General features: G+C 38.6%; 2 protein-coding genes across 3 annotated transcripts; one reads left to right on the top strand and one right to left on the bottom strand.

Annotated features, from left to right (window-relative positions):
• Positions 1-35,112: 35,112 nt before the first annotated feature.
• Positions 35,113-103,652, bottom strand: LOC142553901 (uncharacterized). 2 transcript variants are annotated; one of them, XM_075664440.1, is made up of 6 exons: positions 103,480-103,652; positions 36,364-36,456; positions 36,127-36,234; positions 35,774-36,037; positions 35,550-35,669; positions 35,113-35,455 (listed from the first exon to the last, which is right to left on the bottom strand). In XM_075664440.1, exons 2-6 carry the CDS (start codon positions 36,430-36,432, stop codon positions 35,168-35,170), a joined length of 849 nt encoding a protein of 282 aa, XP_075520555.1. In that variant the 5' UTR covers positions 36,433-36,456; positions 103,480-103,652; the 3' UTR covers positions 35,113-35,167. The 2 variants fall into 2 exon arrangements, 1 of the variants encoding a protein (XP_075520555.1); XR_012822042.1 differs by lacking the exons at positions 35,113-35,455; positions 35,550-35,669; positions 35,774-36,037; positions 36,127-36,234; positions 36,364-36,456 and adding an exon at positions 83,975-84,348.
• A 2,621-nt stretch (positions 103,653-106,273) lies between these two features.
• On the top strand, positions 106,274-107,244 carry LOC142553902 (photosystem I reaction center subunit IV, chloroplastic-like). Its single transcript, XM_075664442.1, is given in 4 exon segments — positions 106,274-106,420; positions 106,422-106,620; positions 106,808-106,873; positions 106,975-107,244. Coding segments are annotated over 4 exon segments (420 nt in total). The 5' UTR covers positions 106,274-106,370; the 3' UTR covers positions 107,080-107,244.
• The last annotated feature ends 36,935 nt before the right edge of the window (positions 107,245-144,179 follow it).

Genomic DNA, 144,179 nt, shown 5'->3' on the forward strand with positions numbered 1-144,179 from the left:
TTCAACTAGGTTCACTATATATCAGTGCTGAATCCTAAGTTGCTTCGAAGCCCGGATCTCCATGCTATCTAGTCCAGCCTCGTTCTCTTCTTGACCCTGATCCTATCCCACCTGTTGCCATGCACACATACAAACAAGACAACAGCCGGATAACTCCGGTGAGAATTAAATTCTCAGTATAAATCATGTATACATGCAATCATAAAAACAATGTAACCGCATATAACAGATATGTCTACATGTATTCAAATCAGAATATAAATCCATATCAAGAATAAATCCTATTCTAAACATGTACCATCATCAGGAACATAAATCAATATGTACCATATTCAGGAACATAATCAACATGAATCAATATAACTGTCAATTAGACTCATGACGTCACATTTAAGACTAGACTCAATCCTAGTCTAGGGATCCCGGTTTCCAAATGTGGTATTCCTATATCGAATTCCGTAATAGAAGGAACTCTGTTCCTATTACTCGATATAACCAAATATGGTGTTCCTATATCGAATTCCGTAATAGAAGAATTCCAATCCTATTACTCGATATAACCAACATCCGGTGTCCTGACCTATCCATCATGGACTGTAGCTCTATCGCTAATATACCATCTTGAGACATCGTGCAATGTGCCCGTGGCGATCCCGCCACTGTCAGGCACTTCCGTCCCAAGATGTCTACACTATCCTGTAACATCGTGCAATGTGTCCGTGGCGATCCCACCACTATCAGGCACTTCTGTCACAAGATTCTCGTCAAATACCTGCTATCTATCAATCAAGAGAACAAGTATATCAATCAAATCAATACAATAAGGTAAAGTATGTGATTTAGGGAAACTCGAGCCAAACCTCACTCGAGTTGTGCAATCCCAACTCAACATTAATTTATACCTTTATCTTCTCGGTCTGACGAAGAGGAAGTCCTGAATTCAACTCTGTCCATTCTCAATCTGGTAATAACAATACCGAACAGACACAATATCAATATGTAACTCAATTCAGAACATGTTCTGATCAATAATCAAATCAACATACTATCTGATCAATGTCAATCGACATAAAGTACAACAATACAATCTCAGTCAATCGTAAATCTGATCAATATCAATCTACTGAGGTTTCGACGACATAACAATACAGTCTCGATAACCCCGTAAATCCCAACATCTCAGAAATAATACCAGAACTCATAATCAATACCGGTATAACTCATAATTTCAATGATAATACAAATCCGATATCGAATCTCAGTCAAATCGATTCCGAAAATCATAACAATTACAGAAATAGCCTGTTCTTTAATCTGACTTCAATTATACGATGTCTACTGTATCAGAAACACCATATATGATTCCTATTCAATTCTGACAACATCATAATTTCAAATCATATCTAAACGTAACAAAACTTACGTCCTGTAGAAGCATGTGTCGATAGGAACACAGTACTGAAGTCAGATTCAAAATCAGACAGGCAGATCGATATATAAAGGCGTAAGGATTTTTCAGCCGTTTCTCTCTTCCCTTTCCTCGTTTCATATGTTGGAAATGAAGTATATATGTATATATATATCTTAAGTTGCATGTAAAGATACAGGTCATCATTCTCTATGATTTTCAGTCGGCGCTCGGGCGGTTATAAACTACCGCTCGGGCGCCGAACACTCTGCCCGGTACTCGGCTTGTTATCCATTGGCGCTCGGGCGGTCACAAACTACCGCTCGGGCGCCACATCCTCTGCCAAAAACATGCTCCTGTTGAACATTGGCGCTCGGGCGGTTATTTTCTACCGCTCGGGCGCCAATAGTTCTGTCTAAAAATTGCACCCTTCATATGTTTTGGCCAATCTGGTCTCGTAATAGCCCGTCTATAATTATATCAATTCATAATCAATAATCTCATATTAACAGAATCAAAATCTCGGGCATTACATTTCTCCCCCTCTAAGGTCTGATTTCGTCCCCGAAATCACAAGCAATCAATTCATATCAGAAGAAATGTATAGCAGAAACTGAATCAAAATACTCACATCAGTGAAATAACTCAGGAAATCTCTGTCTCATATCAGACTCAGTCTCCCAGGTAGCTTCTTCGATATTCTAACTACTCTATTATACTTTCAACAACAGAATAGTCTTCATTCTGAATTATCTTTCTTTTACTGATTCTGATCCCCGACTAGAGGAGTCATTTAAGAAGTATAATATCAAGATTCTGTTCAAAATAACTTGTGATAGAATCAATCACAGCTATTGGCTATACAACATCCGTATATACTAATCAACAACTCGAAAGCAAATTAATATCATCATCTGCTAACCCTATTCAAGGATATATTCAATCTTCGGCCTTCCATACCAACAGTCCTCATCCGACGTTGGCTTATTTCATATCCATTTCCGAGCTATCTTCATTTGATTCTGAATCAGTTTCATTTTCTTTACCAGATCTCTGATCCTATCAAATCCAATCTAAGATATCACCGTAATATCATTCCCATTCCGAGGAAATCCGCAGTACTCATTGTACAACGTCTTATCTGTGGCTATCTCAATACTCATTTGATAGCTATCATTATACAATAATTCATAAAGTGACAAGACATCAGGTCACTAGTGCTAAAATCCAGCACTACAGTTCCTGGATAGCCTCCAGTATCTAGATAGTTCGTTCCGACTATCCGTCAATCTATAACCCATAGATAAAAATCATGCTATACATTCTGTCAAAAGTATAAAATCAACCAAAATCAAGGTATGATATACTTAACTCTGGCATTCAATACAATCTGACCCCCTGTTCTGACTATCGTAATCAAGTTCTGAACAATCTGATCACTGTCTCAACTGTGCTACAAACAATCAGTATAATATCTTCAGATATCACAGACTCTGAATACAATCTGTGGCAATCTAAATTCATAGCCGAACCATTCTGTATACAACAATCTCAGTTCCCAGAATATTCCATACAAATTTCAACTGTTCGATTTAATCAATCATACGCTGCGAATATATCTAAATATCATAGATAAAACGAGCATAAGGTCATCAGAACACTTCGGAACACAGGATTTATCAACCCATACACAGAACTGAAATATTCCTCAGAGAAACACATAATAAGATGTAACTCTAATTCTCAGGCAGTAAATCTTCTAACTGACATTTCAATTCTTTCAATTCAATCAATATCATTTTGTACAGAAGCCTAAAATGAAATTCATACCTGATATCAAATCAAGGCTGAAATCGCTCTCTCGGATATAAGACAAACCCGGAATTTCATCTGGAACGACTATAGCAACTCTCCTGCTACTGACAAATCATTTCCAAATAGGCTCAACTTCAGTAATCAACTGAATACATAAGAAATTACTCCATTCTTTTCGAAAATCATCGAATCATACATAATAAGGATATCAAGGAATTCAAAATCGAGAATCCTTACCGTATATCTTTCGTTCATCGGCCATTTCAGGTCCGAATCTTACCATCTCCTGGCAAGAATCTATAATAGTTCTGTACTTGTTAGCATATCAATATTCAGTAATGTAATTAAAATCAGATAACACAAGTACAATACAATCTAATTCAATCTCATTCTCTTTTTACTGCAGTACCCAATATGTCACAGAATTCACTGATATCAGTTCCTCTCCCCAAGAGGTACAAAGATCAATACTACAGTAATACAGACCCAGCAGATACAACATATATCAATATAACTCAGTCAAAGATAATTGTAGGGAATGCATTAGTATATATCAATACATATGCAGTATAATCATAACAGATTATTATCTGCCACTATATCATCACATGTGTCCTGGGTCTGTTCCTCGATCACTATCACCAGATGATTCTGTTCCCTGAAATCTTCGGGAACCTTTCTGTGGACAGACTCTAGCAAAGTGTCCTTGCTGTTTACAGATATTGCACCAACCAGTCACTCCCTGGCACTGCTCCATGGGATGTCTCCCTCCGCAAGTCCTGCAATAAACTCCAGTATAACTCGGGCTAGAACCACTGGAGCTAGAAAAACCAATCGGTCCACTTCCTAACTCCTTAACTGTTTCTTTCGAGCTTTCAATGTTCTTGCTTTCCACCATTGCTGTTGCCAATCTCGAGTTTGGACGGCAGTAGTTGTGGTATCGATGTTGGAAGAACATATGAAACTTCTTTTTGTCTTATCAGAACGGTTTCTGCTCTTCTAGCTCGATTCAGAGTATCAGCAAAATTACTCGGTGGTTTCACATTCACCAATGTGCATATCTCCGGATTCAATCCCTGGATAAACTGATTAGAGACAGCTGTATCATTTCTAGCCACTTGAGGAGCAAAATGTAGTAAGGTAAAAAACTGGGCCAAATACTCATCGACACTCAATTGACCCTGTCTTAAATTTGTAAACTCTGCACCTTTATCCTCTCTGTATGATAGAGGTACAAATCTGTGATAAAATTCGACCTTGAAAATTTTCCACGTAATCATGGAACCACGCTGTGCTAGGGCTTCCCTAGTTACCAGCCACCAACTCCTAGCGGCTTCCCGTAGTTGATTCCCAACCAGTTTAACTCTACAATCATCTGTGAACCCCAGAAATTCAAATAACATTTCTATATCCTCCAGCCAATTCTCACAATCGCCTGGCACCTCAATACCTCTCAGAATCGGCGGTTGAAATGACTGAAATCTCATCAACTGTGTTTCCATCAGAGTTTCTGATACATCCATCAGATCAGTCGAAGTACTACCTCGTGTCTCGCACTCTTCTAGGAGGAATATCTCATAATCACAGATGTTAGTGGTAACAGGAGACAAATCCGTCTCAATCCCAATCCTGATCAGCTTACCTCTGATCAAGAATTGGTTCTGATCCAGTTTCAACTAATACATATTACCAAATCAACTCAGATATTCAGGTAACATGTAGCTTAATAGCCAGTAAAAACATACTGAAATCTTAGCATATACAATGTAATTTCAACATTATATTCAATCATATGCTATATAAATCCAGGTAGTAACATATAATATCATGCTAGCATACACAATGTAAATCAACATTATAAGTAAATCACATGCTAGCAATCACATGCAGGAAAGATAACTCAATCTACCCCGCTCACTCTATTCTACCTCAGTCTCAAGAACCTACAGTTCTAGAACCTACTGTTCTGGAACCTAATGCTCTGATACAACCTATTGTGGGGACCCGGACGCTAATTCATTCCTTAATCGTCTTTAGGAATAATTCAAACATTTATAATAAACAGGGTCTAAACAGGTGGTATCAGAGCATAGATCCTGTTGTGGGGACCCGGACGTTAATTCATACCTTAATCGTCTTTAGGAATAATTCAAACAATTATAATAAACAGGGTCAAAATTTTTTTGTTAAAAATACAAAGCGGAAACGTAATGTAATTCAATTCAAATTACATATTAAACATAACCATACAAATCTTGTACTATCTACAAGAATTCAACTATGTTCAACTATATATCAGTGCTGAATCCTAAGTTGCTTCGAAGCCCGGATCTCCACGGTATCTATTCCAGCCTCTTTCTCTTCTTGACACTGATCCTATCCCACCTGTTGCCATGCACACATACAAACAAGAAACAACCGGATAACTCCGGTGAGAATTACATTCTCAGTATAAACAATATAAACATGCAATCATTTAAAACATATACAAAAGCATATAACAAATATCATTCACATGCAGCCAATCAACAAACATGTATGATATCAAAACTGTAAATCAACTAGTTGTATCAGACTTGACTCAAACAACGCGTCGTCTCAGACTCGACTTATTCCTAATCTAGGGATCCCGATTTTGAATATTGAGAATTATATCGAATCTCAGTCGATAGGAATGACTCAACCCTAAATGGCATCGATATAATTCCTATATCCAGTGTCTGGGCGAAACAGCCAGAGAATTGACGAATCAGTCAAGAATTAAGCGAATCGGCCAATAACTAGATGAATCAGCCAGTAATTAAGCGAATCAGCCAAAGTTTAGACGAATCAGCCGGTGACTAGGCGAATCAGCCAATGACTAAACAATCAGTAGTCAATACATGCAGTGACTATAAATCAATAGACTACAAACATCAATCTCATCAATTACAAATATCAATGCAATAAACTAAGTATGTGATTTAGGGAGACTCGAGTCAAACCTCACTCGAGTTGTGCAATCCCAACTCAACATTAGTTTATATCTTTCTTTCTGATACTCTGACTCTATCGAAGTCTCGAACTCAGAGCCTGTCAATACTCAATCTGACAATACAATATTGAGGGTACGACATCAATACACCACTCAATCAATACTGGATATAATCAGAATTCAATCAAATTCTGTTTCAACAATATGATGTCATAATTTCAATATATCCAGCACTACCATATCAGTCAGATATCAATTCCAACACCTCATAATCGATAACAATTCAATTCTGATATCAAATCGACTCCAAAACTACTCCGAAAATCATAACAATTTCATATGATATATATTCTCCAGTCCGATTTTGATTATATGATGTCTAACATGACAAGAACATCATATATGAATCATATCAGATTTTGACAATACCATAATTTCAAATCCTATCAAAACGTAGCAAAACTTACGTCCAGTTGTAGCCTACGTCGAAAAGAACTCAATACCGAAGTCGGATTCAAAATCGGACGGGCGGATTCTCACAAAAGGCGTAAGGATTTTTAATACAATCATTGAACCCTTTCTCTTTCCTCGAGCTTCTCCCTCCATTTCTTCTGAGAATTACATGAATATATGTATATATATATATCCCAAGTGCATGTAAAGATATGTGTCCCATTCTCCATGATTTTCAGTCGGCGCTCGGGTGGTTATAAACTACCGCTCGGGCGCCGAACACTCTGCCTGGTACTCGGCTTGTTATCCATTGGCGCTCGGGCGGTAATTTTCTACCGCTCGAGCGCCACAGGTTCTGCCCGAATGGTATTCTTATTGAACACTGGAGCTCGGGCGCCAACAGTTCTGTCCAAACATTGTACTTTTCATATGTTTTGCCCAGTCTGGTCTCGGAATGGCCCGGCTATAATCACCTCAGTTCATAATCAATAAATCATCTCAGATTACAATAGTCAAATTCTCGGGCATTACACTTCTCCCCCCCTAAGATATGATTTCGTTCTCGAAATCACAGGCAATCAAATCATATCATAAGAAGGTATAACAGAAGAAGCTAGGTAACATAATTCACATGTTGTGAAATAACTCTGGAAACTTCCGCCTCCGATCTGACTCAGGTTTCTCAGATAACTTCTTCAATGCTATTACGACTCCACTGGATCCTCATAAGTGGAATAGTCTTCGTTCTAAGTTGCTTATTCTTTCCGATCAAGAATCTGAATCGGCTTTTCAAAATAGCTCAATGTCTCATTCAATTCAACTTCGTCTGGTTGAATCATATGTGAAGTATCTTGCATGTACTTCTGCCATAAAATTACTTGAGAGACATCATGTATTCCGGATAATGAAAGCGGTAAAGTGAGTCGATAGGCACGATCTCCTATCTTTTCAAGAATCTCATACGGCCCAATCTATCGTGGAGACAACTCCCCTTTCTTGCCAAATCGGACAATTCATCTGAAAGGTGAAATTTTCAAAAATACTCGGCTTCCAGCCTCAAATACTAACGGTCGTCGTCGAACATTGGCACATTTGGCTTGTCTGTCTTGGGCTGCCTTCATTTTCTTCTGAATCAGCTTCACTTTTTCAGTCATATCTCTGATCATGCCAGGTCCGATCTCAGGAACCTCAGAGATATCATCCCAAATAAGAGGGGATCAACATTTCATTTCGTACAACGCTTCGAAAGAAGTCATTTCAATACTCGTGTGATAGCTATGGTGGTACGATAATTCATAAATGACAATGAATCATGTCAACTAGTGCTAAAATCCAGCACTACCGTTTTTGGATATTCTCCAGTATCCGGATAGTTTTCTCCGACTATCCGTCAATCTATAGACGATAGGTGAAGGAGTTTATAATATATTCTGCCAAAAATACAAAATCAACCGAAAATCATGGTATGATATAGTCAATTTTGGCATTCAATGCAGTCTAATCACTCTTCTGACATAACTCTTAATCGTCTGATCTTATCTGTACATCATCCTGTACACCTAATATATGCAGATTCAAGCATTCTATCAACACCTTTTTAGCTATCAAAATGCATACCGCATAGATTATTGCACACTTTCTGGCAATATTTATCATTTTAAATTCGGAACATCTGGAACAACATGTTGGTTATTAATATACAAAACAGTATTACTTACCTGATTCAAACACGGATTCAAAACAACAGCAAGCTTCAATTAGGTTCAAAACATCACTCATCAGTAGTGATCTGCTAAACTCATAAACCGCAAATGTTTGACACTGATATCCAGCTCGGCCAACTAATTCCGGTTTAATTCTGCTAAATTCAGCAGATATATCATCTTCAGATATAACACACCCTGAATGCAATCTGTCTCAATCAGGATTCACCATTTCAACAGTTTCTAATATCAAATCAAGGTTAAAATCAATCTCTTTGACTGAAATCAGATCTGAAGTCTTATTGGGGAAAACATCAATAACTTTCTTATCATTGGTAAATCAGCCAATGATAGACTCAACTTCAGTAAATCAACTGAATACATAAGGAGTCTCTCTGCTCCTTTCTGTAATAATCGAGTCATAGGTAGTACGGATTATCAAAGGAATTCTCAATCTAGAATCCTTATCGTACACTATTCATCCCTTGGCCATCTCAGGTCCGATTCTCACCATCTTCTGGAACTAATCTAGGGTAGCTCTGTACTTGGTCAGCATATCAATATCAATAATGCAGTCTCAAAACCAGACAACACTAGTACAATACAAGCTACCACACGATCTAACTCAATCTCATTCTCATCCTACTGTAGTATACGATATTTTATAGAATTCACTGATATAAAAACTCTCCCCAACTATTCAAGAGATACACTACAGTAGAATAAAGCCTCAACAGGCAATGCATGACTCAATGCAAATCGTTCAGAAATAAACATATGGGAAGCATCCGTATTTATCAATACAAAAGCAGGATAACTACATCAAGAACAGTTACCTGCAACATCATCATCTGGTGCTTCCTGAGCCTGCTCCTCAGTCAAAGCAAATACTCTGGCCTGCTGTCTAGGAGGCTGGCCAACTGTTTGGCTTCCTCCTGGCCTCTGCTGTGACTGAGATGGTGCTGGCTGAAATGAAGGAACAGCAGCTAATCGTTTACTCCACTGTGCCGCTGATCCAGATGATTCGGCTCTCTGGGATCCTTGAGAACCCTTCTGTGGACACACTCTGGCAAAATGTCCCTGTTGTTTGCAGAAGTGGCAACTACCAAGTATTCCTTGGCATTGCTCAGCGGAATGTCTCCCTCCACAATTTCCGCAGTAAACTCCGGTATAACTCTGTTCGAAACCACTGGAGCTAGCAGAACTGCCGCCAGACTTCTTAAACTGCTTTCCTCTAGCCTTCAGAAAAATCTTTCTTTCTACCACTGCTACTGTCACTCTCGAATCGGGGAGGTGGTTGCTGCTGTCTCGATTCTAGGGGAACAGATGCAGCTACTCTCTGCCTTATCAGGCCCGCTTCAGCGCCCTTTGCTCTATTCATGGCATCAGCAAAGTTATTCGGTCGCCCTGTGTTCACCAATGTAAATATATCGGGATTCAAGCCATTGATGAACTGATCAGCAACGGCTTCGTCATTTCCAGCCACATGGGGAGCAAACTTCAATAAGGTAGAGAACTTGGTCACATATTCTTCAATGTTCAGCTGACCCTGTCTCAAATTGGCAAACTCCGCCCCCTTGTCTTTTCTGTACGACACTGGGAAAAATCTTTGATAAAACTCAGTTTTAAATACCTCCCAAGTAATAGTCGTACCTCGCTGCTCCAAGGCCCTCTTCATTGTAATCCACCAGTTCTTTGCAACATCAAGCAACTGGTGCCCAATCAATTTAATTCGGCGCTCATCACTGTACTCCAGTGAATCAAACAGCATCTCAATGTTACCTAACCAACTTTCACACTCAACTGATGTCTCAGTACCCTTCAGTGTCGGTGGTTTGAATGACTGAAATCTTTTCAATAACGTTTCCATCGGAGTTGCTGTAACATCCATGGGAAGATTCAATGTACTACCCTGTTCTGGTATTCTTCGAGGAGGCATATCTGATAATCAAATGGATTAGTACCCCAATCCAATAAACCTGTTTCACTTCAGTTCCCTCCTCCGATCATCTTACTGCTGATCGAGAATCGGTTTAAATTCGTTCCCAATAATACATATTACACAATCAAATCAGATAAGTCAAGTAACATGTATTATATAAAGCAGTAAAACATAATCTCATGCTAGCATACACAATGTAAATCAACATTAAAATAAATCTCATGCTAGCAATCACATGCAAGGAAAGAAAACTCAATCTACCCCGCTCATTCTCTTCTATCTCAGTCTAAAGGATCTATTTGCTCTGATACCACCTGTTGTGGGGACTCGGACGCTAATCAAGTTCTTAATCATCATTGGGACTAATTAATCAATTAGTAATACAGGGTCTAAATTTTTTTTAAAATGCGGAACGTAGTGACTTAAAACATATATACATCTCAGTATAAAAGTACAAGTCTTGTACTACATACATTTATTCAACTAAGGTTTAACAGCTAATATCAACTGTCCAACCCTATCTCTAATCCAAGTCTGGAGCCTCCACTCTAATCACGATCTTTCCTCATCTCCTCGACCTTCTCCCTCCATTTATTCTGAGAATTACGTGACTATATGTATATATATATCCCAAGTGCATGTAAAGATACGTGTCCCATTCTCCATGATTTTCAGTCGGCGCTCGGGCGGTTATAAACTACCGCTCGGGCGCCGAACACTCTGCCCGGTACTCGGCTTGTTATCCATTGGCGCTCGGGCGGTAATTTTCTACCGCTCTGGCGCCACAGGTTCTGCCCGAATGGTATTCTTATTGAACACTGGCGCTCGGGCGGTCATTTCCTACCGCTCGGGCGCCAACAATTCTGTCTAAACATTGTACTTTTCATATGTTTTGCCCAGTCTGGTCTCGGAATGGCCCGACTATAATCACCTCAGTTCATAATCAATAAATCATCTCAGATTACAATAGTCAAATTCTCGGGCATTACATTTCTTCCCTCACTGAACACTAACCCAATCTCGATATTCTCACTGAAAAAAAATGGGAATTTTTGAAATCAAGTGAGAAATGGTTCTTAGCCAACGGTGACCGGCTCAATGAGCACCTTTGGGGGACCCGGACGCTAATTCATTCCTTAATCGTCTTTAGGAATAATTCAAACATTTATAATAAACAGGGTCTAAATTATTTTTTTTTAAAATACAAAGCGCAAACGTAATGTAATTAAATTCAAATTACATATTAAACATAAAAATATAAATCTTGTACTATCTACAAGAGTTCAACTAGGTTCAACTATATATCAGTGCTGAATCCTAAGTTGCTTCGAAGCCCGGATCTCCATGCTATCTAGTCCAGCCTCGTTCTCTTCTTGACCCTGATCCTATCCCACCTGTTGCCATGCACACATACAAACAAGACAACAGCCGGATAACTCCGGTGAGAATTAAATTCTCAGTATAAATCATGTATACATGCAATCATAAAAACAATGTAACCGCATATAACAGATATGTCTAACATGTATTCAAATCAGAATATAAATCCATATCAAGAATAAATCCTATTCTAAACATGTACCATCATCAGGAACATAAATCAATATGTACCATATTCAGGAACATAATCAACATGAATCAATATAACTGTCAATTAGACTCATGACGTCACATTTAAGACTAGACTCAATCCTAGTCTAGGGATCCCGGTTTCCAAATGTGGTATTCCTATATCGAATTCCGTAATAGAAGGAACTCTGTTCCTATTACTCGATATAACCAAATATGGTGTTCCTATATCGAATTCCGTAATAGAAGAATTCCAATCCTATTACTCGATATAACCAACATCCGGTGTCCTGACCTATCCATCATGGACTGTAGCTCTATCGCTAATATACCATCTTGAGACATCGTGCAATGTGCCCGTGGCGATCCCGCCACTGTCAGGCACTTCCGTCCCAAGATGTCTACACTATCCTGTAACATCGTGCAATGTGTCCGTGGCGATCCCACCACTATCAGGCACTTCTGTCACAAGATTCTCGTCAAATACCTGCTATCTATCAATCAAGAGAACAAGTATATCAATCAAATCAATACAATAAGGTAAAGTATGTGATTTAGGGAAACTCGAGCCAAACCTCACTCGAGTTGTGCAATCCCAACTCAACATTAATTTATACCTTTATCTTCTCGGTCTGACGAAGAGGAAGTCCTGAATTCAACTCTGTCCATTCTCAATCTGGTAATAACAATACCGAACAGACACAATATCAATATGTAACTCAATTCAGAACATGTTCTGATCAATAATCAAATCAACATACTATCTGATCAATGTCAATCGACATAAAGTACAACAATACAATCTCAGTCAATCGTAAATCTGATCAATATCAATCTACTGAGGTTTCGACGACATAACAATACAGTCTCGATAACCCCGTAAATCCCAACATCTCAGAAATAATACCAGAACTCATAATCAATACCGGTATAACTCATAATTTCAATGATAATACAAATCCGATATCGAATCTCAGTCAAATCGATTCCGAAAATCATAACAATTACAGAAATAGCCTGTTCTTTAATCTGACTTCAATTATACGATGTCTACTGTATCAGAAACACCATATATGATTCCTATTCAATTCTGACAACATCATAATTTCAAATCATATCTAAACGTAACAAAACTTACGTCCTGTAGAAGCATGTGTCGATAGGAACACAGTACTGAAGTCAGATTCAAAATCAGACAGGCAGATCGATATATAAAGGCGTAAGGATTTTTCAGCCGTTTCTCTCTTCCCTTTCCTCGTTTCATATGTTGGAAATGAAGTATATATGTATATATATCTTAAGTTGCATGTAAAGATACAGGTCATCATTCTCTATGATTTTCAGTCGGCGCTCGGGCGGTTATAAACTACCGCTCGGGCGCCGAACACTCTGCCCGGTACTCGGCTTGTTATCCATTGGCGCTCGGGCGGTCACAAACTACCGCTCGGGCGCCACATCCTCTGCCAAAAACATGCTCCTGTTGAACATTGGCGCTCGGGCGGTTATTTTCTACCGCTCGGGCGCCAATAGTTCTGTCTAAAAATTGCACCCTTCATATGTTTTGGCCAATCTGGTCTCGTAATAGCCCGTCTATAATTATATCAATTCATAATCAATAATCTCATATTAACAGAATCAAAATCTCGGGCATTACATTTCTCCCCCTCTAAGGTCTGATTTCGTCCCCGAAATCACAAGCAATCAATTCATATCAGAAGAAATGTATAGCAGAAACTGAATCAAAATACTCACATCAGTGAAATAACTCAGGAAATCTCTGTCTCATATCAGACTCAGTCTCCCAGGTAGCTTCTTCGATATTCTAACTACTCTATTATACTTTCAACAACAGAATAGTCTTCATTCTGAATTATCTTTCTTTTACTGATTCTGATCCCCGACTAGAGGAGTCATTTAAGAAGTATAATATCAAGATTCTGTTCAAAATAACTTGTGATAGAATCAATCACAGCTATTGGCTATACAACATCCGTATATACTAATCAACAACTCGAAAGCAAATTAATATCATCATCTGCTAACCCTATTCAAGGATATATTCAATCTTCGGCCTTCCATACCAACAGTCCTCATCCGACGTTGGCTTATTTCATATCCATTTCCGAGCTATCTTCATTTGATTCTGAATCAGTTTCATTTTCTTTACCAGATCTCTGATCCTATCAAATCCAATCTAAGATATCACCGTAATATCATTCCCATTCCGAGGAAATCCGCAGTACTCATTGTACAACGTCTTATCTGTGGCTATCTCAATACTCATTTGATAGCTATCATTATACAATAATTCATAAAGTGACAAGACATCAGGTCACTAGTGCTAAAATCCAGCACTACAGTTCCTGGATAGCCTCCAGTATCTAGATAGTTCGTTCCGACTATCCGTCAATCTATAACCCATAGATAAAAATCATGCTATACATTCTGTCAAAAGTATAAAATCAACCAAAATCAAGGTATGATATACTTAACTCTGGCATTCAATACAATCTGACCCCCTGTTCTGACTATCGTAATCAAGTTCTGAACAATCTGATCACTGTCTCAACTGTGCTACAAACAATCAGTATAATATCTTCAGATATCACAGACTCTGAATACAATCTGTGGCAATCTAAATTCATAGCCGAACCATTCTGTATACAACAATCTCAGTTCCCAGAATATTCCATACAAATTTCAACTGTTCGATTTAATCAATCATACGCTGCGAATATATCTAAATATCATAGATAAAACGAGCATAAGGTCATCAGAACACTTCGGAACACAGGATTTATCAACCCATACACAGAACTGAAATATTCCTCAGAGAAACACATAATAAGATGTAACTCTAATTCTCAGGCAGTAAATCTTCTAACTGACATTTCAATTCTTTCAATTCAATCAATATCATTTTGTACAGAAGCCTAAAATGAAATTCATACCTGATATCAAATCAAGGCTGAAATCGCTCTCTCGGATATAAGACAAACCCGGAATTTCATCTGGAACGACTATAGCAACTCTCCTGCTACTGACAAATCATTTCCAAATAGGCTCAACTTCAGTAATCAACTGAATACATAAGAAATTACTCCATTCTTTTCGAAAATCATCGAATCATACATAATAAGGATATCAAGGAATTCAAAATCGAGAATCCTTACCGTATATCTTTCGTTCATCGGCCATTTCAGGTCCGAATCTTACCATCTCCTGGCAAGAATCTATAATAGTTCTGTACTTGTTAGCATATCAATATCAGTAATGTAATTAAAATCAGATAACACAAGTACAATACAATCTAATTCAATCTCATTCTCTTTTTACTGCAGTACCCAATATGTCACAGAATTCACTGATATCAGTTCCTCTCCCCAAGAGGTACAAAGATCAATACTACAGTAATACAGACCCAGCAGATACAACATATATCAATATAACTCAGTCAAAGATAATTGTAGGGAATGCATTAGTATATATCAATACATATGCAGTATAATCATAACAGATTATTATCTGCCACTATATCATCACATGTGTCCTGGGTCTGTTCCTCGATCACTATCACCAGATGATTCTGTTCCCTGAAATCTTCGGGAACCTTTCTGTGGACAGACTCTAGCAAAGTGTCCTTGCTGTTTACAGATATTGCACCAACCAGTCACTCCCTGGCACTGCTCCATGGGATGTCTCCCTCCGCAAGTCCTGCAATAAACTCCAGTATAACTCGGGCTAGAACCACTGGAGCTAGAAAAACCAATCGGTCCACTTCCTAACTCCTTAAACTGTTTCTTTCGAGCTTTCAATTGTTCTTGCTTTCCACCACTGCTGTTGCCAATCTCGAGTCTGGACGGCAGTAGTTGTGGTATCGATGTGGGAAGAACATATGAAACTTCTTTTTGTCTTATCAGAACGGTTTCTGCTCTTCTAGCTCGATTCAGAGTATCAGCAAAATTACTCGGTGGTTTCACATTCACCAATGTGCATATCTCCGGATTCAATCCCTGGATAAACTGATTAGAGACAGCTGTATCATTTCTAGCCACTTGAGGAGCAAAATGTAGTAAGGTGAAAAACTGGGCCAAATACTCATTGACATTCAACTGACCCTGTCTTAAATTTGTAAACTCTGCACCTTTATCCTCTCTGTATGATAGAGGTACAAATTTTTGATAAAATTCGACCTTGAAAATTTTCCACGTAATCATGGAACCACGCTGTGCTAGGGCTTCCCTAGTTACCAGCCACCAACTCCTAGCGGCTTCCCGTAGTTGATTCCCAACCAGTTTAACTCTACAATCATCTGTGAACCCCAGAAATTCAAATAACATTTCTATATCCTCCAGCCAATTCTCACAATCGCCTGGCACCTCAATACCTCTCAGAATCGGCGGTTGAAATGACTGAAATCTCATCAACTGTGTTTCCATCAGAGTTTCTGATACATCCATCAGATCAGTCGAAGTACTACCTCGTTCTCGCACTCTTCTAGGAGGAATATCTGATAATCACAGATGTTAGTGGTAACAGGAGACAAATCCGTCTCAATCCCAATCCTGATCAGCTTAACTCTGATCAAGAATTGGTTCTGATCCAGTTTCAACTAATACATATTACCAAATCAACTCAGATATTCAGGTAACATGTAGCTTAATAGCCAGTAAAAACATACTGAAATCTTAGTATATACAATGTAATTTCAACATTATATTCAATCATATGCTATATAAATCCAGGCAGTAACATATAATATCATGCTAGCATACACAATGTAAATCAACATTATAAGTAAATCACATGCTAGCAATCACATGCAGGAAAGATAACTCAATCTACCCCGCTCACTCTATTCTACCTCAGTCTCAAGAACCTACAGTTCTAGAACCTACTGTTCTGGAACCTAATGCTCTGATACCACCTGTTGTGGGGACCCTGACGCTAATTCATTCCTTAATCGTCATTAGGAATAATTCAAACATTTATAATAAACAGGGTCTAAACAGGTGGTATCAGAGCATAGATCCTGTTGTGGGACCCGGAATGTTAATTTATTCCTTAATCGTCTTTAGGAATAATTCAAACAATTATAATAAACAGGGTCTAAATTTTTTTGTTAAAATACAAAGCAGAAACGTAATGTAATTCAATTCAAGTTACATATTAAACATAACCATACAAATCTTGTACTATCTACAAGAATTCAACTAGGTTCAACTATATATCAGTGCTGAATCCTAAGTTGCTTCGAAGCCCGGATCTCCACGCTATCTATTCCAGCCTCTTTCTCTTCTTGACCCTGATCCTATCCCACCTATTGCCATGCACACATACAAACAAGACAACAGCCGGATAACTCCGGTGAGAATTACATTCTCAGTATAAACAATGTAAACATGCAATCATATAAAAACATATACAAAAGCATATAACAAATATCATTCACATGCAGCCAATCAACAAACATGTATGATATCAAAACTGTAAATCAACTAGTTGTATCAGACTTGACTCAAACAACGCGTCGTCTCAGACTCGACTTATTCCTAATCTAGGGATCCCGGTTTTGAATATTGAGAATTATATCGAATCTCAGTCGATAGGAATGACTCAACCCTAAACGGCATCGATATAATTCCTATATCCAGTGTCTGGGCGAAACAGCCAGAGAATTGACGAATCAGTCAAGAATTAAGCGAATCGGCCAATAACTAGACGAATCAGCCAGTAATTAAGCGAATCAGCCAAAGTTTAGACGAATCAGTCGATAACTAGACAAATCAGCCGGTGACTAGACGAATCAGCCAAGGACTAAACAATCAGTAGTCAATACATGCAGTGACTATAAATCAATAGACTACAAACATCAATCTCATCAGTTACAAATATCAATGCAATAAACTAAGTATGTGATTTAGGGAGACTCGAGTCAAACCTCACTCGAGTTGTGCAATCCCAAATCAACATTAGTTTATACCTTTCTTTCTGATACTCTGACTCTATCGAAGTCTCGAACTCAAAGCCTGTCAATACTCAATCTGACAATACAATATTGAGGGTACGGAATCAATACACCACTCAATCAATACTGGATATAATCAGAATTCAATCAAATTCTGTTTCAACAATATGATGTCATAATTTCAATATATCCAGCACTACCATATCAGTCAGATATCAATTCCAACACCTCATAATCGATAACAATTCAATTCTGATATCAAATCGACTCCAAAACTACTCCGAAAATCATAACAATTTCATATGATATATATTCTCCAGTCCGATTTTGATTATACGATGTCTAACATGACAAGAACATCATATATGAATCATATCAGATTTTGACAATACCATAATTTCAAATCATATCAAAACATAGCAAAACTTACGTCCAGTTGTAGCCTACGTCGAAAGGAACTCAATACCGAAGTCGGATTCAAAATCGGACGGGCGGATTTCTCACAAAAGGCGTAAGGATTTTTAATACAATCACTGAACCCTTTCTCTTTCCTCGAGCTTCTCCCTCCATTTCTTCTAAGAATTACGTAACTATATGTATATATATATATCCCAAGTGCATGTAAAGATACGTGTCCCATTCTCCATGATTTTCAGTCGGCGCTCGGGCGGTTATAAACTACCGCTCAGGGCGCCGAACACTCTGCCCGATACTCGGCTTGTTATCCATTGGCGCTCGGGCGGTAATTTTCTACCGCTCGGGCGCCACAGGTTCTGCCCGAATGGTATTCTTATTGAACACTGGCGCTCGGGCGGTCATTTCCTACGGCTCGGGCGCCAACAGTTCTGTCCAACTGATAGTGAAGAAGAAGTTCACATCAATCGAAATATTCTTCAAATACCAGAACCAGAAGTAGTGGATCAAACGGTTGAACAAGAAATTGTTCCTAAAAATCAGTTGGTGGGACAAGACGATGATATCCAAATGCCAACTAAAACCGCATAAACTGAAACTGAAAGAGACATTCAGTTACAAACTGAACCAGTTGCTGAAGTTGACTAATCCCAACTACAGAATGAACAAATCACATCCACAAGAATTGACGATAGGTAATCCATATTATCCGGTAAGAACTAGAAACAAATGTTTAATTTATTTGTTCATTCAGCATTTGTTTCCAAACTTGAACAGAAGAAAACTGATGAAACTCTATGTGATCCTAACTGAATAAATGCTATGCAAGAAGAGATAAATCAGTTTAACCATAATAATGTATGGACTTTAGTTCCAAGATCAGTTTCTAAAACTATTATAGGTACAAAATGGTTTACAGAAACAAACTGAATGAAGATGGTTCAGTTGTGCGCAATAAAGCGAGATTGGTAGCACAATGATATAGTCAAGAATAAGGAATTGATTACAACGAGATATTTGCACCAGTTGCACAACTGGAAGCAATCAGAATATTCCTCGTCTATGCCTCTTTCAAAGACTTTAAAGTATACCAAACGGATGTCAAGAGTGCGTTTATCAAAATTTTTAACCGATCATGATTTTGTAAATCACTTTTTTCCTAATCATGTTTATTACTTGAACAAAACTTTGTATGGTCTTAAACAAGCTCCGAGAGCTTGGTATGAGACTTTATCAAAATTTTTAATTGATAATGAATTTACTGTTGGAACAATGGATAAAACTTTGTTCAAATTTTCAAAAAAAGATCATATTTTACGTGTGCAAATTTATATTAATGATATTATTTTTTGGTCAACTAACCCCAAATTATGCGAGAAGTTTGCCAAGTTAATGCAGGATAAATTTGAGATGAGCATGATGGATGAACTGACGTTCTTTCTTGGTCTACAAGTGAAGCAACTGGAAACTTGTACATTTATCAGTCAAACAAAATATACGTAGGAATAGCTTAAGAAATTTGGCTTGGAGACATTTTCAACTACAAATACTCCCATGTGTTCATTGATTAAATTAGATAAAGATGAAGGGGGAATATCAGTTGAGACGGCAATTTACAGAGGTTCAATAGGTTTTTACTTTATCTAACTTCTAGTCGTCCTGATATTGTGTTTGTTGTTTACATGTGTGCTAGTTTTGAGGCAGATCCTAAACAATCGCATTTTTCAGCTACCAAACAAATATTGAAATATCTTAAAAGCACACAAAATGTGGGTTTATGGTTTGCTAAGGACTCATCTTTCAATTAGTTGGCTATTCAGATGCAGATTATGGAGGATGTAAACTTGATCGTAAAAGCACTAGTGGATCATGTCAGTTTCTAGTAGACAGGCCGATTTCAAGATTCAGCAAGAAGCAAATATCCGTAGGAACTTCCACACTTGAAGCCGAATACCTAACTACTGGAAGCTGTTGTGCCAAAGTGCTCTGGATTCAGCAAGAACTGAAAGACTATGGAGTCATTGCAGAAGAATCACCAATCTTCTGTGATAATTGAAGTACCATTACAATTACATACAATCCAGATCTTCATTCAAGGACCAAACATATTGATGTCAGATATCACTTCATCAGAGATCGTGCTCTCAAGGAGGAAATTAGACTAGAATACATATCAACTGAACAACAAGCATCTGACATCTTCACCAAGCCATTTCCTGAGACTAAGTTTTCTTACTCACAATATTCTTGGCTTAATTGATTTGTCTTAATATTATTCGCATTATTATATATTCTTGTTGTTATTCAGTTATTACCAGTTTGTATGCAGAATAACAAAGCAGTAAAATAATGAAAAACAATGAACAAAAATATGAATTTTATTGATAAAATTGAGTTGCTATTACACGGTTCATTTCCCTATCTACTGCATCTTGCCAAAGGGACATCCAACTGGACATCTCCTCAGAGGAAGTTCTCCTGAAACCTTCTGAGAAGGAAATTCTTCCCAGAACCCTCTACTCCTTGATGAGCATCGGTAAGTCGAGACCTTCATCTGTGGCAAGGTTTGAATTATGAAAGACACAGACCTTCATCTGTAGAGATGCCGCTTTTCACTTGCCTTTTGTTCACTTGTGGCAACTAGTCCATCTCTTTGGAGATATTGCAGCTCTTGAATATTAGTCCAAGTGGACATTGTTTTCGCGAAGACAAATTATTTTGCATCTAATGAGTTTGATCTTATTTATAGAGAGATTCAAACCAACTGAAGTAACGAATAGAAGAATATGAAGAGACTTCAGTAAAACTTATACATCTAGATTATCGAGGATGAGATTCTCTTACTCTATTTTTTTCATACATTTATTTAAGGAGAATGTTGATTTTTAAATTGGTTAACTAATAAAACAATTATCAGTTGGTCCTAAACTGAACTAATCAATTTTAAACTAATCACTAAGTTATTGACCTAACTGATCTTATCACGTAGGTTAATTAATTGTCAATATAATTCCACATTAAATGTTGTGACTGTCAAAATTACGTCATTAATTATAATTCCTTGTACAGTGATTGACAACGTGGCCCCACGAAGTTCAATCGACTTATTTACAGTTACACATCACGTACACATGTTTTTCTTTATTAAAATTAGTCTTGGACTGACACATGTCCAAAACTTTGTAAAGTCACCAACATTAATAATCGTACATCCCTTATTTAGTTTTTCTTCACGTTATTTCATTTTCTCAGGGCTTCTATTCACTCAGAGCATTCAAACTTTCAGAGTACTCTTCTTTGCAGAAATTCACAACTCGAGCAAATGGAAAGCCAAACACCAGCTTTCATTCTCAATGCTACGGCTATCGACTTCAAATCTATTTTATCGGTGACAGATGAAGCATTTCGGAGTGTATTTCTGAAACTTAAAGCTGTTGGCTTGAAATTTCTTGGACTGACAAACTAGGCGATTTACCAAAAGGAAATTCAAGAAATCAATGCCAATAGCGCTATCTCTTATGACGAAAAAATCATTTCAATTTTCAACAATCAGATGTTGACCATGGATAAAGATTCTTTCAGCACCCTCTTCCAACTACCCTCTGAGGGTTTATCTACTTTCTCTAAGATACAAATTGCTGATATTGAGAAAATGCAGAATCTACTATCTACTGATGGGAAGAAGATCAAGGTATCTGATACCTAGAAAGAATTGAAGCCAGAGATACAGTTTCTGGCTGTGCCAAGGGTGTTCTTGCCAAAGCAGGCTCATTTGCTGCCCTCACCCTTGAGAAACATTTCAGGTTATGATAGCTATCATGAATGGCAGTAGACTGAACCTGTCGAACATCATCTTCAACATACTGAAAAATATGGTTCAGTCTTCCAAACAAACCAATGGTTTTGCTAGGCCACTCAGCTACCTGCTGAAGAAATCTGGTTTGGTGGATGACACAGCTGAGAAGTCATCCAAATTCAAGGTCTTCAATGCCAAGAACGTTCAGCAACCAAAGATAAAGATGGACATCTCTCCTGAGCAGTTTATCAAGATCAAGAAGGAGATTGAGACGCTGATAGCTCCCAAATCAGTCAAGAAGGACAAAAAAAGGATTTGGCGAAGACAAAGACAATCAAAAGGAAATTGATAGTCAACGAAACTGAATCGGAGAAAACTCCTTCTCCGAAAATTGTTAAGAACCTAAGGTCCCAGAAGACCAAGCCAGTTGTAGGTGAAACTGTTCCAGCTGATCGCCTTATGCCAAATGGAACTGAACCACCGGTAATTGCTATACAAATTCGAGCAGTTCCAGTTGCATCATCAGCTGAAGAACCTCAGCAAACGAAGCAAACTGCTCATCCAAAGAAAATTATCACCGAATTTGGTGAAAAACTGACATTGGATGGACTTCGCGCACCAACCATAATTGTCAATAGACCAGTTGTTCTACCAGTTTCTCCACCTAAGGGTGTGGTAATTCTAGAGAAGGTGGATGCCACTACCTCAGGGCTGAGTATTTCTCACGCCCTAACTGATCCAAAAGGTAAGGGCAAGTTGATTGAAGAGCCCAAACCTACCATCCTAATTCAAACTCACATCGATCTCATATGGAATGAAATCAATGAGTTTTCTGAATAAAAGTTGGAAACTTATGATGAATGGGTCAGATATAGGACTAAAGTGTTTGCCACATGTTTGAAAAAAACATCAGTTTTAAATAATTTCATCACCCTTGAGACAATAGTCCTAAAGACAGTTAAAGCTGTCACAATTGCACAAGCACTGGAGATGAGAACCTATTTTTTGATCTGATGCGGGTGAAAAAGCTAGCTGAAGTAGTAGCTCAGTTGAGAATGAATTATGATCCGATCAGTCCAACTGCCTATAATGACAGAGTAGTATTTCAGCAGTTGGACTCTGATCTTTTATCGTTTCAAATGAGGATCAACAAATGTACATACCAGTTAATTCCCAGAGGCCAACATCAGGGGAGCAGGCTGAAACATCTACAACTCAGCCAGAGTCATCCAAGGAACCAATTGCTGAACAAGTTTCTGAGCAAGTGATTGTTCCTACTTCTCAGGATGCTCAACCATAATTTCCTTCAGCTGTATACAAATGCTGAGTTGTCACTGCAAATGTCGACAAACTGATACAATCAGTTGCCACTGAAATTCAGCTGAATCTTTTAACTGATTAATCAATTGAAGACCAATGCACAACAGAACAACCAGACCTAGAGGCTGTATTACAAGAAGCTGAAGAACTAGTTCAGTCGGCTGTCACGACCGAACAAAAAAATCCAGCTGAAATGGCTCAGTTTCACTTAGACCAAATAGAAGATGTGCAAGTGCAAACTGAAGAGCCAACCAGCTCAACTGCTACTCAAACTTCTACCTCTGCTCGAGACACGCATCAGGAACCAGTTGAAGAAACTATTGCAACAGAACTAGCTCAAGCTGAGATTGAAGCAGTCCTGTCAAACTTTTGGATAAATTCCTCCACAGATGAGACCCCCTAGCAGAGACTCATAAACTCCCTCGTCAGACAGCCCCTGACGTCCGCTGGAAAATACTTTCTGTAGAACATCTCCTTGAATTTATCCCAGGTGAGGGTGGCCAAGTCCACCGCATGCGCGGCTCCCTCCCACCATAGGGATGCATCGTCTTGCATCATATATGTGGTGCACCTGACTTGGTCGCCATCTCTCATCTGTAAGTACCCAAATTGCAACTCCAGAGATTGAATCCGTACCTCTACCAAGAATGGATCGGTTTTTCCCCCGAACACCTCAGGTTGAGCCTCCTAAACTGCTAATAAATATCGGTCTGTGGACGGGGGAGCCTGTTGAGCCTGCACCAAAAGTCGAGCCATGCCCTCCAGTACACAGGTGGCTACATTCATTTGTGGTGGTGGCGGTGGAGGGCCTCTGCCACCTGCAGGAATATCGTCATGTCTTTCTACGCTGTGGTCGTATTTGGAAGACATGATATCTGAACACAGTCCAAATCTAAACATAACCCATCATGAAATTAATCTAGTTTTTCAAAATAATACATCCTTAAATCATAAAAGCAGCTAAACATGCACTGTAAATCATCGTAAAACGTAAATCATGTAAACATGCAGGTGATAGCAGTAATTTATTTAAAACATTTAAATCATAAAAGCTTACAAACTTGAGGTTTGAAGACTGAGCTGCAGAAGCTGGCGGTGGCAGAACCCTAAACATGATCCTTGCTCTGATACCAACTGAAACATCTACTAATTTTAAAATGCTGCTAATTTTTTTAAAAAAAATAGCTCACATTTTCGAAAATAAACATCTAAATGTTTATTACATGCAAGCAACTTACTGAAAAATATATCATTTACAAATAATCATAAATATTTGACAATTTAAAATAGTGCAGTTTAAAATGACCAAACTCGTCCAACAGAATATGCGTAAGCATAAACGAGTAAAAATCCTAGTAATCATCAAGGTATCAAAACCAATGTATAAAAATGTTCTAATCATCTCAAATCTCATAAAATCGTGATGTGCGGAAGAAATTCGTCACCTCCAGTCCCTCCAGTCCCCTAATCGACACCTCCAGTCCCTCCAGTCCCCTACTCAGAATTCGTCACCTCCAGTCCCCTAATCGACATGCTCACCTGCATCATTCACACCTAGTGAGTCTAAAGAATCAACACACCTATACCAGAATAACAAGTATATATACGTAGCACATAGCATTGAAAAATATACTGTAATAAACATACCTTTCATGAACTAAAAAAAACGTAAATGTATACGTGTCATATGAAATCATAACTTGTCAAAACAGCTAATCGTATCATCATATACTTATACATTTACTTTAGTTAAATTCAGCTCACTAGTTGTGACTTTCGTATTAGCTTTATCATTTCATCATTATACGATGGATCCATCTAGATAATCAGATAACAGCGACAATATTACCCATCCACTGTGCGCCTCATCATTAGCATTTACATAAACATAATAATCATTTACATATACATATTTAGTCACAACTAATTCCCATTCTTCAAAACATCATTATTTTCATCACTTAACAAAATCATGCATATACAGTAGATTTTCTAAAAATCAAGCACGCAAAGTAATTTTCATAATTTCATAAAAATCATAATCATGATGCATAAACATTTAAAAGCATGATAAATTTGTGCTCAAGGCGCTGCTAGGACAAAAAAATCACCTCGGGTGCAAAATGACCATTTTGTCCTGATACTCGAAATGTCTGTTTTATCCCTAGACCTTTAAATTTCGACCCGAAACTTAATAAACTCCTTAAAACATCCCAAATCATATTTATAAGCAATTTTGATAATAATCCTATTAAGCTTAAAAATAAACCATCAAGTTCAAACACACTCCCAAAAAATATTTCGTTTAGGTAAGCTTTTGAAAATATTGCTCGATCCCTAAAAAGTCTCTATTACGTTAAAATTTGCATACCGATTAAAAATACGACCCGGGGAGTAAAAATACCCACCAAGGCCAATTTTTCAAAAACACCCCATATTAATTAATTAATATTAATCATGTAATAAAAAATACTTTTCTTGATAATCTCCGGTCTCTGTTCCTCGTCTGAGCGCCAAATGCATATAGAAACCCTAATGCATAAACTTTTAAAGTAATCATGAAATGAATTCTATCATGCTATAATTATGCATTAAATGCATAGAAAATCATTAAACACATATTTAAATAAAATCCTAGATTGCATTCGGGCTACGAGACTTAAATTTCCTAGAACTTACAGATTATTTTTAATTATTTAATATATGGTATATTTTATATGATATTTTTGAAAATGATGCTTTTTGAGATGTTTTTACGTGCTGAGTCGTATTTTAAGTCGGTAATCGATTTTCGACAAAAATAAGGACTTTTTGGGAACTCGACTAATATTTTCGAAAAATTTCTCAAACAAAATATTTTACCTACACTATAATGGCCTAATGGGCCTATTATGATAAGATTATTGGGCTTAGCTTTCTACCCAATTATTTATATCAAGAATAGAGCTTCCTAAACCCAAAACACTTCAAACCACATCTTTAAAACACTAGAAACCTAGGGATTTTTCCACCATCAGCACACAAACACACACCACAAGTTTTTTAAATCTATTCACATGAATTTGAAGGAATTTTGGCAAGGTCTTCTCCAACGTCTCTCCGTCAATGTTCTTCACGTCAAGGATTGTTTTTCTTGCGTAAAATAGACAAAGGCACGCCTTAATCTTCCTTCACTCATCTTTCATACCATATTATGTGTATTTAACATGATTGCATGAAAAATATGATACTCTTTCTTATATTTTAACTTTTATGGCAAAACATGAACAAAACTTGAGATTTTATATTTTTAAATTCGTGTTTATGATGCACAAAGGGGCTGCCATGGTAGAGATATGGGAAGGGACGTTTTTCAACATGTTTTAGAGTCCATAGAATCTTGGCTAAGGGCTGGAAAGCTAGGGCTGGAAGGGAGGTTAAGGGCTATACGTTTTTATGGGATTCAACAAGAGCTAGGGCACATTTTTGGAAGGTTAAAAGAGAGATGTTGGAACATTTCATGTTCGCAAATTTTATTTTTATGATCACAAAACTTGGATAAACAATCGATTCAACTAACATATTTCTCCCCCTTTTCGTGTGAATCAAAATCATATTTTCAAAACATTTTAAGCCCAAAATTTTCTCCCCCTCAATATTTAAAAATAATATCTCCATTAAAATTATAATGAGTTCTCCCCCTATATTTTTGAAAGTTATGAAAATTATAAAAGAAGAGGGATAACTAACCAATTTTCTCCATGGCTCATTTTCTGCTGCAGCACATATGCTCTTTCTTCAACGAATAAACTGCTTTCTCTCGAGCATAAGTAGTTACAAATTTTATACCACTGTAAACCTCTATGAGTCTAGTTTGCAACGCAAAACGCGGTTTGTCATTTGCACACTCGAGCAAGGAGATATGTCATTTTTCCTACGGTCGCTGCAAGCTGCACGAAAATGCATTTTTGCACATATAAGATTTTAAAAAAATCTAAAATTTTCGAATTTTAAACATCAAAACCAGTTTCAATGCTCTTTAAAGAACCACCCGCTCTGATATCATTTGATATGATCGATTAACTGGTGAAAGAGTGTTTAGAAGGGGGTTGAATAAACACTCACGATTTTCACAATCTTTTCGAAAGTTGAGTCAGTTTAGTGACAAAATGAAATTCAGAATCTTGTCAGTCGATATCAATCAGTTAACAATAAAGTACGGAAATAAACTAACTGATAGATAGAATAACAACTGAAATGAGAATACACGAGATTTTGTGGATGTTTGGAGATTTCAATCATTCCTACGTCACCCCTTCTATCACAAGGATATGATATCCACTAAAAGACTTTGATCGATACACACACTTGTACAGGCCCACTTCAGTTTGGACTTAACAATGTCAAAACTGAAACTCTTAGTTTACAATATGTTTCACAGTACTCAACTGGACTTAGCACAACTGATCTCTTTTAAGATCGAATTTACAACAAGATGATTTGTGCTAGTAAGCTCGAAAGATAGCCTAGAATGCTGCAAATATATCTGATAAGTGTGAGCTTCTATTTCTTTTGAATATGAGTAAGAATTTCAGCAGAGTAACAGCAAGATTGATAGAATAGTGAATCGTTAATTGTTAGGATCATTTTTCGATTGCCCTTCTCTGCAATTTAAAGGCTTCTCTTCAATGGTAATAATGAATGTAATTTGAATCTTTATATCTGTTGCTTGCCAGACATTCGTACACTGCAGCTTTGCGGCGTTCCCACTATTTTTTTGCAGTCTGCTTTGTACTGTTGTCGGTTGAATGTCCTTTTTGTTAACTGATGACGTGTAAATTTCATGTTCGCAATCTTTATTTTGATGTTAACAAAACTTGTTATTGTGTTTCTAACATATTCACTCAAGTGTGAAGTTATTAAAACAAGAAGCAAGCTGAAACTGAATTCTGCACAAACTGAATTTCTGGCGAGCTTCGGTGTTTGGAAGATATCTCTCAGCTGGATGATCCAAATGACAATCCGCAAACTGGACTGATCAAAAAACGCAATTTTTAACAAGTTGTATTTCACGTTAGTTGGGAAAAATCGGATGTTATCTAGGTCAAATTGATCATAACTGATCGTAACTTATAGCACAAAGACATCAATCAGTTGGGTTCAAGCAGATGCGGTATTTTAGTCATATCTTTCATCTCGGTTATCAAAATGAAGTGATTCGGTATTTGTTGAAAAGATAAGACAATGATCTACAAATCATCTTCAAAAGTCAAAGTCTGAATCGAAGCTTAAGATGATGATAAATGACGATGAAGCTACTGGTTCTGCACAAACTGAAATCAGCTAGATGATTTCAACACACCAGCTGAAACTGAACCAGCTGCTGACCAGCTGGCCAACCAACTGAATTGAATTAGCTGCTGACCATCTGAAATTGAACTAGCTGAAACTGAACTGAACCAGACCTGCTGAAACTGAACCGAACCAGACCAGCTGAAACTGAATCGAACCAGTTGAACTAAACCAGACCAACTGAACTAGCTGAACTGAACCGAACTAGCAGCTGACCAACTGAACTGAACTGAACCAGCTGCTGACTAGTTTAACTGAACTACCAGTTGAGTTGACTAGTCGGGAGAAAGTCCAGCAAGACGAATTTGACAGAAACTTTTTAAACGATAATACTTGTATCTAACGTATATAATTGTTGGACCCAATAAATAAAATATCTAGAATATCAAATAAGAGCTTTTGAAGAGGATTAAAAGCATGGGCAGTTAGCATGAAGAAATCAGCTAGTTGAGAGCACAGGCCCTTTTTTGAGGATACATTTGAGATGTACACTATAAAAGAAAAATTCCTCACACACAATCACTCACACAAATACAAGAGAGTTGAAGTTCAAATATTAGTTCAGTGAGTCTTGCACAAAGACAATAAACTTGTGTATGTAGTCTTTGCATATGAGACATAAAACAATATGCTGATTGTGAGGTATTGCCTACAATCTTAAGTGCTAGGAGTTCACTTAGGCAGTAGCGTAAGTCCTAGCCGAATGGGTTTGTACAAAGTGTTGTATAAATCAAAGTCTTCTAGTGAATCATTTCCAAGGGGAAGAAAGGGTGACGTAGGAGCATTTGAAGTCTCCGAACATCCATAAACAAATTCGTGTCTATTTATTTATTGCACTTAGTTATCATTTTCATAGTTAAAGATGCATTGTTGAAGCATTTTATGTGTTCTTCAAATACCAAAATATTGCATACAAAGTGTTTTATAAAATCCTTCAACTAAAATATTTTTACTCATTCAACTTGCATATATTTTAAATGCTTTACAAAATATTTAATCGGTTTCTACGAAGGATTATTTCGAGTGTTTTCTGCTTGGTTTAAATATCAAACTCGATTTAATTAATCGGTGTTGAATATTTCAAGAACCGAGCTATTGTAGCTCAACGATGATCCCCCCAATCGAGCCTAACAGGAGAGGGCGCGAGGGGTGCTTTCCAGGAAAGGGGTTGGGCTGAGGGTCCTAGCATCAAGCCATGGTGGTCCACACAAGGCTGGAGAGGCTGGTAGAGGAGAGGCGCATGACTAGGGCACAACCTAGCTGTGGCCACGTGCAATAGGAAGAACCATGCACGTTCTCATGCATGTCTCGCTAGGACTGGCCCAAGTGTGTCTTAAAGGGTTCAGTCCAAGTCTTAGGAGGGTTGGTCAGGGTCTGCTTGAATCGTTTAGGGTCTAGGATCAAAGGGATTGATGAATTATAAGGGCTACGGTTTGTTCAACAAGGTCAGAAATTTTCAGTTGTATTCAAGGCCTTCCTATGGGTTTTAATTGGCTTGATTTGATATGGAAAAGGGTTAGTAAGGTGTTAATAACCTATGGTTCAAGTTTGGTAAATTTTGGTTAAGTTTCGATTCGATTCGGGTTAAAACCGGGACGTAGGTTCAACTGTTAAAACAAATGGAAAATTAATCTATGAGCTTAAGTTTACGTCTAAGAAATATTTATGGACGTATTTTATGGAGTAATGTTTAGTTTGTATGGATTTGGGTCGTCGTTTTAAGGTCTAAGGGTAAATTGGGAAAGTTTGGGTTTCAGAGGCAAAACGGTTATTTTACACCTGAAAAATGTTAGACTTTGTGGAAGTGCCCTGAATGCTATAATGAATGTAAAATTTTTATTTTAAAATATTATGGAATTTTATAATACAAAACGATAAATGTTAAAAGATGTGTTGTATACTTGGTTTAAAAGAAAATGATATTAGTGCATGTATTTTTATAAAGTGATTGAAACTAGGAAAAGGTTTTAAAAGAAGTGATTTAATTATGATGTTGAGGAAATGGGGATTCGTGAGGGACGAGGCCCAGAGGGAGCCCGGTAATGGGAGAAGGCCCCAAAGGGAACCCGACGATCGAATTTCCATCGAAAGGATATGATGATATGTAAGGCCAAGGCTCAGTTGATGGGTGAGAGTGTCGCTGATGTCTCTGCCGACTATAGGCCAAGACACATAACGGAAAAGTGGTTAATGTTGGCTCGCCGCTTGATACCGATGGTTACAGCTGTAGAGCCCAAATTCAGTACACGTAAAACCCATGCATTTATTTAAATTGTTAAATAATTTATTTAAGTTTAAAATGATCTAGAGTGATGCATGATCTATTTAAATTGCATTATTTTAATTACTTATGTTTATGTGATGCACGTTAAATATTTTCTTGAGTTTTATGTTTCAGACAGTTATTCGATGCGGGATCGAGGAAAAGAGACCGACGACGATTATGACGATTTTAAAATGTGGTATTTTATTTTAAGTTAGGATTGGGGTATTTTAAAAGGTTTATTTAGTTTTTAGCATTTTTAAAGCCTAATTGATTTAATTAGTGATTTAGAATTTTAAAACTTTTAAAGTTTAGCAAGTGTGCATTTCATTTTAAATTAAGGGATTTTATTAAGTTAAAAGTGGGTTAGCATTTTTAATTGTTTGCTAATTATCAATTTTAGCACAATTTAGCCCTTATTTAACCCTATTATCATCTCACACAAAAACACACACACACACATTTTTACACACACTAAACTTACGATAGACACACACATATGTCATTTGTGTTGTTTTAATTTTTGAGAGCAAAACCTAGGGTTCATAGAACTTCAGCAGCCGCCCCTCTCCTCTCTGATTTTCTTAGCGATTTCGTTGGCTTTTCTTCAAGAAAATCGTGCCACGTTCGTCCCTGATCGTCCCTAGCATCTTTCCCGCTTCGATGTTGTGGTTTCGATATTTTTAAACATCAAAAGGCATGTATAATCTTTTATTTCTGCTTCGATCTTGTTATATTATATGTTCTTACGTTTATTATGCGCAAAAATCCATGATTGTTTTAAAAGTTTGAGCAAAAATTTGTTAGATCGGTTTTGAAACGATTTTAGATATGAAAACTCAAAATTTGCTGTCATTTTAAATACTGCGACTTTTCGGTCAATTTTCTTGAAAACTTTTCAACGTATAAAAACGTAGAACTTTTTGATACCTTCGATTTGACAGTAAATTCGAAATGTTTGGATAAGAAATGTGTGAGTTATGATTGTTTTCGTGGGACTGCTCAAACTGCAATTTTCGAAAAATGCGTTCTTGAAGTTTTATTGTTGCAGGCTTCGTTGGGGACCGATGGGTTATCGCTGCTGTGTTTAAGTATGTAGAGTATGATGTTGGGATGATTTTTGGTGTGTCGGATCGCGTCGATAGGCACTTGTTTGCATTAGAAGTGGTAGGATGTGTTTTGGTGTCAAATGTCGAGTTCACGGATTGAGTTGCGTTGTTTGTGATGCGTATTTGTTTTGGGGAATTTGTTTGAGTTTGAATCAATGTAATAGCATCCTAGGATGAGTCTCGAGGTGTTGGTTCATGGTCCCTAAGCTTGGATTGGAAGAATGAATCAATAAGTTAGTGAATTTTCGCGAGTTTCCAAGTCCAGAGGCTACCGGACCCCTACACGGAGTCCGTGTCCATTTTTCCTTCAAATGCGATTTTCCAGCCTCTACACGGACCAGGGGTCCGTGTCACTTTAAAAAAAATTATTTTAAAAAAACATTTTTTTTTATAGGGATTATTTTGGGATTTGATGTTATGATTTAGTACAATGATAAACGAGGTCAAGTCCCGAGAGATTTAGAATGTTTTGTCATTTTTGGGTGTGAACATGACGATACGTCTAAGTTATGCAAGATAATGATTCGAATTTATGTTAGTATGTGCAGCAGTGGCCCCAAGTGAGATCCAACGAATCCCTCAACGCCAAGTAAGTATGTTCGACTTGCAATAAAATATTTTAAATTTTTGAGGTATGCTAAATGTCTTGTGACCAAATTATGAATGAGTTTGGAAGTCGGTGAATGTGGCCGAGGACCTCTCCACCCCGGTAAAGTAGGACCGGGATTAGATCAGAATTGGAAAGCGGTAAAGTATGACCAGGGACCAATCCACCTGTTAAATTATGAACGGGGATCTCATTTATATAGTAGCAGACTTTCTCTGTCAGCCTAGTACTGTGGTTTAGTCTGATCAGGCGTATTTATATATGGGTCACTTGCTTTGAAACATATCTCTACGCAAAATGATGTTATGTATGCTCAAGTATATATGATGCAAGTATGTTTAAGAAAATTCTTATGATGATGGCATGTCTACGTTTATGCTACTACGTTTATGTTTCAAGTACGTTTATGCTATTACGTTCAAGTTTCAAGTATGTACGTCTTATTTTAAAGATGCATGTGGTTTTATTACGTATTACTTGTTATTTCCATTTTATGCATGTTGAGTCTTTAGATTCACTAGACTTGATCGATGCAGGTGAAGATGAATTTGAGGAGACGAGAGGTGAGGACCAGTGAGTTGGCTTGGACTGAGCGGGAGGCTAAACCCGAGGACCGCCCATGTTTTTAAGTTTTTATTGCAATGCTTCAACTACTCTGATTTTACGTTTTGGTTTATGATGTTTAAACAAGTATTTTTCTTTAGCAAACTTTATATGTGATCTATCTTATTGCAACTACTTTTGATTGGACAGTTTATTTATGATCACAATTTGAAAGTTTATTTTATATTTAAGAAAATTTTTATTTTTACGCAAATTTCAAGAAGCTCAAAATACGATACGTTACAACAGCTTAGATTGATCAATCGACCGAATGATGAAAGATGGTCACAACTAATGAATGGAATTCACGTTAAAGGGAATGTATATGTATATGTTTATGATGAAAGGAAAGAAGATGATGAAAGAAAAAAGGTTTAAAATATGCATATTCATTAAAAGCTAATTTTATTAAAGTATTTTCACAGGTGTGTGTGAATGTATATGTATTACTTGCTATCATGGTTAAGGTTTAATGAGTCATTAGAGTTACTAGGTGTGATCGATGCAGGTGAGCATGATTTTGATGATGTTAGAGGACTTTATGGTTGAACTATCTGGACTGATGGTGCACATAACCGAGGACCTTTGCTAGTTTTCTGCGTTAGTATGATTTTAAAGATTTTGATGACTTTTATGCTTTTGAGGGTCTTGAGAGGGTTTAAGAGTGTATGTTACTTTGAAAAAATGGTAGTTTTAGGTTTGCTTGACGGTTTATGATTTTGTGTTTTGCACTGCGTTCTTTTGGATTTTCAAATAAATAATTGGTAGTTTATTTTAAATGGTGCAAAAATATATACATTATATATATATGTATGTATTTTTGGCCGAAAGGTTAACAGATTTAAAAGAAAAAAATTCTATAGTATATTTTTTAAAAAACGAGTAGTAGACGTTTTAATTTGTTTTGGTAATCTCGTTTAAAATAATTTACAATTATTTTATTCAGTGCAAAAATAATTATAGTAACATTTGATGTTTTCATTGTAGGTAAATTGGCGGTATTGTTTTTTCAGAAATCATATTACAGAACCCCATCAAAACTAGAATAAGAGTTAAATATATTTCAGAATTTTTACACCTAGAATAAGAGTTCTATATGTTTCAAATAAGTCACTACAACAAATATGGGTTTTCGCAGCGCGCATATATGCAATTCGCAGCGTACAATGCACCGTGCACAACTATAAGCTGTTGAAAGTTTGAAGATAACAACGGCGTGTATCGCGTACGGCAATTAATACTTTTGGCGGCGTGCAATGCACGCTGCGGTTAATATTATTTGCGGCGTTCTAACGCGCGCGGCAATTAATAATTTTGGCGGCCGGCAATGCACGCTGCTATTTGTATTATTTGCGGTGTTCTATGCACGCTGTCATTAGTAGTTTACCACGGCAAGCAATGCGCGCAGTTTACCATGGCACGCAATGCGCGCATCATTTAGTATTATTCACGGCAGGCAACGTGCGCTGTTATTGATGTTTATATTCGGATCATTCACAACGTGCAAATTTGCACGCTGCAGTTAAAGTTATTCACAACAAAAAGTATATGCTGCTCATGAGGGGTTTGTATTAAGATTTTTCATGACATGCGAGATGCGTGCTATTGAGGTGTTTGTATTAAGTTATTTACGATGAGTGCTACAGGTTTCATTAAGGTTTATTCACGACTTGCAAATTGTTTTGTTAATAATGCATTAATATCATGAATAAAAGTGAAACGGAAAAATCTAAACGCAAATAATTAGCATAACATGATCATCAAAGAGGAATAATGTCTATTAGTTCATTTTCTAATAAGAGAAGAAAAATTTTAAAACATAACAATAGTTCACTTAGTAACATGATTGTTATCCAAAAAAATGTAAATCTTTCCAATAAGTAGAATCTATATCAGTCACACAAAACTATAAGTTTAGACATCCATGCGACTGTGCTATCTATTGCATCTTCGAGATAAAGCATTTCATCATTTGGGCGTATCAAGTCTACCTTCTCCACCAAAACTTTATCAACCCAAACTTTCCAGCAAGACCCTCCAAGAGGAATGTGATGCACTTTTGCTTTTGGATCTGTTGATGCAACTCGACCTTCTGCAACAACTTCATCCCCACACCAATGAAGTAACTTACATTTAGTATAATCATGGATACCTTCACTATTCACATTCTTAAATTTTGTCTGCATATAATTAAACAATAAAAAACTATTAATTCTTTCATTTTACTTAAGCAACAAATTTGGTTTTGAAGTCATACAATTTAAAGATAGTTACCCGAGCAATTGCTACATTTTGCATAACATTATTAACATTACCAATTTTTTTTGCACCATTGATATCACTACTACTTCCAATATCATTCCCAATGCCACTATTAATTCCACCACTAGCAACCTAATTTTGACACAAAAATTATGTCAATTAATGTCACAATGTAAATCCAAGAATTTAATTGTACATACTTAACTTATTTTTTCTAAAATTGGTTAAATACTAACATGTTCTTGATCATTTTTTTGCCTCATACTTTGGAGAAATATGGACCTCATTTCTTGCATTTCTTGTTGAAAGTTATTCATCATACTTTGAAGTTGTTTAATTGTTCCATTTTGTTGAATACAAGCACCAACTTTCGATGGTGTAACTCCAAAGTCCATCCCACGCACTCTACCTCGAGCTTCCTTACCAAATACAAGCCTAATTGCATCATCGGCAATGTTAATTGTATTTAGAGATTCGAGTGGACATTCTTCTATTTCTCTCTACAAAATATAACAAAGATATATTTTTTGAGTAAATAACAAATTTTTCTAACTTTCTGCAAATAACAAAGATATCATAGATTTATTACCATTCTTTCTCCAACAGCTTGACTACTAGGTTGCCCATTTTTTTTCTTATGAGCCTCAATCCAAACTTTTGATCTTGTAATTGGTGCTTCTGCGGGACTTTTTTCTCCCTTAACAAAGAAACATATAAAATGTATAAAAAAGTCATTAGAAAAGAAATTTAAAAGATGCATCATTACGTAAATATGAAATTTTTTTAAAAAAAGTAGATGAAATTTTTTATAAATAATAATATTTACCATCACGTGGGCCAAACGTGCATAACTTCTCCGGCTCATTGTGTGATTGTAGTCTTGTTTTATCCCCATTTCTCTAAATTTTGCACTCTTCTCCTGAGAATCAAAATATATCACAATAACTCATTATATATATATATTTATATATATCAATCACAGACTTAACTCTATTTAGTAGCTTCAAAACATAATAATCTAATCAAACATACTGTAATAGTAACTATGAGTGTGATAGGTTTGGGCTTTTGTTGTCCGAACTCATTACACTCCAACACTTTGGGCTTTTGTTGGCCACTATGCAAAATCAACTTTGATCGACCTCTTCTGTGGGGACCCGAACCTAATTCGTCTTCTTAATCTTTATTAGGATCATTTATTTAATCTGGGTCTAATTTTTTTTTAAAAAAATACATAAGTACGGAACATAAAGAAATCCATCTGATATACATATCAATATAAAGTAAAAGTCTTGTACAACATATGTTTATCTCATCTAAAATTCAGCCACTACATCAAGTACTGAAAATCAATCTACTCTAAGTCCGGATCTCCACGCTAATCTTGAATCTCTCATCCTCGTCGTGACCCTAATCCTGTCACATCTGTTGTCATGCACACATACAAACACAACAACAGCCGGATAACTCCGGTGAGAATATAATCCCAGTATAAAAAATGTATACATGCAATCATATAAACAGATATAAAAGCATGAAACAGATATCCATAGCATGTATCAAATCTGAAAGACATGAATCGATATAACGCTGTAAATAACTCTGGACTCGTCATCTCAGACTCGACTCATTTCTAATCTAGGGATCCCGATTCCTGAACATTGGCACAATATACCGAATCTTCGTAATAGAAGCTGATCCGCTCCTACACAACATCGATATAAACCAAATATCCAGTGTCTTGGCATATCTGCCAAAGACTTGGCATCTCCGCCCATGACTCAATACACCATTTGCTATAACTCAATAGACTAAGCATATCAATCTCATAAATTGCAAATATCAATGCAATAAATAAAGTATGTGGTTTTTGGGAAACTCAAGTCCAATCTGACTCGAGTCGATCTCCCGGTTAACATTGATTTATGCCTTTCTCTGTCAATCTGACGAAGTCGAAGTCTCGAATTCGAATCTGGAAATGATAATATCGAGGAGTATAATATCAATATACCATTCAAATAAATACCGGATATAATCAGAACTCAATGTAATTCTGTTTCAACAGCATAACTGCACAATCTCAATATACCCAACAATACAAATCAACAGATATCAATTCCCACAACTCATAACCAATAACAATACAAATATGATATTAAATCTCAATCAAATCCATTCTGAAAATCATAACAATTTCATACGGTATCTGTTCTTCAATCCGGTTTCGATTATACGATGTCTAATATCGCAAGAACACCATATAACCATCATATCTGATTTCTTCAATATCATATTTCCAAATCATAACAAAACTTAGTAAAACTTACGTCCAGTTGAAGCTCTTATCGATAGGAATACAGCACTGAAGTCGGATTAAAAATCGGACTGCCGGATTTTGCAAAAATAGCAACTCTATGATTCAGGGAATTTTGAGCTTTTCCCTTTGAGCTTTTCTCGTTTTGTTCCTTTCCTGAATTCTGAGGCATGAATCATATATATATCAATGCATGTTAAGGGGCAAGTGGCTTCATCTTTAGGCTGCACGTCTCGTGCATATGCGCGACCCTTATGCGCGAGACACTATGTCTCGGCACGTACCTTCACGGCATCTCGCGCATATGCGCGCCCTCGACCGGTGCATTTGCGAGAGATTCTCTGCCATACTCGCGCATATGAGCGGATCCTATCGCGAATATGCTCGAGGTTCTCTGCCTACCTCGCGCATATGCGCCCGGCTGGGTCGCGCATATGCGCGAGGGCTCATCCTCGCACATAATTCCAGTCTTCTTTCCGGCTTTTTCGGTCCGAACCATTCCGTCTATAATCACATCAATTATCAACAAATCATTTCAGATTACAATAACACAATTCTCGGGCATTACATTTCTCCCCCCCAAAATCTAATTTCGTCCCCGAAATCACAAGCAATCAAATCAGATACAATAATGAATGGAGAATAGAAGCTAAACAAGAAGACTCACATCAATGAAATAACTCGGGGAATCTCTGTCTAATATCTGGCTCAGTCTCCCAGGTAGCTTCTTCAATGCCATGACAACTCCACTGAACTTTCACAAGCGGAATAGTCTTCGCCCTAAGCTAATTTTCTTTACGATCGAGAATCTGGATCGGTTTCTTGAAGTAACTCAGTGTCTCGTCAAGTTCTGCCTCGTCTGGCTGAATGACATGTGAAGCATCGGGAAGATATTTCCTAAAAACCGATACATGAAAGACATCATGTATTCCAGATAGAGAAGGCGGTAATGCGAGTCGATAGGCACGATCTCCTATCTTCTCGAGAATCTCGTACGGCCCAATATATCGTGGAGACAACTTCCTTTTCTTGCCAAATCTGACAACTCCTCTGAAAGGTGAAATCTTCAAGAATACTCAGTCTCCTGCCTCAAATACCAACGGTCTACGTCGAACATTGGCATATTTGGCTTGTCTGTCTTGAGCTGCCTTCATCCTCTTCTGAATCAGCTTTACTTTTTCTGTCATATCTCTGATCATATCAGGTCCAATCTCAGGTACCTCAGAGATATCATCCCAATACAGAGGGAATCTACATTTCTTACCGTACAAAGCTTCAAACGGTGCAATCTCAATACTCGTCTCATAGCTGTTGTTGTACGAAAACTCACAAAGTGGCAAAGACTCTTGCCAACTAGTGCTAAAATCAAGCACTACAGCTCTAAGCATATCCTCCAGTGTTTGGATAGTCCGCTCTGACTGTCCGTCGGTCTGTGGATGAAATGCGGTACTCAGATGTAACTTAGTACCTAGAGCCTGCTGTAAACTCTGCCAGAAGTGCAAAGTAAACCGAGGATCACGATCTGAAAAAATTGACTTCGGCACTCCATGCAACCTGACCACCTCTCTGACATAAATCTCTGCCATCTGGTCACGTCTGTACGTCATCTTATACGGAATAAAACATTCTGATTTGTTCAATCTGTCAATCACGACCCAAATCGAATCACAACCTCGGGAGGATCTCGATAGCTTCGTTACAAAATCCATGGAAATGTGATCCCATTTCCATTCAGGAATAGATAAGCTCTGTAACAGTCCTCCTGATTTCTATCTTTCGGCTTTCACATGTTGGAAATTCAGACATTTGGATACAAATTCAGCAATATCTGCTTTCATCTGTTTCCACCAAAACTGTCTTTTCAAATCATTGTACATCTTTTTGCCACCAGGATGAATACTGAATCGACTGCTATGCGCTTCTGACAATATCCGTCGTTTCAAATCTGAAACATCTGGCACAACAAGACAATTATTCACATTGAATACACTGTCACGAACCTGATACTCTGATCCATGCCCTGCTCTAACCATCGCTATCGAGTTCTGAAAATTCTTATCAACTTTCTGAGCCGCTTTAATTCTCAAAATCAGCTCTGGTTCAACTTGAACAGCATATAATCTCAATGGTTTACAATCTGTCTCAAATACCAATCCAGACAAACAGCAATCTTCAATCAAATTTGAAACACCAATCGTCGATAAGGACAAAGAACATACCTTTCGAATTAGTCGATAAGGACAAAGAACATACCTTTCGAATTAGTGCATCAGCTGCTGCATTCGATTTTCCTGGATAGTACTTGATTTCACAATCAAAATCTTTCAATAAATCAAGCCATTTTCGCTGCCATCTTATTCAATTCTGACTGTGAAAACAGATATTTCAAGCTTTTATTATCAGAATAAATCTCAAACTTCTCACCATATAGGTAATGTCGCCATATCTTCAGTGCAAATACAATGGCTGCCAATTCAAGATCATGAATTGGGTAGCGAGATTCATGTGGCTTAAACTGTCTCGAGGCATAAGCGATAACATGTCCTCACTGCATCAGAACACAACCCAACCCTCTGTGAGAAGCATCGCAATAAACCACAAAATCACCAGTACCTGACGGGATAGTCAATACAGGAGCACTGGTCAATCTCTTTTTCAACTCAAGAAATTTGAACTCACACTCTTCAGACCATACAAATGGAGCATTCTTCTGAGTCAACTGAGTAATCGGTTTAGCAATGCTGGAAAAATCTTTAATAAATCGACGGTAATAACCTGCTAAACCCATAAAACTACGTATCCCTGGCAGAGATGTCAGTCTCGGCCAACTGATCACAGCCTCAACTTTGCTAGGATCAACAGAAATCCCGTCTCCAGATATAATGTGACCCAAAAATACCACCTGTCTCAACCAGAATTCACATTTCGAAAGTTTTGCATATAATTTCTCAACCCTAAGAATTCTCAACACAGTTCTCAAATGCTCAGTATGATCGATCATATTCTTAGAATAAATCAAAATATCATCAATGAAAATAATCACAAACTCATCAAGGTACTTCTGAAACACACGGTTCATCAGACCCATAAATACAGTTGGAGCATTAGTCAACCCAAACGGCATGACAATAATGTAGTGCCCAAATTCAGTACACGTATAACTCATGCATTTATTAAATTGTTAAATATTTTACTTAAGTTTGGAATGATTTTATTGATGCATGATTTATTTAAATTGCATTATCTTAATGTTTATGTGATGCACGTTAAAATGTTTTCTCGAGTTTCATGTTTCAGGCGATTATTCGATGCGGGACTGAGGAAAAGAGACCGGTTACAATTTTAGGCAATTTTAAATGCGGTATTTTATTTTTGAGTTAGGATGGGGCATTTTAAATAATTTATTTAGCTCTAGAATTTTAAAAGCCTAAATTATTTATTTAGTTGTTTTAGAATTTTAAAACCTTTAAAGTTACCAATTGTGTGTCTTATTTTAATTAGGGGACCTTACTTAGTAGTGGCAATTAGCATTTTATTAATATTCTAATTAGCACTTTAATTAGCATTGTTAATTAAGTGATTAGGAAATCATTCCCCTAATTTACTCTAAAACTCACGCGACACACACACACTACACGATTTACACACACCAAGAGCCGTAAAACACACACACACATTTAGATTTCTATTTCTTTTATTTTTTTTAAAAGAGCAAAACCTAGGGTTCTTTGCTAGAGAGCAGCCGCCCCTGCCCTACGGCTTTCCAGCGAGTTTTCGTGTGTTTTAGTGCAAGAAAAATCGAGCCACGATCGTCCCGGATCAAGCCTCGCTCCTTTCCCGCTTCGGTATCGTCGTTCGGTAACGTTTAAAAATCTAAAGGCACGTATATTCTATTATTGCTGCATCGATCTCGTCATATTAGCGTTGTGTTGTTATTTATGTGTAAAAATACATGTGCGATGCGTAGAGTTTGAGCAATTACGTTTAGAATACTTTTGAAACCATTTTAGATCTAAAATTTTCGTTTTTCGCTGTATTTTTAATTACTCCGATTTTTCGAGCGCGTTTTTGAGAAAACTTTCAACACAAAAATTGTAGAACTTTTCGATACCTTCGATGTGACAGTAAATTCAAAATTTTTGGATGAAAATTGAGTGAGTTATGATGTTTTTCGTGGGACTTCTCAAGCTTCATTTTTCAGAAAATTATGTATTAATGTGTTTTTGAGATTTTATTGTTGCAGGCTTCGTTGGAGATCGACGGGTGATCGTTGCTGCGTCTAGGTATGCGTAGTATGATGATGGGATTTCATTTGATATGTCGTTTAGTGTCGCTAGGTAATTGAATGCATTAGAAGTCGTAGGAAACAAGTTGGTGTCAATTGCCACGTTTTTGAATTGTATGTGTCGTAGGGTGGAAATCGATGCTTTGGGTGCTTGTACGAAGTTGGGTCGATGTTATGGCATGCTAGGATGGGTCTCGGGGTGTCGGTTCATGGTTCGTACGATCGATTCTAGAATGATAAGCATAGCATGTATTGGAATTTCGTGAGTTTGCACTTCCCGCAGGTACACGGACCTTGGCACGGGGTCCGTGCCTACGTTTTCTTCTTGGTGCCATTTTGCGAGCCTACACGGACCCCCACACGGACCTTGGCACGGGGTCTGTGCCTTTCCCCTTCTGCACGACAGATTTTCCTGAGTCTACAAGGACCCGGAGCCGGGCCTGGGCACGGGATCCGTGTCCCCTCCTTTTGTTGGTACTTTCTTTGTGCACACACACGAACCCATACACGGACCCAGTCCCGGGGCCCGTGCACTTCATGTTTTGGAAAACTTAATTGTTTGCTTTGGGATTTCGTGTGAGGGTTTAGTACCTTGATTTAAATGAGGTCAATTCTCGAGCTTTTTAGAACGTCTCAAGTTATTTATGGAGTTTGGTGGTGAGCATGAGTACCTACGTCTAAGCAATGCAAGTTAAGTATTTTGAATTCAGTTAGTTAGTGCAGCAACGGCCCAAATCGAAGTCCAACGAATCCCTCAACGCCAAGTAAGTACGTTTGACGTGCAAAGAAAATATTTTCAAGTTTTTGAGGTATGCGAAATGTCTTGTGGCCAATGTATGTATGGGGTTGGAAAGCGTTAAATCATGAACGGGGACCAACCCACCCCTTTAAAGCATGAACGGTTTAGATCAGGATTGGAAAGAGTTAAAGCATGAACGGGGACCAATCCACCCGTCAAAGCATGAAGGGGGATCTCATGTATGTGGCAGTGGGTTCGCCCCTTTCATCCCAGTATTGTGGTTTAGTTTGATCAGGCAATTATGTTATGAGTCACTTGCATTGAAACATATCTCTACGCAAAATAATTAAGTTCTTGTATGTTTATGTATGTACAAGTATGCAAGCATGTTTATGAAAGTTTTTACGTTATGGCACGTCTATGTTATGTATGAATGTTCATGGTTACATCAAGTTCAAGTTTCAAGTATGTATGTTCTATTTTTAAGCTGCATGTGGTTTTACTATGTATTATTCGTTATTCCCAGTTTATACGTGTTGAGTCTTTAGACTCACTAAGCTTGATCGATGCAGGTGAGGAGTTTTATGAGGAGGCTGGAGGTGGGGACCAAGGAGCAGGCTTGGACTGAACGGGAGGCTAAACCCGAGGACCGCCCACGTTTTGAAATTTTTATGAAATGATCAAAAACTCTGATTTTATGTTTTGATTTATGATGCTTTGAACAAGTAATTTCTTTAGCAAACTTTGTATTTGATAACAATTTGAAAGGGGATTTTATGTTTAAGAAAATTTTAAATTTTTCCGCAAATTTTTTTAGTAGTAAAAGTACGGTACGTTACAGTTGGTATCAGAGCGGTGTTCTTGTAAAGGGTTACGCCTACTGCCAGTCGCAAGAAGCTCACGAAGTCACACCTCAAGTCTGTAAGTTTTAAAGTTTTAAATTTATGTTATGTAGTAAGCATGAAGTTCTGATTTCAGCATGTCCACGTTTTAGTTCAAATTACGTGCATCCTAGTCTATTGTTATTATATTCATGCACATTGGGTTTACGTGTTGGGAAATTTATTGGAACAGTATGCCTCCTAGACACTTGATTGACCGAGAAGCAAGGGAAGAGGACAGAGAGGGCCAAAATGTAGAACCCGTAACTTAGACGACGTATAGGCCATGCATAATTCTAGTATTTAAATTAAAATGATTTTATTGCATGAGTATTTAAATTTAATTATTTTATTATTCTATGCAGTCGTTTAGATTTTTATCATTTCAGTTAATTCAGAGAGGCCGGACTGGAGTTGGAGTTTAGAGATAAAATTTAAGATTTAGGAAAACATTCCCAGAACTTATTTTTGCTAATTAATAAGTTAATTTAAGTTAAATGGAAGTTTAAGGAATTATTTAAGTTACTTGAGGTGAGTAGAAAATAAATTCATTTAAGTTCCTTAATTGAGGGGTTAGTTCACTAAATTATTTAAAGAATAGGTAAGGCTTTTAAGGGTTATAAATTTAGTAAATAATCAACATTTCCCTTCATTTTATTCCAAGAATTCGGCCACCCCTTAGTAGATTAAGTTAGGACATGCCAACTCACCTTTGACCCATTCTTTGTCATTTTTAGCATGATAACCTTTTTAATTGTTAATCAACCTTAATTAATTTATTAGTAAGCAATATCCTAGTCTAATTATCATGGATAAATCGGCCATGCTCCCCCCAAGAAGACTTGTTCAATCAAATTCAAAATTTAAATGAGTGGTAGACTTGGTCTTGCATTTGAATCCCTTTATTAGTGGATCTTCCCCATCACCTTTCCAACCATCATTCTCCCCCCTCCATCACCGAAATTCAGAGGATTTTAGAGACAAAAATCGCGAGGTGCTAAGGGAAAAACAAGAGAGAAAATCGAGAGCAAGAAAGGTAGAAAAGTAAGCACTCCACCTCCTCCGCGCCGGATCGTTTTGTTCTTTCGTTTTTCTTTCAAAACGAAACAAGGCATGCATATATTCTTCCATGACTCTTCAATCAAGTCCTATTATCATTATTTCTACATTTCACGATCATCACTTTCATGCTAAAACCGAAATGTACCAACAATTTTCAGAAAATTTAACATGCAGAATTTTCGGTTCCATGACAAGCTTCACGGTTTCTTTTGTTTCCATGGTTTCAGGTATTGGCTCGATTCCGGGCTCCTAAACCGACATCTAGACATGTAATAGGATGCATTAGGACCATGTTGGTCCATTCATTTAACCCCATGCAGGCTGGAAAACACGAAAACGACAGCAACTCCACCTCTTGTCCAATTGAGCTTTTCGAAAATTCAGTTTCTGTCATTTGGGAAATGAATCTGATCATGGCTGCCACAAGGCCTATATCCATGGTTAGATCACCTCCATAGCATGTCTAAGACGTGACTAAGTCACCTTTTTGGTGGCTTGGTCCATGGTTAATCGGTTTTTAAATTAAAACAACAAGAACAGCCCCTTCCCCTTCGGCTTCTTCCTTTCTACAGCATGTATGTTTCGAAAATGGTGGAATGGTGTGGATCTTGGTTTGCCTATGGCCCTTCGCCACGGTTCATACCATACCCCTAGATGTCTAGATCATGTCATGGTCAATTAAATGGCCATTGGAACGATTTGTGACATCCAAACAAAAGCAATGCATCCTACGTGCAGAATTTGTTCTCGGTTGGAACGTTCGGTTGTTTGCTGGTGTGGTTCGAACTGTGGCTGGCCTAGTGCCCATAGCCATGGTTAAAATCATTCCTTAGGATGTTGGTAAGAGGTTCTGGTCAGTGGTTCAAGCCCCAATGACCATTAGCCTCGCAAACGACACAAGCAACCCAAGCGCAGCTGCTGGAATTTCTGGACAGCAGCTTGCTGCGTCGGTTCGGTGGCTCGTTCGAGTTCTCGGATGGCTTTTAGCCTATGGCCTTGGACTGGACAGTGCCTCATTGAGTTGGAAATGTCATGTGTTTGACCGTTTGTCATTCGGATCATTTTTGAGGTCGTACGAGAATTTACGGTGCAATGTGCCAAATTGACTCTCGAAAGAGCGTTTCAAGTTTTGGCCTCCATTCACCTAGATTTCGGCCCTCAACATTTTAGGAGCACTATTTTATAATTTTAGGTGTATTTTAATCATGACTACATGATGATTCAGTGTTGGTTCGGGTTGGTTCGGAGTCGTGATTAAATACGAAGTCGGTAGGCGTAATTGTCACATTTTTTAAGGTTATTGCATAGTTTGGTCCCATAAATCTATTGCATATTTTTCATGGCATATTTAGGTTACAGCTAGCCTGGGAGCGATCCAATCCATTCAATAAAATTGTTACAGGATATTTAATTCAGTTATTTAATTATATTACGTGCAAAAATACAAATTTTGAGATTTATGCGATATGGCTTGTGGTCACTTTACTATCATGATTAAATCCGGTCGCCAGTTATCGGTCCGGTCGTCAGTTACCGGTTATGAGAGCATTACTAAGTCCTGTCGCCAGTTACAGGCCCGGTCGCCAGTTACAGGTCAGTTCAGTTGTTTCACCCAGTACTGTGGCAGTGGTCTGATCAGACGTATATTACTAAGTCCTGTCGCTAGTTACAGGCCCGGTCGCCAGTTACCGGTCAGTTCAATTCAGGGACAACATGCGTAGACCATAATTTAACCAGAAAATTATTACAGGCTATTTCAGTACAGGGCTCCAAGGAGCAAACATTTTCACTATGATTTTCAGTTCAGTTATGCACGTATTATAATTAATCATGACACGACATTTTTACGTTATGCCTCATGACATGATATTTTCACTTGCATGCAAGCTTATTATTTATTTATTTACTTGCTATTCATGATATATGCATGTTGAGTCTTTAGACTCACTAGACTTGATTGTTGTAGGTGCTGATGATGTCGGGACCGAGGGCGGGGACCAGTGAGCAGGCTCGAGTCGGCAGTAGTAGGACCCGAGGAACTCAGTTCAGCATTTATTATTATTTGATGGCTCAAACATTTTAATTATCGTTGGAAAAACCTTTTACTGTTATTCCGAAAATGTTAATTTCTTCCGCTGCCACTTTGAACATCAAACTTTATTTATCAGTTCAGTTATGAATGAGGCAATTTTAATTATTTAAAAGAAAAATTTTAAATTTTCCGTAAATTTTCAAGTAAGGATTTTTAGGCCTCTACAGCTGGTATCAGAGCAATGGTTCTGTATAGGGTTGTACTACTACTGATCTCGAGAAGCTCATGAAGTCACGTCTTCGGTCTGTAAGTTTTACATTTACGCATTTCATTTAAAGCATGAATTATTTTCAACAGCATGATTTCATGAGATATTTTTTTCGCCCAGATTTTATTGCTCAGTATTTAAATTTAAATTAATGATGGAATTATGCATGTTAGTTACGTATGGGTTATGTATGGAACAGTATGCCCCCTAGGCGCATCCTCGAGCGCAATAGAGATGAGGAGCCTCGCCGAGAGGACAGGGAGGAGCAGAGACAGGAGAGAGACCTACCACCTTCACCACCGCCTCCACCGGACATGAATGCCCAGATGCTGGCTGGGATGACTCAGTTCTTCGCACAGTTTGCGGGGAACAATGCGGTGGCGACAAGGCCGACAGGGCCCGAGGCTGTTTACGAGAGATTCATGAAGATGCGTCCAAAAGAGTTTTCAGGGACGTCGGACCCCATGATTACCGAGGGCTGGATCAAGTCCCTCGAGGTTATCGTCGATTTTATGGAGCTTGGAGATGCAGATCGAGTTCGTTGTGCCTCTTATCTGTTCGGAGGAGATGCCCACTTATGGTGGGAAGGAGCTTCAGTAGCCCTTAACTTGGCTACGCTGTCTTGGGCACGCTTCACGGAGGTATTCTACTCCAAATATTTTACAGAGGAGGTGTGCACCAGGTTGACCACTTAGTTCATGAGCCTGAGATAGGGAGATTCGACTGTTACGGAGTTCATCCGTAAGTTTAAGAGGGGTTGCCATTTTGTGCCCCTGATCGCGAATGATGCCAGAGCTAAGTTGATGCATTTCTTGGTGGGTCTACGGACCATCTTGCGCCGTGATGTTAGGGTGTCTGACCCTACTTCTTATGAGGTCGCTGTCTCCAAAGCCTTAGCCGCAGAGCAGGATCAGCGGGACATCGAGAGAGACCGTCAGGGCAAGCGCCCAATCCAGGTACCACACCGCCCTCCTCCTCAGCAGCATCAGCATCAGAACAAGAGGTCGTATCACGGCCCGCCCAGAAACAGAGGAGGACCTCAGCAGCAGCAGCAGCAGCAGGGACGTGCCTTCCCGAGGACCTTTGAGCATCCGGCTTGCCCTAAATGCTCACGCCGCCATGCCGAAATATGTATGTTTGGCTCAGGGAAGTGTTACAAGTGTGGTATCCCAGGCCACACGCTGCCGTATTGCCCTCAGAAGAACCTGCGTACCCAGGGCAGAGTGTTTGCTCTCCATGCGACGGAGACGAACCCCGATACTATGTTGATGACAGGTACTTTGCAGCTTTAAGTTTACATTTGAAATTTAATGTTTTGGGAAACGGGATTTAGATTTTGAACTTAGTTTTGCAATAGGATTGCATGCTCTACTCAGTATTTATTTCCGGGATTTAGTTAGAAGAACTGTGACCTTTGCATGTCTATAAGCTTAGCTCTTGTGATTATTGGGTTCCGCTTAGCGTTCCGAACTTTCAGGGAGAATTTTCGTAGCTGGCTCAGCTACCAAGGCCTTGATAGATTCAGGGGCTACTCACTCATTCATTTCAGAGGTCTTTGCTAATTTCCTCAAAGTTAAGACCATTGGGCTAGATATAGCCTATTCCGTAGTACTGCCGTCTGGCGAGGAGATGACAGCCACCAATGTGATACGAGACATAGATCTTGAGCTCCATGGCAATCTTGTCTATGCGGATCTTATCGTGTTGCTGATGCCAGAGTTTGACATCATCCTAGGGATGGACTGGTTATTGCGGAACAGAGTTTTGATTGACTTCCAGCGGAGATCTGTTTTAGTCCGACCACCTAGGAATGACGCAGTTCTTATTTGAGCCAGACAGGTACTTTCCTTTACCGCGCATTATTCCATATGTTCAGGCTAGGAAGCTCATGCATAGAGGGTGTCGGGCGTTTCTAGCGACATTTGCATCTGTCCCCGAGGCATCCAGTCAGTCAGCTTCAGATGTTCCGATTGTTAGAGACTTCTTGGATGTTTTTCCTGAGGACGTCTCTGGTATGCCACGTGAGAGGGAGGTGGAGTTTTCTATCGAGCTTATGCCAGGTACGGCTCCGATCTCAAAAGCACCGTACCGACTTGCACCGACAGAGATGGCAGATCTTAAGAAGCAGATTCAGGAACTTCTTGACAAGGAGTTCATTCGCCCTAGCTTCTCACCTTGGGGCGCGCCAGTCTTGTTTGTTAAGAAGAAAGATGGCACGATGAGGCTTTGTATTGACTATCGGGAGTTGAACAGGGTTACAGTGAAGAATAAAAACCCACTTCCGAGGATTGAGGATCTGTTTGACCAGTTGCAGGGAGCTTCGATTTTCTCCAAGATAGATCTGCGTTCTGGTTATCACCAGTTGAGGGTGAGAGATGCTGATGTTTCAAAGACAGCTTTCAGGACTCGTTATGGCCACTACGAGTTCCTTGTGATGCCGTTCGATTTGACGAATGCGCCAGCGATCTTCATGGATCTCATAAATCGCGTATTTCAGCCGTACCTCGATCAGTTTGTGATAGTGTTCATAGACGACATTCTCGTCTACTCCAAGAATCGGGAGGATCACAGCAGACATCCGACCACAGTGTTGCAGACATTGCAGAAGCACAAATTATTCGCAAAGTTCAGTAAATGCGAATTCTGGTTAGAGAAGGTAGCGTTCTTAGGCCACATTGTTTCCAGCAGTGGCATTGAGGTAGACCCAGCGAAAGTTGCAGCAGTCAGAGATTGGGTTGTACCGCAGAATGCATCAGAGATCCGCAGTTTTCTTGGCTTAGAAGGATATTATCGGAAGTTCATCAAGGGATTCTCCTCGATTGCAGTTCCACTCACAGCACTGACCAAGAAGAATGTGAAATTTGTTTGGAGCGATGAGTGTCAGAAGAGCTTCGATACTTTGAAGCAAGCTCTTATCTCAGCACCAGTTTTGGCCGTGCCGTCAGGGTCCGGTGAGTTTGTACTGTATACCGATGCTTCGAAGCTCGGTCTTGGCGCCGTATTGATGCAGCATGGGAAGGTGATAGCATATGCTTCTAGACAGTTGAAGACTCATGAGAAGAATTACCCTACCCATGATCTAGAGTTGGCCGCCGTAGTTTTTGCACTGAAGATTTGGAGGCACTATCTGTATGGAGAGAAGGGCCAGATCTTTATCGAGCACAAGAGCCTCAAGTATTTCTTTATGCAGAAGGAACTGAACATGCGTCAGAGGCATTGGTTGGAGCTGGTGAAGGATTATGATTGTGACATTAGCTACCACCCAGGTAAAGCTAATGTAGTTGCGGATGCACTGAGCAGGAAAGTTGCAGCGATGGCCCATTTGACAGTTTCGAGACCTCTTCAGTTTGAGATGCAGAGGTTTGATCTTGAGACTTATCCTCGAGGTAGAGTTTCTTGTCTATCTACCTTGACCATTCAGTCTTCCCTTATGTACCGTATTCGCAGTGGTCAGTCATCAGATGAGCAGTTGGCCAAGTGGAAGCAGAGAGATGAGGCCAAGGGCAGTCTCTTGTATTCAGTCAGTGATGGTATTGTGAGATACCGAGACAGGATATGGATTCCTAGCAGTGATTTTGTCCGAGCAGATATTCTATCAGAAGCCCATATGTCGCCATACTCTATTCATCCAGGGAGTACGAAGATGTACAAAGATCTGCAGCTATTGTATTGGTGGCCTGGGATGAAGAAAGATATCAGACGATTTGTATCCGAGTGCCTGACTTGTCAGTTAGTGAAGGCCGAGCATCAGAGACCAGCAGGTTTGCTCAAGCCTCTTCCCATTCCCGAGTGGAAGTGGGAGAATGTTACCATGGACTTTGTGACCGGATTGCCGAGGTCAGCCAGAGGATCGAATGCCATCTGGGTGATTGTAGATCGTCTTACCAAATCAGCGCACTTCTTGCCTATTAAGACGACTTTCACCATGGTTCAGTATGCGGAGTTGTATATTCGGGAGATAGTCCGACTCCATGGTATTCCAGTTTCTATCGTATCTGACAGAGATCCCAGATTCACTTCCTCGTTTTGGAAGAGCTTGCATTCGACTATGGGTACGAAGTTGCTGTTTAGCACAGCTTTCCATCCGCAGACAGATGGGCAGTCAGAGCGGGTTATTCAGATTTTGGAGGATCTTCTTCGTGCTTGCGTCATTGATTTCTCAGGGAGTTGGGAGTCAAACTTGCCATTGGTAGAGTTCAACTATAACAACAGCTTTCAGTCGTCGATAGGAATGGCTCCGTATGAAGCTTTGTATGGTCGCAAGTGCAGATCTCCTGTTCACTGGGATGAAGTAGGAGAGAGAGCAGAGTTGGGTCCAGAGATTATTCAGCAGACTGTCGACGTAGTAGCCCGGATCCGTGATAGAATGAGGACTGCTCAGAGTTGACAGAAGAGCTATGCAGATCAGAGGAGGAGAGATTTAGAGTTCGCTGTCGGCGACCATGTCTTTGTGAAGGTGGCACCTATGAAGGGTGTCATGCGATTTGGGAAGAAAGGGAAGCTCAGTCCGAGATTTATTGGACCATTTGAGATCCTCGACAGAGTTGGGACGCTAGCTTATCGTGTGGCTCTTCCGCCGAATCTGGCCGGAGTACACAATGTCTTTCACGTCTCTATGCTGAGGAAGTATATGGCAAATCCTTCGCATGTCTTGAACTTCGAGCCGTTGCACCTTACTCCGAACCTATCTTATGAGGAGAGGCTAGTGCAGATCCTAGATAGGCAGGAGAAGAAGCTTCGGAACAAGCTGGTTAGGCGAGTCAAAGTCAGATGGCTCAACCATTCAGAGGAGGAAGCTACGTGGGAGTCTGAGCCGGATATGAGAGATCGTTACACCGAGTTATTCGGTGAGTTTTAATTTCGAGGACGAAATTTCTTTTAAGGGGGGAAGGATTGTAGAACCCGTAACTTAGACTACGTATAGGCCATGCATAATTCTAGTATTTAAATTAAAATGATTTTATTGCATGAGTATTTAAATTTAATTATTTTATTATTTTATGCAGTCGTTTAGATTTTTATCATTTCAGTTAATTCAGAGAGGCCGGACTGGAGTTGGAGTTTAGAGATAAAATTTAAGATTTAGGAAAACATTCCCAGAACTTATTTTAGCTAATTAATAAGTTAATTTAAGTTAAATGAAAGTTTAAGGAATTATTTAAGTTACTTGAGGTGAGTAGAAAATAAATTCTTTAAGTTCCTTAATTGAGGGGTTAGTTCACTAAATTATTTAAAGGATAGGTAAGGCTTTTAAGGGTTATAAATTTAGTAAATAATCAACATTTCCCTTCATTTTATTCCAAGAATTCGGCCACCCCTTAGTAGATTAAGCTAGGACATGCCAACTCACCTTTGACCCATTCTTTGTCATTTTTAGCATGATAACCTTTTTAATTATTAATCAACCTTAATTAATTTATTAGTAAGCAATATCCTAGTCTAATTATCATGGATAAATCGGCCATGCTCCCCCCAAGAAGACTTGTTCAATCAAATTCAAAATTTAAATGAGTGGTAGACTTGGTCTTGCATTTGAATCCCTTTATTAGTGGATCTTCCCCCTCACCTTTCCAACCATCATTCTCCCCCCTCCATCATCGAAATTCAGAGGATTTTAGAGACAAAAATCGTGAGGTGCTAAGGGAAAAACAAGAGAGAAAATCGAGAGCAAGAAAGGTAGAAAAGTAAGCACTCCATCTCCTCCGCGCCGGATCGTTTCGTTCTTTCGTTTTTCTTTCAAAACGAAACAAGGCATGCATACATTCTTCCTTGACTCTTCAATCAAGTCCTATTATCATTATTTTTACATTTCATGATCATCACTTTCATGCTAAAACCGAAATGTACCAACAATTTTCAGAAAATTTAACATGCAGAATTTTCGGTTCCATGACAAGCTTCACGGTTTCTTTTGTTTCCATGGTTTCAGGTATTGGCTCGATTCCAGGATCCTAAATCGACATCTAGACATGTAAAAGGATGCATTAGGACCATGTTGGTCCATTCATTTAACCCCATTCATGCTGGAAAACATGAAAACGACAGCAACTCCACCTCTTGTCCAATTGAGCTTTTCGAAAATTCAGTTTCTGTCATTTGGGAAATGAATCTGATCATGGCTGCCACAAGGCCTATAGCCATGGTTAGATCACCTCCCTAGCATGTCTAAGACGTGACTTAGTCGCCCTTTTGGTGGCTTGGTCCATGGTTAATCGGTTTTTAAATTAAAACAACAAGAACAGCCCCTTCCCCTTCGGCTTCTACCTTTGTACAGCATGTATGTTTCGAAAATGGTGGAATGGTGTGGATCTTGGTTGGCCTATGGCCCTTAGCCACGGTTCATACCATACCCCTAGATGTCTAGATCGTGTCATGGTCAATTAAATGGCCATTGGAATGATTCGTGACATCCGAACAAAAGCACTGCATCCTACGTGCCGAATTTGTTCCCGGTTGGACTGCTCGGTTGTTTGCTGGTGTGGTTCGAATTGTGGCTGGCCTAGAGCCCATAGCCATGGTTCAAATCATTCCTTAGGATGTTGGTAAGAGGTTCTGGTTGGTGGTTCAAGCCCCAATGACCATTAGCCTCGCAAACGACACAAGCAACCCAAGCGCAGCTGCTGGAATTTCTGGACAGCAGCTTGCCGCGTCGGTTCGGTGGCTCGTTCGAGTTCTTGGCTGGCTTTTAGCCTATGGCCTTGGACTTGACAGTGCCTCATTGAGTTGGAAAGGTCATGTCTTTGACCGTTCGTCATTCGGATCATTTTTGAGGTCGTACGAGAATTTACGGTGCAATGTGCCAAATTGACTCTCGAAAGAGCGTTTCATGTTTTGGCCTCCATTCACCTAGATTTCGGCCCTCAACATTTTAGGACCATTATTTTATCATTTTAGGCGTATTTTAATCATGACTACATGATGATTCAGTGTTGGTTCGGGTTGGTTCGGAGTCGTGATTAAATACGAAGTCGGTAGGCGTAATTGTCACATTTTTTAAGGTTATTGCATAGTTTGGTCCCACAAATCTACTGCATATTTTTCATGGCATATTTAGGTTACAGCGAGCCTGGGAGCTATCCAATCCATTCAGTAAAATTGTTACAGGATATTTAATTCAGTTATTTAATTATATTGCGTGCAAAAATACAAATTTTGAGATTTATGCGATATGGCTTGTGGTCACTTTACTATCATGATTAAATCCGGTCGCCAGTTACCGGTCCGATCGTCAGTTACCGGTTATGAGAGCATTACTAAGTCCTATCGCTAGTTACAGGCCCGGTCGCCAGTTACCGGTCAATTTAGTTTTTTCACCCAGTACTTTGGCTGTGGTCTGATCAGACGTACATTACTAAGTCCTGTCGCTAGTTACAGGCCCGGTCGCCAGTTACCTGTCAGTTCAGTTCACGGACCACATGCGTAGACCATAATTTCACCTGAAAATTATTACAGGCTATTTCAGTACAGGGCTCCAAGGAGCAAACATTTTCACTATGATTTTCAGTTCAGTTATGCACGTATTATAATTAATCATGACACGACATTTTTACGTTATGCCTCATGAAATGATATTTTCACTTGCATGCAAGCTTATTATTTATTTATTTACTTGCTATTCACGATATATGCATGTTGAGTCTTTAGACTCACTAGACTTGATTGTTGTAGGTGCTGATGATGTCGGGACCGAGGGCGGGGACCAGTGAGTAGGCTCGAGTCGGCAGTAGTAGGACCCGAGGAACTCAGTTCAGCATTTATTATTATTTGATGGCTCAAACATTTTAATTATCGTTGGAAAAACCTTTTACAGTTATTCCGAAAATTTTAATTTCTTCCGCTGCCACTTTGAACATCAAACTTTATTTATCAGTTCAGTTATGAATGAGGCAATTTTAATTATTTAAAAGAAAAATTTTAAATTTTCCGTAAATTTTCAAGTAAGGATTTTTAGGGCATTGCACGAAATGAGGAGAGGGCCAATCCTCCACCTCCACCTCCGGATATGCAAGCTTAGATGCTTGCTGGTATGACTCAGTTCTTCGCACAATTTTCGGAGAACCAGGCAACAGCAGATGCAAGGGCGAGGCCCCAACCTGAGGCGATGTTTGAAAGATTCAGGAGGATGAGTCCGAAGGAGTTTTCGGGTACCACTGACCCGATGATAGCTGAGCAATGGATCAAGTCCATCGAAGTAATCTTTGATTTCATGGAGCTGACCGATGCAGATAGGGTCAGGTGCTCTACGTTCCTTCTGTTAGGGGACGCCAGACTGTGGTGGGAGAGTGCGTCCGTGTCAGTAAACTTGCAAACACTATCATGGAATGGCTTCAAGGAGATCTTTTACTCCAAGTAATTCACAGAAGAAGTACGATCCAGGTTAACCCGGGAATTCATGACGCTGCGACAGGGTAACAATAGTGTTGCAGAATTTGTTAGGAAGTTTGAGAGGGGATGTCACTTCGTACCCCTCATTGCGAATGATGTCCAGGCAAAGTTGAGGCATTTCATGGATGGTTTGCGGCCAATCTTGCACCGTGATGTCCGAGTTGCTAGTCCTACTACTTATGCAATTGCCGTGTCTAGAGCTTTGGCGGCAGAACAGGATCAGCGGGATATCGATAACGACAGGTAGGGCAAAAGGCTGTATCAGGCCCCACAGCAACCGCAGCAGCATCAACAACGACCCCCATTTAAGAAGCCTTACCAAGGGCAGCAAGGGAAGAGGCCTTATCAGGGACCACCGAAAGGCAAGGGCCCTGTTCCTCAGCTGAAGGCTCCTCAGAGGCCAGGAGAGTACCCGGTGTGCCCGAAGTGCAACCGCCAGCACCCATGGCAGTGTTTGTATGGGTCAGGCAAGTGTTTCAAGTGTGGAGCTAGTGACCACATGCTAAAGGAGTGCCCACAGTGGAAGCAGCCAACCCAGGGCAGAGTGTTCGTCATGCATGCACAGGAGGCGAACCCAGATACTACACTGTTAACCGGTAACTTGTTTAATTCAGTACAGTATTAAATTCTTGCCTTGCATGTTGTAATATTATTTGGGATTATTAGTGTGATAGTGATATTTTGTGTGACTTGGAATATTAATTTTCTGCTATGTTGAGGTTAATGTTAAAATAGTGGGGACATAAGTTTTGTGTTGTGCTAACGTCTTTCAGGAAATATTTTCATCAAGAGGTTATCCACGAAGGCCCTGATAGATTCAGGGGCCACTCATTCATTCCTCTCGGAGACCTTTGCTAATCATTTGGACATCATGTCCATCGGCCTTGATGTGAATTATTCAGTGACAGTCCCATCAGGGGAAGAACTGTTAGCTACTAGCGTGGTCAGAGACATTGATCTAGAACTGCAGGGCCACCTGGTGTATGCAGACCTGATAATATTTCTGATGCCAGAGTTTGACATTATCTTGGGTATGGACTGGTTGACAAAGAACAGAGTCCTTATGGATTTTCATAAGAGATCAGTGTTGGTCAGACCGATGGGAATTGAGCAGTTTCTATTTGAGCCAGACAGGTGGAGAAGTTTCCCGCGCATGATCTCTTGCATGCAGGCGCGGAAACTTATTTTCAAGGGGTGTCAGGCTTTCTTGGCCAGCATCATTTCAACACCTGACATACCCGCTCCGTCACTATCAGATATGCCAGTAGTCAGATACTTCCCAGACGTCTTTCCTGACGACGTCACAGGTCTTCCACCAGAGAGAGAGGTGGAATTTGCAATCGATCTCATGCCAGGCACAGTGCCAATCTCTAAGGCACTGTACCGATTGGCTCCAGCTGAGATGTTAGAGCTCAAGCAGCAGATACAGGAGCTTCTCGACAAGGAATTCATCCGCCCCCGTTTCTCGCCGTGGGGCGCACCAGTGCTTTTTGTGAAAAAGAAAGATGGGAGCATGAGACTGTGCATCGATTACCGGGAGTTGAACAAGGTAACGATAAAGAACAAGTACCCACTTCCTAGGATCGAAGACTTGTTTGATCGGTTGCAGGGAGCCACGATGTCCTCTAAGATAGATCTTCGATCAGGGTATCACCAGCTGAAGGTGAAAGATCCAGATGTGCAAAAGACAGCCTTCAGGACCAGATATGGGCTTTACGAGTTCTTAGTGATGCCGTTCGGACTGACGAATGCTCCAGAAATTTTCATGGACTTGATGAACCGAGTATTTCATCCTTACCTTGATCAATTCGTCATAGTGTTCATTGACGACATTATTATCTACTCGAAGAGCCATGAGGAGCATAGCCAGCACTTGAAGACAGTTTTGCAGACCTTGCAGAGTCGCAAGTTATTGGCGAAGTTCAGTAAGTATGAATTATGGTTGGAAAAGGTAGCGTTTTTGGGTCACATAGTGTCTAGTGGTGGAATTGAGGTGGATCCAGCAAAGGTAGCAGCCAATAAGGAATGGGTTGAACCGAAGAATGCTTCTGAGATCCGTAGTTTTCTGGGTTTAGCCTGTTACTACCGTAAGTTCATTCAGGGGTTTTCTTCGATAGCAGTGCCACTCACTTCACTGACCAAGAAGAATGCTATGTTTTTTGTGGAGTGACAAGTGTCAGAAGAGCTTCGATACTTTGAAGCAAGCTCTTGTTTCAGCACCAGTGTTAGCCATGCCAATGGGGCAAGGTGATTTTGTGCTTTATACCGATGCATATAAACTCGGTTTAGGCGCAGTCTTGATGCAGCAAGGTCTGGTGATAGCTTATGCTTCCAGACAGTTAAAGGTGAATGAGAAGAATTACCCGACGCATGATTTAGAATTAGCCGCCGTTGTCTTTGCATTGAAGATTTGGAGACACTACTTGTACGGCGAGAAGTGTCAGATATTCACGGATCAGAAGAGTCTCAAGTATTTCTTCACACAGAAAGAACTGAATATGAGGCAGAGACGGTGGTTAGAGTTGGTAAAAGACTACGACTGTGAGATTAGCTACCATCTGGGGAAAGATAATGTATTGACAGATGCCTTGAGCCGGAAAGTTGCAGTCATAGCTCAGTTGTCAGTGCAAAGACCTCTTCAGTCTGAGATTCAGTGGTTTGGTTTAAAAGTTTATCGAAAGGGTAGAGCTCCAAGGCTGTCTAGTCTGACAGTCCAATCTTCCTTGCTTGACCGTATTCGTGCAAGTCAGCCTTCAGACGAGCAGTTACAGAAATGGAGGCTGAAGGACGAGGCTAAGGGCAGTGTACTCTACACACTGTTAGATGGTATCGTGAGATACAGAGACAGAATGTAGGTGCCTAGCGTTGATTCGATCAGAGAGGATATTCTGACAAAGGCACATGCATCTCAGTATTCCATTCACTCAGGAGGCACCAAAATGTACAAGGACCTGCAGATTTTGTATTGGTGGCCAGGGATGAAGCGAAAAATCCGCAGATTTGTGTCTGAATGCCTCACTTGTCAGCAAGTGAATGCAGAACATCAGAGGCCAGCAGGAATGCTTAAGCCACTCCCCACCCAGAGTGGAAATGGGAGAATGTTACAATGGACTTTGTGGTTGGGTTGCCAAGGTCAGTCAGGGGATCAAATTCTATCTGGGTTATAGTGGATCGACTCACTAAGTCAGCGCAATTTTTGCCAGTGAAGACAACTTTCTCCATGACGCAGTATGCGGAGCTTTATATCAAGGAGATAGTGCGATTGCATGGGATCCCAGTTTCTATTGTATCCGACAGGGACCCAAGGTTTACATCGTCATTCTGGAAGAGTCTACATGCAGCCATGGGGACGAAGTTGCTTTTCAGTGCCGCTTTTCACCCGCAGACAGATGGCCAGTCTGAGCGAGTGATTCAGATTTTGGAGGATTTACTGCGAGCGTGTATGATCGATTTCCAGGGGACTTTGGAATCGAAGCTACCTCTAGTGGAGTTTACATACAACAACAGTTTCCAATCATCGATAGGTATGGCTCCCTACGAGGCGTTGTATGGAAGGAAGTGCAGATCACCAGTTCATTGGGATGAGGTTGGTGAAAGAGCATAACTTGGTCCGGAGATAGTTCAGCAGACTGCAGATGTGGTGGTCAAAATTCGAGATAGAATGAAGACCGCCCAGAGTCGCCAAAAGAGCTATGCTGATAAGAGAATGAGAGATCTAGAATTTGCCGTTGGTGATCACGTTTTCGTAAAGATAGCGCCCATGAAGGGTGTTATGAGATTTGGGAAAAGAGGCAAGCTGAGTCCGAGGTTTATTGGACCTTTCGAGATTCTTGACAGAGTTGGGACACTAGCTTATCGTGTTGCCCTTCCGCCGAATCTGGCCGGGGAACACAATGTGTTCCACGTCTCGATGCTGAGGAAGTACTTAGCTAATCCTTTGCACGTGTTGAGCTATGAACCGTTACAGTTGGCTACGGACCTGTCTTATGAGGAGAGACCAGTCCAAATCCTAGACAGACAGGAGCGGAGACTTTGGAACAAAGTGAACAAGTTGGTCAAAGTCCGGTGGCTAAATAAATCAGTGGAGGAGGCCATTTGGGAAGCCGAAGCAAATATGAGAATTCGCTACCCACAGTTGTTCGGTAAGATTTAATTTTGAGGACGAAAGTTTTATAAGTGGGGGAGGAACTGTAGTGCCCAAATTCAGTACACGTATATGTTAGAGTAGGTTCCCGTCGAGCCAAGTGTTGTCCGAGTGTTCACATTGAAACTCTATGTATAAACAATCTTTATTTTAATAATATTTGAAATTATTGTTTTGGCACATTTTTATCTGTATACCCATGCTAGTTACATAGATAAAGTCCTTGAATATACAAATAGTAGAAAGAATATGAGATGCTCATATGATGAGTATCATGAAACTCATATTTGGAATACTGTAAATTCTAAAAAGTTCCTAGTTGATTCAGCCGCCGCTAAGAAGGATATAGGCCGCTCGAATTTGAGACTAGTATCTGCGATGTGAGTACCATGTTTCATTGGTAGGGGACATTGTGATGTTCGAGCATGCAGATAGGTTCTCCTGGTAAAGTGCACTGAAAAACCCTCCATAAAGAACTTTCCAAGTGGTTCTCACTTATCGAGTGGAAACGTCCTAATTTATGGTTGTACACCATTAGTCCTTATGACCCGGGACAACATTGAGACTCTATATGCTAGCATTGCACTTTGACTTGTTTACCGACTCTCATGGGGTCATCAGGTGGAAAGGTTGGGTGTTTTGTCGAAACATATAAGAGTCGATGCATTGTAGTCGGGGATTCACCGCTTACCTTCGGGTATGGATATCCTATGTGATCTCATGTATATGTAGTATAAAATCTCTGATCAGAGTATGGTGGTAATTATGAAAGGGGTTTCATAGATTACACCATCGATGCAACTACGACATGACACATAGTACCGATTCATTGACAACTCTCGATATACCAATGGTTGTGGAATCGGTCGGGATATATGAGATGAAGGGACCGTACTGTATGCTAACCATAATTGAATGGTTCTTGCAGGCACTATCATTTGATACCTAGGGAATCATGTAAGCGATGCTGCTAGGCGTTTAACATGATTGGTTGGGTACTATCAGACTTGAGTTCTGACGTTCTTGTTATCAAGGAGTTGATAATTAAGAATGGAGCAATCGGGGTATGCTCGTATAAGGACATGTTTAGTCCGAATCACATAGAGATGTGAACCCACGGCTAGTTGTATCAATGAACCATTGAGGGCCACACAAGTGCTAGCTTTCTAGATCCCGTTGAGAAGTAAAATAGTTCAATGTGTTGAACGGCTTATAAAGGAGTTTATAAGCGTAAATAAAATAGAAGTATGACTTCTATAAGGAGAATGTAAATTTTAATTTGAGGAAGTGTTCCTAAATTAAAAGTTGGCCAAACAAATAATGTATTTGAAAATTGTGATTTTCGTCAACATTATTATGGACTAAATTAAATTAATTCAAGTGTTGAATTAATTAAACACTAGTGGACCTAGTAGAGTCCAAATAATTAAATTAATTCAAGTGTTGAATTAATTAAACAATATTGGACCTTGTATAGCCCAATTAGAAATAATTATTCAACTAATGGGATTGAGTAAAATCAAGTAAAGGTTAAATGATCTCAAATGTGATTAAGACATTTAAATAAAAGTCCATGGGCCTTGTAATTGTTACAAGTCCAAATAGAATGTGCATGAGGAGGTGAAGAGTTTGGGGGACAACTTTTTCCATGTCCAAGGCATGGCATGCTTTTGGGACAACACATCACTTTTTCAACACCCAAGAAAAGTCTCCCTTCCCTCCAAGGGCACTTGTGATGGCCGAAACTTGCATGTTCAATTCTCAATATTTTTCTTTCTTCAATTGTTGAGGAATCCTTACACTTCTCTTTGAAAAATCCTCTCATTTTTCTAGTGCAAAATAAGAGGGGTTCTAGCTAGTTAGTGGTGGGCCTAATTTTGGAGCAAGGAGAGCTTGAAGATTGTCTTGCCATCAAGAGCTTAGTTGTATATCAAATAAGTTGGGGCCAACATCAATCTTTTAAGATTGATAGGTATATTTTCTTAAAAACACCCTATGTATGACATTTTGTGTTTTTGTTATTTGCTACACTACATCTTGTGAGGTGCTCGGTTTTGTTTTCTTGTTGAAAAACATTTTTACAGAACTTCAGTTGCGCAACCGGGCACGGTAACCGATCCCTTTTCAAGTGGTATCATGAGCTAAGGTTACAATTTTTGTATAGCAAATACATGATATTATATTGAGGTCGATTTATAACCGCATTAGACAATCAAAACGACAAATCGAAGGCCGGTTTTTGGGGCGTTTTTGGGCAGCTCGGGCTGCCCGAGGGGCTGCCCATTTCGGGCAGCAAGGGCAGCCCGAGGGGCTGCCCGAACGTCCCCCATTTAAAAATAAAAAAAATTTGTGTGCAAGTTGGCCGGAATCCGGCGACGGCGATGACGACTATGGTTTCCAAAAGTGTTTTGGAATAGCAAAGTGTCATGGAACTTGAAGTTGTTGGGTCATTAGATGACTAATACAATTTGTGAATTTAAATGGGCCAAAATATTTTTTGGGCCCTTAAGTTTAAATCCACAAAAGTTGTAAATATTTTCTCATGAAATAAATAATTGATGTTGGACTTTAATTATTTACAGTAAATTGTGATTTACAAAAAATTCGGTTATAAATAAATTAATTGGAAAGTATACAAAGGAGTTTGTATACTTTGTTAATTTAGTTTATAATCGTGGCGGTTAGTGATTGGATCAAGATATATAATATTGGATCAATTGATTATTGTGATAATGAATTGATGGTGTATGATATGTGATATTATGCATGAAGGATGATCAAAAGCCCTAGCCCAATTTGCTAGGTGTATGCTAGGATATTTTGTGTTGAATGATTGTAATAATTATCAATTTATAAAGTGGGCTTGGTTTATGGCCCGTTCCCACCCCATGAGATGTATCCCTATTTGCCATGGATATTTATTGTAAATATTTGTAACGCCCCGAAAATTTAAGAGTCCACGCGAACCACATGCATGCGATTTATTAAATTCTTTTGTATTTTAATTAAATGTTTTAATTGCATGAATTGATTATATTGTGCATATTTGTATGTTTAAATTATATTTTATACATGGTTGCATTAAATTGTATTTTTAAAGGTTATTCGAGTTGCGATCGAGGAATGGAGACCGATGGCTGAAAAATAGAAAATGTTTTTATTAAATAATTATTTTAAATTATTTAAAATATGGCCGATGCTTTTTAGTATTTTTTAAAATAAAGGGTTTTGAGGTGATTTTATACGCCGGGACGTAAACTTTATCTATGTTGGTTTTTCAATTAAAAATCGGACTTTTTGGCAACCCGGCTAATAAATTCACAAAATTATTTAAACAAAACTATTTTTAAAATTCTAATTAAGCACTAATGGGCCTAAATTATCTACTTAATGGGCCTAAGCTTAATTAAAGATTAATTAACTATAAAATATTGTAAACCCCATCCCAAACCCTTGAATTTACACGCCACTTTCAGAATTATTTCACCAAAGTTTTCCCTCAAGGACACGGCACACACTCACCGCAAGTTGATAGGAAATTTTGAAAGTTTGAAGGTTTCAAGGAACTTCTAGCCAAGGTCGTTCGTCGCCGTTCTTCAATCGCCAATGGTTTTTTGTACGTAAAATACGCAAAGGCACGCCATATTCTTTCCTTCAAACATCTATCACACCATAGTATTTATTTAATTGTGTTTTGCATGAAAAATAAGGGAAACTTGGTTATATTTTCGTTTTTGCATCAAGAAGGGTTTTTAAATCATGTATGTTGATCCAAAATTTATGTTTAACATGATCCTAAGGGGCTGCCATGATTAGGTAAGATTTAAGGATGGTTTTACATGAAATATAGAGTCCTAGGATCACACCTAATACGTTGCAAAACAAGTAAACTACAGTTGGAACCAACTTGCTGTCCTAGTGTTGAAGGGTTCGGTTCTATGGGATTTTGCTGGCTGGGCTTGGGTTGGTTGGGACCAGGGCCTGGCTAGGGTAGTGCCTGGGTCAAGGGAAGAGTCCTAGCCCCGCTAGGACTCGAGTCAAGAGGGCTGGGGAGGAGTCCTAGCAAGCTAGGACTCCAACCCGTGAGATTCAAGGAGAAAGCTGCGCAGGTGGGCAGGAGATTGTGCAGACTTTGTGGCTCGGCCAGGGGCTTTGGGGCTGAGCTGGGCTAGGTCCTTAGGGTCATAAGAGGGTGCACAATGGTCTGGGCAGGGGCTGGAGTGGCTTGGGTAACTGCTGGCACGAGCAAGACATGGAAACGTGAGAGGAGATGGAGTTGAGCGAGGCTGCTGCCACTGGTTCAGTGGTTTGCTGCTGTTGTCCAGGGGCTTGGGATGGTCTGGGCTTGGGTTAGGCGCCCTCCAGGGAAGGGTAGGGTCATGAGGGGTCAGTGGTTAGATGGCTGGAAGAGTCCTAGGCAACTAGGAAACCCAATTCAACATGGACACTACCAACACACACACGTGCAAAATTTTATGGCGACTTCCAGGAAGATTTTGATCGGGCCAGGGCTTTTTTTTCGGGCTGGGCTTATACAGTAGGGTCCCTAGATGGGTTGGCTAGGTTTTGATTCAATGCGGCTCGGGCGTGGCTCGAGAAAATTAGAAGATGGCTCGGTGTGTTTGATAAGGTGTCAAAAACGAAAATAATAAAGCTAAAATTAAATCCAAGGGTCCACGGGGGTGGCTCACGACTTGGAAGGGTAGGATAAATCATAAAAATGCTATGTTAAAAATTTGGGATCAAAATAACGAGTTTTGGATTTATTCGGAATTTAATCGCCGCACGAAACGCTAATTAACGAGTTAATTGAAAAGTCTAGTTTTAGGCTTTATAAAATTATGAAAAATTACGTTTAAGCTTAAATATTGATTAGAAGTCTAAATTTTTAATTTGGGAGTTTTATAATAAGGTTTGGTATAATTCGGGATTAAAATGCATTAATACGTCACATTTAAAGATTAATTTAAAAGTTATCGAATTATGCTAAATAAAAATATGGAAAAATTCATGTAAGCTTAAATAATTATTTGGGACATGTTAGAGTCATGAAATCAAGATAAAAGTCGAAAACGTAAAATGTCGAGTCTAGGGGTAAAACGGTCTTTTTACACCTAAAAATTAGTAAACGTCATGGCAGCGCCCTGAATGCTATTTTATGTGCTAATATGATTATTTTTTTTTAGTTATGGATGTTTGTGGAATTTTTATGTTAAAACGAATATTTTAAATGTTTAAGGAATTTTAGATGGTTATGATTTAATATGTAAAAATGTTATTTTAAATGTTTTGAGGTTAAAATGTCATTTGAAATGTTTATGAAATGTTCATGATTAAATTATGATTTTTAAATGTCTATTTGATTTTTATGATTGAGGGAAGACAGTTAAAATACATGTTGCATGCTTGGTTTCAAAATGAAAATGTAAATATTATTCACGATTTTTATAAAGTGATGGGAATGAAAAAATGTTGAAGGAAGTGAAGTGATTGTGACTAATTCGTTAATGGTGGCGACGTCGTGAGGGTTATGGTCCCAGTGGGAGCCCGACGATCGTGTTTCCATTATTACGAATATGAGGTTATGAGGTTTGAGGTAAGAATGGGAATATCGTGACGGGAGAAGGCCCCAGAGGGAGCTCATTTATGGGAGAAGGCCCCAGAGGGAGCCCCGACGATCGTATTTCTATTCGGTCATGTTAGGCCAAGGCTAAGTTGACCGGTGAGAGTGTCGCTGATGTCCCCGCCGCCCAGTACTGTGGTTTTATGTAGATGGATCCATCGTCATGTCATGTCATGTCAGGAAAGTCACAATTAACGATCTGAATTCAACAAAGAAAAAAGAATAAAAGAGGAAATGTTCATGATTATGTTTAAAGTTTTATGTCATGTCATGTTGAGGAAAAGGAAATTCATGTTTGCATGTTATGAAAATGTTTATGTTGAAGTTTTATTCATCATGAAAATGTTTATGATTATGCATCTTCATGAAAACGATATTTTAAGTACAAATATTTTTCACCGTTATATGTTGACTGTATTACGTATTATTCGTTATAAAGATTATGGTGTGTTGAGTCTTTAGACTCAATAGGTGTGATGGATGCATGTGGTATTGAGGGAGGACTTGATGAGTGATTTGACTGGGCTGAAGGCGCACACAACCCGAGGACCAGCGCTTCTACTTTTTCCGCATTATGACTTTTGACTCATGCTTTATGATTAAAGATTTTTAAGTTTATTTATTAATGCATTTGAGAGATTTTTGAGAGGTTTAGTATGAGCTATTCTTTTCAAATTATTGCTTTTTAGGTTTGGTAAAATGTTTGACGATTTTATGCTTTAAAATATTTTCCTTTGGATTTTTAAATAGCAGTTGGATGGTTATTTTTAAAATGATGTCATGATATTTTATGGTTCGGCCGATGTTAAGTGAGGTTAAAAAAAAAAATTCTAGTACTTTTAAAGCAATAAAAAGGACAGGACGTTTCAATATTAGTATAGTGGAAGATCACGATTGGAAGATGGTGGCCTTGATGATTATGAAGATCGAAGACATGTAAATATTGGAAGCTTATGTAATAGTTGCATTCGCATCCCATGCATTTTCCTAGGATTGGACATAGGCCCGTGTTTAGCTCACACGGGCCATTAGTTTTGAGGCGATTGATCAACCTTGTTTTGTTTACTGTTTATAATATATGCATGATATGTTATAAATAATGAGTATGTGCGTTATTATTATGATAATAACAAAGTTGCATGAATCCGGCAAACATACGATCAAACATGGCGAGCTTTTAAATAAAATTAATGATGAGACCTTTCAAAATCAAAAACCCTCATTTTGAATAAGATTCAAAATTAATATCAAGCCCGAAATGGGGAATTATAAAGTTGTTTATAATTTCCATGTCTTCCATCGACAATGGGTGCATGATGAACGCTACCTGTGCTCGGGGCTCGGCTCATATTATTGGGGGAGCCCTGGGTGCCGGAAAGTTGTGACATCCATTGACATGGTGAAGTGAACTACGTGGAACTCCCATAATTTTGGCTCATATTATTGAGGGAACTCATGGCGACCGTCCATTAAGATTCAACATCGATGGGTAAGGCTTGACACGTAAAGATGAACGACGTCATATTATTGGGTCCTAATCAAACGTGAGACAAAATTTTACGTAGAGGGTTGCATGGAGATGCAATTGGAAACTACCTTTTAGGAATTGTGATTCGCTGATATTATTCGGGATCACAATTCGCTAATTGGACCTTGCGTACCTACTGAGGAAAGGAGTTTCCCGTTTTCACTAGAGGGTAGTGAAAGATGTCAAAACAGTGGGAGTAAAAAAATTTATGAAGTAAAAGTCCATACTTCATATCTTACAAAATATTTTAAAATAGTCATTAACATTTATCTGTTTTACTTTTCAATACTTTTTGACAATGTCTTCGATTCGCAATCCGCTATCTGCAATACTCGACAAACACGTATTAACCGTACTTAATTACCTCAATTGGCTAAGAAATCTGAAAATCGTCTTGAATTCGGAAAGGATAGCGTATACACTTACTAAGTCGTCCCCTGTTGAGGCTCCGACTGACTGCACTCCTGAGGAATTGCAGACTTACAAGGAACTGGTGTGACCATGACTTGAAAGCCAAGTGTTATATGCAGTCTTCTATGAAAGATGAGAAGTCGGTTCTTTATGTGGGCTCTTCATCTGGTACGAAGACTGGTCCACCTGGGAAAGGAAAGAAGCGTTCTTTCCAACATCCCAAGAAGAACGTGCTCTTGAAGAGGCAAGCTCCGAATCCCGTTGTGGCAGCCACACCAGTAAAGGCTGACAAGACTGCTGATATTTGTCATCACTGCTAAAAACCTGGACATTGGAGGCGTAACTGCAGAGAATATCTTGCCTAGAAGAGTTCTGGAAACGGTATGTTCTATATTGAAGTAAACATTTCAATTAACTCTACTTTTTGGGTATTGGATACCGGCTGTGGCTCACATCTCTGTAATGATTTACAGAGGATGGGAAGAAGTAGGAGACTTAGAGAAGGTGAGACCTTCTTGAGGTTGGCCAATGGAGCAAGAGTTGCTGCCAAGGCCGTGGGAAATGTTTACCTATTGTTGAACAATGATTTTAAGTTGATTTTAAGAGATGTTTTGTTTTTACCTGATTTGGTGAAAAACATTGTTTCCATTTCTATGCTTGATAAAGATGGATATTCTTGTTTATTTAGCAATGGTGTTTGCAACCTTTACAAGAATGAATGTTTAATTGGTACTGGAGAACTTGAAAACGATATCTATAACTTTAAATTGAAAGATATTCCACTAAACAATGTCCTAGCAATAACAACAACAAACAAGCAAAAACAAGATACTCTAAATACGGCACAATTGTGGCTTGCTCGATTAGGACATTTTTTCATAAGAATGATGAACAAGCTAGTGGGAGTGGGCATGTTTGATATGTCTGATATTAATGCTCTCACGACTTGTGAATCATGTCTAAAAGGAAAGATGACCAAAATTCCCTTTAAGGGCCATGTGGAGCGAGCCAAAGGGTTATTGAATTTGATCCATACCGATGTATGTGGTCCGCTTAGCATCACCAATAAGCATGGACATGCCTACTTCATCACCTTTACCGATGACTTTTCGAGGTATGGGTATGTGTATTTGATGAAATACAAGTCTGAAGCCTTTGAAAGGTTCAAAGAATTCAGAAGTGAAGTAGAGAAACAGTTGGGACGAAGCATCAAGACACTTCGATCGGATCGAGGTGGTAAGTACTTGAGTGCCGAGTTCCAAGAGTATCTTAGGGAGAATGAAATTCTCTCGCAGTGGACTCCGCCTGCTACACCAAAGTTGAATGGTGTTTCGGAGCGTCGTAACCGGACTTTGATGGACATGGTTCGGTCTATGATGGGGTTCACAGAGTTTCCGCCATCCTTTTGGGGATATGCGCTTGAGACAGCGGCACTGTTGTTGAACAATGTCCATTCAAAGGCAGTTGATAAGACACCATATGAGATATGTATGGGTAAGCCTCCCAAGTATTCTTATCTTAGAATATGGGGGTGCCCTTCTTATGTGAAGCAAATAGTGGGAGATAAATTGGATAGTCGATCCATTTTATGTTACTTTGTGGGATATCCAAGGAATTCTGTTGGATACTATTTCTATCATCCCCAAGAAACAAAGGTGTTTGTTTATAGGAATGCAACTTTTTTGGAAAAGGAATTTTTATTGGATAGAAAAGGTGAGATGATAGAACTCGAAGAGGTTCGAGAAACACCCACAATTATAGAACCCACACCCAAAGAGCCAAGAGAGGAGATACAAGCTCCTAGAAGATCCGAGAGAGTCTCGAGACCACCTATGAGGTATGGTCTGCTTCTTGAAGAGGGCCATGATGAGCCTAACCATGGATGTGATCCAAGGACCTTCAAGGAAGCGTTATCTGATGCCGATTCATCCAAGTGGCTTGAAGCAATGGAATCTGAGATGAATTCCATGCATTCGAACCAAGTGTGGAATCTCGTGGATCCACCTGAGGGAATTGTTCCCATAGGGTTTAAATAGATTTACAAGAGGAAACTTGGGGCTGATGGGAAGGTATTGACCTTCAAGGCGCGATTGGTGGCAAAAGGATATACTCAAAGACAAGGAGTTGACTTTGAGAAAACCTTTTCTCCAATTGCAATGTTCAAGTCGATAAAGATATTGCTAGCCATAGCTGCATGGTATGACTATGAGATATGGCAAATGGATGTCAAGACAGCCTTTCTTAATGGGGATATTAAGGAAGAGATTTACATGTCTCAACTTGAAGGGTTTACATCTGTCGGAAGTGAGCATATGGTATGCAAACTTCAGAAATCTATTTATGGTCTAAAGCAGGCATCTAGGAGTTGGAACCTTAGATTCAATGGTACAATTAAAGAGTTTGGTTTTACTAAGAATCCTGAGGAACCTTGTGTGTATAAGAAGGTCAGTGGGAGTGCTGTGACATTCCTGGTGCTTTATGTTGATGACATTCTACTCATTGGGAATGATGTAGGAATGTTAGCAATCAACTAAGATATGGTTAGCGAGTAAGTTCCCGATGCAGGACTTGAGTGAAGCATCTTTTGTATTCGGAATACATATCTATAGAGATAGATCAAGAAGATTGCTTGGTCTCACCCAGTCCACATACATTGATACCATCGTGAAGAGGTTCTTGATGGATGAGTCCAAGAGAGGACATCTACCAATGTGTCATGGCGTGTCCCTATCCAAGTCTATGTCTCCCAAGACTGATGCAGAGATAGCGGCGAGGACACGCATTCCGTATGCATCTGCAATTGGTAGCATCATGTATGGGATGATATCTACACGTCCTGACGTGGCTTTCGCACTAAGTGTAGTGAGTAGTTATCAATCGAACCCCGGTCTTCCACATTGGAAAGCTGTGATAGACATCCTCAAGTATTTGAGAAGGACCAATGAATTGTTCTTGGTCTATGGGGGTGGAGAACTGAAATTGGAAGGCTATACCGACTCTAGCTTCCAAAGCGATATCGATGACTCAAAGTCAACCTCTGGGTTCGTATTCATGCTCAATGGTATTGCTGTCTCTTGGAAGAGTTCCAAGCAAGACAGTACTGCGGATTCCACCACTGAGGTCGAATACATCGCTGCATCAGATGCAGCAAAGGAGGCTGTTTGGATAAGGAATTTCGTCCAAGAGTTGGACGTCATTCCTAATGGAGTTGCTCCTGTCCCGGTGTTGTGTGACAACATGGGAGCTATAGCTCAAGAAAAGGAGCTAAGGTCTCATCAGAAGTCCAAACATGTATTGAGAAAGTACCACATCCTCCGAGAGATTGTGGAAAGAGGAGAAGTCTCGATTGACAAAGTCGGCTCCGCAGATAATGTTGCTGATCCACTAACTAAGCCTTTACCTGGACCATTATTCGAGAAGCATCGCGAATCGATGGGTTTGAAGCACATGGGTAGTTGGCTCTAGTGCAAGTGGGAGATTGTTAGAGTAGGTTCCCGTCGAGCTAAGTGTTGGCCGAGTGTTCACAATGAAACTCTATGTATAAACAATATTTATTTTACTAATATTTGAAATTATTGTTTTGGCACAACTTTATCTGTATACACATGCTAGTTGCATAGATAAAGTCCTTGAATATACAAATAGTAGAAAGAATATGAGATGCTCATATGATGAGTTTCATGAAACTCATATTTGGAAAACTGTATATTCTAAAAAGTTCATAGTCGATTCAGCCGCCGCTAAGAAGGATATAGGCCGCTCGAGTTTGAGACTAGTATCTGCGATATGAGTACCATGTTTCATTGGTAGGGGACATTGTGATGTCCGAGCATGCAGATAGGTTCTCCTGGTAGAGTGCACTGAACAACCCTCCATAAAGAACTTTCCAAGTGGTTCTCACTTATCGAGTGGAAACGTTCTAGTTTATGGTTTTACACCATTAGTCTTTATGACCCGGGACAACATTGAGACTCTATATGCTAGCATTGCTTTTTGACTTGTTTACCGACTCTCATGGGGTCATTAGGTGGCAAGGTTGGGTGTTTTGTCGAAACATATAGGAGTCGATGCATTGTAGTCGGGGATTCACCGCTTACCTTCGGGTATGGATATCCTATGTGATCTCATGTATATGTAGTATGAAATCTCTGATCAGAGTATGATGGTAATTATGAAAGAGGTTTCATAGATTACACCATCGATGCAACTACGACATGACACATAGTATCGATTCATTGACAACTCTCGATATACCAATGGTTGTGGAATCGGTCGGGATATATGAGATGAAGGGACCGTACTGTATGCTAACCATAATTGAATGGTTCTAGCAGGCACTATCATTTGATACCTAGGGAATCATGTAAGCGATGCTGCTAGGCGTTTAACATGATTGGTTGGGTACTATCAGACTTGAGTTCTGACGTTCTTGTTATCAAGAAGTTGATAATTAAGAATGGAGCAATCGGGGTATGCTCGTATAAGGACATGTTTAGTCCGAATCACATGGAGATGTGAACCCACGGCTAGTTGTATCAATGAACCATTGAGGGCCACACAAGTGCTAGCTTTCTAGATCCCGTTGAGAAGCAAAATAGTTCAAAGTGTTGAACGGATTATAAAGGAGTTTATAAGCGTAAATAAAATAGAAGTATGACTTCTATAAGGAGAATGTAAATTTTAATTTGAGGAAGTGTTCCTAAATTAAAAGTTGGCCAAACAAATAATGTATTTGAAAATTGTGATTTTCATAAACATTATTATGGACTAAATTAAATTAATTCAAGTATTGAATTAATTAAACACTAGTGGACCTAGTAGAGTCCAAATAATTAAATTAATTCAAGTGTTGAATTAATTAAACAATATTGGACCTTGTAGAGCCCAATTAGAAATAATTATTTAACTAGTGAGATTGAGTAAAATCAAGTAAAGTTAAATGATCCCAAATGTGTTTGAGACATTTAAATAAAAGTTAATGGGCCTTGTAATTGTTTCAAGCCCAAATAGAATGTGCATGGGGAGGTGAAGAGTTTGAGGGACAACTTTTTCCATGTCCAAAGCATGTCATGCTTTTGGGACAACACATCACTTTTTCAACATCCAAGAAAAGTTTCCCTTCCCTCCAAGGGCACTTGTGATGGCCGAAACTTGCATGTTCAATTTTCAATATTTTTCTTTCTTCAATTGTTGAGGAATCCTTACACTTCTCTTTGTAAAATCCTCTCATTTTTCTAGTGCAAAATAAGAGGGGTTCTAGCTAGTTGGTGGTGGGCCTAATTTTGGAGCAAGGAGAGTTTGAAGATTGTCTTGCCATCAAGAGCTTATTTGTATATCAACTAAGTTGGATCCAACATCAATTTTTTAAGATTGATAGGTATATTTTCTTAAAAACACCCTATGTATGACATTTTGTGTTTTTGTTATTTGCTACACTACATCTTGTGAGGTGCTCGGTTTTGTTTTCTTGTTGAAAAACATTTTTACAAAACTTCCTTTGCGCAACCGGGTACGGTAACCGATCCCCTTTCAGTATAACACATGCATTTATTTAATTGTTAAATATTTTACTTAAGTTTGGAATGATTTTAGTGATGCATGATTTATTTAAATTGCATTATCTTAATGTTTATGTGATGCACGTTAAAATGTTTTCTTGAGTTTCATGTTTCAGGCAATTACTCGATGCGGGACTGAGAAAAAGAGACCGATGACAATTTTTGGCAATTTTAAATGGGTATTTTATTTTTAAGTTAGGATGAAGCATTTTAAATAATTTATTTAGCTCTAGCATTTTAAAAGCCTAAATTATTTATTTAGTTGTTTTAGAATTTTAAAACCTTTAAAGTTTACCAATTGTGTGTCTTATTTTAATTAGGGGACCTTACTTAGTTGTGGCAATTAGCATTTTTTAATATTCTAATTAGCACTTTAATTAGCATTGTTAATTAAGTGATTAGCAAATCGTTCCCCTAATCTACTCTAAAACTCACGCTACACACACACAATACACGATTTACACACTTTTACACATACCAAGAGCCGTAAAACACACACACACATTCAGATTTCCATTTCTTTTATTTTTTTTAAAAGAGCAAAACCTAGGGTTCTTTGCTAGAGAGCAGCTGTCCCTCCCCTACAGCTTTCCAGTGAGTTTTCGTGTGTTTCGGTGCCAGAAAAGTCGAGCCACGATCATCCCGGATCAAGCCTCGCTCGTTCCCGCTTCGGTATCGTCGTTCGGTAACGTTTAAAAATCTAAAGACACGTATATTCTGTTATTGCTGCATCAATCTCGTCATATTATGCGTTGTGTTGTTATTTATGTGTAAAAATACATCTGCAATGCGTAGGAGTTTGAGCAATTACGTGTAGAACACTTTTGAAACCATTTTAGATCTAAAATTTTCGTTTTTTGCTGTATTTTTAATTACCGCGATTTTTCGGATCGCATTTTTGAGAAAACTTTCAACGCAAAAATTGTAGAACTTTTTGATAACTTCGATTTGACAGTAAATTCGAAATTTTTGGATGAAAATTGAGTGAGATATGACGTTTTTCGTGGGACTGCTCAAACTTCGTTTTTCAGAAAATTATGTATTGATGTGTTTTTGAGATTTTATTGTTGCAGGCTTCGTTGGAGATCGACGGGGGATCGTTGCTGCGTCTAGGTATGCGTAGTATGATTATGGGATGTCATTTAATATGTCGTTTAGTGTCGATAGGTACTTGAATGCATTAGAAGTCGTAGGAAACAAGTTGGTGTCAATTGCCACGTTTTTCAATTGTATGTGTCGTAGGGTGGAAATCATTGCTTTGGGTGCTTGTACGAAGTTGGGTCGATGTTATGGCACGCTAGGATGGGTCTCGGGGTGTCGGTTCATGGTCCATAAGATCGAGTCTAGAATGATAAGCATAGCATGTATTGGAATTTTGTGAGTTTGCACTTCCCGTAGGTACACGGACCCGGACACGGACCTTGGCACGGGGTCCGTGCCTTCAGTTTTCTCCTTGGTGCCATTTTTGGGAGCCTACACGGATCCCCACACGGACCTTGGCACGGGGTCCGTGCCTTTCCCCTTCTGCACGACAGATTTTACCGAGTCTACACGGACCTGGGCACGGGGTCTGTGTCCCCTCCTTTTGTTGGTACTTTCTTTGCGCACACACACGGACCCATACACGGATCCAGTCCCGGGGCTCGTGCACTTCATGTTTTGGGAAAACTTAATTGTTTGCTTTGGGATTTCGTGTGAGGGTTTAGTACATTGATTTGAATGAGGCCAATTTCCGAGTGTTTTAGAACGTCTTAAGTTATTTATGGAGTTTGGTGGTGAGCATGAGTACCTATGTAACGCCCCAGATTCGACGACTGTCCTCACTGTATCAAGACGAGTCTTTCCAGCGTGCTTATGTCTTCACTCACACGCACCCTGGGAAACTTCCCAGGAGGTCACCCATCCCAAAATTGCCCCAAGTCAAGCACGCTTAACTTTGGAGTTCTTATGTGATGAGCTACCGAAAAGAAGATGCACCTTCGTGATATGAGTAGTACAAATCAAATCTTTTAAGCCCTCTTCAACTGTACAGTCCATTACATTGAACAGTCTCGGAATCCCTCTCATTCCCGTGTGGGTTCGATTCATTCATGTTCCCTTCACCTAGAAGCCTGCCAGGAGCCGCTCATTGTCCGTGCAACTGATGGCACCGGCGATCACCCCCCGCCCTCTTCTGCCCCGGGCCTCACATGCCCACCAGCTTCCGCTTGGTTCGTCCCCGAACCACACCGTACTAAGAGAGGTCGGCTCTGATACCACTTGTAACGTCCCGAATTCGACGACTGTCCTCACTGTATCAAGACGAGTCTTTCCAGCGTGCTTATGTCCTCACTCACACGCACCCTGGGAAATTTCCCAGGAGGTCACCCATCCCAAAATTGCCCCAAGTCAAGCACGCTTAACTTTGGAGTTCTTATGTGATGAGCTACCGAAAAGAAGATGCACCTTCGTGATATGAGTAGTACAAATCAAATCTTTTAAGCCCTCTTCAACTGTACAGTCCATTACATTGAACAGTCTCAGAATCCCTCTCATTCCCGTGTGGGTTCGGTTCATTCATGTTCCCTTCACCTAGAAGCCTGCCAGGAGCCGCTCATTGTCCGTGCAACTGATGGCACCGGCGATCACCCCCCGCCCTCTTCGGCCCCGGGCCTCACAACCTACGTCTAAGCAATGCAAGTTAAGTATTTTGAATTCAGTTAGTTAGTGCAGCAACGGCCCCAATCGAAGTCCAACGAATCCCTCAACACCAAGTAAGTATGTTTGACGTGCAAAGAAAATATTTTCAAGTTTTTGAGGTATGCGAAATGTCTTGTGGCCAATGTATGTAGTGGGTTCGCCCCTGTCATCCCAGTACTGTGGTTTAGTCTGATCAGGCGATTATGTTATGGGTCACTTGCATTGAAACATATCTCTACGCAAAATAATGAATTTCATGTATGTTTATGTATGTACAAGTATGCAAGCATGTTTATGAAAGTTTTTACGTTATGGCACGTCTAAGTTATGTATGAATGTTCAAGGTTACTTCAAGTTCAAGTTTCAAGTATGTATGTTCTATTTTTAAACTGCATGTGGTTTTACTATGTATTATTCGTTATTACCAGTTTATACGTGTTGAGTCTTTAGACTCACTAGGCTTGATCGATGCAGGTGAGAATGTTTATGCGGAGGCTGGAGGTGGGGACCAAGGAGCAGGCTTGGACTGAGCGGGAGGCTAAACCCAAGGACCGCCCACGTTTTGAATTTTTTAAGAAATGATCAAAAAATCTTATTTTATGTCTTGATTTATGATGCTTTGAACAAGTAATTTTTTTAGCAAACTTTGTATCTGATAACAATTTGAAAGGGGATTTTATGTTTAAGAAAATTTTAAATTTTTCCGCAAATTTTTTTAGTAGTAAAAGTACGGTACGTTACAAATAAACTCATAATGGCCATACCTGATTCTGAACACTGTCTTCGAGATATCAGAATCTCTGACTCTCAGCTGATGATATCCAGATCTCAGATCGATCTTGGAATAAATCGAAGAACCCTGCAACTGATCAAATAAATCATCAATACGAGGCAAAGGGTATTTGTTCTTTACCGTAGCCTTGTTCAGATGCCGGTAGTCAATGCAAAGTCTCATTGAACCGTCCTTCTTTCTCACAAACAGTACTGGATCACCCCAAGGAGAAACACTCGGTCTGATGTAACCCTTGGCCAGTAAATCCTCTAACTGCTCTTTAAACTATTTCAACTCAATCGGTGCCATTCTGTATGGAGCTCTAGAAATCGGAACTGTACCTGGTACCAATTCAATGCTGAAGTCTATCTCTCAAATCGGAGGCAAACCCGGAATCTCATTTGGGAAAACATCAGCAAACTCAAATACCACTGGCAAATTAGCCAATGATGGGCTCGATTTCAGTACGTCAACTGAATACACAAGGAAACCCTCTGCTCCTTTCTGTAATAATCGAGTCATAGAAATAGCAGATATCAAAGGAATTCTCGATCTAGAACCCTTACCGTAAAATTTCCATTTATCAGTCATCTCAAGTCTGAATCTCACAATTTTATGGAAACAATCAACGGTAGCTCTGTACTTGGTCAGCATATCAATACCGATAATACAATCAAAATCAGATAACCCAAGTACGATACAATCTAACTCAATCTCATGCCCATCATACTGTAGCATACAATGTTTAACAGATGTCACTGATACAAGACCTCTCCCCAAAGGCAAAGAGACAGATACTACAGATGATAAAGACTCAACAGGCAATGCATGACTCAATGCAAATCGCTCAGAAATAAATGTATGAGAAGCACCCGTATCTATCAATACATAAGCAGGGTAACCACATAAAGAACAGTTACTTGCAACAACATCATCTGGTGCTTCCTGGGCCTGTTGCTCTGTCAAAGAAAATACTCTGACCTGCTGTTTAGGTGGCTGGCTAACTGTCTGGCTTCCTCTTGGCCTCTGCTGTGACGGAGTAGTAGTCGGTGGTGGCTGGAAGGAATGAACAGCTGATGATCGTCTATCAGTTTGAGCCACTGATCCGACTGATTCTGCTCCCTGGGATCCCTGGGAACCTTTCTGTGGACATACTCTGGCAAAGTGTCCTTGATGTCTGCAGATACGGCAACTACCAATCACTCCCTGGCATTGCTCGGTCGGATGTCTCCCTCCGCAAGTTCTGCAATAAGTCCCGATATAACTCTGGCTCTGTCGGGAACCACTGGAGCTAGAAGAACTGCTGCCAGACTTCTTAAACTGTCTTCCTCTAGCTTTCAGATAATATTTCTTTCCACCACTGCTGCTGCCACTCTCAAATCTGGGAGGGGGTTGCTGTGGTCTCGGTACTGGAGGAACATACGAAGCTCCTTTCTGTCTCATCAGACCAGCTTCAGCTCCTTTGGCTCTATTCAAGGCATCAACAAAGTTATTCGGTCGCTCGGTGTTCACCAATGTAAAGATCTCAGGATTCAACCCATTGATGAACTGATCAGCAATAGCTTCGTCATTCTCGGCAACGTGTGGAGCAAATCGCAACAAGGTAGAGAACTTGGCCACATATTCTTCTATATTCAACTGACCCTGTCTCAAATTTGCAAACTCTGCACCCTTGTCTTTTCTGTACGATACTGGGAAAAATCTTTGATAGAACTCGGTTTTAAAGACATTCCAAGTGATACTCGTACCTCGATGCTCCAATGCTCTCTTTGTCGTGATCCACCAGTTCTTTGCAACGTCATGCATTTGGTGCCCAATCAATCGGACTCGGCGCTCATCTATGTAATCCAAGGAAACAAACAACATCTCAATATCATCTAACCAACACTCACAATCAACAGAAGTCTTTGTTCCTTTCAAGGTTGGCGGTTTAAACGACTAAAACCTCTTTAGTAATGTTTCCATCGGTGTTGTTGTGACATCCATCGGATTAGCTGAAGTGCTACCCTGTTCCGGGATTCTTCGGGGAGGCATATCTGATTATCAAAAGGGTTAGCAACCAAATACAACAAACCTGTTTCAGTCCTCCTCTTATCATCTTACTGCTGATCAAGAATCGGTTCTGATTCATTTCTCAATAACACATGTTTCCAATCACATCAGATAATCAGGTAAACATGCAGTTCAAAGCAGTAAAACATGCTAGCAATCAAAAGTAAGCAAGAAAACTCATTCTACCCCGCTCACTATCTTCTATCTCAGGCTAAGGTAACCTACTGCTTTGATACCACCTGCTATGGGGACTCGAACCTAGTTCGTCTTCTTAATCTTTATTAGGATCATTTAATTAATCTGGGTCTACATTTTTTTTATAAAAAACATAAGTACGGAACATAATGAAATCTATCTGATATACATATCAACATAAAGTATAAGTCTTGTACAACATATGTTTATCTCAACTAAAATTCAGCCATTACATCAAGTACTGAAAATCAATCTACTCTAAGTTCGGATCTCCATGGTAATCTTGAATCTCTCATCCTCTTCGTGACCCTGATCATGTTCCATCTGTTGTCATGCACACATACAGACACAACAACAGCCGGATAACTCCGGTGAGAATATAATCCCAGTATAAACAATGTATACATGCAATCATATAAACATATACAAAAGCATGAAACAGATATCAATAGCGTGTGTCAAATCTGAGAGACATGAATCGATATAACGCTGTAAATAACTCTGGACTCGTCATCTCAGACTCGACTCATTTCTAATCTAGGGATCCCGATTCCTGGACATTGGCATAATATACCAAATCTCCGCAATAGAAGCTGATCCGCTTCTACACAACATCGATATAAACCAAATATCCAGTGTCTTGGCATATCCGCCAAAGACTTGGCATATCCGCCAATAACTAGGCATCTCCGCCCATGACTCAATGCACGCTTTGCTATAATTCGATAGACTAAGTATATCAAACTCATAAATTGCAAATATCAATGCAATAAATAAAGTATGTGGTTTTTGGGAAACTCAAGTCCAATTTGACTCGAGTCGATCTCCCGGTTAACATTGATTTATACATTTCTCTGTCGATCTGACGAAGTCGAAGTCTCGAATTCGAATCTGTCAATACTCAATCTGGCAATGACAATATCGAAGAGTATAATATCAATATACCACTCGAATCAATACTGGATATAATCAAAACTCAATCTAATTCTGTTTTAACGGCATAACTGCACAATCTCAATATACCCAACAATACAAGTCAATAGATATCAATTCCCACAACTCATAACCAATAACAATACAAATCTGATATCAAATCTCAATCAAATCCATTCTGAAAATCATAACAATTTCATACGGTATTTGTTCTTCAATCCGGTTTCGATTATACGATGTCTAATATCGCAAGAACAGCATATATCAATCATATCTGATTTCTTCAATATCATATTTCCAAATCATAACAAAACGTAGTGAAACTTACGTCTAGTTGAAGCTCTTATCGATAGGAACACAGCACTGAAGTCGGATTAAAAATCGGACGGTCGGATTTTGCAAAAATCGCAACTCTACGATTCAAGGAATTTTGAGCTTTCCCCTTGGAGCTTTTTCTCGTTTTTTTCCTTTCCTGAATTCGGAGGCATGAATCATATATATATAAATGCATGTTAATGGGCAAGTGGCTTCATCTTTAGGCTGCACGTCTCACGCATATGCGCGACCCTCCTCGGTGCATATGCGCGAGACACTATGTCTCGGCGCGTACCTTCACGGCCATCTCGCACATATGCGCGCCCTCGACCGGCGCATATACGCGAGGTTCTCTGCCATACTCGCGCATATGCGCGGGTCCTATCACGCATATGCGCGAGGTTCTCTGCCTATCTCGCGCATATGCGCACGGCTGGGTCGTGCATATGCGCGAGGGCTCATCCTCACACATAATTCCAGTCTTATTTCCGGCTTTTCCGGTCCGATCCATTTCGTCTATAATCACATCAATTATCAACAAATCATTTCATATTACAATAACACAATTCTCGGGCATTACATCTTCCCTTTTTCCCAGCAATGTTTATGTCATCAACTGACTCTTTACCATGCAAATGTTGTGAAGCATCAGGTGAATTGTTAGATTCTATTCTCGATAGCCGATTAACATTTTTTTCCTGCAAAACAGCATAAATAGATGTTGAAATGCACAAGTGTACTTATTAAAATAAACCAAGAATTAAAAAATAATACAAGATATCACCTGAATTTCAGCTACAAATTCTCTGCTGCGTTTTTTGTCCATTTTTCTCGTCATTTGAATGCTATACAATGATTTGATAAAACATGTAATATGACATGATGCAATACTGAAAATTAACAAGAAAAATACGCTGAAACTGTAAATAAAAAGTAATAAAAGTTGAGAAAAAAATTTATTTGTTCAAATAAATAACTATAAAATCTACAGCTAAAAATTTCAGTCATGAAATAAAATTTATTATTTCAAATAAATAACTATAAAATATATAGCTGAAAATTTCAATCATGGCATATCAATCACATCAATTCCCTCACACTCATTTCTTGAATACGGTTTTTTCTCAGTAATGTTAACCCCAAGTCTGGATACATCAAGAGGTTTTGATGACGTATATGCATCCTCTTCAAGCGAATTCATGTTATAAATACCTCGAGGAGGCGCTTTTAGCAAAACATACCAATTTGATTCATCATTTTCCCTAGAATAGAAAACTTGCTTTGCTTGTGATGCTAAAATGAAAGGATCGTTTTCAAAAGTTCTTAGTCCTTGGTGTAAGTTGACCAGTGTAAAACCATCCTCCATTTTGATATCAGTTCTAGGATTGGCCCAATCACATCTAAAGACAGAAACTTTGAACAAATAATAGTCTAGTAACACAATATCTCGTATAACCCCATAATATGATAGTCTTCTTGCTGTATGTGAATTAGTAGAACTAGATTGACAAATAGTATCGGCTTCAACTGAAACACCACTATCTTGTGTCGATCTTCCAACATCAGTTGTGTGGAACCGATGTCCATTTGTAATATAACCTGTATAAGATATAACATGTTTTCTTGGACCATGTGCTAGCCATCAAATCTGATCTGAAGAATTATCAGAAACATGTTTTGATAACCATTGAGAAAATGTTTCCATATGTCGTTTTTGTAACAATGTGCCATTGCTTGAGAAACGATGATCTGTTTGTTTAAGCTCCTCAATGTGCATCCTATTTAAAATCATTGAAAGATGATTGTTAAAATATATGAATTATGCAATATACCAAGACTATTAGAGTTGCAATTTACAACTCACTTTATGTAAGGATCAATTTCTGCAGTATTGAACAACACATATCGATGTGCTGCTTGCAACACATTTTCTTCTAAAATCTTTTCTTTTCCTTGAGAATTGGGCGACCTTCCACTCCATTCTCCAAATCCTCATTCCGATTAGATCGCAGACCAATAATAGCAGCTTTTTTTATATAATCACTACAAAACAACATTCGTTCTTCTGCGAGGTAACACTCAGCTATGCAACCCTCTGGCCTTGCTCGGTTCTTCACGTACCCTTTAATCATTTTCAAAAACCTAAATAACAATACAAATTCTCAAGAAAGAAGTGCTGATAACACAATCTAATTCGTTGTAAGATATTAAATTAGTATAAATATAGATTAACATTTATTACCTCTCAAATGGATACATCCAGCGAAATTGAACTGGCCCACACAGGCAAGCCTCTCTTGCCAAATGAATATTCAAATGAACAGAGATGGTAAAGAACGCAGGTGAAAAGTACCTCTCCAACATACATAGGATTCAGCAATATTCTCCTCAAATTGTTCTAGACGGTTCCTGTCTAACACTCTTTGACATAACTCATTATAAAATGCACAAAGCAAAAATATAGCATTACGTGAACCTTTTGGTAAAAGACTTCTCAATGCTACTGAAAGCAATTTTTGCATTAGAACATGACAATCATGAGATTTCAGCCCAATAAGCTTACGTTCTTCCAGAGAAACACAGTTACCAATATTTGAGTTGTAGCCATCAAGTAACTTTATTTTCTTCAACCTAGAGCAAAATACTTCCATTTCTTTTTTAAACAATGTGTAAGGTGCAGCAGTCCTTTTTCTTGAGGATGTAATTCTTTTATAATGTTTAAGTGCCACAAATTTTTGCGAGCATTAACACCATCTTTGGATTTTTTCTTCAAGTTTAACATTGTGCCTATGATATTCTCGCAGACATTCTTTTCAACATGCATCACATCTAAGTTATGACGTAGCAGGAGCCCCTACAAGTTATAACCATCAACACATTTCATATATTAGTTCATGATTCAGAACAATTTATTAACAAAAAATACAATTTAAAAAAAGATCATTAATAGAGTGCAAAATAACTTACACTCCAGTATGGCAAATCGAAAAATATTGACGTCTTCTTCCACATTTGAACTGGGTTTTTAACTTTTTTTGAACCATCCCGCTTCTTCCTCTTTTTCTTCGTATTATTGAAGTCCATACCTATTTTCTTCTTACCCCAGTCATTTTCAATGTCTTTCACGGCATTGAGAATTTCTAATCCATTGAAAGGCTTAGGTTTGCCTTTTGTCTCTTCGTTCCCATCAAACCATTTTTTTCTGACGGAATGGATGATTAGGGGCAAGAAATCTCCTGTGGACTAAATATGCAAACTTTCTACTGTACTTAAGCCACGTACAAGATATGTCTTCACCACATATTGGGCAACCAAATTTACCTTTTGTGGCACATCCAGCTAAGTTTCCATAAGCTGGAAAATCATTTATCGTCTACAACAAAATAGCCTTCATATTGAACATTGACTTACTAAATGCATCATACGTCTCCACACCTAAGTCCCATAACTCCTTCAAATCCTCCACTAGGGGTTCCAAGTATACATCTATATCATTTGAACATCTATATCATTTCCTGGTTGCTTCGGCCCTGGACTCAGTAATGTCAGCATAAGATTTTCCTTCGCCGTACACATCAACGGAGGAAGATTGTAATTGACCAAAATAACTGGCCAACAACTATATCTAGAACTAAGATCACCAAAAGGGTTGAATCCATCTGTTGCAAGACCAAGTCGGAGATTTCTAGGATCTGATCCAAAAGCTGGCCACTTATGATTTATTGTATCCCAAGATACAGAATCAACTGGATGACGCATCATATGATCTTGAATTTTATTTTTCGAGTGCCAAATAAAGTTTTCAGCTTTTTCTTCTGATTTAAACATCCTTTTCAATTTGGTATCACGGAAAAATACCGTAGCACCGTTTCAGGAATTCCTTTACAAACTTTTTGGGTGACTTTGTCCACCTTCCATCTAGAAGAACCACATTTTGGATATGAGTCCAAATCTTTAACCTCCTTTCTAAATAGACAAAAATCGTTTGGACATGCATTAATTTTCTCATATTCTAAATCAAATGGTTTTAACATCTTTCTCATTTAGTAAACATTTTCTGGAAGTGTATTTTTTCCTGGAAGCATGTCATGTAAGTTCTTAAGGAGCTCATTGAAACTATTGTCAGCATGACCATTTGTACATTTGTAATTGTATAATGTAACGACTACTGGTAACTTCGTGTAAGTTGTACAACCAGGGAAGAGAGGAATTTCTGCATCTACTAATAAATTAGCAAACTCATAATCTTTTGCCTCAGACATAGTGTGTGCAACCCCTTCATCCGAGAAAAAGACATCTATATATAAGTTATATGCCTCTCTACTTTCAGTCTCCTTCTCCTGAACTCCTCCTGAACTACTTTGACCTTGAAATTGTGGAATATAAGTTTCACCATGAAAGACCCAGATCGTGTAAGAAGGATCGAACCCATTAATAATTAAGTGATCGTACACTTCGTCAAATTTCATATACTTATTATTTTTGCAACGTTTGCAAGGACATAGAATTACTTCACGTGTTTTGGCATAGTTCCTAGCTTGTGCGATAAATTTTTGAACCCCTTCTTCGTATTCGGGTACAAGCCTTGAAGGCAGAATAATCCATGCTTTATCCATTTCGTAAATAACCAGAACTCTAACATACAAATATATGACTTCAAATTAAAAGAATATTTTAATATTGGCAAAGTTATTCAAAGAAAAGGGAAAAAACAGGAGCCAGCTTCTTATCTCCAGTCGAATAGGATGCCTTGTTTTGTAGCCGAAAGAAGTTTAATATTGGCAAAGTAATTCAAATTTCATCATTTTTTTTAAAATGGTTCCAGATTAAACAATTAGCCATTAGGATGTTGATATATGAATTTTGTACCAATCTCCTTTGAACGTACTGCAATTGCATCACAATACAAATACCATTCAAGAAAAATACAGGAAAAGATTAACACTCGAAAATTCAGATGCGAGGAACATATGAGAGGCTATTACTGCATATTCCCGTCTAGTTAAATAGTTTGATGAGTTGATAGTAAAATTAGAACATTTTACTCAAGAAACAAAGAACATCAGCAAAAATAATCCAAAGTTTGGTCTAAGATGCTCCCCGTTTCTTTTATTTTTTAAAGTTTGGAAACAATAATTTGATTGCATTTTAAGGTAAAATAACATTTGATTGGAAACAATAAACAATCGAGCACTCATAGGCCTATGCTATACGAAACCTACAAACTCAGCCAAACCCCCTCATTAATATACCCAAGCATGATAGCAAGAAATTCTAAATGACAGTTATCATCAATTGTTTTAAATGCCCGTACTAGATTGGAACATTTACGGTGACTTAGCACAAAATACCCACAACAAAAAACTAAAAAAAAAATACTTTCGGTGACCTACCCGAAGGAGTTGTGTAGAACCCGAAAAATCAGATTAGGTATAAGTCATGCATAATTGCTACTATTTAAATTAAAAATGAATATTTTATATATATATGAAGTGTTTTATTTATTTTAAAAGTAGATGTTTAGTTTTATCTTTTCAGGATAAATACGCGAGGTCGGACCGGAGTTTTGAGATTTGAGATAAGATTAATAATAAGAAAATATTCCTAAATTTAATTTAAGTCGAGGAATAAATTAATTTAAAGAAAAAGAATGTTTTAGGATTTATTAAATTAATTAGAGCTAAGTTATTAAATAAGTTCTTTAGGTTAATATTTAATTAGAGCTTAAATAAAAATATGTATATAAATGGGGATGAATTAATCTAGGTATAATATATATTCAAGGAATTAAACATAGTATTTAAATACTTAAAGTTGAATCCATGCAAAATCATGCAAGAGTTTAATCTAAATTAATGTGTTAATTCACTAAAATGTATAATGAGTATTTAAAATCTTAAGAATTAAAAATACAAGGTTTAAATAATAATATACCATGCAAATGAGTAATAAATTTGTTTAAGACAATTCAAAAGAGTAGTAAATTCATTTTAGTCACCTCAATGGCCTTTAAAAATGAATACCATTACTCACCTTTAATTCAATAAGTTATTGGTAAATTCAAATACTGTAATACACCTTATTTCTAATCAAACCATTTCCATAACAAATCAACGTGCAGTAGGAATAGAAAGGTAAGAAGCTTTGACAGTAGGGAAGGAAGATCATTTCAAAACCCATTCAAAAATTCCTTCACTTGTAACCTCTCACCTTAATGCATATGATGGCACTTTAACACCCCTTATAACACCCACCTTCATTGTCTAACAAACCCACACTCTCACCTTTGAAAAAAATATCAGAAATGGACTACTGAAAACGTGAATAACAGCAAGAATAAGAGCAAGGGATCGGCAGCAAAGGGAATCATAATGTATTTCAAAATCCATTCCACTTCTTGACTTATAACTCCTAACTAAATGCATATTATGACCCCTTAACACCTCCTATATCATACACCTTCGTCCCTAACATCATCTACACCCATATGCTCGAAAAACACCAGAAAGAATAGCAGCTTAGATCGTGAAAACAGCTGCAAACAAAGGAAGAAATCCAACTCGGTTCTGTCGCGTCGTATTGTTGTTTTGATTTGTTTTCTTCAAAACAAATTCCAGGCATGTATATATTGTTTCTTTGCTCTTCAATCAAGTCCTATAGATATTTTTAAGCCATTATATATTCATGATTCATGCAACAAAACGAAATTTTGACAGCAACTTTGCAAGAAATTCTGCACAGGTCATTCTCGGCTCTTCTGCTTTGTGCTTCACGATTTTGTATGTTTGTGTTGTTTACAGGGGGTTGCTCGGTTCCAGGCATTCATGGCTGCTTCTAGGAATGTTTTAGAGTGTGTCAGGGAGTTATTGATTCATTGGTTTGAGTCCAAATCTTTGAAACAAAAGCATGACAGAAAATGTTTCACACAAGCTACAGAGTTGGTTCAGAATTTTCTGTCCTCGAGTTGTTTGAGGGGTGTTCAAATCTTGGCTGTCCTAGGGACTATAGCCATGGTTAGAACCCTTCCTTATCATGTCTAGGACGTGACCAAATCATCTTTTCAAAGCTTGTTTCATGGATCCCTCAGATTTTTACAGAAACTTGACAAGTGCTCTTTGGTTTTAAAAATCTGATTTTGGTGTGAGTAACTTTCGGTTTTGATATGTTGGATGAATTGTGGTTGGCTCCTAGCCCGTAGCCATGGTTCATACAACACTCCATCATGTCTAGATCGAGCCATGGTTGATCAAATGGCCATTGGAACGACCCAAGACAGTAAAACAAGTCCATACATCACACGACACAGCAGGTTGCATTCTCGGCTAGCACGTTGCATTGTCCTAGGTGTTGGCTCGGTTTGTGTTTGTCTTTTAGCCCTTAGCCATGGCCCAAGCCATACATTAGGATGTTGGTAAGAGTCTCTGGTTGGTGGTTCAAGCCCACGGCCATTTGTTTCAGAGTTTCACCCCGAAATAGCAACATAGCTGCTGCTGCAATTTGATTCTTTGACAGCAACTGTGATTCCGGTTCAGAAGGCTTGTGTGAGTCCTTGGTTGGCTTTTAGCCTATGGCCTTGGACTGGGCACTACCTTAATGAGTTAGGAAAGTCGTGTTTTTGGCCGTTCGTGATTTGGTCGAGTTTAGAGGTCGTACGAGAATTTACGGTGAAAGGTGCCAAAATGACTCTCGAAAGAGTGTTTTATGTTTTCTAGCGACGACAGCTACAACAGAACGTAAGTTTTATTGAATTCTGGTATCATTTTAAATTATGATACTGGGGTAATTGTGATTTGACTGATATATTGTGTTCTGGGTATACTAATTAGTATATAACTGAAGACAGATCGAATAACGGGCTGTGTATGTAATTGTTATAATTTTTTTGAAGTAATATGATCGAGATTGTACAGATTTGATATCATGGCCTATTTTTATTGAAGACTATGATTCCTATTGATATCGATTATGAATTATTGTATTATTTCTGTGATGTTGAGATTGACGGGGAGATCAAGACTGTATTATTATGCCATTGAAACATCAGTAGATTGATTGTGATCAGATTCAGTATTGATTGAGATTGTATCATGATATCGTTGATATGGATCAGATTATGTTTGATTTGAGTATTGATCGGAACAGGTTTTGAATTGAGTTATACATTGATACAGTATATTCGATATGATTATTTCAGATTTGATATGGACATATTTGACTTCGAGACTTCGACTTCGTCAGATCGAGAAGACAAAGGTATAAATCAATGTGGTATTGGGAGATCGACTCAAGTAGGATATACTTGAGTTTCCCTAAATCACATACTTATTGTTATTATATGCTTTGATTTGATTTGATATGCTTGTTCTATTGATTTATAGAAATCACGTATTAGATGAGTATTAGACGAGTGATCTTGTGACAGAAGTGCCTGATAGTGGTGGGATCGCCACGGGCACATTGCACGATGTCACAGGATAGTGAATTGGCGATAGTGCCAAAGTCTGTGACGGATAGGTCAAGACACTGGATGTTTGGTCATATCGACGTGGATAGAATTGGAGTTTCTTCAATTCCTGTTGGTCGATATAGGAATACCAACATCTGGAAACTGGGATCCCTAGACTATGATTGAGTCTAGTATGAGCCGTGGAGTCATGAGTATGATTTACGATTTCATATTGATTATGTTTCGGATTTGATACATGTTACTGATATTTCTTACAGGCTTTTACATTGTTTATATGATTGCATGTTTCATTGATTTATACTGGGATTTTATTCTCACCGGAGTTATCCGGCTGTTATTGTGTTTTTATGTGTGCATGACAATAGGTGGGACAGGTTCAGGGTCGAGGAGATGAAGATAGATCGTGATTAGAGTGGAGACTACGGACTTGGATTAGAGATAGGGTTTGGACACTTGACATTTAGTTGTTAAACCTTAGTTGAATGATTGTATATATAGTACAAGACTTGTACTTTAATACTGATATGTATATTAGATTGAATCCCATTACATTCCGCATTTAAAAAAAAAAGAAAGAAATTTAGACCTTGTTTATTACAATTGATTAAATTGTCCTAATGATGATTCAGAGTATGATTAGCGTCCGGGTCCCCACAACAGGTGGCATCAGAGCGATAGATCCTTTAGACTGAGATAGGAGCTTGTGATTTATTATAATGCTGAATTACATTGTATATGCTAATATTGCAGTATGTTTTTACTGTTTTTGAAACTACATGTTACCTGAATATCTGAGTTGATTTGGTAATGTGTATTATTTGAGAATGAATCAGAACCCATTCTTGGTCAGAGGTAAGCTGATCAGAAAGGGGCTGAGATGGATTTATCTTCTGTGATTGCTAACTTTTGTGGTAACCAGATATACCTCCTCGAAGAATTTCAGAACGAGGTAGTACTTCGACTAATCAGAGGGATGTGTCAGAAACTCTGATGGAAACACAGTTAAAGAGGTTTCAGTCGTTTCAACCGCTGATTCTGAAGGGTACTGAGACGCCAGTCGATTGTGAGAATTGGTTAGAGGATATAGAAATGCTATTTGAATTCCTTGGTTTCACAGATGATTGTAGAGTTAAACTAATTGGGCACCATTTACGGGAATTCGCAAGGAGTTGGTGGCTGGTAACCAAAGAAGCCTTAGAACAGCATGGTCCAGTGATTACGTGGAAAATTTTTAAAGTTGAATTCTATCAAAGATTCTTCCCCGTATCATACAGACAGGATAAAGGTGCAGAGTTTGCAAATCTGAGACAGGGTCAGTTGAATATTGATGAGTATTTGGCCCAGTTCTTTACCTTGCTACGTTTTGCCCCTCACGTTGCTAGGAACGATGAAGCTGTATTTGATCAGTTCATTCAGGGATTGAATCCGGAGATACGTACATTGGTAAATGTGAAACGACCGAATAACCTTGCTGATACTCTGAACAGAGCCAAAAGAGCAGAAACAGTTCTGATGAGACAAAAGGAAGCTTCGTATGTTCTTCCAACACCGAGACCACAGCAACTGCCTCACCGAATCGAAATTGGTAGCAGCAGTAGTGGAAAGAAAGAATAGTTGAAAGCTCGAAAGAAGCAGTTCAAGAAGTTAGGGAGCGGTTCATCTAGCTCCAGTGGTTCTAGCCGAGTTACACCGGAGTGTATTGTAGAACCTGTGGAGGAAGATATCTCACAGAGCAATGCCAAGGTGTGTCTGGTAGTTGTAACATCTGTCGACAGCAAAGACACTTTGCTAGAATATGTCCACAGCGAGATTCCCGAAGATTCCATGGAGCAGAGGCATCTAGTCGCAGTGACCGGGGAACAGACCCGGAATGCACTTGATTCCATAGTGGCAGGTAACTGTTCCTTTATGGTTATTTCGTGTACGTATTGAGAAATAACAGTACATCCTGTATATGATTTCTGAATGAATTGCATGGATATATGCTTGAGTATTGAGTTATTATATGCTGTAGTATTGATCTATTTTCTGTTTGGGAAAGGTTTTGTATCAGTAACATCTGTTAGATTTGGTATGCTATAGTATGACAGATATGAGATTGAGTTAGATGATATAGTACTTGGTGTTATTTGATGCTGACTGCATTATTGATATTGATGTGTTGGCCAAGTACAGAGCTATCGCAGATTATTTCCAGGAAATGGTAAGATTCGGACCTGAAATGGCCAAAGAATGAACATGGTATGATAAGAATTCTTGATTTATAATATCTTTGATATATATAATGTTCATGATTCGATGATTATCGAAAGGAACAGAGTGATTCCTTATATATATTAGTTGATTTACTAAGATGGAGTGTATCATTGACTGATTTGCCAGTGACAGAAGAGTTGTTAAAGTCGTCTCAGATGAACTTCCGGGTTTGCCTTTAATCAGGAAGATTGATTTCAGTCTTGACTTGATATCAGGTACTGTTATTACTTTTAGAACTTCGTACCGAATGATATTGATTGAATTGAAAGATTTGAAAGATCGAATAGCAGATTCATTAACCGAGAGTTAGATCTGATTGAATGTTTCTCGTTAGGGATGTATCAGCTATAGTGGTGAGTTGATAAACTCTGTGTTCAGAATATTTGATAATTATCTGATTTATTTATCTATGGTATTCTGGTCTATTCGAAGATTATGACTGCTTTTGTTGAATATCTGAGTATTGTATTGAATATTCTGGGAACTGGAAAGTTGTATACAGCAATTGTTGAAATGTGCATCTTGACTAAGATAGATTGTGTTCAGGGTTTGTTATATCTGAAGATGATATATCTATTGATTCTAGCACAGTTGAGACCGCGATCAGTTGGCCGAGACTGATATCAGTGTCAGAAACTTGTAGTTGCATGAGTTAGCAGGCTACTGTATCTGATTGTTATTCTGAATTGCTTGAGAATGATTATTTTCTGCAGCAGTATTTGATACAGATTGTATACAGTTGAGACTCGATATCGTTCAAGCCGAACTAGAACTGATTTTGGAATTTAAAACAGTTCAGAAAGTTGATCAGAATGGGCAGGACTTGATTATCGATAGTCAGAACAGGGTATCCATCAGAATAGCAGGTAAATGATACTGCGTTGTATGTGATAACCGATAGGTTGTGCCATATATTTCGGATTTGAAATAGTTAATGTTGTCAGAAATACGCAAGAGTTTAGTTAATATTCGTCCTGATAGCACAAAGATATATGATATTTGAAAAGACAGCTTTGATAGAAACAGATGAGATTAGATGTGGCAGAGTTTGCACTGAAGTATCTGAATTGCCGATAGATAAAGACAGAAAGAATGAACCCAGGAGATTGTTTATATAACTTATCGATTCCTGAATGGAAATGGTATTACATTTCCAGGGATATTGTGATGAAGCTACTGCAATACCCCCGAGATTGAGTATTGATTTGAGTAGGAGTGACAGACTGACCAAGTCTGCGGGTTCTAGTTTGTACATGAAGACGTACTGATATGACTAGATTACTGAGATTGCTGACGGAGAAGTGATCAGATTACACAGAGTGTCGAGAGTTGATTATATCAGACCTTGATTTTGGTTGACTTTGCACGTTTGGCAGAGTGTACAGCAAGAGTTGGGTACGAGATTATATCTGAGTACTGCATATTATTCACCGACTGACGGACAGTCAGAGTGGGTTATCCGGATTTTGGAGAATATGCTTAGAGTTATAATGCTTGATTTTAGCACTAGTTGGCATGATTTATGTCATGTCATGAGTTTTCGTACAACAACAGCTGTCAGACGAATATCGAGATGGCACCATTTGAAACATTGTACGGTAAGAAGTGCAGGTTCCCTCTTTAGTGGGATGATATCTCTGAGGTTCCTGAGATTGGACCTTATATGATCAGAGATACAACAGAGGAAGTGAAGCTGATTTAAAAGAAAATGAAGACAGCTCAGAATAGAATGACTAAACAAACCAATGTCGGATAATGACCGTTGGTATTTTAGACAGAAGATTACATATTGAAATTGACTGGGATTAAACAGATTTGATAATAGCTGTTGCTGTTGATTTGCTATGAGCTGTTGACTGGTATATACGGTTGCTGTATAGCCAGTATTTTGAGATTGATTTGGTTCAGAGTTATTTCGAGTTATATTATGATATTATATTTTTAAATTATTACTCCAGAATGGAATCAGAATCAATAGAATAAAGATAGTTCGGAACGAAAACTATTCCGTTGTTGAAAGTTCAAAGGAATGGTTAGGACATCTAGGAAGCTCTTTAGAAGACAGAATCTGGAATGAAATAAAGACTCTAGAATTGTTTCAGTGTGGTAAGTTTTCTTTTAGCTTCTGTATATATATCTCCTTCTTTTATCAGATTTGGTATCTGATATGATTACCTGTGATATACAAGTCGATTGCCTGTGATTTCGGGGATGAAATCGTATCTTAGGGGGGGAGAAATGTAATGCCCGAGATTTTAGCTTAATACTTTTGAGTTATTATGTATTATGAATAAGGGAATGGAAGAACAGATATGGAGAAGCGACGTTGCAATTTGAATTTAGTTGCAAAGTATAGTGTTGGAGTAGAAAGAGCCAGCGCACCCGCGGTGGTTTTTCTGAAATTTTGGAGTTGGTACAGTAGAGTCACCGCACCCGCGGTCAAAAATGCACCGCACCCGCGGTCGTGCCTTCTGAAATTGTGGAAGTAGTACAGCACGCTCAGCGCACCCGCGGTCCAAGGGCTAGGGCACCCGCGGTGTGACGTGCAGCATGAACATGAAGCCACGTTTCTTGAGCCATGCATGATATATATTACCAATTTCGTTCCTTCATTCAGATTGAGCAGAAAGGAAGAACGGAAGCTCCAAGTTCTTAGGCAATAGATTTGTGATTACGAGAAATCCGTCCGTCTGATTTGTAATCTGACTTCAGTACCGAGTTCCTAGAGACGACAGCTACAACAGGACGTAAGTTTATTGAATTCTGGTATCATTTGTAATTATTATATTGGGGGAATTGTGATTTGACTGATATATTGTGTTCTAGGTATACTGATTAGTATATAACTGAAGACAGATCGAAAAACGGGCTGTGTATGTAATTGTTATAATTTTTTTGAAGTAATATGATCGAGATTGTACAGATTTGATATCATGGCCTATTCTTATTGAAGATTATGATTCCTATTGATATCGATTATGAATTATGGTATTATTTCTGTGATGTTGAGATTTACTGGGCGATCAAGACTGTATTATTATGCCATCGAAATATCAGTAGATTGATTGTGATCAGATTCAGAATTGATTGAGATTGTATCATGATATAGTTGATATGGATTAGATTATGTTTGATTTGAGTATTGATCGGAACAGGTTTTGAATTGAGTTATACATTGATACAGTATATTCGATATGATTATTTCAGATTTGATATGGACAGATTTGACTTCGAGACTTCGACTTCGTCAGATCGAGAAGACAAAGGTATAAGTCAATGTGGTATTGGGAGATCGACTCAAGTAGGATATACTTGAGTTTCCCTAAATCACATACTTATTGTTATTATATGCTTTGATTTAATTTGATATGCTTGTTATATTGATTTATAGAAAGCACGTATTAGATGAGTATTAGACGAGTGATCTTGTGACAGAAGTGCCTGATAGTGGTGGGATCGCCACGGGCACATTGCACGATGTCACAGGATAGTGAATTGGCGATAGTGCCAAAGTTTGTGACGGATAGGTCAAGACACTAGATGTTTGGTTATATCGACGTGGATAGAATTGGAGTTTCTTCTATTATTGTTGGTCGATATAGGAATACCAACATCTGGAAACCGGGATCCCTAGACTAGGATTGAGTTTAGTAGGAGCCGTGGAGTCACGAGTATGATTTGCGATTTCATATTGATTATGTTTCGGATTTGATACATGTTACTGATATTTGTTACATGCTTTTACATTGTTTATATGATTGCATGTTTCATTGATTTATACTGGGATTTTATTCTCACCGGAGTTATCCGGCTGTTGTCGTGTTTGTATGTGTGCATGACAATAGGTGGGACAGGTTCAGGGTCGAGGAGATGAAGATAGATCGTGATTAGAGTGGAGACTACGGACTTGGGTTAGAGATAAGGTTTGGACACTTGATATTTAGTTGTTAAACCTTAGTTGAATGATTGTATATATAGTACAAGACTTGTACTTTAATACTGATATGTATATTAGATTGAATCCCATTACATTCCGCATTTAAAAAAAAAGAAATTTAGAACCTTTTTATTATAATTGATTAAATTGCCCTAATCATGATTTAGAGTATGATTAGCGTCCGGGTCCCCACAAATATAAAATATTTATTTTTGTGATATATGCTATATGTCTTGTGGCCACCTTATGTATATGGGTTTGGAAGTCGGTAGGCGCAACCGAGGACCTCTCCACCCGGTGTGTAATAGCCAAGCCTGGTGAATGGTACGATTTAAGATTTCGTATGATTATTGACTATTTGGTTAAGTTTAAGTATAGTTTTGATGTTAAGAGTTGCGATTTATGGTTTATAGTATTGTTGGTTATACTTGATGTGTAGTTATGTCGTAGCATCGTTGCGGTTTAATTCATGGTAATTTGTATGTTGAGCCGATTGGTATGAGGCCAATTGCAGTGGTTAGATAAGACATAGAGGTTCAACTTTCTTGTTGGGAGTGTTGCCAGATTTGAGGCGTAGCAGCGTTGTGGTTCGATTTTAGTTGCAAAAGTTTGTTGTTAGCTTCAGGGGTGACCGCACCCGCGGTCAGATAGCCACCGCACCCGCGGTGATTGGGCAGAGGCGACACCGTACCCGCGGTAAGAAAGGCAGCGCACCTGCGGTCGATGTTTGCAGATTTTCGGATGTTGTACAGAATGCCTAGCGCACCCGCGGTGCATGAACAGTAGAAGCGTGTTTTTGGTTTTAAGTGATTAAATACATGAGTTGGTTCACTTTTCCCTCATTTTTTCCCATTCTTCTCGGATTCTTCAGAGCAAGGGGAGGTTAGGGTTCCATTTTCTTACTTTCCTTTCTTTGATTCTAGCATTTTGTTGGGTATTTGAAGTGAGAACAAGGTTATTTTGAGTTCAAGAAGCTAAGGTAAGCTTGTGGCTTTGGTTATTTCTTGGATTTTGATGTTGGGAGATTATGGGTTTGTTGATGGTATTGGTTTTATGGATTTAATGTTATGGGTTTGTGAATATTGAAATGTTGATGGTTCATTATTTGGTTTATTGTTGTAGGAAGTGTACCAAGAGAACAGAATCAAGTGACCCAAGTGTTGTAAGTGGAATTCATTTCCTTGTGCTCACATGATAATATATGTATTGTGTTTAAATGGTTTTAACATGTTATTCCCTTCCATTTGATTCATGCTATGTATTAATACACTTTGTTGTATATTAGAGGCATTTTATGTCTCATTTATGTCAAAGGGAATACAATAGAAAGAGTATGCAAAGTGTTTGATTTAATGCCCAAAAGAGAGTTCAAATGATTTATTGGATTGATAGATACATAGTCAGAGATTGCATGCAATTAGTTGATCAACGACCATAGGCTTATATCCCAACAGAAGTATCGATTTACATCGATGGGATATAGGTACAGAGACAAAGATACTATTTAGATATCAATCCATCAGAGAAAAGAGAAATAACATTGTTATTGTTATATTATGCTATGATATTTATGTTTCAGAGTTGATGGTATTTAATGTTTTCAAAACCATATTTATCAGAGTATGCTATGTATTCATTGCTATGTAAGAGTTCCACTTGCTGTGTTTTATACTCATTTCAGTTATTTCATGTGATGCACATAAGAGCGAAGAGCCGGGATGTTGAATGGGGCCGGAGTCATATGCATAAGAGAAGGAAAGAAGGAAAAGGGCTATTTTGCTAGTATTTTGGACATGATCATAAAAATGATATTTTGTATTTTGTTGTATCATTTTATTGATCATGTATATACTTTTGATTATATATTGAAATGTATTTTAAATCCTTCTTTCTTTTAAGAAAATTTTAAATTCCGCTGTTATTTTATTAAAACCGGTCAGAGGGTGTTACATTTAGTGGTATCAGAGCACCGTTCTTCGGACCAATGCATATTACTTCGTCTACTTTCAACAGTCCGGGTATGTCTTCTTCTACATCTATTCATTGTTGTGGTTGATATGTATTATGTAAGCACATTGTAGGAGTTATGCCTCCTAAGAGAAAGGCTGCAGAGGGTGAGGATAGTTCTTCATCGAGAGTTGTCGACGAGTTCGCCAAGTTACTGAAAGAGCAAGCCAAGTTCCACAGTGAACAGATTCAGCAGTTGCTTCGTTTGCAAGGTACAGGTCAAGGTAGAGGCCAAGGGAGAGGCCAAGTGGCTCAAGCAGTTGGAACCGATGGGATATTTACTGCTTTCAAGAGAATGGATCCGCCGGAATTTGCAGGGATCACTGATCCATTGATGGCCGTAGAGTGGATCAAAGCACTTGAGGCGATATTTGATCATCTCCATTACGAAGACAAGGACAGAATTGGTTGTGCAGTGTTCATGTTAGTCAAAGCTGCACGTATTTGGTGGAATGCTACCAAGGTAGGTGTTGATGTATCGGCATTGAAGTGGCAAGAGTTTACTGATCTTTTCTATGACAAGTACTTCCCAGATGCACTTCGAGCTCGGAAGATGACTGAATTTTTAGAGCTTCGTCAAGGAGGTATGAATTTCGATGAGTACATTTTGAAGTTCGAGGAGGGCTGTCTGTTTGCCCCATATATTGCCTCCAATGACAAAGACAAGGGTGCTCAATTCATTAGAGGCCTTCGAGCAGAGATCAGAAGGGACATCAATATGTCCAAAGCGGTGAAATTTAAAGAGATTGTGGCTAAAGCCTTGTTAGCCGAGCAAGATGAGAAAGATATTGCTAGAGAGAGACAGGCGCGGCAGCAGGCTATTGCTCAAAGGGGTCAAGGTTCAAGCCAAAGAGGTAAAGGCAGCTTTAAGGGAAAAGGCAAGTTAGAGCCGAGTTCTAAAGCGCCGACAGTTCCATTTGATCCAGAGAAGCCGTTGTGTCCCAAGTGCAGCAGGCATCATAGGGGTGAGTGCACATTTGGTACTCACACTTGCTACAGATGTGGCACTACAGGCCATATTGCCAAGGATTGTCCAAGAGGATCGGGTAAAGAGAAGGTGCAGGGTCGCATCTTCACAATGACGAAGGAAGGTATAAACCATGATTCTTCTGTGATCTCTAGCACTATTTTAATTTCAGGCAGAGTAGCTACGACATTGATTGATACAGGTGCTACTCATTCTTTTATGTCTGGACTATTTTTTGAGATCTTTGGGTTTAGTTCCTTCTATTCTTCCCCTCCAGTTTAATGTTGTATTGCCTTCTGGGGATGTGTTGTGCCCGATGTCTATTGTGTATGCGTGTTCTGTTCAAATTGATGAGCGAGTGGTTTATGCCGATTTGATTGTTATTCCGATGGTTGCATTTGATATTATACTTGGCATGGATTGGCTATCAACCTATCGTACAGTGATTGATTGCGTTGCGAAGACGGTGAAATTTGCAGATGATGGAAATAGGGAAGGTATGCTCGCCAGTGCAGGTACTTCGCTGGTCCTTCCTTTTATTTCGTGTCTTGAGGCTAAGAAGTTGTTGTTTAGAGGTTGTGATGGGTTTTTGGCTTCGATTGTTGATATGGATAGAATTGTGAAGTTGAATATTAATGATATTGATGTGGTGAGAGAGTTCCCTGATGTATTTGAGGATGATGTTCCGGGTTTACCACCGGATAGAGATGTAGAGTTTGTGATTGATCTAGTTCCGGGTATGGTTCCTATTTCTAAGGCTCCGTACAGAATGGCCCCTACAGAGATGAAAGAGTTGAAGACGCAGTTGCAGGATCTTTTGGATAAAGGCTTTATTCGGCCGAGTTCTTCGCCTTGGGGAGCTCCGGTTCTTTTTGTTAAAAAGAAAGATGGGTCTTTGCGACTTTGCATTGATTACAGAGAGATCAACATAGTGACTATCAAGAATAAATATCCGTTGCCACGGATAGACGACCTTTTTGATCAACTGCAGGGAGCTACAGTGTTTTCGAAGATTGATTTGCGATCTGGCTATTATCAGTTGAAAGTTAGGGAGTCTGATATCCCTAAAACGGCGTTCCGGACCAGGTACGGTCATTATGAATTTTTTGTTATGTCTTTCGGTCTTACTAATGCTCCTTCAGTCTTCATGGATCTTATGAACCGGGTGTTCAAACCGTATTTGGATAGCTTTGTCATTGTTTTCATCGATGACATATTGACTTATTCCAAGACCAGAGAGTTTCATGCAGAGCACCTCAGAGTTGTTCTTCAGTTGTTGAGAGAGAAGAGGTTGTATGCTAAGTTGAAGAAATGTGAGTTCTGGCTGGAGCAGATTTCTTTCTTAGGCCATGTTGTTTCGAAGGATGGTCTAGCTGTTAATCCAGCGAAAATCGAGGCGATACAGAAGTGGCCTATTCCTACCACTGTATCAGAGGTACGCAGTTTTCTTGTTTTGGCGGGTTATTATCGTCGTTTTATTTCAGATTTTTCCAAGATTGCCCTGCCGTTAACCAATCTGACACGGAAGACTGTGAAGTTTGAGTGGTCCAATGAATGCCAAAGTGGATTCCAGGAGTTGAAAGATAAGTTGACGACAGCTCCGATACTTGCATTGCCCAGTGTTCAGAGGACTTTGTTGTTTATACCGATGCGTCGAAGAAGGGCCTCGGTGCAGTGCTGATGCAACGAGGAAAAGTTATAGCCTATGCTTCTCGCCAGTTGAAGGACTACGAGAAGAATTATCCTACGCATGATCTAGAACTGGCAGCTGTGGTTTTCGCCTTGAAAATCTGGAGACATTACTTATATGGCGAAAAGTGTGAAATTTTCACGGACCACAAGAGTTTAAAGTATTTGTTTTCTCAGAAAGAACTCAATATGCGACAGAGACGGTGGTTAGAGCTTTTCAAAGACTATGATGTGAAGATTAGTTACCACCCAGGGAAGGCGAATGTTGTAGCAGATGCATTGAGCCGTAAGTCAAGTTCTTCTTTGAGTTCTATGATCCAGAAGCCGTTGTTGTTAGACTTGCAGCAAGAGGAGATAGCTTTGGTGGTTTCGGGAACCATTGCTCGCTTTTCAGTGTTGGTCATTCGGGCTACTTTGACAGACAGGATCCGTAGAGAACAGGCTAATGATTTACAGTTGACAGAGTTGAGAGCCAGAGCAGAGGAGAGAGGTAATTCAGAGTTTGAGATGAATAGAGATGGTTTGGTGACATTTAGAGACCGTATATGTATTCATGCTGGTGATGATATTCGGCGAGACGTCTTGACAGAGGCACATACCGCGCCATATTCGATACATTCAGGTGGCACCAAGATGTATCAAGATTTTCGTAGACTCTATTGGTGGCCAGGTATGAAGAAGGATATTGCCATGTTTATTTCTCAGTGCCTAACTTGTCAGCAGGTGAAGATCAAGCATCAGAAACCTGCTGGGACATTGCTATCATTGCCGATTCCTCAATGGAAATGGGAGCATATTATGATGGACTTCGTGGCTGGTCTTCCCAGAACGCAGAAAGGTTATAACTCTATTTGGGTTATCGTTGATCGATTGACCAAGTCAGCGCATTTTCTCCTAGTCAAGACGACGTATTCCATGAACTAGTATGCCGAAGAGTACATAGCTGAGATTGTTAGACTTCATGGTGTTCCTGTGTCGATTGTGTCTGATCGTGACCCTAGATTTACTTCAGAGTTTTGGAAGAGTTTGCACAGAACTATGGGTTCACGGTTAGCATTCAGTACAGCATATCACCCCAAGAGTGACGGTCAATCAGAGAGAGTTATTCAGATTTTAGAGGATATGTTCAGAGCTTGTACTATCGACTATCCTGGTAGCTGGGATTCAAAATTACCTCTTGTTGAGTTCACGTACAATAATAGCTACCAAGCGACGATTGGCATGGCACCGTATGAAGCAATTTATGGCCAAAAGTGTAGATCTCCCTTGTATTGGGACGAGATTGGCGAGAGGAAGATGTTGGGTCCAGAGTTGGTCCAACAGACTGCTGATGTTGTTGCTGTTATCCAAGAGAGGACGAAGACAGCACAGTCGAGACAGAAGAGCTATGCTAATGTACGTCGTAGGCCGTTGCAGTTTGAGGTTGGTGATCATGTGTTCTTGAAGATAGCACCTCTTAAGGGTGTGATGCGGTTTGGCAAAAAGGGAAAGTTGAGTCCGAGATTTATAGGCCCATTTGAAATCTTGGATAAAGTTGGTGATCGAGCTTACAGGTTAGCCCTACCGTCAGATCTTGATAGAGTTCATAATGTTTTTCATGTCTCCATGCTCAGGAAGTATATTGCGAATCCTTCCCATGTTCTTCGTCACGAGCCATTGGATTTGACGCCGAATTTGACGTACCAAGAGATTCCGGTCCAGATTCTGGATCGCAAAGTTAAAGTGTTGAGAAACAAATAGATCGGCATTGTTAAAGTCCTTTGGAGGAATTAGTTGATTGAAGAAGCCACGTGGGAACCAGAGGATGAAATGAAAGAGAAGTATCCTGAGTTGTTTGTGCAATGACGTCAATTTCGAGGACGAAATTCCTTTAAGGAGGGGAGATTGTAATAGCCAAGCCTGGTGAACGGTACGATTTAAGATTTCGTATGATTATTGACTATTTGGTTAAGTTTAAGTATAGTTTTGATTTTAAGAGTTGCGATTTATGGTTTATAGTATTGTTGGTTATACTTGATATGTAGTTATGTCGTAGCTTCGTTGCGGTTTAATTCATGGTAATTTGTATGTTGAGCCGATTGGTATGAGGCCAATTGCAGTGGTTAGATAAGACATAGAGGTTCAATTTTCTTGTTGGGAGTGTTGCCAGATTTGAGGCGTAGCAGCGTTGCGGTTCGATTTTAATTGCAAAAGTTTGTTGTTGGCTTCAGGGGTGACCGCACCCGCGGTCATTGGGCAGAGGCGACACCGCACCCGCAGTAAGAAAGGCAGCGCACCTGCGGTCGACGTTTGCAGATTTTCGGATGTTGTACAGAATGCCTAGCGCACCCGCAGTGTATTTTGGAGCGCACCCGCGGTGCATGAACAGTAGAAGCATGTTTTCGGTTTTAAGTGATTAAATACATGAGTTGGTTCACTTTTCCCTCATTCTTGCCATTCTTCTCGGTTTCTTCAGAGCAAGGGGAGGTTAGGGTTCCATTTTCTTTCTTTCCTTTATTTAATTCTAGCATTTTGTTGGGTATTTGAAGTGAGAACAAGGTTACTTTGAGTTCAAGAAGCTAAGGTAAGCTTATGGCTTTGGTTATTTCTTGGATTTTGATGTTGGGAGATTATGGGTTTGTTGATGGTATTGGTTTTATGGATTTAATGGTATGGGTTAGTGATTATTGAGATGTTGATGGTTCATTATTTGGTTTATTGTTTTAGGAAGTGTACCAAGAGAATAGAATCAAGTGACCCAAGTGTTGTAAGTGGAATTCATTTCCTTGTGCTCACATGATAATATATGTATTGTGTTTCAATGGTTTTAACATGTTATTCTCTTCCATTTGATTCATGCTATGTATTAATAGACTTTGTTGTATATTAGAGGCATTTTATGTCTCCTTTATGTCAAAGAGAATACAAGAGAAAGAGTATGCAAAGTGTTTGATTTAATGCCCAAAAGAGAGTTCAAATGATTTATTGGATTGATAGATACATAGTCAGAGATTGCATGCAATTAGTTGATCAACGACCACAGGCTTATATCCCAACAGAGTATCGATTTACATCGATGGGATATAGGTATAGAGACAGAGATACTATTTAGATATCAGTCCATCAGAGAAAAGAGAAATACTATCGTTTTTGTTATATTATGCTATGATATTTATGTTTCAGAGTTGATGGTATTTACTGTTTTCAAAGCCATGTTTATCAAAGTATGCTATGTATTCATTGCTATGTAAGAGTTCCACTTGCTGAGTTTTATATTCATTTCAGTTATTTCATGTGATGCAGATAAGAGCGAAGAGCCGTGATGTTGAATGGGGCCGGAGTCATATGCATAAGAGAAGGAAGGAAGGAAAAGGGCTATTTTGCTAGTATTTTGGACATGATCATAAAAATGATATTTTGTATTTTGTTGTATCATTTCATTGATCATGTATATACTTTTGATTATATATTAAAATGTATTTTAAATCCTTCTTTCTTTTAAGAAAATTTTAAATTCCGCTGTTATTTTATTAAAACCGGTCAGAGGGTGTTACACTGTGACTCACGACCAGTTTACGATTATGTATAGGTACGGATATCCAGTCCAAGGGCTGTGGTGATCTCTACCGTCCAGTATACTGTGGTTTAGTCTGATCAGGCGCTCACGTTATGTCATGGGCCACTTGCTTAGAAACATTATCTCTACCAGAAAATTATGATATGATATGACATAGCTCTATTGAGCAAAGTTTTTTTTACGGATGATTTTCAGATATGCACGTAGTCATAATTATTCATGATACGATTTTCACTGTACGCTTTACGATACCATATTTTACGTTGCATGCGATTTTATGATATATATATTTACTTGTTATTCACGATATATACATGTTGAGTCTTTAGATTCACTAGACTTGATTGTTGTAGGTACTGATGAGGTCGAGACGGAGGACGTAGACCAGTGAACAATCTTGTGGCAGCAGTAGTAAACCCGAGGACCTCATGTTTTAGTTTATGCACCTTTTATTATTCAAACTCAGTTTTAATACGTTGGATTATTTTTAAATTGTTGTTTAAAAACAATATTTGCTTCCGCTGTTATTTTAAAGTTAAAATTATTTACATGTTTATTTTATAAATGAGGCAAGATAATTATTTATTTAGAAAATTTTTAATAATTCCGCTAAAATATGAATACGAAATACGGGCCTTTACAAGTTATCACCACTAAAATTGGGATCCAAATCGAACACCCCAATCAAGAATGGAAAAAAGAAACCGAGACCCAATTCACCACAAACAGTGACCCAATTCAATTGTGATTCAGCTATGACCATGTGTTCCACAGTTCAATAGATAATTGACTTGAATTCACAACAAACATGACCCAATTCACAACAAACCGTGACCCAAATCTCCTACGAAATCAATGAAATCAAGTACCACGAATTTGGAACTTACCGGAGATGGAAGCGTCGTGTAAATCTGAACCGTGGCACAAATCTTTCACAATTATGACTGGAGAAAAAAAGGAAGGATTGTAGATGAAAAGAAAGTTATCACACGGCTGAAGGAGAGAAAAGGGAGGATTGAGCGCGAGATTTGGGATTTGGCGCTTCTAATATTCATCCGCATCTTTGATAGAAATAGGTATAATAATTCTTTTTGAAAACAATAATAAATAAAATGTAAGATTTATTTTTTTTTAAAAAAAATCTGCATGTTGTGTATGAAAAATTATAATAATTTTTTTTGGAACAATAACAAATAAAACATAAGCTTTACTTTTTTTTTTTTTAAAAAAAGCCGATATTTGGCTTGCTTTGCCAAAATATCAATGTTTACATATTCCAAAAGTCTTTGTTCAAATTAGCTTTATCATCTAGCAACGTAAAAACGTGTTTGGAATAGTCATATTTATTTGTTTGTTTTAAATATATTTTCTATGTATGTCATTGTAGATTAATGAACCACCTATAAAAATAACTACATGTGTAAACCTTATTATATAAATTTCATTGATAATAGATAAATAATACCTTATATTATTATAGACAGCGCACATAATTGCATGCTGTAGATAGTATATGATATTACTATCCGCAGCGTGCTTTTAATGCACGCCGTTATTGCATAGGTTATTAATAGCACACAAAAATGCACGCTGCGGATAGTATATAATATTACTATCCCCAACGTGCTTTTAATGTACACCGTTATTTCATAGGCTATTAACAGCACACATAAAAGCATGCTGCGGATAGTGGATAATATTAACAGCACACATAAATGCACGCTGCGGATATTACTATCCGCAGCGTGCTTTTAATGAACGCCGTTATTTCTGTCAAGTGCAACAATATTAACAGCGTACATTTGGTGCACGCCGTTAAAGGTAATATGCGCAGCGTGCTTTTAATGCACGTTGTAACACATCTTGAATAAGAGTTACATATGTTTCAGAATTTTCACACCTAGAATAAGAGTTCTGTATGTTTCAAATAAGTCCAACCCCATAACACATCTTGCCCAATTTACTAGTTACTTTAAAAAAATTTAAAATTTTAAAAAAATTATAAATAAAATATATATGTAAGATTACGTAATATCTCTTAGAAAGAAATTAAAATATTTTAAAAGAACCATGTAATTTATTATTTTTTCTTAAAATTATTGCCATTTCATGTAAATTTCAGATGGTAAAAAAGACTTTAACTAAAACCAAAAAGAACAAGTGTCAGTTGTGAGAATGTCTCATATATATTTATTTATGACATCGGTCAACTTTGTCTATATTTAAAATAAAAAGTAATATATTTTTCATAAAATTAATATTTTTTCATAGGTGAACAAAATAGAATAAAAGTCTCACAAAATTGACCTATGAAATCATCTCACAAAAATTTTTGTGTATATATTAATATATCCAAATCATTTTCAAATTAATTTTTCCTTATTATTTGAAATATTTTTATATAAACATTTATAAACCCTAATAACTTATCAATTTTTTTGAACATAATTAGTTAAATTATCTCAAATTTGTTCGTCTCGGTACTATATAAGATGACTCAGTGTTGACAATTTGTTAACTTCAACAAAATAAAATATAAGCTTTGAGTATAGAAAAAAGAACATAAAATTAGAGAAATAATATCGGTTTAATTCCTAACTAGAAACAACAACTTTGGTTTGAGAAAATACAGAAATCGAAATATATTATTTTTTTAAGAAACCGAAAGCCAGATGTACAGAATTCCTCACATCACATTATATGCAAAAATTTAGAGCACACACCTAAACATACAGAAACAAACAACGAACATAACACAGAAAGAAATACATAGAAATCATAATATGTTTCTTTTTATCAAAGCAATAATATGATTCAAGAAAAGAATCATATCTCTGAAATTCGAGGAACTCTCGACTTGTCTCTGGAGAGGAAAAAAGCGCGTCTTTGAATGAGGAAGAGACATGGTGATAATGATATTTTATTGGATTAAAAGTCTACAAAAATCTCTAGAGTCAGTAGAAGACAATTTTTGAGGTTCTAAAGATTTTTCTAGAGTCTACAAAAAAATACCACTAAACTTTTTAAGACTCTAGAAAAATCAAATTTGAGTGTCAATAAACTTTTATAAAGTTTATAAAAGTCTATGTTTAATACCTCTAAACTTTTAAAATTACAAAAGTCAATAAAATTATTTAAATTTCATCTTCAACGTGTCTAATTATTTTTAGGAAAATAGAAAATGTTAACTACCTATTATTTTTAGAAATTATTGACTATAGGTGAAAAAAAGTGGGAAGCGGGCTATATGCAAAGACATTTATTTCTGAGAAAAGAAATAAATCGATAGCCACTATGTGCTAATTGCTTCTATGCCTGATTGGGCCACATATTATTGTTTGAATTCCAAGACATTATGAAAATTTTGGGCTTTCCACTTTCATAATATGAAATTTGTAAATTCAATTTTCATGCCCATTGCGTTTGAATACGAAGTTTATTGTTATAACACAAACTCGAACATAAACTTTATGATTCAGAAAATACATTTTCAAGAAATATTGAAATGAGTAAGAGAGAAACAAAAAAAAAAGGGAGGGGGGATATGACATTATCCGAAAGAACGGGATATGGTGACCACATTCCATTCTCTCATTGGCCAACTCAACGCCAATGCTTTCCAAGAATTAATCACAGCCCTGGGATAAAGATATCTCAGTAACCCAAACCCTTCCCTCACTTAAACTTTTTTTATTTCTGTATTTGTACAACAAATAAATAGTAATATTGTACAAAACTTCATAATCCATATATCAAGGAAACTTTCAGAAAAGAAACAATGGCGACCTGTAGCATGGCGGCAGCTTGTGGATTTGTGGTGGCACCGAATATCATCCACCAACACAACCGCCCTTAGACCCGGCATGGTTTACTTCTCCACAAAGAGAAACTTCAACCAGTCGAGTTTAGTGGTCCGCGCCGGGTTGGAACCGGCGGATGCACAACCTGATCCTGAACCGGCACCGCCAGCAGAAGAGGCTAAAGCAGAAGCCAAGCCAGCACCCGTTGGCCCTCCTAGAGGTGCCAAGGTGAGTAACCATTAATACACCTACTAAAACTAGTGTTTTTTAAATTTGATGTAATCATTTGAAATAGAATCTAAGTTATGATTCAAACATTTGGGAAAAAGTCCGATTTCAAATAATTGAAAATTTTTTATTAATAGTAATCTTAGATGAAAATCATATGAATTTAGATTCGTGATTGGGCTGGCAGGTTAAAATTCTGAGGAAGGAGTCATACTGGTTCAAGGGTACTGGCTCAGTTGTTGCTGTTGACCAGGTGAGATTTTACACACACACACACACACACACACACACACTCTTTATGTTAATGGAACTTTAATGGAACTAATATAAATTTTATGTAATATAAATGTGCAGGATCCAAGGACTCGTTACCCAGTGGTGGTGAGGTTTAACAAAGTGAATTATGCGAATGTATCGACAAACAACTATGCATTGGACGAAGTTGAAGTGGTTGCATGAGCTCACTTTGTATCGTATATTATATTAGTCTTTTATTCTTAATTTTGTATCAAACTTTTTTATTTTTTCCATATATTTTCTTGCATATTTCCACTTGTGCTCGTTAACTTGATTTGTCAATATGTTTTCAATTTTTGAGTTAATATTACTTGGTTTATTTGTGAAGGGCACTTGTGAAATAACAAGTCAGTAACTGATACAAGTATATTTTCGTACATGGTGGAGAGTCAGTTTTTAAATATATGAACGTAACATGAGCACACGAGGCCAGTATAATATATATAATCGAAGGGTCTTGGTTGACAGAGTAGGTGGAGACAATTCGTGATTTGGATTTTATTGAATCTAACGTAAAAAATATTTTTATTTTAATAATATTTTAGGATTGTATTCAATTATGACATTTATTTTATTTGTATACTCATGCAAGTTGCATAAACAAAGTAATTGAATATACTAGATCATGTACCATGAGGTCTGTCTCGCAACGTAAAATCACGAAACTCATTAAGAATTATAATATATATTCTAAGGAAGATCTTAATCGAATCAGTCGCCTAAAATAAGCATAAATATCGTTTGAGCTTGAGACTAGCATATGTGACGTAAACGCCATGTAAAACTGGCAAGGGCATAGAGATGTCCATTCATACAGATAGATGATCATTTGATGATGCACTGAACAACCCTCCCTCGAACTGTTCAAGTGATTTTCAGTTATCGAATGGAATAGTCTGCGGTTATGATTGTACATCATTAGTCCTTTAATATGTGACAATGTAAGGGCTATACGTACTAGCATGCACTTTGTTCCGCTTACCGAGACTGCATTGAGGAACATCAGGTGGAGAGGTTGAATGTAGTTTCGAAATATGTAGGAGAAAATGCATTGTATTCGTTGATTTATCGTTGCCTCCGGTTGAAGATATCTTATGTGATCTGATAAGTTAGTGGTGCAAGGAGTCTCTGGTCAGAGCAAGACGTGTTTTAAAGAAATATTTTTCCTAGTTTCACACAGCGTATCACGGTTATTACTCAAAGATATATCATATCATTATCAAATTCAAATGCAACTCTCGATATACTAATGTTTTCAGATTCGATCGGGATATATATGAGTTGAATGGACCGTACTGTATGCTAACCATAATTAAGGTTCTTGCAGGCACTATCAATGGTACCTACGAAATCATGAGGTGATGCTACTAGATGCTTTTACCATGATCTGATGGGTCCAATCAGACTTGAGATATAACATTCTTGATCAATGGGTTGATGAAAAAAATGAAACTAATTAGGTTAAGTCCGAAAAAGAAAACAATTTAGGGTCACACAACTATAAGATTTTGCGTTCCAGTTGAGATAGTTGTTAGAGTAGGTATAAAGGCCCGAAAATTCGTATTTGAAAATTTGCGAAAAAATTAAAAATTTTCTTCTCTTTCTTCTTTTTTTTAAATAATTAAAATGCCTCATTCATAAAATAAACTGATAAATAAAGTTTAATGTTCAAATAGTAGCGGAAGAAGTTAACGTTCGCAAACTAACGATTTAAAATAATCAAACGAAAGATAAAATGTTTTAGCATAAAAATGGTAAATGCTGAAAATGAGGTCATCGGGTTCCACTACTGCCGACCCAAGCTAGCTCACTGGTCCCCGCCCTCGGTCCCGACCTCATCAGTACCTACAACAATCAAGTCTAGTGAGTCTAAAGACTCAGCATGCATACATCGTAAATAATAAGTATTTATAATAAAATTGCATGTAAAGTAATGATATCATGAGTTTGGCATAACGTGAAAATGTCGTGTCATGAGTAATTATAATACGTGCATAACTGAACTGGAAATCATAAGTGGAATGTTTGCTCAATCGAGCCCTGTCATAAAATAACATGTCATAAATTTTCTGTTGAGATTATGTTCTACGCTAGTGGCCCCATGAACTGAACTGAACTGAACCGGTAAATGACCACCGGGTGATGTAATAATCGTCTGAGCAGACTAATGCCACAGTATACTGGGTGGAACTAAACTGAACTAAACCGGTAAGTGACCACCGGGTGGGGCAATAATCCCATGATAGTGAAGTGGCCACAAGCAATATCGCATAAATCTCAAAAAGGAATATTTTATATTTTTATGCACGTAATGTAATTAAACAACGTAATTAAATATCCTCTATTAATTTTACAGAATGATTTGGATCGTTTCCAGGCTCGCTGCGACTTAAATCTAACGTGAAAATATGCAAATGATTTTACTTGACCAAACTTTGTAATTGAATCCATAAACGAGACAATTACGCCCATTGACTTGGTATTAATCATGACTCCGTGCCAACCCGTACCAACACCGAACCATCATTTAGCCATGATTAAAATACACCTAAAATGATAAAATAATGCTCCAAAAATGATACATATCGAAATTTTGGTGAATGGAGGCCAAAACATGAAACGCTCTTTCGAGAGTCAATTTGGCACATCGCACCGTAAATTCTCGTACGACCTATAAACTTAACCGAATCACAAACGGTCAAAAACACGACCTTCCTAACTTGATGGGGTACTGTCCAGTCCAAGGCCATAGGCTGAAAGCCAATAAATGACTCGAAACAGACCTCTGAACCGCAGCACAACTTGCTGTCAAAAATACAGCAGCAGTGTTAACGTTTCCTTGCATCGTTTGCAAGGCTAATGGCCATTGGGGCTTGAACCACCAACTAGAGCCTCTTACCAACATCCCAAGGGTTGGCTTGAACCATGGCTAAGGGCCCTAGGCCAGCCAATATCCAAGCAACACCATGGACTACCCGAAACTTGCATCCGAGAGCACCAAAAATCTGTACTGTGTTGCTTCGGTTCGCTTGCTATCTTTCATCGTTCCAGTGGCCATTTGATTGACCATGGCTCGATCTAGACGTCATGAGGTGTGGTGTGAACTAGGGCTAAGGGCCAGAGGCCAACCGAGATCCACCCCAACCATCAAAACCGAAAGTACTCATGCAGCAAATGAAAAGGGGTCGAAGGGGGGGGGGGGGCTGTTCTTGTTTTATTTAAAAACGTTGCAACCATGGACCAAGCCTCAAAAGGCCAACTTGGTCACGTCTTAGACATAATATGGGGATGTTCTAACCATGGCTATAGCCCATAGGGCAGCCAAGATCAGATTCATCTCCCTTGACAGCAAGAACAGAATTTTCGAACTCAAAATGGTTTTATGGGGGAGTTGCTGTATTTTCTCAATTCCAGCATGCATGGGGCTTGAACTACTGGACCAACGTGATTCTAATACACACTAGTACATGTATAGGGGCAGCCTTGGGAGCCTGGACACGAGCCAACCACCTGAAACGACACAAACATGGAACCCGTGAAGCATGAAAGAAAACAGAAAATTCTGCACATGCATTTTCGAAAATGTCACACATGTATTTCGGTTTTCTTGCAATAATTCATGTACATGCTATGTTTAAAAATATCTATATGGCTTGATTGAAGAGTGAAAGAAATATAGACATGCCTTGGTTTGTTTTGAAAGGAAAACAAACAAAACAACGACGCGGCGCGGAGGAGACGGAGTGCTTCACTTTTGTTTCTTGTTTTTCTCCCTAGCTCTCACGATTTTCTACTGCTGTCTCTCTCGAATTTTTTTCTCTCTGAATGTGCTCTGAATTTTGAGAATGAGGGTGGGGAGAGAAGGTTAGGTAGATAAATGGGAAGGTTGCAATATAAATGGAGAGAATAAGTCTTGAAATCTTTTGAATTTGAGAGATAAGGAAACAATAATGACATCAAGAGATTTGAGGGATAATTTATGAGGTGGTGACCGAAATTTCTAGTCTAGATACAAGGGAGGAAATTGCTTAATTATTTAATTATTGAAGATTAAAAGGTGAGGGAATTATCTCCAAGAAAAGAATAAGGAATGATATCAAATGTTGAGTTGTCACAACTAATTAAATCTTTCAAAGGAGGTGACTGATTTTATCTACCAAATCATGGGAGAATATTGCTTAATTTATTAATTATTGGGGGATTAAAATTGTGGGAATTATTCTACCATGAAGAGATAAGGAAGGATATCAAAGAAATGAGTTGTCGAATGTTTTTAAATTAATTAAGGAGGGCCGATTTTTATCATCTAAAAATGTGGGTAGGAAAAATTGCTTATCTAATAATTATGGGTGAATTAAAATGTGAGGGATTATCTACCATGAACTGGATTAAGGAAAGATATCAAAAATGGAGTGATGCCAAAAATTTAAATCCCTTATAGTGCAATGGCCGAAATTATAAGATAATGGGAGGAGAAATATTGCTTAAATAATGTATTTTAAATCCTTAGAGTTTTATCTACCCATTAAATATTTTACTGGATTAATAAATTAATTATGGAATAACATTATCTTGCATGCATGGCTAAATATTTAATTTACTTAAATAATTCCTTAAACATTCTTTTACATTGAATTAACTTAAATAAATTCTAGGAATGTTTTCTTAATATTAAATTTTATCTCAAAACTCCAACTCCAGTCCGGCCTCACTTATTTAACTGAAAAGATAATAGTTAAACTACTGCATAAAATAATTAAATTTAAAGGAATAATTTAAATACTCATGCAATAAAAATCATTTTAATTTAAATACTAGAATTATGCATGGCTTATATGTAGTTGATTTACGGGTTCTACAACCCTCCCCCCTTAAAGAAATTTCGTCCTCGAAATTAAGACGTACCGAATAACTCGGGATAACGACTCCACATCTCTGGCTCAGATTCTCAGGTAGCTTCCTCCTCGGAATGGTTAAGCCATTTGACTTTCACTCGCTTAACCAGCTTGTTCCGAAGTTTCTTCTCCTGTCTGTCTAAGATCTGCGCTGGCCTCTCTTCATAAGACAGGTTCGGAGTAAGCTGCAACGGTTCAAAATTCAGGACATGCGAAGGATTTGCCATATACTTCCTCAGCATAGAGACGTGGAACACATTGTGTACTCCGGCCAGATTCGGCGGAAGAGCCACACGATAAGCTAGTGTCCCAACTCTGTCGAGGATCTCAAATGGTCCAATGATTCTCGGACTGAGCTTTCCTTTCTTCCCAAATCGCATGACACCCTTCATAGGTGCTACTTTCACAAAGACATGGCCGCCAACGGCAAAATCTAAATCTCTCCTCCTCTGATCTGCATAGCTCTTCTGTCAACTCTGAGCAGTCCTCATTCTATCACGGATCCGGGCTACTACGTCGACAGTCTGCTGAATAATCTCTGGACCCAACTCTGCTCTCTCTCCTACTTCATCCCAATGAACAGGAGATCTACACTTACAGCCATACAGTGCTTCATACGGAGCCATACCTATAGACGACTGAAAACTGTTGTTGTAGGTGAACTCTACCAATAGTAAGTTCGACTCCCAACTCCTTGAAAAATCAATGACACAAGCACGGAGAAGATCCTACAAAATCAGAATAACTCGCTCTGACTGCCCATCTGTCTGCGGATGGAAAGCTGTGCTAAACAGCAACTTCGTACCCATGGTCGAAAGCAAACTCTTCCAAAATGAGGAAGTAAATGTGGGATCTCTGTAAGAAACGATAGAAACAGGAATACCATGAAGTCGGACTATCTCCCGGATATACAACTCTGCATACTGAATCATGGTGAAAGTCGTCTTGATAGGCAAGAAGTGCGCTGATTTGGTAAGACGATCAACAATCACTCAGATGGCATTTGATCCTCTTACTGACTTCGGCAAAACGGTCACAAAGTCCATGGTAACATTCTCCCACTTCCACTCGGGAATAGGAAGAGGCTTGAGCACACCTGCTGGTCTCTGATGCTCCGCCTTCACTAACTGACAAGTCAGACACTCGGATACAAAACGTCTGATATCCTTCTTCATTCCGGGCCACCAATACAATAACTGTAGATCTTTGTACATCTTCGTACTCCCAGGATGAATAGAGTACGGTGACATGTGGGCCTCTGATAGAATATCTTCTCGGAGAGAATAACTGCTAGGAACCCACATTCTGTCTCGGTATCTCACAATACCGTCGCTGACTGTATACAGGATACTGCCCTTGGCCTCATCTCTCTGCTTCCACTTTGCCAACTGCTCATCTGCTGACTGCCCACTACGAATACGGTCTAGAAGAGAGGACTGAATAGTCAAGGTAGATAGACGGGGAACTCTACCTCGAGGATAAGTCTCAAGATCAAATTTCTGCATCTCAGACTGAAGAGGTCTCTGAATCGTCAAATGAGCCATCACTGCGACCTTCCTGCTCAATGCATCCGCAACTACATTAGCTTTGCCCGGGTGGTAGCTAATGTCACAATCGTAATCCTTCACTAACTCCAACCAACGCCTCTGACGCATGTTCAGCTCTTTCTGCATAAAGAAGTACTTGAGGCTCTTGTGGTCGGTAAAGATTTGCCACTTCTCTCCATACAAATAATGCCTCCAAATCTTAAAGGCAAATAACACGGCGGCGAACTCTAGATCATGTGTAGTGTAATTCTTCTCATGGATTTTCAGTTGACGAGAAGCATACGCTATCACCTTCCCATGCTGCATCAATACTGCGCCCAAACCGAGCTTCGAAGCATCGGTATACAAAACAAAATCTCCGGGCCCTGACGGCATGGCCAAAATTGTTGCTGAGATAAGAGCTTGCTTCAAAGTATAAAAGCTCTTCTGACACTCATCGCTCCACACAAATTTAGCATTCTTCTTGGTCAATGATGTGACTGGTACGGAAATGGAGGAGAATCCCTTAATGAACTTCCGATAATATCCTGCTAGCCCAAGGAAACTGCGGATCTCTGATGCATTCTGCGGCACGAACCAATCTCTGACTGCGGCAACTTTCGCTGGGTCTACCTCAATACCACTGCTAGAAACAATGTGGCCTAAGAACGCCACCTTCTCTAACCAGAATTCGCACTTACTGAACTTTGCGAATAACTTGTGCTTCTGCAAGGTCTGCAACACTGTGATCAGATGCCTGCTGTGATCCTCCTGATTCTTTGAGTAGACGAGAATGTCATCTATGAATACTATAACAAACTGATCAAGATACGGCTAAAATACGCAATTCATGAGATCCATGAAGATCGCTGGCGCATTCGTCAAACCGAACGACATCTCAAGAAACTCGTAGTGGCCATAACGAGTCCTAAAAGCGGTTTTGGAAACATCGGCATCTTTCACTCTCAACTGGTGGTAACCAGAACGCAGATCAATCTTGGAGAATACCGAAGCTCTCTGCAACTGATCAAATAAATCCTCAATCCGCGGAAGTGGATACTTGTTCTTCACTGTCACCCTATTCAACTCCCGGTAATCAATGCAAAGCCTCATAGAGCCATCCTTCTTCTTCATAAACAAGATTGGCGCGCCCCATGGAGAAAAACTCGGGCGAATGAACTCCTTTTCAAGAAGTTCCTGTATCTGCTTCTTAAGCTCTGCCATCTCTGTCGGTGCTAGTCGTTACGGTGCTTTTGAGATCGGAACCGTACATGGCATAAGCTCGATAGAAAACTCCACCTCTCTCTCGGGTGGCATACCAGAGACGTCCTCAGGAAAAACGTCTAAGAAGTCTCTAACAATCGGAACATCTGCGGCTGACTGACTGGGTGCCTCGGGGACAGATATAAAAGTTGCTAAAAACGCCCGACACCCTCTATGCATGAGCTTCCTAGCCTGGACATAAGGGATAATACGCGGTAAAGGAAAGTACCTGTCTGGCTCAAATAAGAACTGCGTCATCCCAGGCGGTCGGACTAGAACAGATCTCCGCTGGAAGTCAATTAAAACTCTGTTCCGCAATAGCCAGTCCATCCCTAGTATGATGTCAAACTCTGGCATTGGCAGTTCGATAAGATCTGCATAAACAAGATTGCCATGAAGCTCGAGGTCTATGTCTCGGATCACATTGGTAGCTGTCATCTCCTCTCCAGAAGGAAGTACTACTGAATACGCCACATCTAACCCAACGGTCTTGACCTTGAGGAAGTTAGCAAAGGCCTCCGAAATAAACGAGTGAGTAGCCCCTGAATCTATCAAGGCTTTCGTAGCGGAACCGGATATAAAAATTCTCCCTGAAAGATTGAAACTCTAAGTTGAACCCAATAGTTACAAGAACTAAACTTATAGACATGCAAGGGTCAAAGTTCTTCTAATCTAATTCCCGAATATAATACTGAGTAGAGCATGCAATCCTATCGCAATTCTAAGTTCAAAATATTAACCCAGATTCCCAAAACATCGAATTTCAAATATAAACTTAAACTTGTAAGATACCAGTCATAAGCATGGTGTCTGGGTTCGTCTCTGCTGCATGGAGAGCAAAGACTCTGCCTTGGGTAGGCAGACTTCCCTGTGGGCACTGCGGTAGCAAGTGGTCTGGACTATCACACTTGTAACACTTACCGGAACCATACATACATGCTCTAGGATGGCGACGTGAGCACTTGGGACAGACAGGGTGCTCAAAGGTCCTTGGGACTGCACGTCCCCGCTGCTGCTGCTGTTGGCCTCTGTTTCTGGGTGGGCCGTGGAAAGGCCTCTTATTCTGATGCTGCTGCTGAGGAGGAGGAGGGCGGTGTGGTACTAGAATCGTTCGCTTCCCCTGGCGATCCCTCTCAATGTCACGCTGGTCCTGCTCTGCAGCTAGAGCTCTGGAGACGACAACATCATAAGTAGTAGGGCCAGCCACCCTAACATCACGGCGCAAGATCGGCCGTAGACCATCTAGAAAGTGTCTCAACTTGGCACCGGCATCGTTCGCGATCAGGGGCACAAAATGACAGCCCCTCTCAAACTTACGGATGAACTTCGTAACAGTCAGATCTCCCTGTCTCAGGGTCGTGAACTCCTTGGTCAACGTGGAACGCACTTCGTCAGTAAAATATTTGGAGTAAAACACCTCCGTGAAATGTGTCCAGCTCAGCGTAGTCAAGTTCAGGGCTACTGACGCTCCTTCCCACCATAAGCGGGCATCTCCTCCGAACAGATATGTAGCACAACGAACTCGGTCCGCATCTCCAAACTCCATGAACTCGAAGATGACCTCGAGGGACTTGATCCAGCCCTCGGCAATCATGGGGTCCGTCGTCCCTGAAAACTCCTTAGGACGCATCTTCATGAATCTCTCATAGACAGCCTCGGGCCCTGTCGGCCTGGCTGCTCCAAAATTGTTCCCCGCAACCTGCGCGAAGAACTGAGTCATCCCAGCCAGCATCTGGGCATTCATGTCAGGTGGAGGGGGTGGATGTACATCCCTCTCCTGCCTCTGGTCCACGCAGTCCTCCTGGCGAGGCTCTCATCTCTAGTGCGCTCAAGAATGCGTCAAGGGGGCATACTGTTCCATACATAACCCATACGTAACTAACATGCATAATTCCATAATTTATTTAAATTTAAATAAATACTGAACAATAAAAATCTGGACGTAAAAATATTTCATGAGAACATGCGTTAAAATAATTCATGCTTTAAATAAAATGCGTAAATTTAAAACTTACAGACCGAAAACGTGACTTCATGAGCTTCTCGTGGTCAGTAGTAGTACAACCCTTTACAAGAATATAGGCTCTGATACTAGCTATAAAGGCCCGAAAATTCGTATTTGAAAATTTGCGAAAAAATTAAAAATTTTCTTCTCTTTCTTCTATTTTTTTTAATAATTAAAATGCCACATTCATAAAATAAACTGATAAATAAAGTTTACTGTTCAAATAGTAGCGGAAGAAGTTATCGTTCGCAAACTAACGATTTAAATTAATCCAACGAAAGATAAAATGTTTTAGCATAAAAATGATAAATGCTGAAAATGAGGTCCTCGGGTTCCACTACTACCGACCCAAGCTAGCTCACTGGTCTCCGCCCTCGGTCCCGAGCTCATCAGTACCTACAACAATCAAGTTTAGTGAGTCTAAAGACTCATCATGCATACATCGTAAATAACAAGTATTTATAATAAAATTGCATGTAAAGTAATGATATCATGAGTCTGGCATAACGTTAAAATGTCATGTCATGAGTAATTATAATACGTGCATAACTGAACTGGAAATCATAAGTGGAATGTTTGCTCAATCGAGCCCTGTCATAAAATAACATGTCATAAATTTTCTGTTGAGATTATGTTCTACGCTAGTGGCCCCATGAACTGAACTGAACTAAAACGGTAAGTGACCACCGGGTGATGTAATAATCGTCTGATCATTCTAATGCCACGGTATACTGGGTAGAACTGAACTGAACTAAACCGGTAAGTGACCACCGGGTGAGGCAATAATCCCATGATAGTGAAGTGGCCACAAGCAATATCGAATAAATCTCAAAAATGAATATTTTATATTTTTATGCACGTAATGTAATTAAACAACGTAATTAAATATCCTGTATTAATTTTACCGAATGGGTTGGATCGTTTCCAGGCTCGCTGCGACTTAAATCTAACGTGAAAATATGCAAATGATTTTACTTGACCAAACTTTGTAATTGAATCCATAAACGAGACAATTACGCCCATTGACTTAGTATTTAATCATGAATCCGTGCCAACCCGTACAAACACCGAACCATCATTTAGTCATGATTAAAATACACCTAAAATGATGAAATAATGCTCCAAAATGAAAGTCGAAATTTTGGTGAATGGAGGCCAAAACATGAAACGCTCTTTCGAGAGTCAATTTCGCACATCGCACCGTAAATTCTCGTACGACCTCTAAACTTAACTGAATCACGAACGGTCAAAAACACGACCTTCCTAACTCGATGGGGTACTGTCCAGTCCAAGGCCATAGGCTGAAAGCCAACCAAGTACTCGAAACACACCTCTGAACCGCAGCACAACTTGCTGTCAAAAATACAGCAGCAGTGTTAACGTTTCCTTGCGTCGTTTGCAAGGCTAATGGCCAATGGTGTAACACCTATGACCGATTTTATAAAATAACACAACGAAAAATTAAAAATTTACTTAGAGAGAAGAAGGATTTAAATTTTTCTTGACATAAAATATTTACAATCAAAAGTAGATACATGATCAATCAAGCGTTGCATCAAAATACAAAATATCATTTTTGATCATGTCAAAATGCTAGCAAAATATCTTCTTCCTTCCATCTCTTGTATGCATATGACCCCGACTCCAATCAACGTTCTGGCTCGTCGCTCTTATCTACATCACATGAATAACTGAAATGAGTATAAAACTCAGCAAGTGGAACTCTTACATAACAATGTATACATATCATACTCTGTAAAACATGGCTTTGAAATCATTAAATACCATCTAACTCTTAAACATAAATAATATAGTAGAACATGAACATAACAATGATATTTCTCTTTTCTCTGGTGGATTGATATTTCAATAGTATCTCTGTCTCTGTACCTATATCCCATCGATATAAATCGATTACTCTGTTGGGATATAAGCCTATGGTCGTTGATCAACTAATTGCATGGAATCTCTGACTATCTCTTTATCAATCCAATAAATCATTTGAACTCTCTCTTGGGCATTAAATAGGCATACTCTTTTCTTTTGTATTCCCTTTTACACAATTGAGACATATAAAAGCCTCTAATATACAACAAAGTGTATTTATACATAATATGAATCAAATGGAAAGGAATAGCATGTTAAAACCATTGAAACACCATACATATATTATCATGTGAGCACAAGGAAATGAATTCCACTTACAACACTTGGAGCACTTGTTTCAAAACTCTTGGTACAAATCCTACAACAATAACCAATAAATAACCATCAACACCCAAATAATAACATTAGATGATCATTTAACCCAATACATCTATCACAACTATCAACCCTAAACTCCACCATCATCAATAACTCAAGAACAAGAAGAAAAACCACTTATCTTAGCTCTTAAACCCCAAAGTAAACTTGTTCTCACTTCAATAATCCAACAAGAAGCTAGAATAAAAGAAATCAAAGAAGGGAATAAGAACCCTAGATCTCCCTTGAGCTGAATTTTTCAGAAGTGGAGAAGAGAAATGAGAGTAAACCTTGTATTTAATCACTTAAAACCGAAAACAAGACTTTACTGTTCATCGACCGCGGGTGCGCTAGCTTCTTCACCGCAGGTGCGCTGCGTGTACAGGACAACATCCAAAAATCTGAAAACGACGACAGCGGGTGCGCTGAGTTCTTACCGCGGGTTCGCTCTGGTCTCTGCCCAAACACCGCGGGTGCGGTGTCTTCTCCAGCGCGGGTGCACTCTCCTCTGTAGCCAACAACAAGCTTTGCATCTAAAAATCGAATCGTAACGTCGCTTCTCCTCATAATTCGGCAACACTCTCAGCATGAAAGTTGCACCTCTATGTCTTATCTAACAATTGGCCTCATACCAATTGGCTCAACATACAAATTACAGTGAATTAAACCACGACGACGCTACAATAAAACCACATATCAAGTATAACCAACAATACTATAAACCATAAATCACAACTCTTAACATCTAAAATATACTTAAACTTGACCAAATAGTCCATAAACATAAGAAATCTTAAACCGTACCGTTCACAAAACTTGGCTATTACAATCTCCCCTCCTTAAAGGAATTTCGTCCTCGAAATTGACGTCACTGCGCAAAAATCTCAGGATACTTTTCTTTCATCTCATCCTCTGGTTCCCACGTGGCTTCTTCAATCAATTGATTCCTCCAAAAGACTTTAACAATGCCGATCTCTTTGTTCCTCAACACTTTAACTTTACGATCCAGAATTTGGACTGGAATCTCTTGGTACGTTAAATTCGGCGTCAAATCCAATGGCTCGTGACGAAGAACATGGGAAGGATTCGCAATATACTTCCTGAGCATGGAGACATGAAAAACATTACGAACTCTGTCAAGATCTGGCGGTAGGGCTAACCTGTAAGCTCGATCACCGACTCTATCCAAAATCTCAAATGGGCCTATAAACCTTGGACTCAACTTCCCTTTTTGCCAAACCGCATCACACCTTTAAGAGGTGCAATCTTCAAGAACACGTGATCACCAACCTCAAACTGCAACGGCCTACGCCGTACATAAGCATAACTCTTCTGTCTCGACTGTGCTGTCTTCATCCTCTCTCGAATAACAGCAACAACATCAGCTGTCTGTTGGACCAACTCCGGACCCAACATCTTCCTCTCACCAATCTCGTCCCAATACAAGGGGGATCTACATTTTCTTCCATAAAGTGCTTCATACGGTGCCATGCCAATCGTCGCTTGGTAGCTATTATTGTACGTGAACTCAACTAGAGGCAATTTGGAATCCCAACTACCAGGATAGTCGATAGTACAAGCTCTGAGCATATCCTCTAAAATGTGAATAACTCTCTCTGATTGACCGTTGCTCTGGGGATGATATGATGTACTGAATGCTAACCGTGTACCCAAGAATCTGTGCAAACTCTTCCAAAACTCTGAAGTAAATCTAGGGTCACGATCAGACACGGTCGACACAGGAACACCATGAAGTCTAACAATCTCTGCTATATACTCTTCGGCATACTGGTTCATGAAATACGTTGTCTTGACTGGGAGAAAATGCGCTGATTTGGTCAACCGATCAACGACAACCCAAATAGAGTTATAACCTTTCTGCGTTTTGGGAAGACCAACCACGAAGTCCATCGAAATATGCTCCCATTTCCATTGAGGAATCGGCAATGACTGCAATGTCCCAGCAGGTTTCTGATGTTTGATTTTCACCTGCTGACAAGTTAGACATTGAGAAATAAACATGGCAATATCCTTCTTCATACCTGGCCACCAATAAAGTCTACGAAGATCCTGATACATCTTGGTATTACCTGGATGTATCGAGTATGGCGTGGTATGTGTCTCTGTCAAGACGTCTCGCCGAATATCATCACCAGTAGGAATGCATATACGGCCTCTGAATGTCACCAAACCTCTATATTCATCCCAAACTCTGAATTACCTCTCTCTTCTACTCTAGCTCTCATCTTTGTCAACTGTACATCATTGGCCTGCTCTCTAGGGATTCTGTCCGTCAATGTAGCCCGAATGATCAACGCTGAAAAGCAAGCAATGGTTCCCGGAACCACCAAAGCTATCTCCTCTCGTTGCAATTCTAACAACAATGGCTTCTGGATCATAGAACTCAAAGAAGAACTTGACTTACGGCTCAATGCATCCGCTACAACATTCGCCTTCCCAGGGTGGTAACTAATCGTCATTCTCATAGTCTTTGACAAGCTCTAACCACCGTCTCTGTCGCATATTGAGTTCTTTCTGGGAAAACAAATACCTTAAACTCTTGTGGTCCGTGAAAATTTCACATTTTTCGCCATATAAATAGTGTCTCCAGATTTTCAGGGCGAATACCACAGCAGCCAGTTCCAGATCATGCGTAGGATAAATTTTCTCGTAGTCCTTCAACTGACGAGAAGCATAGGCTATAACCTTTCCACGTTGCATCAGCACTGCACCGAGACCCTTCTTCGACGCATCAGTATATACAACAAAGTCCTCTGAACAACTGGGCAATGCAAGTACCGGAGCTGTCGTCAACCTATCTTTCAACTCTTGAAATCCACTTTGGCATTCATTGGACCACTCAAACTTCACAGTCTTCCTCGCCAGATTGGTTAACGGCAGGGCAATCTTGGAAAAATCTGAAATAAAACGACGATAATAACCCGCCAAACCAAGAAAACTGCGTACCTCTGATACAATTGTAGGGATAGGCCACTTCTGTATCGCCTCTATTTTTACTATATCAACAGCTATACCATCCTTCGAGACAACATGGCCTAAGAAAGAAATCTGCTCCAACCAGAACTCACATTTCTTTAACTTAGCATACAGCTTCTTCTCTCTCAACAATTGAAGAACAACTCTGAGGTGCTCTGTATGAAGCTCTCTGTTCTTGTCTATGAATACAATGACAAAGCTATCCAAATACGGTTTGAACACCCGGTTCATAAGATCCATGAAAACTGAAGGAGCATTGGTCAGACCAAACGACATAACAAGAAATTCGTAATGACCATACGTGGTCCGGAACGCCGTCTTAGGGATATCACACTCCCTAACTTTAAACTTATAATAGCCAGATCTCAAATCAATCTTTGAAAACACTGTAGCTCCCTGCAGCTGATCAAAAAGATCGTCTATTCGTGGCAACAGATATTTATTCTTGATTGTCACTTTGTTGATTTCTCTGTAATCAATGCACAGCCGCAAAGACCCGTCTTTCTTCTTGACGAAAAGAACTGGAGCTCCCCAAGGTGAAGAACTCGGCCGAATAAAATCTTTATCCAATAGATCCTGCAATTGCGTCTTCAACTCTTTCATCTCTGTCGGGGCCATTCTGTACGGAGCCTTAGAAATAGGAATCGTCTCGGGGACTAAATCAATCACAAACTCTACATCTCTGTCCGGCGGTAAACCCAGCACATCATCTTCAAATACATCAGGGAACTCTCTCACAACATCCATATCATCAATATTCAATTTAACAATTCTATCCATATCCACAATCGAAGCCAAAAACCCATCACAACCTCTAAACAACAACTTCTTAGCCTCAAGACACGAAATAAAAGGAAGGACCAGCGAAGTACCTGCACTGGCGAGCATACCTTCTTTATTTCCATCATCTGAAAATTTCACCGTCTTGGCAACGCAATCAATCACTGCATGGTAAGTTGATAGCCAATCCATGCCAAATATAATATCAAACGCAACCATCGGAATAACAATCAAATCGGCATAAACCACTCGCTCAGCAATTTGAACAGAACACGCATACACAATAAACGTCGGGCATAACACATCTCCAGAAGGCAATACAACATTAAACTGGAGGGGAAGAACAGAAGGAACTAAACCCAAAGATCTCAAAAATAGTTCAGACATAAAAGAATGAGTAGCACCTGTATCAATCAATGTCATAGCTACTCTGCCTGAAATTAAAATAGTGCTAAAGATCACAGAAGAATCATGGTTTATACCTTCCTTCGTCATGGTGAAGATGCGACCCTGCACCTTCTCTTTACTCGATCCTCTCGGAAGTCATTGGAAATATGGCCTGCAGTGCCACATCGGTAGCAAGTGTGAGTACCAAATCTGCACTCTCCCCTATTTGCCTACTGCACTTGGGACACAACAGCTTCTCAAGATCAAATAGAACTGTCGGTGCTTTAGAACTCGGCTCTATCTTGCCTTTCCCCTTAAAATTGCCTTTACCTCTTTGGCTCGAACCTTGACCTCTTTGAGCAATAGCCTGTTGCCTCACCTGTCTCTCTCTAGCGATATCTTTCTCATCTTGCTCGGCTAGCAAAGCCTTAGCCAATCTCTTTAAATGTCACCGCCTTAGACATATTGATGTCCCTCCTGATCTCTGCTTGAAGTCCTCTAATGAAATGAGCACCTTTGTCTTTGTCATTCTAGACAATATAGGGGGCAAACAGACAGCCCTCCTCAAACTTCAAAATGTACTCGTCAACATTCATACCTTCTTGACGAAGTTCTAAAAACTCAGTCACCTTCCGAGCTCGAAGTGCATCCGGGAAATACTTGTCATAGAAGAGATCCGTAAAATCTTGCCACTTCAATGCCGGAACATCAACACTTACCTTAGTGGCATTCCACCAAATACGTGCAGCTTTGACTAGCATGAATACTGCACAACCAACTCTGTCTTTGTCTTCATACTTGAGATGATCAAATATCGCCTCAAGTGCTTTAATCCACTCTACAGCCACCAATGGATCAGTGCTTCCTGCAAACTCAGGCGGATCCATCCTCTTAAAGGCAGTAAAGAACCCATCGGTCCCAACCGCTTGAACCACTTGGCCTCTCCCTTGGCCTCTACCTTGACCTGAACCTTGCAAACGGAGCAACAGTTGAATCTGCTCACTGTGAACCTTGGCTTGCTCTTTCAGTAATTTGCCGAACTCGTCGACAACTCTCGATAAGGAGCTATCCTCACCCTCTGAAGCCTTTCTCTTAGAAGGCATTAAATCCTACAATGTGCTCACATAATACATATCAACCAATACTATAAATAGATGCAGAAGAAAACATACCCGGACAGTTGAAAGTAGACGAAGTCATATGCATTGGTCCGAAGAACGTTGCTCTGATACCACTAAATGTAACACCTCTGACCGATTTTATAAAATAACACAGCGGAAAATTAAAAATTTACTTAGAGAGAAGAAGGATTTAAAATTTTCTTGACATAAAATATTTACAATCAAAAATAGATACATGATCAATCAAGCGTTGCATCAAAATACAAAATATCATTTTTGATCATGTCAAAATGCTAGCAAAATATCTTCTTCCTTCCATCTCTTGTATGCATATGACCCCGACTCCAATCAACGTCCTGGCTTGTCGCTCTTATCTACATCACATGAATAACTGAAATGAGTATAAAACTCAGCAAGTGGAACTCTTACATAACAATGTATACATATCATACTCTGTAAAACATGGCTTTGAAATCATTAAATACCATCTAACTCTTAAACATGAATAATATAGTAGAATATGAACATAACAATGGTATTTCTCTTTTATCTGGTAGATTGATGTTTCAATAGTATCTCTGTCTCTGTACCTATATCCCATCGATATAAATCGATTACTCTGTTGGGATATAAGCCTATGGTCGTTGATCAACTAATTGCATGCAATCTCTGACTATCTCTTTATCAATCCAATAAATCATTTGAATTCTCTCTTGGACATTAAATAGGCATACTCTTTTCTTTTGTATTCCCTTTTACACAATTAAGACATATAAAAGCCTCTAATATACAACAAAGTGTATTTATACATAATATGAATCAAATGGAAGGGAATAGCATGTTAAAACCTTTGAAACACCATACATATATTATCATGTGAGCACAAGGAAATGAATTCCACTTACAACACTTGGAGCACTTGATTCAAAACTCTTGGTACAAATCCTACAACAATAACCAATAATTAACCATCAACACCCAAATAATAACATTAGATGATCATTTAACCCAATACATCTATCACAACTATCAACCCTAAACTCCACCATCATCAATAACTCAAGAAAAAAAAGAAAAACCACTTACCTTAGCTCTTAAACCCCAAAGTAAACTTGTTCTCACTTCAATAATCCAACAAGAAGCTAGAATAAAAGAAAACAAAGAAGGGAATAAGAACCCTAGCTCTCCCTTGAGCTGAATTTTCGAGAAGTGGAGAAGAGAAATGAGAGTAAACCTTGTATTTAATCACTTAAAACCGAAAACACGAATTTACTGTTCATCGACCGCGGGTGCGCTAGCTTCTTCACCGCGGGTGCGCTGCGTGTACTGGACAACATCCAAAAATCTGAAAACGACGACAGCGGGTGCGCTGAGTTCTTACCGCGGGTGCGCTCTGGTGTCTGCCCAAACACCGCGGGTGCGGTGTCTTCTCCAGCGCGGGTGCACTCTCCTCTGTAGCCAACAACAAGCTTTGCATCTAAAAATCGAATCGTAACTTCGCATCTCCTCATAATTCGACAACACTCTCAACATGAAAGTTGCACCTCTATGTCTTATCTAACCACTACAATTGGCCTCATACCAATTGGCTCAACATACAAATTACCATGAATTAAACCACGACGACGCTACAATAAAACCACATATCAAGTATAACAAACAATACTATAAACCATAAATCACAACTCTTAACATCTAAAATATACTTAAACTTGACCAAATAGTCCATAAACATAAGAAATCTTCAACCGTACCGTTCACAAAACTTGGCTATTACAACTGGGGCTTGAACCACCGATCAGAGCCTCTTACCAACATCCGAAGGGTTGGCTTGAACCATGGCTAAGGGCCCTAGGCCAGCCACAATCCAAGCAACACCATGGACTACCCGAAACTTGCATCCGAGAGCACCAAAAATATGTACTGTGGTGCTTCGGTTCGCTTGCTGTCTTTCATCGTTCCAGTGGCCATTTGATTGACCATGGCTCGATCTAGACGTTATTAGGTGTGGTGTGAACCAGGGCTAAGGGCCAGAGGCCAACCGAGATCCACCCTAACCATCAAAACCGAAAGTACTCATGCAGCAAATGAAAAGGGGTCGAAGGTGGGGCTGTTCTTGTTTTATTTAAAAACGTTGCAACCGTGGACCAAGCCTCAAAAGGCCGACTTGGTCACGTATTAGATATAATAAGGGGATGTTCTAACCATGGCTATAGCCCCTAGGGCAGCCAAGATCAGATTCATCTCCCTTGACAGCAAGAACAGAATTTTCGAACTCAAAATGGTTTTATGGGAGAGTTGCTGTATTTTCTCAATTCCAACATGCATGGGGCTTGAACTACTGGACCAACGTGATTCTAATACACACTAGCACATGTCTAGGGGCAGCCTTGGGAGCCTGGACACGAGCCAACCACCTGAAACGACACAAACTTGGAACCCGTGAAGCATGAAAGAAAATAGAAAATTCTGCACATGCATTTTCGAAAATGTCACTCATGTATTTCGGTTTTCTTGCAATAAATTCATGTACATGCTATGTTTAAAAATATCTATATGGCTTGATTGAAGAGTGAAAGAAATATAGACATGCCTTGGTTTGTTTTGAAAGGAAAACAAACAAAACAACGACGCGACGCTGAGGAGACGGAGTGCTTCACTTTTGTTTCTTGTTTTTCTCCCTAGCTCTCACGATTTTCTACTGCTGTCTCTCTCGAATTTTTTTCTCTCCGAATGTGCTCTGAATTTTGAGAATGAGGGTGGGGCGAGAAGGTTAGGTAGATAAATGGGAAGGTTGCAAGATAAATGGAGAGAATAAGTCTTGAAATCTTTTGAATTTGAGAGATAAGGAAACAATAATGACATCAAGAGATTTGAGGGATAATTTATGAGGTGGTGACCGAAATTTCTATTCTAGATGCAAGGGAGGAAATTGCTTAATTATTTAATTATTGAAGATTATAAGTTGAGGGAACTATCTCCAAGAAAAGAATAAGGAATGATATGAAATGTTGAGTTGTCACAACTATTAAATCTTTCAAAGGAGGTGACCGATTTTATCTACCAAATCATGGGAGAATATTGCCTAATTTATTAATTATTGAGGGATTAAAATTGTGGGAATTATTCTACCATGAAGAGAGAAGGAAGAATATCAAAGAAATGAGTTGTCGAATGTTTTTAAATTATTTAAGGTGGGCCGATTTTTATCATCTAAAAATGTGGGTAGGAAAAATTGCTTATCTAATAATTATGGGTGAATTAAAATGTGAGGGATTATCTACCATGAACTGGATTAAGGAAAGATATCAAAAATAGAGTGTTGCCAAAAATTTAAATCCTTTATAGAGCAATGGCCGAAATTATAAGATAATGGGAGGAGAAATATTGCTTAAATAATGTATTTTAAATCCTTAGAGTTTTATCTACCCATTAAATATTTTACTGGATTAATAAATTAATTATGGAATAACATTATCTTGCATGCATGGCTAAATATTTAATTTACTTAAATAATTCCTTAAACATTCTTTTACATTGAATTAACTTAAATAAATTCTAGGAATGTTTTCTTAATATTAAATTTTATCTCAAAACTCCAACTCCAGTCCGGCCTCACTTATTTAACTGAAAAAATAATAGTTAAACTACTGCATAAAATAATTAAATTTAAAGGAAGAATTTAAATACTCATGCAATAAAAAATATTTTAATTTAAATACTAGAATTATGCATGACTTATACGTAGTCTGATTTACGGGTTCTACAGTAGGTGCTCAACTAGCCAACTTGTGGCTCGAGCTTTTATTGAGACTAATGTAAAACCATCATTATTTTAATAATATTTTACTATTTTATTCAAATATGATATTACACTTTATATGTATACCATGCAAGCTTCATAAATAAAGTCCTTGAATATACTATAGGTATCATGAGGTCTGCGTCATAACGTAAGATATGAAACTCATTAAGAAGTGTACTGTATATTCTAAACAGGTTCCTAGTCAAATCTGCCGTCTAAAACAAGGATAAAGGTCAGAGTCAAGAACAAGTATGTGATTTTTGAAGATAGATCTTCGATTACACAGAACTGAGCAAGGTCAGAGTCAAGAACAAGTATCCTCTACTTAGGATTGAAGACTTATTTGATCATCTTCACGGAGCATCAGTATTTTTGAAGATAGATCTACGATCAGGATACCACCAGTTAAAGGTGAGAGAGTCTGATGTGTACAATACGGCTTTCATGACGCGTTATGGGCACTATGAGTTTATGGTGATGCCCTTCGGACTGACGAACGTGCCAGAGATCTTAATGGATCTCATGAACTGCATATTTCACTCGTATTTTGATCAGTTCGTCATAGTCTTCATAGATGACATTTTGATCTATTTGAAGAGCAGAGGGGAGCACAGTCAGCAACTGAGAACCGCTCTATAGACTTTGCAGGATAGACAATTGTATGCCATGTTCAGCAAGTGTGAGTTCTGGCTAGACAGAGTGCGTTCTTGGGCCACATCATTTCCAGGGATGGAGTCGAGGTGGATCCCAACAAGGTCGAGGCAATCAGAGATTGGCCAGTGCCTAAGATTGTGATCGAGATCCGTAGTTTCTGGTGATTGGCTGGGTACTACATGAAGTTTATTCAGGTTTTTTCTTCTATTGCGGTGCCCATGACCGCCTTGACGAAGAAGAATGCCAAATTTTTTTGGGGATCAGAGTGTCAGGAGAGTTTTGAAAAGCTTAAGCAAGCATTGACTTCAGCGCCAGTTCTAGCTATGCCATCAGGGCAAGGCGAGTATGTGCTATATACAGATGCATTGAAGCTAGGTTTGGGCACAGTTCTGATACAACATGACTGAGTGATAGCCTATGTGTCCAGAAAGCTGAAGGTTCGTGAGAAGAATTATCTGACTCATGACCTCGAGCTAGCCGAAGTAGTATTCGCCCTTAAGATTCGAAGACACTATCTGTATGAGAGAAGTGCAAGATTTACACTGATTACAAGAGTTTGAAATACTTCTTCACACAGAAAGAGCTGAAAATGAGATAGTGAAGGACTATAACTTCGACATTAGCTACCATCCGGGTAAGGCTAATGTGGTAGACGACGCACTGAGTAGGAAGACTACAGTGATTGCACAATTGTCTGTACAGAGACAATTGCAGATAGAGATCCAGATATTTGAGCTTGCAGTTTATGCTAAGGGTGATGCTCCTAATATTTGTACCATGACAGTGCAGTTGACGTTGAGAGACAGGATTCGAGCAGGACAGTCATCTGATGAGCAGTTCCAAAAGTGGAGATAGAGGGATGAGTTTAAGGGGCTGAGATTGTATATGAAAAATCGAGATCTGGTGATATAACCCAGGGGCTTCCAAAAGTGGAACAGGTGTTAGAAGTGCGTTCGACAACCAGTTCAGATATTCACGACCAAGAAGTGCCAATGATTTTTTTCCGTGTTTCAGAATACCTATTGTACTTTCTTCAAATTCTACTACCCATTCTTCTACCCTTTCCCGGATGTCGACTTTTTACTATCGTCCGACCGTTACTGAAGCTTAAGAAAGAAATAGATCTTTGGAGAATGGCATAGTCCGATACCGCGATTGACTGTGGGTTCCTAGCGGTGTTTCGCTGAGAAAGGACATTATGAAGGAAGCCTACAGCACCCCGTACTCTCTTCACCCAAGGAGTACGAAGATGTACAAGGATCTGCAAACCTTGTATTGGTGGCTGAGCATCAAGCGAGATATTTTGCATTTTGTGTTAAAGTATTTGACGTGTCAGCAGGTTAAGGCAGAGCATCAGAGACCTGCAGGGAAGCTGAGATCGCTCCCTATTCTCGAGTGTAAATGGGAGAACATCACCATGGATTTTGTGACAGGGCTACCGAAAACAACTAGAGGGTATAATTCCATTTGGGTTATAGCTGGTCAGCTTACCAAGTCAGCACATTTTATACCGATCAAGAAGACTTTCACAATGACTCAGTATACAGAGCTATATATCAGAGAGATAGTTAGATTGCATGAGATTCCAGCATCCATCGTGTCAGATAGGGACCCGAGATTCTCATCTGCATTCTAGAAGAGTCTGCATCAGGCATTGAGCCCAAGCTGCTATTCAGTACAGCCTTCAATCCTCAGACCGACGGTCAGTCAGAGAGGGTAATTCATATCTTAGAGGACCTACTCAGAGCTTGCTTGATTGACTTCTAGGGCAGCTGGGAGCCGAAGTTACCTCCGTGGAGTTCACATACAACAACAGTTATCAGGCATCTATTGGTATGGCTCCATACAAGGCACTATATGAGAGTAAGTGTAGATCGCCAGTCTATTAGGATGTGGTATGGGAAAGATCAGAGTTCGGCCCAGACATTGTCGGACAGACTACAAAGCTAAAGCTTAAAATCCGAGATAGGATGAGGCGTGACTTCATGGGCTTTTCGCAACAAGCAATGGCAAAACCCTATATCAGGAAACCTTGCGCTCTGATACCAACTATGACGAACCGTATCTTAAAATACTAATACTTTAACATTTGCAGAAAAATTTATATTTTCTTATTAAATAATTTATCGAAATTATAGTTCTTACAATAAATTAACAGTTATCACTCATTTTAAAATAAAATAAATATTAAAACTCCATCATTTAAAATAAATCACAACATCCAATTAGGCCTAAAATCCAAAAAAAATACCGATTTAATTTAAAAATATTCTAACTAAATTATAAATTTAATTTTCTTATAACCAATCCTAATGAATCAAAAGTCAGATTAAATAGTTTAAAAACGTGCGTAATAATATAAATTAAACTACAAGGTCCTCGGGTTTGCACTGCCACTGGCCCGAGCCTGCTCACTGGTCACCGCCTCCTGTCTCCTCAACTACATCATCTACATTGATCAAGTCTAGTGATTCTAACGACTCAGCATCCATAAACCGTAAATAATGAATATTACATAATAAAATCCATGCAATTTAAACTTAACTCATACATAAAATATTATAAACATAAACATGTATAACGTGACTTTCTTGCATAAAAAATTTCATAAAAATCATAAAACCATAATTTTTTCATACTTGTTAATGCATCATCATAAACGTAAATAATCTTGCGTAGAGTTATGTTCAATGCAAGTGACCCGTAAACATAAATCGTTTGACCAAAGTAAACCACAGTACTCGGCCGGTAGGGATCACCACAGTCCTTGGACTGGAAGTCCGTTCTCTAACATATCATAACCCTCCAAAGAGGTTGGAGAGGTCCCCGGTCACGTTCTCTGGCTTTCAAACCCGTAACATAATTTGGCCACAAGACAAATTGCATAGTTCAAAAATAATTATTTTGCACGTGATACATATTTAAAAATATCCTGGACTCTATTGGAACACCCTGGACTTGCTATCATAACCTTCAAATTTAAATAACCAAACTTAGCAAAAAAGCCCAAACGTACACATGCGACTCCCGAATTAGTTAAAATAGCCTACGACCTACTGAACGACTTGGGACTCGAACAATACTTAGCCAACATCCTAAAATACTGTCCAAGAGCCTAAAATTTTCCCGAACCATGATCGAACCAACTTAAAACAACCTACGATCCATAGAACCAAAGATGTTCCAAGGAAATGCGCTACGATCCATATGCGCTTCTAACGGCTCCACGATTAAAATAAGATGAACTGGAACTGACCTAGACCATAGAATCGACCCCTAGACATCCCCCGAGACCTTGGTTGAGCCCTTTCTAGCCTAAACCCGCATCCTAGCCACTAAATAAGCAAAAGCCTTGAACCTCCCTATGCATGACTCCTTTGTAGCACAACTTCCATGTTTCTGGTTCCAGCCTTATACCTAGCCAACCGGCCCATGAACCAACACATCAAAACTCATCCTAGGACCCTAAGGCACTACCATAACCACAGCCTTAGGCCCTAGACTGACCCATGCCCTAAAACAACAGAAGCCCTGCACCAGCCTTCACGTGAGCCCCATTCTTGTCTAGCTGTCTTTTTCTAGTCCAGCCTTCTTCCCTAAACACTCAGACCATGCACCACCCCATCTAGGCTCTCCATAGGACCATAAGAGATGTACTAACCCTGGCACGAGTCCTGACCCTAGCCCAAAGTCTCCTCTAAACCATAAAACCATGACTTGCTCCTCGAGAAGCACTTTCTGTGCAGCTTCCACGTTTCTGTTTCCAGCGTTTTCCCTAGCCAACCAGACCCTAAACCACCCTAACTAGGATCATCCTAGGACCCTTAGAGACTTCTTAGACCATAGCCAATGGCCCATTGCAATCCCATGCACTGAACCCGACACCTAATGCAAAGAACTCATGCATGAACGTAGTTGTGACTCCCACGGCTTCTTTCTGTGCCCGACCAATATAGCCCTTACTAGATCACTCAACCATGTCCCAAAACACACCTTAAATCCTAGCCATATAGCCGCAACCATGTCCAAAGGGATCCAACCGAAGGATCGGAGCGAAGTTTCGGTTGTTTTTCTTAATATTTAAAGGGATCAATGATTAGGTGCTTTAGGTAGATTAAAACTCTAATCAATAATTTAAACAAACAAAACAATCTCATCCCTTTAATTTAAAAATATTAACCCCAAATTTTGAAGATCACAAATTTAAATACTTGAAATCCTTATCCAAGTTGAGTACTAATTAGATAAAATAATTTTGTCATAGAAGTCATTATAAAATTTTTTACCCCAAATTTAAGGAATAAATCTTTAATTTTAAAATTAACATTTTAAACGCCTAAAATCTTAAAATTAGTCAATTAAATTAAATTAAACTTTAAAATACTAAAATTCATAAATCATTTAAAATAATTAATTTTCTTGGCTTAAAACATAACGTTCAATTTTTGCACCTTAATCGTCTCCGGTCTCCTTTCCCTGGTCCGACACCGAATATTTGCCTGAAAGCTAAAACTCTCGAGAACATTTTAAATTGCATAAACATGAGTATATAAACATTTAAAATAATTTAATCATGTATCATGCACCATTTAAATAATTAATTAATAATAATAAATTTTATAATTAAGCATGAGGTTTATGTGTACTGGTTTTTTGGGCACTACAGTTCCTCCCCCTCTTAAATAAATTTCGTCCTCGAAATTAGGGCTTACTAAACAGTTCCGGGTAGCAGTTCCTTGTGTAGGTTTCGGTTTCCCAGGTAGCTTCTTCGTCGGAATGATCCAGCCACTTGAACTTGACCGACTTGGAAACTTTGTTCCGTAGTCTTCTCTCCTGTCTATCTAGAATCTAAATAGGATTTCTTCGTATTACGTGTTCTGTGATAGCTGTAACGGTTCAAAGTTTAGTACATGTGAAGGATTGGCCATTACTTCCTCAGCATCGAAACATGGAACACATTGTGTACTCCTGCCAGATTCGGCGGCATTGCTACTCAGTTGGCTAGCGTTCCCACTTTCTCGAGAATCTCGAACGGCCCTATGAATCTCGGACTCAACTTGTCCTTTTTCCCAAATCTCATAAAACCTTTCATATGTGTTATTTTTACGAAGACATGATCTCCTACGACAAATTCAAGGAATCTTCTTCTCTTGCCAACGTAACTCTTTTGAGGACTTTTAGCAGTCTTCATCCTGTCTCGAATCTTGACTACTATGTCTACATTCTTCTGGAAAAACTCTTGACCAAGATCTGATCTCTCGTCTACTCCATCCCAATGAATAGGCGATCTACACTTCTTTTAATATAATGCCTCGTAGGGAGCCATACCTATAGATAACTGAAAGCTATTGTTATAGGTGAAATCCACTAGCGGTAACTTCGATTCCCAATTCCCGAGGAAATCGATCACACATGCACGCAGTAAGTCTTCTAAAATCTGTATCACCGTATTGGACTGACCATCTGTCTGAGGATGGAATGCCATACTGAATAGCAACTTCTTCCCCATTGCGGAATGTAAACTCTTCCAAAAAGACGATGTGAACCTCGAGTCTTTGTCAGATATGATGGTAACTGGATTCCAGTGTAATCTGAATATCTCTCGGATATAAAGCTCCGCATATTGCGTCATAGAAAATGTCGTCTTTACCAGCAAGACGTGAGCTGACTTGGTGAGACGAACAACGATTACCCAAATAGCGTTAGATCCTCGTATTGACCTCGGCAACCCAACTACGAAGTCCAAGGTAATGTTCTCCCATTTCCACTTGGGGATAGGAAGAGGTTTGAGCATCCCTGCTGGTCTCTAATGCTCTGCTTTCACCTGCTGGCAAGTTAGACATCCAGATACAAAACGTCGAATGTCTCCTTTCATTCCTGGCCACTAATATAGCATTTGAAAGTCCTTGTACATCTTGGTACCCCCTGGATGAATGGAATATGGGGCTGAATTGGCTTCTGACAATATGTCTCCTCTAATCGAATCATCTCTAGGTACCCAAATCGTTCCTCGATACCTCACAATCCCATCGCTTACTGTATAAAGCTTATGGTCCTTAGATTCGTCTCTCGATCGCCATTTCGGCAATTGCTCGTCAGATGACTGTCCACTACGAATACGGTCTATCAAAGTGGATTGTACTCTCAAGGTAGATAATCTCAAAGCTCTGCCCCTAGCATAAACCTCTAGATCGAATATCCGCATCTCTTGCTGTAGAGGTCTCTGTACTGACAGTGGTGCTATAACTCCTGCTTTCCTACTCAAGGCATCAACGACTAAATTGGCTTTTCCCGGATGATAGCTGATTCACAATCATAATCCTTCATCAACTCTAGCCACCGTCTCTGTTGCATGATCAATTCCTTCCGAGTAAAAAAATATTTGAGACTCTTGTGATAAGTAAACATCTGAAACATCTCATCATACAAGTAGTGTCTCCATATTTCAAGGCAAAAACCACAGCCGCTAACTCCATATCATGATTTGGATAGTTCTTTTGTGTACCTTCAACTGTCTTGAGGTATATGAAATGACTCTGCCATGCTGCATCAGTACAATCCCTAATCCATGTTTAGAAGCATCTGTGTACAACACAAAATTGCCTTGTCTTGATGGCATGGATAAAACTGGCGCCAATATAAGGGCTTGCTTCAAAGTGTCAAAGCTCTTCTGGCAGTCAGCACTCCATACAATCTTGACATTCTTCTTCGTCAATGAGGTGAGTGGCACTGCAATAGAATAAAATCCCTGGATAAATTTTCTATAGTAACCCGCTAAGCCCAAGAAAATGCGGATCTATGAAGTGATGCGTTCTTCGACTCAACCCATTATTTCACTAGTTTCTAATGGATCAACTTCAATGCTACTACTAGAAATAAAATGTCCCAAAATTGCCACCTTTTCTAACCAAAATTCATACTTTCTGAATTTTGCAAACAACTTACGAATCTGCAGTACTTGCAATTCAGTGCATCGATGCAGGTCATGCTCCTCTTGGTTCTTTGAATAAATGAGGATGTCATCTATGAATATGATGACAAAATAATCCAAGTAAGGCTGAAATACGCGATTAATGATATCCATGAAGATCGCTGGAGTGTTTTACAATCAAACGGCATCAATAGGAACTCGTAATGCCCATAGCGAGTCCTGAAGGCAGTCTTGTGCACATCTGTGTCTTTCACCTTTAGCTGATGGTACCCGAAGCAAAGATCTATCTTTGAAAACACAGAAGCTCCTTGCAATTGGTCGAATAAGTCCTCAATCCTAGGTAGTGTGTATTTATTCTTCACTATAACTTTGTTCATGTAACGTCCCGAAAATTTGAAAGTCCATGTGAACTACATGCGTGCAAATTATAAAATTTCTTATGTATTTTATTTAAATTATTTTAATGAATTAAATGCATGATTGAGACATGGATATGTGGTTTTAATTTTTGGTTTGTTAAAGTTTCATGCATTAGGGTTTAAAGTTTCATTCCGCACTCGAACGAGGAACGGAGATCGGGGATAATTAAGAAAAATAATTTTTTTATTGAATAATTAATTTTAATTATTTAATATGAGGTGTTTTTAAGTGTATTTTCGAAAAATGGGCCTTGGTCGGTATTTTTACTCGCCGGGTCATATTTTTAATCGATACGAAAAATTTAACGATTCAGAGGAATTTTTGAGGGTTCGGGCAATAATTTCCAAAACGTTCCAAAACGAAATATTTTTCGCGAGTGTTTTTGGGCTTGATGGGTTTATTTAGTACTTAATAGGCCCAAAATCCTTCTAACCCTTTAATTTTTAATTAAGGTCCCATTAGTGTATTATTTTATGATTTAAAACTAATAAACTAAACACTAAACCTATTATTCACTTTGTGGCCGCCCCCTCCCTCTCACCAACAATAAAAGCAGCAGATTTTCCATTGTTCTTCAGCAGTTACTTCGAATTATTCATAGGTTTTCAAGAAAACTCTCCCCTCGTCTCTCTGATAAACGTCTTGCACGACTATCTCAAAGTTTTCGATGGTAATTACGCCAAGGCATGCCATGCATCTTATTTTTTCATTATTTACACCAATTATATGCTCATATATACGTACTTGCTTGAGTAATCCCTTAATCTATCATGTGGTTTCCATTTTATAAAGTTTTAACATGAAAAATGCTTCATTTTGTTACAAACTCACGTTTTCTTGAAATGTTGTGAAAGGAATGCAGAGTTTTGTTGCTAAGGGTCTGTTCACGTTGAAATTTATGGTGTCAAAGGGCTAGATTTTTGTGAGGGTCGAGATTTTTCATAGGCCGAAAGGTTCATCTTGTTTGCTTGAGTCGGGGGTGGCTAGATCGGAAGATTTGGGTGCGCCAGCTGTGCAAGGGTCGTCCATAGCATTGGATAATCCCTAGCCCTGGACCAGACCCTGTTGGCTCGAAAAGGGCTGGAGTCAGTGGAGAAACCGATCAAGGGTGAGTGAGTCAAGTTTGGCCGCAGATAAAGGTTCCTTGTTGGCTCTCGGCTGTTGGCATTTTTCAGCATGCATGGGGCTGTGAGCTTGGGTTAGGACAATCCAGGAGGGTCCTAAGGTGAGCTAGGAAGGGTTAGTCCAAGGCTGATCCGAGCCGGTAGGGCCTAGGGTCAAACATTTGCAAGTTTGGTGTATTAGGGTTTGAAGATGTATTGTGCAGAAAATTCCAGCAACCTTTGGGGTTTTTTTCGTGGGTCATAAGTTGTCTGAAACGAGTAGTTTAGACAATGGACGTGTAGATTTAAGTCATATTTCAAGTTGGGAAAAGTTTGGTTGAAACTCGGGTTGATTCGAGTTAAAATCGGACCCCGGTCCAAGTTTTAAAACGAATCATATAAGTTTTGCAACGGGCTAGAGTTTACGTCTAAGAAATGTTTACTATTATGTTTTGAGGTGTTCTAAGGAGTTTGGATGGCTTCGGGTCGAAAATTAGAGGCCCATGGGTAACTTCATGTAGCGCCCTGATCACAAATTTAGTCGTGCTTTTAGTCCTGCAGCGCCCTAATCACAAATTTATCATGTTTTTTAAACTTCATGTATCAAGAATATGATTTTTATATAATTATGAAAATACGTTGCATGCTTGATTTTAAGGAAAAACTACGTATATGCATGATTTTGATAGATGATGAAAATGATGATGTTTTTGAAGGATAGGACTTGGTTGTGACTGACAATATATGTATACGATGAGCTGTAAGGCAAAAGCTCAGTGGATGGGTAATACTGTCGCAGATGTTCCCATCACCGGGTACCACGATTATATGTAGATGGATCCATAGAATAGAGCTGATACAAATGTCACAACTAACGAACTGAATTCAATTAAGAAAATGTATATGTATATGATGAGACATGTTTTGACATGTTATGCTTTTATACGATATGTTTACATTTAATCTTTTAAGATCATGAAATGTATGTTGATTACAGTACTTTTCACTGTTGCATGTTATGTATATGTATTTGTTATCACGGTACAGGTGTGTTGAGTCTTTAGACTTACTAGGTGTGAATGATGCAGGTGAGCATGATGATGTGGAGACCGGAGGCGCTGAAGACTGAGTAGGCGGAGCTGGATGGTGCACTAGATGACCCGAGGACCTTGCGTTTTTCCGCATAATATGTTTATGAGACATGTGTTTAAGCAACATGGTTAAATGCTTTGAATCTTAGTTTACGTTGTTGATTCACCGGACTGTTGTTATCTGTTTGAGTTTCTCTTTTTAATCAATAGACTAAGAAATTGATTTCTGAAATTTATTTCTTTCCAAAGATTTAACTAATTGCAGTTATTTTTATTCAGAGGTTGGAAGACCTTTTAAAAGCATGTTTAACTTATTTAAATGTTTTTGATTACGTGTATTTTCCGCCTTAGCCTTTTAAAAAAAAAATGTTTCAGTTGAATTTTAAAATGAGAAGACGATACAGTTGTTATCAGAGCAAGGTCATGTATAGTGTTGTGCCATCTCCAGCTTCTGTAACACAGTTTTAAGGCCTCAAGTCTGTAAGTTTGCATGTTTAAGTGTTTTAAATGTTTTAATGCTATCACCTGCATGTTTACATATTATACGTTATGCAGTTCATGTTTAGCTGTCTATTTGCATGTTGCGACATGGAATAAGAAATTTTATGATTTTCACGCATGCTGGCTTTGTGGTGGAATTGAACATGTCTAAGAATTCTATTGTTGGGCTTTAGGTAAGGTTGAAAACGATTTGACTAGATTGATTTGTGGGTTTTAGTACTGATGTTCTACTCTTTGGGCCATAAGTTAATCTTGAAGATCATGAATGCTCTTGGGACATTTAGATTTTTCAAGAACATACTGATGATTCGTGGTTACCAAATGACTTAATTTTTGAGAATTACATACAAGGAATAATGATTCGAAGACTGTGACGGTGTTTAGAAGTATAAAAATGTATAATTTGGGACTTTAGGTTTTGATGGAAAGGTAAAATTGTTATGAGAATTGATTTTGGGTTTAATAAGCTTAAAAATTATTGAACTTTATGTTATGGAAAACCTATAGAATGAAATTAGGAATAATAAGAACGTATGGGTTAATTGTAGAATTTTCGAAAATTAAGAGCCAATTTGATAATTTTCAAGGAAATTAGGAATTTATCTTGCAATGGTTAATAAATTTGGGGAATAGTTTAGCAATAAGTGTTAACTGAATGGTTTTAATGATAGGAAATTTCGATAATTTTTGCTTGAAGTGATATTCAGAACCTTGATAATCAAGGGTATTGTAGGATGAATCAATATTGAGCTTGAAAATCTAAGCGTTAGTGGAATAAAGTTGTGGAAAATTAAGAATTTAGAGTGACGACAGTTTAAGGTAAAGTTGATCAATCAATTAAGATATAAGATTAGATATTAAGTTAACTTATTTTTGTGAACTTAAGTTTTGATGTATCATAAATTTTAATCATGATCTTAAAAGTTAAAACTATACCATTGTTAGGGTTAAATTTTTCTAAAATGGTGGGGATAATTGATGGTTAGGTTACTTGATAAAAGCAAGTAATAAGTGAGTTAAATACCATGTTTTGAGGAATTTTTTAAGTCATTGAGAAACTTAGGAATAAGTAAATATATATGTTGGAATCAAGTATCTAATACTATTTGGGTTACGTAAGCTTAAATTTTAAATTTTATGAGATAGGTGTTCATACGAAAATTATGAATGAAAAAAAAACCAAAAGAAATTAGTTGCGCTCAACATAAGTTATCCATGAACATATATTAAGATTTTTATCGAATAAGTAATCTAAAATCTCAATGTGTGGATTCTAGTATTCTAATGATTTCAAGTAAATTTAAATTATTAGATTTAATCTAATGCTACCCTGGGATAACTTATTATGTTTTATACTCTAGTATTAATTAAGTAATAAGGATATGTAAAAATGTGACATTCGTTTCAATGAGGAAAGTTCAAGGTTTTAGGCCTCAACTATATTGTAACTGGGAAAGAAATAGTTTAAGCACGTAATTTATGCTAGAAGGGTTTTATTGTTTAGGTAGAAGATTGATATTGTATATTTTGTGTTTTATGGATTAACACTACTCAAATTTAAGATTTGCAACAATTTGATATTTGGGATGCACTTGTAATAGTTAAGTTACGTTGGTTTGTTGCCTTAATGTAAAGATTCGAGTCAAGTATCTTAGCCTGATATTATTATGAGATTGAGATAAGGTTTATTTATTAAGTGCATTACCCGAGTTAGAAGTTGATCAGTAAATTTTGGGTGCTAATATTTTTAAGTTGAACTGCGTAAATGCTAATGTAATAGGTTGATGAACATCTTGAGTATAATATAAGAAAAGTAAGATGCGATAAGTTTGAACTACCATTTCTTGTTAGATTAGGTGCCCGTCGAGCCAAGTGTTGGCCGAGGGTTGATGTTCAAACTCTATGTATAAACAATCTTTATTTTAATAATATTTGAAATTATTGTTTTGGCACATCTTTATCTGTATACCCATGCTAGTTGCATAGATAAAGTCTTTGAATATACAAATAGTAGAAAGAATATGAGATGCTCATATGATGAGTATCATGAAACTCATATCTTCAATACTGTATATTCTAAACAGTTACTAGTCGATTCAGCCGCCGCTAAGAAGGATATAGGCCGCTCGAGTTCGAGACTAGTATCTGCGATGTGAGTACCATGTTTCATTGGTAAGGGACATTGTGATGTCCGAACATGCAGATAGGTGCTCCTTGTAGAGTGCACTGAACAACACTCCATAAAGGACTTTTCAAGTGGTTCTCATTTATCGAGTGGAAACATCCTAGTTTATGGTTCTACACCATTAGTTCTATGACCCAGGACAACATTGAGACTCTATATGCTAGCATTGCACTTTGACTTGTTTACCGACTCATATGGGGTCATCAGGTGGCAAGATTGGGTGTTTTGTCGAAACATACAGGAGTCAATGCATTGTAGTCGGGGATTTACCGCTTACCTTCGGGTATGGATATCCTATGTGTATGTAGTTTGAAATCTCTGATCAGAGTATGGTGGTAATTAAGAAAGGGGTTTCTTAGATTACACCATCGATGCAACTATGACATGTCACATAGTAACGATACTTTGACAGCTTTCGATATACCAATAGTTGTCGAATCGGTCGGGATATATGAGATTAAGAGACCGTACTGTACGCTAACCATAATTGAATGGTTCTTGCAGGCACTATCATTTGATACCTAGGGAATCATGTTAGCGATGCTGCTAGGCATTTAACACGATTGGTTGGGTACTTTACAAACTTGAGTTCTGACGTTCTTATTATCAAGGAGTTGATAATTAAGAATGGAGCAATTATGGTATGCTCATATAAGGACATTTTTAGTCACGAATCACATTAAATAATATTGGGCCTTGTAGAGCCCATTTAGAGATAATTATTAAACTTGTGAGCTTGAGTAAAATCAAGTAAAGTTTAAATGGTCTCAAATATGTATGAGACATTTAAATAAAAAGTCAATGAGCCTTGTAATTGTTACAAGCCTAAGTAGAAAGCATGCAAGGGAGGTGAAGGGTTGGAGACTACTTATTCAATATCCAAGGCATGACATGCACATGCTCAATTTAAATTTTTACACAACCAAGAAAAGCCATCCTTCTCTCCTCCCACACTAAACTTGGCCGAAATTTGCTCCTCTATTCTCCGCCAATTTTGCTTCTTCACTTGTTGATGAATGCACACACTTCTAAAAGAAAATGCCTTACATTTTCTAGTGCAAGTGTAAGGTGGATCTTCCTTGTTGGTGGTGAGCTTGATTTTGAGCAAAGAGTGCTCAAGAGAAGCTTGTAGATCAATCTTGCCATTGAAGAGCTTAGTTGTTTGATAACTAAGTTGGAGCTATAATCAATCTTTTAAGACTTAATAGGTAATTTTCAAAAACACTCTATTAATGTCATTTTGTGTTTTATTGTAATTTCTACACACTATAGTTTAGGGTGCTTGATTTTCTTGTATGAAAAATAATTTTGAAACTTCCATTGCGCAAGCGGGTACCTTAACCAATCCCCTTTCATTTCTAATATTGGGAATTGTGAGAAAAGTCAAAACTCGAGGTCATATTAAAATAAAACTAAGCCAACATTGGTCGTTTTATGCTGAGATTCACAAAAAAGGATTTTGAAGGCAAATTTATTTAAAATTGAGGAGACTTAAAGACAATCTAAAACTTATTGTATCAGAGTGGTGCAGCGAAAGCGTGGACTATTGGGATACTAGAATTAAGATACTAAACTTTTTGATTATCGAGGATAAAAGAATTTCGGGGACAAAATTCAATTTAAGAGAGGTATATTGTAACGTTCGGAAAACTGAAAGTCCACGTGAACTACATGCATGCAAGTTATCAAATTTCTTATGTATTTTAATTAAATGATTTTAATGCATTAAATGCATAATCGAGACATGAATGTTTGATTTTATTTATTGGTTTGTTAAAGTTTCATGCATTAAGATTTTAAGTTGCATTTCACGCTCGAACGATGAACGGAGATCGGGGATAATTAAGAAAAATATCTTTTTATTGATTAATTAATTTTAATTATTTGATATGAGATGTTTTTAAGTTTATTTTTGAAAAATGGGCCTTGGTAGGTATTTGTACTCACCAGATCATATTTTTAATCGGTACGCAAAATTTAATGATTCAGATGACTTTTTGAGGTTTTGGGCAATAATTTCTAAAACGTACCAAAACGAAATATTTTTCGGGAGTGTTATTGGGCTTGATGTGTTTATTTTACTACTTAATGGGCCCAAAACACTTTTAACCATTTAATTTTTAATTAAAGTGTATTATTTTATGATTTAAAACTAATAAACTAAACCCTAAATCCATTATTCTTTTTGTTGCCGCCCCATCCATCTCACCAATAGCAGCAGTAGCAGATTTTCCATTGTTCTTCAGCAGCCACTTCCAATTCTTCATAGGTTTTCAAGAAAACTCTCCCCCCATCTCTCTGGTGCACGTCATGTGCGCTTATCTCAAAGTTTTCGAGCGTAATTACGCAAAGGCACACCATGCATCTGTTTTTCTCATCATTTACACCAATTATATGCTGAAATATATGTACTTTCTTGAGAAATCTCTTAATCTATCACGTGGTTCATTTTTATAAAGTTTTGACATGAAAAGTGCTTTCTTTTGTTACAAACTAACGTTTTCTTGAAATTTTGTGGAAGGGACTGCTGAGTTTGGCTGATAAAGGTCTATTCGCGTTGAAATTTATGGTGTCAAAGGGTTGGAGTTTGGTGAGGGTTGAGATTTTTGCATAGGCCGAAGGGGGCATCTTGTTTGCTTGAGTCTTGGGTAGCTAGATCGGAAGATTTTTTGGGTGCGCCAACTGTGCAAGGGTCATCCATAACCCTGGACCAGACCCCTAGTGGGTATGAGCCATGGCTTAGGGTGGCTCGAACTATAACGACCATGGGTCATGGCATAGCATGGGCCTCGGTCCATACCCACGCACCATTACGCATATGACTTATCCAGCCCAGGCACTAGAGTTTTTACCTTCCCAGGATTAGAACCCAAGACCTCCTGGACTTATATAGATCTTGGCAGCAATCTTGGTACTAATTGAGCTCAATTGGTCTAGTGGCGGAGTTGGGTGGTGCACTAGGTAACCCGAGGACCATGCGTTTTTCCGCATAATATGTTTATGAGAAGTGTTTAAGCAACATGGTTAAATGCTTTGATTCTTAGTTTGCGTTGTTGATTCATCGGACTGTTGTTATCGGTTTGAATTTCTCTTTTAAATCAATAGACAAGAAAATTGATTTCTTTCTAAAGATTTAACTAATTGCAGTTATTTTTATTCAGAGGTTGGAAGATCTTTTAGAAGCATGTTTAACTTATTTAAATGTTTTTGATTGTGTGTATTTTTCGCCTTAGCCTTTTAAAAAAAATGTTTCAGTTGAATTTTAAAATGAGTAGATGATACAATTGTTATCAGAGCAAGGTCATGTATAGGGTTTTGCCATCTCCAGCTTCTGTAACACAATTTTCAAGCCTC

The sequence above is a fragment of the Primulina tabacum genome, chromosome 8 (assembly GCF_025594145.1).
Source record: "Primulina tabacum isolate GXHZ01 chromosome 8, ASM2559414v2, whole genome shotgun sequence".
In the NCBI taxonomy this organism is placed as follows: Eukaryota; Viridiplantae; Streptophyta; class Magnoliopsida; order Lamiales; family Gesneriaceae; genus Primulina; species Primulina tabacum.

Bases quoted from the DNA above. Each gene is read 5' to 3' on its own strand.
- LOC142553901 (XM_075664440.1), bottom strand. From the start codon at position 36,432: ATGGGGATAAAACAAGACTACAATCACACAATGAGCCGGAGAAGTTAT. The intron at 36,235-36,363 runs GTAAATATTATT...TTCTTTGTTAAG, and splicing joins CACGTTTGGCCCACGTGATG to GGAGAAAAAAGTCCCGCAGA. The intron at 35,670-35,773 runs GTTAGTATTTAA...TGTCAAAATTAG, and splicing joins AAAAAAATGATCAAGAACAT to GTTGCTAGTGGTGGAATTAA.